Consider the following 144,179-nt stretch of genomic DNA (forward strand, 5'->3'; position numbering starts at 1 on the left):
AAACACCACCTAAAAGGCGTTTTCTGGCTTCGGAAGCTAGGCTTTATTCTCCCTCCCAGGGTCCAGCACTGGTTCTCTTCACACTGCTACCGGTGTCTGTTATAGTCTACAGCAGGGGTGTCAAACTGCATTCCTCGAGGGCCGCAAACCGTGCATGTCTTCAAGATTTCCTTAGCATTGCACAAGGTGCACGAATCATTCTCTGTGCAGGTGATTAAATTATCACCTGTGCAATACAAGGAAATCCGGAAAACATGACCTGTTTGCGGCCCTTGAGGAATGCAGTTTGACACCCCTGGTCTACAGCACTGATGTCATGTTGACGATGCTGCAGCAATCGTTGGGTTCAGAGGCTCTGAGCGGCTCGTACCATCAACTCGGCAGTGCTCTGATGTAGCAGAGTCAGGGATCACTGTGGGACGTGGGATGGATTTGCGGCAGGCCCCTTTGGATTATTTTATTGTTTATATATAATAAATGGGAGAAAGAGGGTCAGTTAGTGTTTTGTACAATTAAAAGACCTTTCTGTCTTATAGACACCTCTCCATTACTAACCCCTGGATGTCAGCGGACATTACACAGCTAATATCAGCCCCAAAATCATTACTCCACTTGCCAACACACAAGGGCCAGCAGGAAGAGCCAAGGCTAAGCACCAGAATAGGCGCATTTAATGGATGCGCCATTTATGGGGCAGCTGAGGGCTGGTGGTATTAGTCTGAGAGAGGACCAATATCCATGGCCCCTTCACAGCAGCTGTTGTCTGCTTAGCCTTTGGATGGTTACTAAAAAATTGGAGGACCCCACATCATTTTTTTTCAGGGGGGGGGTCCTCCCTTTTTGATAACCAGAAAGGCTACGCAGACAGCTGTGAGCTGATATTAACAGCCTTGGAAGGTTCATGGATGTAGGCACCTTCCCAGAAAAAACACCATCCCCCAGCTGTCTGCTTCCCCTCAGCTGGGTTCTAAATATAAGGCGAACACCATTTTTTATTTTATTTTTATATACTACTTGTATATATCTCCCTGACATCTTTCTATCTATTTTTCTATATATCTATTCCATCTATTCTATTCTGATGGTTCAGGCTGTGAATTTACTGTACGCAGCTGATGATTTGTCGGGTTTCTTATGAGATGGATGGGTAAAAATCGGAGTGCACACGCATGGTCCGTGTGCCATGAGATTTTTTTTCTCGCATCCATTGACTTGTATTGGTGAGTCACAGCCGTTTTACGCAGCCATAAACAGCATGCTGCGATTTTTTCCTCACCACAATTCCAGGTAAGAAAAACTCTCAGATGATCACAGCCTAATTGAATAACATTGTTGCGAGTGCAATTTGATTTTTTCTCACATTGTACTCACCGATTTTATACGCAGTTGTGAGGACAGCCTAAGGGACAGTTTGTTTTGTTTTAAAACTAGCTAAAGCCACGGAACGGGGGTTTTCAGAAACCGGAAAACCCCTTTAATTATGGAACTTTATTAATACCTATAGCCTTGGGGCCGCCTAATATGTTTAGCTGTTCTAACTTATATGATATTATTATTTTGTGTTTTTTTCACAATTTGACATTTTATTAGTTGTTTTTTAGGAAATATTTGTTATCAGTCTTCCTTCAGTGACCTGCCTCACTCATATTGTGGGCTTTGAAAATAAAATGTACCTGCAGCAAAATGACGCAGTAGCATCTAGTAGGATCAGTGACCTGTCGTTTAAGTCACAGTAATGAAGATGAGCCCAGAGAGCACCACATAAAGTACCGCCCACAGGTACACCTCGAAGCACAAGAATCTCATTAACTAAAAATAAGGATTAAATAACTGCAGCGCCCCAGAGTCCTGGTCGTAGCAGTAATGTCGTTCTTCCACCAGGGGGAGCGATGTTACGTCTGATGGCACCAACGGAGTTCACTCTGCCAGGTATCACAGCCACACACACACTTCACACGCCGGCCACCAGGGGGAGCAAAAGGTTCTATCTATTAGGCCACTCCTCACACTTAGGTAAAACTGGGGGTTTGGTTAGGAAGTGAGGTCATTTGGAGGAGAAAGGAGTTCTGACTAGAGGGAGAAGGAGATAGTCAGGAGGAGAGGAGAGGAGCAGACTAGGCTCGGCCCAGGAAGGAAAGAAGATCACGGAGCTGCGCCTGCACCTGATTGCGGCAGCCTCCAAGGAAAGGACAAGAAAGGAAGTGTGTCGTAGTGAGTGAGCACCGAAGTCGTAGCAACAGGAGTATAACACCAGTGGGAGACCAGCTAGAAGCAGGCTGCCTCCCACTGAGCGCAGATCCGGTAGCCGGAACACCGAGGGAGTAATAGACTCTATGCTTTACTTCAGAGACCGGCAGGACAGTCATCTTCAAGTTGGCTGCCCAACCTAAGAACCTAAGCAGACAAGGTGGCAACGCGGAGGAGGGGCGACGCTATAGTCCCTATAAAATAGTTTCAGGCCACCACCGTCATACGGGTTGGTCCTATCCATCTGGGGGACCGAGAGAAGAGTAACAAGAGTGAGGACCCTATGGGAGCTAATACACGTAGGGACCTACTACGTTACTGTGTGCAAGGGGTAGGCTACTGATTTCCACCCGGATAAGGAAACTCTGGAATTGCCATCAGACCGGCCGGACCCTGCCTACCCTGTGATCCGGCACCCTGGACTGTGGATGCTGAAGCCTTCAGTAAAGGTAAAGAGACTGCACCCATTGTGTCCTCGTTATTCACCGCGCCTTGCACCATCCACCATCAACATCTATACTTCTGGGAAGCCCTGGGGATATACTTCGCCTGTGGGAAAGTATACCATCTAGCTGCCATTCCTTCACCCCAGCGGACCCCTAAGCAGCATCGGTCACCCTGACCGAATACCACAGGTGGCGTCACGAACACTACCGTTATCTACGGACTCTTATCCTCGTTTGTTTGGGTGCCCCTCATAGGGCCACGGTCCGGGTCGGGCCACTGTGACATCCCAGTTGAGGGAACTGAAGGACCCGGTACCGAGTACCCCATTGCCCTTCCCTGGGGTGCGCTACACAACCACAAGATGGATTTTTTTCAACCCAGGTATCATTTTAATCAGCATAACAGCGCCAACCTGACAGTGTCTGTAGCTTACTTAGCAAAATCCTGATGACAAGTTCACTTTAAGGAAACAGTAATTGTTTTCATGTTTCTATTAGGCTATGTGCACACGTTACGGATTTGCCTCAGGAATTTTATGTGCGGATTCTGCATCTCTTGATAGAAAACGCAGGTGCGGATTTGATGCTTTTTTGTGCGGATTTACTGCGGATTTCTTGCATTTTTACCCCTGCGGGTTTCTATAATGGAATGGGTACAAAAACGCTGCAGATCCGCACAAAAGAAGTGACATGCTACTTCTTTTAATTCGCAGCATTTCCGCGTGAAATTTCCCGCACCATTACCACAGCATTTTTTTTACCATTGATTTACATTGTACTGTAAATCACTTGCGGATCTGCAGCATTTCTGCACGGCAAAAAACGCTGCGGATCCGCAAGAAATCCGCAACGTGTGCACATAGCCTAACTGTGATTAAACCAGTTGACATAGCCTACAAGGGATGTATTTCCCAGAATTAGTTGTAATTTAACTGTAGTATTTTGGTTTACATATGCGTTGAAAAAACTTTGAGCATTTTTTTAAAAAAGGAAAATGCGAAAAAAAACAGCAATTCTGCAATTTTTTGGTTATGGTTTCAAAAGCGATTATGTCACTGTACTCACAAGCAAAAGGACCATTGCGTAAAAGACTGCAGTGGTCAGGTGACTTGAACAGCATGTCATCAGAAAAAATATACGATAATGAGCAGTGCAAATAACCTGCTGCAGCAGCCAATCACAGGCCCCAATGGTCCTGTGGCTAGGGAGCACATTTATGTGATCATTTTTAGTGACAGCAGACATCCACATATTTAGATGACAACAGGTATTTTTGATTTTATGTTTTTTATCAGTTTAACCACTTCGCCCCAAAGCCTGTTTTCACCTTCATGACCAGGCAAATTTTACAATTCTGACCAGTGTCATTTTATGAGGTAATAACTCTGGAATGCTTCAACGGACCTTACTCACTCTGACACTGTTTTTTGAGACATATTGTACTTCATGATAGTGGTAAAGTTTGTTACATATGACTTGCATTTATTTGTGAAAAAAAATCTGAAAATTTAGAAAATTTAGCAATTTTCAACCTTTTAATTTTTAATTAAATGTTTATGCCCTTACACCAGAGAGCTATGTCACACAAAATAGTTAATAAATTACATTTCCTACATGTTTACTTTACTTCAGCACAATTTTTGAAACATCTTTTTCTTTCGTTAGGAAGTTAGAAGTGTTAAAAGTTGACCAGCGATTTCTCATTTTTACAACAAAATAAAAAAAAAACACTTTTTGTAGGGACCTCATCACATTTGATGTGATTTTGAGGGGTCTATATGACAGAAAATGCCAAAAAGTGACACCATTCTAAAAACTGCACCCCTCAAGGTGCTCAAAACGACATTCAAGAAGTTTATTAACCCGTTAACCCCAGAGGCTTTTTTCAGTTTTGCGTTTGCGTTTTTCGCTCCCCTTGTTCCCAGAGCCATACATTTTTTATTTTTCCATCCATATGGCCATGTGAGGGCTTATTTTTTGCGGGACAAGTTGTACTTTTGAACGACACCATTGGTTTTACCATGTTGTGTACGAGAAAACAGGAAAAAATTCCAAGTGCGGTGAAATTGCAAAAAAAGTCCAATCCCACACTTGTTTTTTGTTTGGCTTTTTTGCTAGGCTCACTAAATGCTAAAACTGACCTGCAATCATGATCATTACAAGTTTATAGACACCAAACATGCCTAGGTTCTTTTTTTATCTAAATGGTGAGGTGTGAGGGGCTGTAGCAGCAGGGAATTGAGTAGCAACCTGAGTATTATTTTTTTACACCCTATTCAACCTATTCAATCTATAGGAATAGAGAAAATTGTCAGCCGGAGGACTGGAAATCCAATTTTTTTTTATACAAAATTCAAGTGGAATTTGATTAATCTCAAATTGTTTTGCTCCTGGATAGAATGCCTTTGTAAAAGTCTTCACATTCTTGAGGAAGGTTATACACTTACATTTATTTCTAAATAAATCGAATAATTTGGTTAATTTTATATTTTTGGTCATTTTTTCTTTATTTATAATCAGCAATCCATAACTACATTATAGCTATAGGGTCCAAACAAGCTGGAGGTCTCTTTCTCCCATTTACCCAGTGACTGCTGATTTGGCATTTTGTGTCATTTTTACCATTTGGCAGTATATGGCAATGTTATTTGGGCACTTACTGCTTCTGATCACGGCGTTATCAGTTTTTTACTATTTGGTCAAATAAGAATGAAATTCTTTCTTCTTCTCTTGATCGATAGAACATGGCGGAGATCTTGCGGCACAGACGTTGAGCATACGTCTCCAAACATATGACAACAAGCAAGATGCCATAGATGAACACAATGGATGCAGTGACGGAAGGATCTGGTGGACTCGCAGGCAGCTTGCAATGTTCGGGCAAGAAAGTAAAGTTCAGCTGGTGTTCTATATCAAGTAAGGCACCATTTCTAAACTGTATGAATGGCCTTAGAGAAACCTGAATAAACAAAACAGAGGATCATATTAGATCGATCATTTTGGCGTTTAAAGGAACATCAGTGGATAACTAAGCAACTATACAATAATAGGTGAACAATTATATTAAAGAGATCTGAAATTAATAGAGATGTGCTCTGTTTAAGTGTAAAAACAGTGCCACTCTTATCCATTGGCTGAAGTTGATATTGCAATTAATAGGCAAGTAGGCATTAAAAGGAACCTGTTAGCAAACACATTCAGGGATCTGTGCTAGCGGGATCGGTTAACGCGATCTCTTTTGTGACATTGCGTAAGCGCAGTCCGTAGCGCTATGCGCTAGACGGACTGCCCTAACGCAATGTGACCCTAGCCTAAGTAATTGGCAGTGGGAAAAGACAAGCCACTGGAGTGCAGCTTTTTTGACTAGTCATGTTGGTCCGAGATGGCTTTTAAAGTATGTCAAACATATCTGGCTGAAATCCTCCAGCCAGTGCCTGATGAATGCAGCTCATAGATCGGGCAGCATATAACAGTTGTCAGGTTCCCTTTAAGGTAATGAAGACTATACAGTTGTGTAATACTTTAAAGCTCTTTTTATTATTATTATTATTTATATAGCACCATTGATTCGATGGTGGTGTACATGTACATGAGAAGGGGTTACATACAAATTACAGATATCACTTACAGTAAGCAAACTAACAATTACAGACTGATACAGAAGGGAGAGGACCCTGCCCTTGTGGGCTTACATTCTACAGGATGGTGGGCAAGGAGACAATAGGTTGAGGGTTGCAGGAGCTTCGGTGTTGGTGAGGCGGTTGCTTCGGTAGTGGTGAGGAGGCAGCAGGGTCAGTGCAGGCTGAAGAGGTGGGTTTTCAGGTTCCGCCTGAAGGATCCGAATGTGGTTGATAGTCGGACGTGTTGCGGCAAAGAATTCCATAGAATGTGGGATATTCGGGAGAAGTCTTGGAGGCGGTTGGGTGAGGAGCGAATAAGTGTAGAGGAGAGAAGGAGGTCTTGAGAGGACCGGAGATTACGTGTGGGAAGATATCGGGAGATTAGTTCAGAGATATATGGAGGAGACAGGTTATGGATGACTTTGTAGGTTAGTATTAGTAATTTGAACTGGATACGCTGAGGGAATGGGAGTCAGTGAAGAGATTTGCAGAGGGAGGAAGTAGAGGAGTAGCGAGGAGAGAGATGAATTAGTCGGGCAGCAGAGTTAAGGATGGGCTTGAGAGGTGCAAGGGTGTTGGCAGGGAGGTCACAGAAAAGGATGTTGCAGTAGTCAAGGCGGGGGATGATGAGTGCATGCACAAGCATTTTAGTAGATTGACGGTTGAGGAAAGAATGGATTCTGGAGATATTTTTGAGCTGGAAGCGACAGGAGGTGAAAAGAGCTTGGATGTATCATTTGAAAGATAGTGCAGAGTCAAGGGTTACTCCAAGGCAGCGGACTTCCGGTACGAGGGAAAGTGTGATGTCATTAATTGCGATAGATAGGTCAGGTAAGGAAGATCTATGAGATGGAGGAAAGATGATGAGTTCAGATTTGTCCACACTGAGTTTGAGGAAGCGAGAGAAGAAGGAGAATATGGCTGATAGACACTCTGGGATTCTGGACAGCAGAGAGGTGACGTCTGGGCCAGAAAGGTACATCTGAGTGTCATCAGCATAAAGGTGGTACTGGAATCCGTGGGACTTTATGCATTATCCCAGGCCAAGTGTATAGATTGAGAAGAGAAGGGGTCCTAGAACAGAGCCTTGGTGACTCCAAGAGAGAGAAGGTGGGATGAACAGGTAGTGTTGGAGTGGGAAACACTGAATGTGCGGTTGGAAAGGTATGAGGAGATCCTGGATAGGGCGAGGTCTTTGATGTCAAAGGAGGAGAAGATCTGTAGTAGAAGGCAGTGGTCAACTGTGTCGAAAGCAGAGGACAGGTCTAGAAGGAGGAGTACAGAGTATTGTCCGTTAACTTTGGCTGTAAGTAGGTCATTAGTAATTTTGGTCAGGGCTGTCTCAGTTGAGTGATGGGGCGGAAACCAGATTGTAGATTGTCAAAGAGCAAGTTAGATGAGAGGTGGGAGTAAAGTTCAGCATGGACATGCTGCTCCAGGAGTTTGGAAGCGAATGGGAGCAGCGATATTGGGCGATAGCTGGACATAGCACTTGGATCGAGGGTTGGCTTTTTAAGGATAGGCGTGATTGTGGCAAGTTTGAAAGCAAAAGGGAAGGTGCCAGAAGTTAGTGAGAGGTTGAAGAGGTGGGTCAGGGATGGGATAAGAGTGGTGGTGAGGTTGGGGAGGAGATGGGATGGGATGGGGTCGAGCACACAGGTGGTGAGATGTGATTTGGAGAGGAGACAGTTAAGCCATCCTTCAGTGATGTTGGTTAGGGAGGTTATGGGGTTTGGGCATTGGTCTGGTGTACAAAGGGGTTGTGGTGGTTGAACAATGAAGACTTGCCTTGTTTGGTCGATCTTATTTTTAAAGTGTGTGGCAAAGTTCTCAGCAGAGATGAGGGAGGTTGGAGAGGGCAGTGGGGGCGGAAGAGGGAGTTAAAGGTTTTGAATAACTGGGGTTGTAGGATAGGGAAGATACGAGGGTTGTGAAGTAAGCCTTTTTAGCAGAGGTGAGAGCAGATTTAAAAGCAAGTGTTGCCTCTTTGAATGCAGTGAAGTTGTCTTGCGAATGTGTTTTCTTCCAATGCCGCTATGCAACCCTGGACACTTGCCGGAGCTTTTTAGTCATATTATTGTGCCAGGGTTGTCTATTGATACATTGCACTCTGCCATGAACGAGAGGAGCAACCATGTCAATAGCTGATGCGAGAGTGGCATTGTGGAAAGCAGTGGCACTGTCTCTGTCGTGGAGTGAGGATATGGGTGCTAGTGGTAGGATAGAGTCAGAGAGTGTGCGGGCATCTAGGTGTGCAAGGTTTATGTGGGGGTGCGCATGTTGCTGGACATGGGTGACCGGTGAGGAGGATAGTGATGAGAAAGTGAGCAGATGGTGGTCGGACAGAGGGAGAGGGAAGGTGGTGATATGTGTTGTGAATTCTGTGGCTGAATTCACTCCTGTGGTCACAAGTGGTACTGCAGCTTCTGAGCTTCCTCCCTCAGGTGTTCTGATGAGCTCGTTAACTGCTTCATTACTTAACTCCGCCTGATGCTGCTATCCTTGCTCCTTGTCAATGTTTCAGTGTTGGATCTGAGCTTCTCCTGATTGTTCCTGTGACCTGCTGCTCTGTATAGCTAAGTGCTTTTTGCTTTTTTGTTGCTTTTTTTCTGTCCAGCTTGTCTTTTGTTTTGCTGGAAGCTCTGAGACGCAAAGGGTGTACCGCCGTGCCGTTAGTTCGGCACGGTGGTTTTTTTTTGCCCCCTTTGCGTGGTTTTGCTTTAGGGTTTTTTGTAGACTGCAAAGTTCGCTTTACTGTCCTCGCTCTGTCCTAGAATATCGGGCCCCACTTTGCTGAATCTATTTCATCCCTACGTTTTGTCTTTTCATCTTACTCACAGTCATTATATGTGGGGGGCTGCCTTTTCCTTTGGGGAATTTCTCTGGGGCAAGTCAGGCCTATTTTTCTATCTTCAGGCTAGCTAGTTTCTTAGGCTGTGCCGAGTTGCCTAGGTAGTTGTTAGGCGCAATCCACAGCCGCTTTTAGTTGTGTTTAGGATAGGATCAGGTGTGCAGTCTACAGAGTTTCCACGTCTCAGAGCTCGTTCTTGTATTTTTGGGTGTTTGTCAGATCACTGTGTGCGCTCTGATCGCTAAGCACACTGTGTTTCTGGATTGCCTTCATAACACCTGTCATTAGCAAACATAACAGTACAAGGAGCCCAACTAATGATTCTCAATAGAGGGAAAGAAAAAGTTCTGACATCATTTTTTTTTTTTTTCTGCTCTGTGTTCACTTTTTTTTTTTCCCCTAGACATTTGGGTGATTCTGGACACAGGTGTGGACATGGATATTCAGGGTCTGTGCTCTTCAATGGATAATCTCGTTATAAATGTACAAAAAATTCAAGATACTATTGATCAGAAATCTATGTTAGAACCAAGAATTCCTATTCCTGATTTGTTTTTTGGAGATAGAACTAAGTTTCTAAGTTTCAAAAATAATTGTAAGCTATTTCTGGCCTTGAAACCTCATTCTTCTGGTAATCCTATTCAACAGGTTTTGATTATTATTTCTTTTTTGCGCGGCGACCCTCAAGACTGGGCATTTTCTCTTGCGCCAGGAGACCCTGCATTGAGTAGTGTCGATGCGTTTTTCCTGGCGCTCGGATTGCTGTACGATGAGCCTAATTCAGTGGATCAGGCTGAGAAAAATTTGCTGGCTTTGTGCCAGGGTCAGGATGATATAGAAGTATATTGTCAGAAATTTAGGAAATGGTCAGTACTCACTCAGTGGAATGAATCTGCGCTGGCAGCTTTGTTCAGAAAGGGTCTCTCTGAGGCTCTTAAGGATGTCATGGTGGGATTTCCTATGCCTGCTGGTTTGAATGAGTCTTTGTCTTTGGCCATTCAGATCGGTCGACGCTTGCGCGAGCGTAAATCTGTGCACCATTTGGCGGTACTGCCTGAGGTTAAACCTGAGCCTATGCAGTGCGATAGGACTTTGACTAGAGTTGAACGGCAGGAATACAGACGTCTGAATGGTCTGTGTTTCTACTGTGGTGATTCCACTCATGCTATTTCTGATTGTCCTAAGCGCACTAAGCGGTCCGCTAGGTCTGCCGTCATTGGTACTGTACAGTCCAAATTCCTTCTGTCCATTACCTTGATATGCTCTTTGTCGTCGTTTTCTGTCATGGCGTTTGTGGATTCGGGCGCTGCCCTGAATCTGATGGATTTGGATTATGCTAAACGTTGTGGGTTTTTCTTGGAGCCTTTGCGGTGTCCTATTCCATTGAGAGGAATTGATGCTACACCTTTGGCCAAGAATAAACCTCAATACTGGGCCCAGCTGACCATGTGCATGGCTCCTGCACATCAGGAAGTTATTCGCTTTCTGGTGTTGCATAATCTGCATGATGTGGTCGTGTTGGGGTTGCCATGGCTACAAACCCATAATCCAGTATTGGATTGGAATTCCATGTCGGTGTCCAGCTGGGGTTGTCAGGGGGTACATGGTGATGTTCCATTTTTGTCGATTTCGTCATCCACTCCTTCTGAGGTTCCAGAGTTCTTGTCTGATTATCAGGATGTATTTGAAGAGCCCAAGTCCGATACCCTACCTCCGCATAGGGATTGTGATTGTGCTATCGATTTGATTCCTGGTAGTAAATTCCCTAAAGGTCGATTATTTAATTTATCCGTGCCCGAACACGCCGCTATGCGCAGTTATGTGAAGGAATCCCTGGAGAAGGGACATATTCGCCCATCGTCATCACCACTGGGAGCAGGGTTCTTCTTTGTAGCCAAGAAGGATGGTTCGCTGAGACCGTGTATTGATTACCGCCTTCTTAATAAGATCACTGTTAAATTTCAGTATCCCTTGCCATTGTTATCTGACTTGTTTGCTCGGATTAAGGGGGCTAGTTGGTTCACTAAGATAGATCTTCGTGGTGCGTATAATCTGGTGAGAATCAGGCAAGGAGATGAATGGAAAACTGCATTCAATACGCCCGAGGGTCATTTTGAGTATCTAGTGATGCCGTTCGGACTTGCCAATGCTCCATCTGTGTTTCAGTCTTTTATGCATGACATCTTCCGTGAGTATCTGGATAAATTCCTGATTGTTTACTTGGATGACATTTTGATCTTCTCAGATGATTGGGAGTCTCATGTGAAGCAGGTCAGAATGGTTTTTCAGGTCCTGCGTGCTAACTCTTTGTTTGTGAAGGGATCAAAGTGTCTCTTCGGTGTGCAGAAAGTTTCATTTTTGGGGTTCATCTTTACCCCTTCTACTATCGAGATGGATCCAGTTAAGGTCCAAGCCATCCAGGATTGGATTCAGCCGACATCTCTGAAAAGTCTGCAAAAGTTCCTGGGCTTTGCTAATTTTTATCGTCGCTTCATCTGTAATTTTTCTAGCATTGCCAAACCATTGACCGATTTGACCAAGAAGGGTGCTGATTTGGTTAATTGGTCTTCTGCTGCTGTGGAAGCTTTTCAGGAGTTGAAGCGTCGTTTTTGTTCTGCCCCTGTGTTGTGTCAGCCAGATGTTTCTCTTCCGTTCCAGGTCGAGGTTGATGCTTCTGAGATTGGAGCAGGGGCGGTTTTGTCACAGAGAGGTTCTGATTGCTCAGTGATGAAACCATGTGCTTTCTTTTCCAGGAAGTTTTCGCCCGCTGAGCGTAATTATGATGTGGGCAATCGAGAGTTGCTGGCCATGAAGTGGGCATTCGAGGAGTGGCGTCATTGGCTTGAAGGAGCTAAGCATCGCGTGGTGGTATTGACTGATCATAAGAACTTGACTTATCTCGAGTCTGCCAAGCGCTTGAATCCTAGACAGGCCCGTTGGTCGTTATTTTTTGCCCGCTTCGACTTTGTGATTTCATACCTTCCGGGCTCTAAAAATGTGAAGGCGGATGCTCTGTCTAGGAGTTTTGTGCCCGACTCTCCGGGTTTATCTGAGCCAGCGGGTATCCTCAAGGAAGGAGTCATTGTGTCTGCCATCTCCCCTGATTTGCGGCGGGTGCTGCAAAAATTTCAGGCGAATAAACCTGATCGTTGTCCAGCAGAGAAACTGTTCGTCCCTGATAGGTGGACTAATAAACTTATCTCTGAACTTCATTGTTCGGTGTTGGCTGGTCATCCTGGAATCTTTGGTACCAGAGAGTTAGTGGCTAGATCCTTCTGGTGGCCATCTCTGTCACGGGATGTACGTACTTTTGTGCAGTCCTGTGGGATTTGTGCTAGGGCTAAGCCCTGCTGTTCTCGTGCCAGTGGGTTGCTTTTGCCCTTGCCGGTCCCAAAGAGGCCTTGGACACATATTTCGATGGATTTCATTTCTGACCTTCCCGTTTCTCAAAAGATGTCAGTCATTTGGGTGGTCTGTGATCGCTTTTCTAAAATGGTCCATCTGGTGCCCTTGGCTAAATTGCCTTCCTCCTCTGATTTGGTACCTTTGTTCTTTCAGCATGTGGTTCGGTTGCATGGCATTCCTGAGAATATTGTTTCTGACAGAGGTTCCCAGTTTGTTTCAAGGTTTTGGCGAGCCTTTTGTGGTAGGATGGGCATTGACCTATCCTTTTCCTCGGCTTTCCATCCTCAGACTAATGGCCAGACCGAACGAACCAATCAGACCTTGGAAACATATCTGAGATGTTTTGTTTCTGCAGACCAGGATGATTGGGTGTCCTTTTTGCCGTTGGCTGAGTTCGCCCTTAATAATCGGGCCAGCTCGGCTACCTTGGTTTCTCCATTTTTTTGCAATTCTGGGTTCCATCCTCGTTTCTCTTCAGGACAGGTTGAGTCTTCGGACTGTCCTGGTGTGGATTCTGTGGTGGATAGGTTGCAGCAGATCTGGACTCAGGTAGTGGACAATTTGATCTTGTCCCAGGAGAAAGCTCAACTTTTCGCTAATCGCAGACGCCGTGTGGGTCCTCGACTTCGTGTTGGGGATCTGGTTTGGTTATCTTCTCGTCATATTCCTATGAAGGTTTCCTCTCCTAAATTTAAACCTCGTTTTATTGGTCCGTATAGGATTTCTGAGGTTCTCAATCCTGTGTCTTTTCGTTTGACCCTCCCAGACTCCTTTTCCATACATAATGTATTCCATAGGTCGTTGTTGCGGAGATACGTGGCACCTATGGTTCCATCTGTTGAGCCTCCTGCCCCGGTTTTGGTGGAGGGGGAACTGGAGTATATTGTGGAGAAGATTTTGGATTCTCGTGTTTCTAGACGGAAACTCCAGTATCTGGTTAAATGGAAGGGTTATGCTCAGGAAGATAATTCCTGGGTTTTTGCCTCTGATGTTCATGCTTCCGATCTTGTTCGTGCCTTTCATGCGGCTCATCCTGGTCGGCCTGGGGGCTCTGGTGAGGGTTCGGTGACCCCTCCTCAAGGGGGGGGTACTATTGTGAATTCTGTGGCTGAATTCACTCCTGTGGTCACAAGTCGTACTGCAGCTTCTGAGCTTCCTCCCTCAGGTGTTCTGGTGAGCTCGTTAACTGCTTCATTACTTAACTCCGCCTGATGCTGCTATCCTTGCTCCTTGTCAATGTTTCAGTGTTGGATCTGAGCTTCTCCTGATTGTTCCTGTGACCTGCTGCTCTGTATAGCTAAGTGCTTTTTGCTTTTTTGTTGCTTTTTTCTGTCCAGCTTGTCTTTTGTTTTGCTGGAAGCTCTGAGACGCAAAGGGTGTACCGCCGTGCCGTTAGTTCGGCACGGTGGGTTTTTTTTTGCCCCCTTTGCGTGGTTTTGCTTTAGGGTTTTTTGTAGACTGCAAAGTTCGCTTTACTGTCCTCGCTCTGTCCTAGAATATCGGGCCCCACTTTGCTGAATCTATTTCATCCCTACGTTTTGTCTTTTCATCTTACTCACAGTCATTATATGTGGGGGGCTGCCTTTTCCTTTGGGGAATTTCTCTGGGGCAAGTCAGGCCTATTTTTCTATCTTCAGGCTAGCTAGTTTCTTAGGCTGTGCCGAGTTGCCTAGGTAGTTGTTAGGCGCAATCCACAGCCGCTTTTAGTTGTGTTTAGGATAGGATCAGGTGTGCAGTCTACAGAGTTTCCACGTCTCAGAGCTCGTTCTTGTATTTTTGGGTGTTTGTCAGATCACTGTGTGCGCTCTGATCGCTAAGCACACTGTGTTTCTGGATTGCCTTCATAACACCTGTCATTAGCAAACATAACAGATATGCCAGTCATAGCTCTTGTTGGGATGAACTCCCCTCTGATATGAGGAATAACATGGATGTTAAATTCCCATGATGTTATATACGGTAAATTTAAATAGATGGTATCTGGGGATTCATTCACGGACACTACTAACCCTCAAGCAGATGACATATTGGTTTCATGGGACATTTGACTAAGGGTTAATTTATATTGTGGTAAAAGACAGATGTGTGTTCTAAGATCCGTCATAGAGAGTAATTACACTCACTAGGGCTTACCAACTAAGTGGTTTGAGTGAAGCCACAACAGTCTGTTCTGTATATGCCCAGTACGTGAGTGCTTTTTAGCTCCGTTGTGTTTTAAGCTAAAATTAAAGGGACACTGTCACCTGAATTTGGAGGGAACAATCTTCAGCCATGGAGGCGGGGTTTTGGGGTGTTTGATTCACCCTTTCCTTACCCGCTGGCTGCATGCTGGCACAAGGTAATCTTGCCTTGTGCAGGCGTGTACTACGGAGGACAGAGAATGAACTTCAATCCAATATTGCAGCCAGCATGCAGCCAGCGGGTAAGGAAAGGGTGAATCAAACACCCCAAAACCCCGCCTCCATGGCTGAAGATTGTTCCCTCCAAATTTAGGTGACAATGTCCCTTTAAGATAACCACACATTGGAAATTTATTGGTTATTGATTACATGTGGCCAAAGGACTGGAGAAGCTACTTGTAAATATTGCTAACAATAGACCTGTAGTTCTGAGATTGGATTCTAATTTGTATATCGGGTCCAAGTACTTAGTCACAGCGCAATCCTTGCATTATTTTGTGTTTGTTTGTCGTATGCACCTTGCACTTTGTTATGGTGATCATTTTTGGTATATTTTGGACCTTTTAAGAATCGTAGTAAAGGTTATGTTTTAAAGGGACACTGTCACCTGGATTTGGAGGGAACAATCTTCAGCCATGGAGGCGGGGTTTTTGGGTTTTTGATTCACCCTTTCCTTACCCGCTGGCTGCATGCTGGCTGCAATATTGGATTGAACTTCATTCTCTGTCCTCCTTAGTACATGCCTGCACAAGGCAATCTTGCACAGCGCAGGCATGTACTATGGAGGACAGAGGATGAACTTCAATCCAATATTGCAGCCAGCATGCAGCCAGCAAGTAAGGAAAGGGTGAATCAAAAACCCAAAAACCCTGCCTCCATGGCTGAAGATTGTTCCCTCCAAATCCAGGTGACAGTGTCCCTTTAATCCTATATGCATATACAAATATCTGGTTCAAAGGTCATGGAAAGTATAAGAAATGGAATATGAACATCAGGCTCCTCTGTCTTTGGTGACAAAACATAAAGCTATTATAAGGATGGAGGAGGTCATAGCATTTTGACCTTTTCAATGTACATCACTGTTGCACAACCTTTTGATGTGTGGGCAATGAAGTCTGGTCTTGGGGACTTCCATCAAAGAAATTTTATAGGCTTAGTATAATGGTGGCATTAAGTTGTCTAAAAATGGCATCCAGGACTTAGTAGTCAATGAGATATAAGTTCACCAGCATAACTGTTCAAAAGATCCTCCAGGTAATTTCCCAAAAAGGTTCAACCCTTGCCTCCCCTTGACCATGACTAATACTTACTTGGGAGTTATAATTCATATAAAAAGTCACTTGCATAGTAGGTAGTTTTTCCACCCAGTTGCCAACCTTCACAGCAAGATGAAAGACAATATGGTCCATGGCTAAGATGAGCACAGAAAGCAGAGCAAAGACCAAAATGCTCAGAAGACGAAACAAGATAGAGCCAAGCTCCTTTCTTGACATCTTAAATCCAGTTGACTTTATTAACCTTAGTGAAGAGCAATTGTTTAAATCTGTAATGTTATTTTTCTGGGCCATTTCCACTAGTTGCCTTGTAATATATTTGTTGTCAAACTTGATGTTAGTTAGATAGTTTCTTAAGTACCAGGTAGAATTATAAAGAACATAGAAGATGAAACATCCAGCAATCACCCTATTTGCCACTAGGTGTAGATCCTTAAAAGCCAATTCCATAGTTTCAAAATCCTTCTTCATGTTATTGCCCACTGCAGATATTTGATTAGAAACCAAAGAAGTATTAATATTTGCTAAAAGTTTCACCTCCGGACTAAACTTCAGCTGAAGTCCTGCCATCACATCTGCAGTCTTTTTAATTATGTTCCTCAATTCAATGGTCAAATCTCGGAAAGTGCTGGTGGAGTTAAGGACCTCTTCTGAAGAATGTTGGGAAATACATCTAATGATATTGAAAATATTTTTAAGGTTTCTGAAGATATTTGGTAAGATGTTAAGAGCCATGAACATAAAGCAGGTGGACAACAGTAGCCGGCGGCCTTGCTTGGTTCCTAGGGTTGGGATGATGATGGTCAAGATGCAACGGATTGGGTGGATGAGAATAAGGATAATGCACAAAACAAAGGCTGTGGATATGGCCAGGACACAGGCGAGTAATGAGTTATACTCCAAGGAATAAGATAACCATATAAAAAGAAAAGTCCCAGCCAAACATGTAAAGACAAAGCATAAAATAAAAAGTTGTAGGGTTTGCTTCCAGTCTTTAGGAACAGGATCAGAATATGCAGCTGAGAGTTCCCATAGCCAGTCAGGAACTTTTAAGTAAATCTTCTTAAAGTCCTGCCAACATGATGATCTGGAAAGAAGGAGGAATATTAATTGTAATATGAAACATGTAAAGGAAACTTTAGAGAAATAATAAAACACATGTTTTAGCTTGAGAAATCCAAGGCGTTGTCTACCAGATACATTTTTGTTGTCTTTAATGGGTCACAACGGAATTGAAAACTCAGTTAATTACTGGTTAAGATACATCAACACTGAACTCAGTGATTGCCTGACCAGTTGTTTCCTGTGTCTCAAGAAGATCCAGGAAGTAAAAATTTGACAGCTCTGCGAATGTCTTAAAAGAGGAGCAGTGAACAATCAGAAAGGTGAACAATTCGTCTGTTGTTTTTTTGTGCCATTTAGACCTTTTTTTAAAAAAATACCGTATTTTCCGGCGTATAAGATGACTGGGCGTATAAGACCACCCCCCAACTTTTCCAGTTAAAATATAAAATCTTCTTAAAAGTCGGGGGTCTTCTTATACGCCGTATGTCATCTTATAGGGCCGGTGACTAATGTGCCTTTTGGGGGGGGAGTGGTCCCGATGATGAAGAGGGGGTGTCTCACAGGAAAGTGTGAGTGGAGAATCCCCCATTACCTCATTGTAGCTGCAGTGTGGGGTCTCTGTGCTGGGGAGCGGCGGCGGATGCTCCTCTTTGTGCTGCGTGGGTGCTGTGCTGTGGGGTGGCAGCTCCTCTTCGTGCAGCGTCGGGGCTCTGTGCTGTGGGGCGGCGGCGGCGTATCTCCATTGCTGCGATGCGGTGGCCTTCGGGAAAATGGCCGCTGGGGGCGGCTCATGCTCAGATTCAGATCTCATCTCCCGAGATCTCAGGACGAGATCTGAATCTGAGCATGCGCCACCCCCAGTGGCCATTTTCCCGGAGGCCACCGCATCGCAGCAATGGAGCTGCCTGGGCCTCCGGGCTTTGAGGAAATGCTGGAGGAGCCCCGACTGACTCTGCACTAAGATACGCCGCCGCCGCCCCACAGCACAGAGCCCCGACGCTGAACAAAGAGGAGCTGCCGCCCCACAGCACAGCACCCACGCGGCACAAAGAGGAGCAGCCGCCGCCACTTCCACCACAGAGACCACACGCTGCAGCTACAATGAGGTAATGGGGGATACTCCACTCACACTTTCCTGTGAGACACCCCCTCTTCGTCATCGGGACCACCCTCCCCACCCACCATATACACATTGGTGTCTGCACCCGGCGTACAAGACGACACCCAGCGCATAAGACGACCCCCGACTTTTAAGAAGATTTTCAGGGGTTAAAAAGTCATCTTATACGCCGGAAAATACGGTAAATAAATTAATATTGTCTATCCTATCCTTCTTAGTTGGAGTATTTCTGATCCATTGAGATTGCAACTTGGATAAGTTTGTACCAATCATGAGATCATTGTTTTTAGTAGTGAGTTGGTTTCCCTTTTTGTACAGGGAGAGCTGTCATAAAGTTCAATGTCCAGGGCACCCTAAACTCAGCTCAGCATTGCCCATATTAAATCTCGTACCCAGTAATATACATTCAATGGGTGCTCCATGAGTGTCATAGCATGATCAGAATAAAGTATAAAGCTCATGTTACAGCCACTCTGGTAGAGAAGAATTAGGAAATAATAAGCTTTTTATGAAACCATTGAGGACAACACCATATATTTATTGGGTCTCTGGTGAGTGGAACAGAAGATTAATCAATGCTCATAAGAAACAGGGCACCAAGCAGCATACAACCTTGGCCACACTCTTGGACATTAAGGTACCGTCACACTAGACGATATCGCTAGTGATCCGTGACGTTGCAGTGTCCTCGCTAGCGATATCGTCCAGTGTGACAGGCAGCAGCGATCAGGCCCCTGCTGTGCTGTCGCTGGTCGGGGAAGAAAGTCCAGAACTTTATTTGGTCGCTGGACTCCCCGCAGACATCGCTGAATCGGCGTGTGTGACACCGATTCAGCGATGTCTTCACTGGTAACCAGGGTAAACATCGGGTAACTAAGCGCAGGGCCGCGCTTAGTAACCCGATGTTTACTCTGGTTACCATCCTAAAAGTAAAAAAAAACAAACACTACATACTTACCTACAGCCGTCTGTCCTCCAGCGCTGTGCTCTGCACTCCTCCTGTACTGGCTGTGAGCGCCGGGCAGCCGGAAAGCAGAGCGGTGACGTCACCGCTCTGCTTTCCGGCCGCTGTGCTCACAGCCAGACCAGAGAAGCAGAGCGCCGAGGACAGACAGCGGAAGGTAAGTATGTAGCGTTTGTTTTTTTTTACTTTAACGATGGTAACCAGGGTAAACATCGTGTTACTAAGCGCGGCCCTGCGCTTAGTTACCCGATGTTTACCCTGGTTACCGGGGACCTCGGGATCGTTGGTCGCTGGAGAGCTGTCTGTGTGACAGCTCTCCAGCGATCAAACAGCGACGCTGCAGCGATCCGGATCGTTGTCGGTATCGCTGCAGCGTCGCTATGTGTGACGGGGCCTTTAGTCCCTTCAGAAAGGCCCAACTTTGTCAGATGAGAATAAATTTGCATGTGAGATGTGTGCTCTTTACAGATTTTGTATTGGGACCCAGGCGCACAAGCTATGCCCCACAACCTCAAATGTAGTACTTTTTGATTAGTGGCCAGTGGAAGCTGAAAAAGTAAAAAAGTACCAAGAAAGATAAAGTTCAAATTCTATTTGAGAAGAGGAAGCTTTGTCTTAACCAGCAGGCATAGAAATTTCTCCTCCAGTTCACAGCTGCTATCTGGAAATATCTCTCCATCTTTATCTGGCACAGTGGAGGGGACTTCCTGTGAAATGTACCTTATAAATCACTCTCAATTCTGCTTTTCCCACCAACTTATACTAACATGATACGACTATTAAAGAGGTATAACCATCTTTGATATTATTAGTATATCCATAGTATATGTTAGAAACCTATCTGCCAAATATCCCAGAATGTACAAAAGGCTCTCGAAAAAGAGCTCCCAGACTTCCGGAAGACTTGACAGACTTTCCACATCTCATAATAACCTTCCAGAAATTGGTATTTCGGGACGTCTTCTGCTGTCTGGGTCTGATTTCTGGTTTCAAGAGTAGGGACTATAGGTATTGAAGAGTGGAGATTGGTCAATTAGGAGCCAGGTGTGTGGGTTGTGGCCTGTAAAAGGTGGATATATTCTCCTCCTCTCACATATATTACCTTCAGAAATGTTGCCAATATTGTCACAAATGTCTGACTGATATCTATACCACCACTGGGTCAAACATGTATATACAGAATAGTGGTCCACTGCCCCCATTCTCTCTTGTAAGGAGGTGACATTGAATGGAGAGTTGGTCATGCATCTGCTACTCTCTCCATTAACTGATGGGAATTTCAAAAACCACTAAGAAAGAGGGTGCAGTACATCAAGGGAAGCACAATGTCTCAATGGTTGGTACTGTATCCTTGCAGCACTGGAGTGCTGGATTCATTGGATTGGATTGCCACCAAGGACAACATCTGTATTCTCCCCATGTTTGCGTGGGTTCCTTAGGGTTCTCCGGTTTCCCTCCACACTCCAAAGACTTAAGGCCCCTTCACATTAAGCGACGCTGCAGCGATACCGACAACGATCCGGATCGCTGCAGCGTCGCTGTTTGGTCGCTGGAGAGCTGTCACACAGACCGCTCTCCAGCGACCAACGATGCCGGTAACCAGGGTAAACATCGGGTAACTAAGCGCAGGGCCGCGCTTAGTAACCCGATGTTTACCCTGGTTACCATCCTAAAAGTAAAAAAAAACAAACACTAGATACTTACCTACAGCCGTCTGTCCTCCAGCGCTGCGCTCTGCTTCTCTGCTCTCCTCCTGTACTGTCTGGGAGCCGGAAAGCAGAGCGGTGACGTCACCGCTCTGCTTTCCGGCTCACAGACAGTACAGGAGGAGTGCAGAGCGCAACGCTGGAGGACAGACAGCGGTAGGTAAGTATCTAGTGTTTGTTTTTTTTTACTTTTAGCATGGTAACCAGGGTAAACATCGGGTTACTAAGCGCGGCCCTGCGCTTAGTTACCCGATGTTTACCCTGGTTACCAGTGAAGACATCGCTGGATCGGTGTCACACACGCTGATCCAGCGATGTCAGCAGGAGATCCAGCGACGAAATAAAGTTCTGGACTTTATTCAGCGACCAACGATCTCCCAGCAGGGGCCTGATCGTTGGTCGCTGTCACACAGAACGATTTCATTAACGATATCGTTGCTACGTCACAAATAGCAACGACATCGTTAACAATATCGTTATGTGTGAAGGTACCTTTACTGATAGGGAATTTAGATTGTGAGCTCCAATAGAGATAGTGATAACAATATCTCTAATCATTATGGAAACAAATTAACCCCCTCATCACCTATGACATATAGGTATGTAATAGGTCGCCTCCCTCCCTTTGATGCCGGCACAAGAGCTGAACCCGCATGTTATCCCTAACAGCCATGGGTGGAATTGCGATCTACCTGCAGCTATTAACATGTTAAATGCAGCTGTTTATCTCTGACAGCGGTATTTACCAGAAGCACATCACATGATTTGTAGAAGACCCGTGCCTGTCATTGTGGCCAGCATTCAGAGGGGATGGTAATTTCTTAAGCTCTATTATGTGTAGCACAAGCGATCGGATGATCGCAACTTCAAATCTCCTAAGCAGACTATTGAAGTCAGTTGAATGTGTAAAAAAAGTTTAAATTTTTTTTTAAAAATTGAAAAAATATTAAAGTTCAAATCACGTTGCTTTTGCCCCATTCAAAATAAAACAATAAAAAATACACATATTTGGTATCACCATGTTCAGAAATGCACAATCTATAAAAATATAAAAAGAATTAATCCGATTGGTAAATGGTGTAACGAAAATAAAAACTCCAGAAGTCACCACAATATTGCAATATGATGCAATAACAGGCAATCACAACATCATATCTACCTTAAAATAGTATCAATAAAAAAATCAGCCCCAGGTTCCAAAAAATGTAGACGCTACGGGTCTCCGAAAATGGCACAATTTTTCTTTTTATTAAACTTTAGAACTTTTTTACACCACTTAACTAAAAAATAACCTATACATGTTTGGTATCTATGAACTCGTAATAACCTGGAGAAACATAATGGCTGGTCAGTTTTAGCATTTATTGAACATGGTAAAAAATGTAAAAAAAAAAAACAATTATGGAGCTCTATTGTTTTTGCACTTTTTTTTTCCAATTTTTCAGTACACTATATGATAAAATCAATCACGTAATTCAAAAGTGCAAATCGTCCCACAAAAAACAAGCCTTCATACGGTCATATTGAATGAAAATAAAAAAGTTATGGGTTGGGAAGAAGGGAGCAAAGAACGAAATTGGAAAATCCCAAGGTCATCAAGGGCTTAATAAGTGAGTAAAATAAATGCAAAGAGAAGTAGCAGAGATTAATTTGTCCTTCATCACATTTGAGGGCAGTCTCACACGTCCAGATAATTCCGGTACTGTAAAAATCGGTACAGGAATTATCTGTGTCCGTGTGCCGGTGCGTTTCTGTGGCACATCAGTGTGGCACACGTGTGGCACATGTGTGCTGCCCGTGTGCCCACTGGGTACCACACGTACCGTGCCGGAGACAGGGCTAAAGTTTAGCGCTGTCCCAAGCATCGTGCTGAAGCCCCATTCATATCTTCCCTGCAGCAGCGTTTGCTGTAGAGAAGATATGAATAATAGTGTGTAAAATCCAGATCCAGGTCCCCACCCCCTGTGCGCAACCCCCCCCCCCCTTCCGCTGTGATTAAAACACTCACCCAGCTCCCGGCTCCCTCGTTGCTTCCTGTCCTGGCCGCACCTTCTACTGTATGCGGTCACATGGGGCCGCTCATTTACAGCCATGAATATGCGGCTCCACCCCTATGGGAGGTGGAGCCGCATATTCATGACTGTAATTGGCGGCCCCACGTGACCGCATACAGCAGAAGGTGCGGCCAGGAGAGGAAGCAGCGACAGCCAACGAGGGAGCTGGGTGAGTATTTTCAGAACAGCGGGCGGGCGCACAGGGGGTGGGAGGGGGTTGGGGACATTGACCTTTATTTTATACACGAAAAACCACAAAAAAATGGATTATTCATATCTTCTTTACAGCAAACGCTGCTGCACAGAAGATATGAATCGCGGCTTCAGCACCATGTGGGGGGGACAGCGCTTACTGGAGCGCTGTCTCCTGCACGGCACATGGACTGCACACGGACAATGTCCGTGTGCGGTACGTGTTTTACACGGACCAATTGACTTTAATGGGTCCGTGTAATACGTGCGCTCCCACGAACACTGACATGTCTCCGCGTTTGGCACACGGAGACACGGTCCGCAAAAAATCAATGACATCTGCACAGATGCATTGATTTTAATGCGTCTACGTGTGTCAGTGGCTCCGGTATGTGAGGAAACTGTCACCTCACGTACCGGAGCCACTGACGTGTGAAACCGACCTTAAGTGCATCCAGATACCTGAGGAATCACAATGACATTCAAGGCATTCAGCCAAGTACTGTGCTACCTGTGACAGATCAATCTCAGCACTGTTTATAAGCCATAATATTAGTGTGTACAGAAATTAATACATTAGGTTACCTGCAGCCCTATGTAAAATAACAAATGGTTATTGTGCCAAACAATCTCGGCTCTACATTACATCCAAGGAGCTCTTCTCCTTTTACTGTAAATAATGAAGACTCATGTTGCATTGTTGTTCTAAAAATATTAACCACATATTAGATTTTTCACTTCCGCTTCTGTGTTTTCTTGGAAGTCGAGGGGATGTTTGTATTTTATATAATTGCGGAGTCTTTTCTTAATGTGCTTTAGAATCCTTCATTGTATCATAGAATAAAACAATCTTTAGACACAGCATCGAAAATAATAGATTTTTATAAGACTGAGAGATAGATAAATATGAAATTAATAGATGATGTTATTATTTCATCAATTCTTCATTTTCTGTGCCATTTGTTCCTTTTTTATTTTTTTTCTAGTGTGCATTAAATGTAATTATTTGCACCTTTTTTTCATCTAAGTTAAGCCTAAACTGACAATTCAGAGTTTTGTCTATGAACGTGTATGGAATTCTTTTTTGGATGCTTTCTTGTGACTTCTTAAAATATTTTGTGCATTACTGTTCCACAGCATAGATTCCTAAATTAATGAAGACCTGTCAAGAAAACGTATTTACATACAACCACAATGGCAATCTGTAGGTTGATACCATTTTAAACATGTGCAAGGGGCTAATTGAAAGTGCGACTGCAGGGAGAAAATATAGTTACGGAATATTGTCCCCCACTCGCTTCCAGTCATTGGGGTCATACTGGTGAAGGTAAACTGTCAGTGCTCACTATAAATTCCATAGGTAGAGGTAATTAGAGTGGTGAAAATAAGTATTTGATACACTGCCAATTTTGCAAATTTTCCCGCCTACAAATAGTGGCGAGCTCTAGAATCTAAAATTAAAAACCAGAAAATCAGACACCTGTCCACACACTCAATTAACCCCTTTAACCCCAAGGGTGGTTTGCACGTTAATGACCAGGCCAATTTCTACAATTCTGACCACTGTCCCTTCATGAGGTTATAACTCTGGAACGCTTCAACGGATCCCAGTGATTCTGACACGGTTTTCTCGTGACATATTGCACTTCATGATATTCGTAAGATTTCTTTGATATTACCTGTGTTTATTTGTGAAAAAAATGGAAATTTGGAAAAAATGTTGAACATTTCGCAATTTTACAACTTTGAATATTGTTTTTATTTATTAGTATTGTGGTCCGGGTATATTTTATGTTGTTATGTCTTAGTATTGGTTCTCATTCTTTTGTTTCTTATTCATCAGATGCTGCTTTATTTATCATTTTCCTTGTATTATCTACATCGGAGGGGATGTGTTGTGAATTCTGTTGTCGGACTCCCTCCTGTGGTCATGAATGGTACTTCGGCTGGTTCTGTCCATGGACTTCCTCTGGTGGGTGTTTCTGAGTTTCCTTCCACAGGTGACGAGGTTAATTCGTTAGCTGGCTGCTCTATTTAACTCCACTTAGATCTTTGCTCCATGCACCTGTCAATGTTCCAGTATTGGTCTAGTTCACTCCTGGATCGTTCTTGTGACCTGTCTTTCCAGCAGAAGCTAAGTTCCAGCTTGTATTTCTTTGGTTTGCTATTTTTCTGTCCAGCTTGATATTTTTATTGTTGTCTTGCTTGCTGGAAGCTCTGGGACGCAGAGGGAGCGCCTCCGCACCGTGAGTCGGTGCGGAGGGTCTTTTTTGCGCCCTTTGCGTGGTCTTTTTGTAGGTTTTTGTGCTGACCGCAAAGTAACCTTTCCTATCCTCGTTCTGTTCAGTAAGTCGGGCCTCACTTTGCTAAATCTATTTCATCTCTGTGTTTGTATTTTCATCTTTACTCACAGTCATTATATGTGGGGGGCTGCCTTTTCCTTTGGGGAATTTCTCTGAGGCAAGGTAGGCTTTATTTTTCTATCTTCAGGGCTAGCTAGTTCCTTAGGCTGTGCCGAGTTGCATAGGGAGCGTTAGGCGCAATCCACGGCTATTTCTAGTGTGTTTGATAGGATTAGGGATTGCGGTCAGCAGAGTTCCCACGTCCCAGAGCTCGTCCTTTATTATCAGTAACTATCAGGTCATTCCGTGTGCTCTAACCACCAGGTCCATTATTGTCCTGACTACCAGGTCATAACAACACACTAACCTAGTATGTATCAATAGGTGCGATACACGTACATAAGGATGGGTGATATGACTCTGAAAAATCCACCGTAACTGCACACACTGAAAACTCAGAAAGTTCCACCGTAACTGCACACTGTGAACCTGGTCCCCTATAAGCCGCTGTAATATACTGCTGATGGTAATACTCAAAAGAATGTGCATATAACTGGTAAGTGCATAAACGTGAGACTCACCAGAGAGACAGGGCACTGGACGCCGAGAGCTGGAGAGAATGCAGCGGCAGGAGGGAGACAAGAGTCAGCAGGACACAGGTAAAAGAATGCTACGCAGAGCCAGAGAAAACCCCGGCCGGTGGCGTCTCTGGATGCGTGCAGGAGATGGCGGGGAGACAATAATGGCCGACAGAACTAACTGGCGTGTGACGTCACAAACTAAGCTACGGAGCAATGCTGGGGCCAAAAAGGCGTACCGACGCGTTTCAAAGGAACAACGTCCTTCTTCATCAGGGTTGCCGGTCCCTGTTGCTCCCAGCTAATAAAGCCAGAGCCCTGCCAGTCATCATCAAGCAAGCCCGCCCATCATATCAGTAGTATAAACATGGTATAGGAGATGACCTGCTGTGAATGAGCAATTATATGTGTGCCGAAAAAAAGGGGAGGGGGGGGAGGGAAGCATAACTAAAAACGGGAGTGTGTAAGACCTTAAAATGTAAATAAGATGGCATGAAATAACAACTAGTAAGGAAAAATCAAGATACACTACCATTTATAAATGCAAATGATGGAACCCAAAAAAAGAGTAGAAAGCCTAGACGTGTAAATAGGATAAAATTGAACTTTAATAGAAAATACGTTAAAAAATCCTAAAATAGAGATCAGGCTACAAATACATGCTCTGACGGCAAGAAAAAATGATTAGAGCCCAGTAGAGACATGTAAAAAGAAAAGAAAATTGAAAAGAAAAACGTTAAAAAGACATAAATTATTACGTATAAATATAAATATATATGTTAGGAGTCGAGTTTCCTCTGCTGCACAGGGGGAATCTCGATTCGTCTCCGCTGCGGTCTCCCATTCTCCTCCAGCCGCAGTGGAGTCTGCTCAGCAGGGACGTCGATCCCAGCGTCTCGCTCAGTCTGACTCTGTGCGAAGAGTTGCTGCTGCTTCTCCAGTCTCTGCCATTAAAGTCAGTGCTGGTCAGCAGCGAGCGGACTTCTCTGGGACTAAGTCCTTGTCTGCACGTTCTGAGCATGCCCAGGGTAAGATCTCCCGTTGGAGATCGAGGGTCATGTGCTCAGGCTCTGCAGCACATTCCATTGGTCCTCTTGGCAGGTCTTGGAAGGGCAAAAGTGCTGTAGCCACTTCCTGTGCTGCAACTATATAAACTGCGCATGACCGCACGGCCATGCGCTAGTATTGTCTCATTATGTTATACAGGTCCTTCTCAAAAAATTAGCATATAGTGTTAAATTTCATTATTTACCATAATGTAATGATTACAATTAAACTTTCATATACTATAGATTCATTATCCACCAACTGAAATTTGTCAGGTCTTTTATTGTTTTAATACTGATGATTTTGGCATACAACTCCTGATAACCCAAAAAACCTGTCTCAATAAATTAGCATATCAAGAAAAGGTTCTCTAAACGACCTATTACCCTAATCTTCTGAATCAACTAATTAACTCTAAACACATGCAAAAGATACCTGAGGCTTTTATAAACTCCCTGCCTGGTTCATTACTCAAAACCCCCATCATGGGTAAGACTAGCGACCTGACAGATGTCAAGAAGGCCATCATTGACACCCTCAAGCAAGAGGGTAAGACCCAGAAAGAAATTTCTCAACAAATAGGCTGTTCCCAGAGTGCTGTATCAAGGCACCTCAATGGTAAGTCTGTTGGAAGGAAACAATGTGGCAGAAAACGCTGTACAACGAGAAGAGGAGACCGGACCCTGAGGAAGACTGGGGAGAAGGACCGATTCCAGACCTTGGGGAACCTGAGGAAGAAGTGGACTGAGTCTGGTGTGGAAACATCCAGAGCCACCGTGCACAGGCGTGTGCAGGAAATGGGCTACAGGTGCTGCATTCCCCAGGTAAAGCCACTTTTGAGCTACAGAGAAGCAGCACTGGACTGTTGCTAAGTGGTCCCAAGTACTTTTCTCTGATGAAAGCAAATTTTGCATGTCATTCGGAAATCAAGGTGCCAGAGTCTGGAGGAAGACTGGGGAGAAGGAAATGCCAAAATGCCTGAAGTCCAGTGTCAAGTACCCACAGTCAGTGATGGTGTGGGGTGCCATGTCAGCTGCTGGTGTTGGTCCACTGTGTTTCATCAAGGGCAGGGTCAATGCAGCTAGCTATCAGGAGATTTTGGAGCACTTCATGCTTCCATCGGCTGAAATGCTTTATGGAGATGAAGATTTCATTTTTCAGCACGACCTGGCACCTGCTCACAGTGCCAAAACCACTGGTAAATGGTTTACTGACCATGGTATTACTGTGCTCAATTGGCCTGCCAACTCTCCTGACCTGAACCCCATAGAGAATCTGTGGGATATTGTGAAGAGAAAGTTGAGAGACGCAAGACCCAACACTCTGGATGAGCTTAAGGCCGCTATTGAAGCATCCTGGGCCTCCATAACATCTCAGCAGTGTCACAGGCTGATTGCCTCCATGCCACGCCGCATTGAAGCAGTCATTTCTGCCAAAGGATTCCCGACCAAGTATTGAGTGCATAACTGAACATTATTATTTGTTGGTTTTTTTGTTTGTTATTAAAAAACACTTTTATTTGATTGGATGGGTGAAATATGCTAATTTATTGAGACAGGTTTTTTGGGTTATCAGGAGTTGTATGCCAAAATCATCAGTATTAAAACAATAAAAGACCTGACAAATTTCAGTTGGTGGATAATGAATCTATAATATATGAAAGTTTAATTGTAATCATTACATTATGGTAAATAATGAAATTTAACACTATATGCTAATTTTTTTAGAAGGACCTGTGTGTGTGTGTGTAGATGAATGTATGTCGATGGATGAAAGCTCCTAAATATCCCTCCCTAGAGTTGTTGTCTGCTCGCGGATGTTGGTAGCTATCTAGCGCCCGACTAATCATCTGCACGATACACACATTACAGCGTCCTCTTGCTGTGTCCGCCTGTACGGCGCCGTGCGCTTGCCTTGCGCTTTCCATACCCAAGCCAGTGTGGTTGGTGGCGTCCGTCAGTGCGGCATTGCTCGCACTCCTGTGCATTTATATATTTATTCTTAGTTTCCTTACACACCCAGTTGTGGTGTAGTGCCAGCGAGGGTCTAATCGGACTTCAATCCCAGTTGGGGTTAAGTACGCTGACTACTCGCTCGCGCTTTAGGTGCGGTACCGCGATCCTGTGACGCAACAGGATTGCTCCCTTCACGCTGGGTGAGGTTGAACCCACGTGTATATACTTTAGTGTACCGCCATATAGTCTGTATTTACTAGCAGCAGGTTTTCACCTGCACGGTGGACCCCGGACTGCGAACGCATCTATACCACCTTTCTTGGTGCGTTCCACCAGTCCTAACAGAATACTAGCGCCAGGGTCTGGCTAGTAAATGATGGACGATCAGCGTTCACAGCGGTACATCCAGCAGCTGGAGGGAAGGTTGGCGGCTCTTGAGCGTTCAACTTCAGCTGTGGATGTCACTGCTGTCGCTGTTCAGGCTGCTAGTGTTGCTGCAGCCACCTTGTCCACTGCCGCTCCTGTCCCGACTCTAACTCGCCTCCCGCTTCCAGAGAAATTCTCTGGTGACAGTAAGTCTTGTAGGGGTTTCGTGAGTCAGTGCTCTATCCACCTCGAGCTTCTGGCCTCTCGTTTCCCTACAGAGCGGGCTAAGGTGGGATTTATAGTGTCTCTTCTGTCGGACAGAGCGTTGCAGTGGGCTACGCCGCTGTGGGAGCGTGGCGATCATGTGGTGCAGAGTGCTCCGTTGTTTCTGAGCACTCTGAAGCAGGTCTTTTTGGGACCTCGTGTCACCCATGATACGGCGCTCCAATTGTTGGCATTGACTCAGGGCTCGTCCTTGGTCAGTCATTTTGCCGTCCACTTCCGCACCTTAGCATCTGAGCTGGAGTGGTCGGATAAAGCCCTCATTCCAATATTTTGGAGGGGGCTGGCTGACCACGTTAAGGACGCCCTGGCCACTAGGGAGATTCCCGCCACACTGGAGGAATTAATTTCTCTATCCACTCGTATTGATCTCCGTTTTCACGAGCGGAGGTTAGAGCGAGCCCAGTGTAGGCAGAGGTTTCGGCTGGCTCCCACCTTCGCCAAACCTTTGGAATCTCCAGACCAGGCTCCTGAGCCCCATGAGCCTGTGGTAGAGTCTCGAGCAGGATCTAAGTCCCGGACCGCTCGTGCACTCCAGATTTGTCATCTTTGCCAACAGTCTGGACATCTTGCCTCCAGATGTCTCCAGCGGTCGAGGAAACGTCAGCGTCTAGTGGTAGTTGGTGGAGGTGCACTAGACACGGCGACGTTTGCCTCCAAATTGTCCTTTAAGGGGACAATAACATTGGGTTCATCCTCTCACTCGGTGGAACTCTGCGTGGATTCTGGGGCGGAGGGCAATTTTATGTCTTCAGCCTTCGCCCAACGTCACGCAATTCCTCTGGTCATGCTATCTCAACCAGTAACGGTACGAGTGGTGAATGGGTCGACACTGCCCACACAGATTACACATCAAACTATCCCTTTTACTCTGTCCATGTCACCATCTCATCAGGAGATTATATCTCTACTCGTCATTCCTGAGGGAATTGATGAGGTTCTCTTGGGGATACCTTGGTTATGGTACCACTCTCCTCACATCGAGTGGTCCTCAGGCAGAATTCTGGGATGGGGTGAATCTTGTGGGAACAGGTGTCATCGAGAGTGCGTTCAGGTTACTACTACAGAGGTACCCGCAGATCTCTCCTCTCTCCCCAAGCAATATTGGTCTTATGCAGACGTATTCTCCAAAAAGGCAGCGGAGACCCTTCCGCCCCATCGCCCCTATGACTGTCCTATTGATCTCTTGCCTGGTGCTGAGCCTCCCCAGGGTCGAGTCTATCCATTATCTCTCCCGGAAACGGAGGCAATGTCTCAGTACATACAAGAGAATCTGGCAAGAGGGTTCATCAGGAAGTCAGTGTCACCTGCTGGGGCAGGGTTCATTTTCGTGCAGAAGAAGAATGGAGAACTACGTCCATGCATAGACTACAGGGGTCTTAATGCTATCACAGATAAGAACAAGTACCCTTTGCCGTTGATATCTGAGCTTTTTGATAGGCTTCGGGGAGCTAGAGTGTTTACTAAACTAGATCTGCGGGGTGCTTATAACCTGATTCGCATCCGTGAGGGGGACGAGTGGAAAACGGCATTTAACACCAGAGATGGGCACTATGAGTATCTGGTGATGCCCTTCGGGCTCTGTAATGCACCTGCCGTTTTCCAAGACTTTGTCAACGACATCTTCCGGGATATGCTTTCCACCTCGGTTGTAGTCTATCTTGATGATATTCTCATCTTTTCTCCAGATATTGACTCCCACCGGAGAGATGTTGCCAGAGTCTTCGACCTCCTACGGGCAAACTCTCTTTACGCAAAGTTGGAGAAGTGTGTGTTTGAGCAGGAGTCCTTACCTTTCCTGGGCTATATCATCTCCGCCCAGGGATTGGCTATGGATCCTGCCAAACTACAGGCTGTGATGGACTGGCAAGAGCCCCATTCTCTTAAAGCGGTGCAGCGCTTTATGGGGTTCATAAACTATTACCGCCAGTTCATTCCCCACTTCTCAACTCTGGTAGCTCCCTTGGTAGCCCTCACCAAGAAGGGAGCGAATCCCAAATTGTGGTCGGAAGAGGTCTCCAAGGCCTTCACTTCTATTAAGTCCCACTTTGCTAGCGCTCCCATCTTACATCGTCCCGATGTGGATAAGCCATTCCTACTGGAGGTGGATGCCTCGTCCGTTGGTGCTGGAGCAGTCCTCTACCAAAAGGATGCTCAAGGTCGGAAGCATCCATGCTTCTTCTTCTCCAAGACCTTCACGCCAGCGGAGAGGAACTACTCCATCGGGGACAGGGAGTTGCTAGCAATGAAGTTGGCCTTTTCGGAGTGGAGACACCTTCTGGAAGGTGCGCGGTTTCCCTTCCAAGTTTACACGGACCACAAAAATTTGGTCTATTTGCAGACAGCTCAGCGGCTAAATTCTCGCCATTCCAGATGGTCCCTGTTCTTCTCCCGGTTCCACTTTTCCCTTCATTATCTCGCCAGGGAGAAGAATATCCGTTCTGACGCTCTCTCTCGCTCCCTTATGTCAACTGAGGAGGAGGAAGAGGAGCCTCGGCTTATTGTCCCTTCCGAGAGCCTGAGAACCGTGGCGCCGGTTTCGCTAGAGTCTGTGCCTCCGGGCAAGACTTTTGTGCCCATTAATTTGCGACCGGAGGTTCTCTCTTGGGCTCATTCGTCCAGGGTGGGTGGACACTTTGGGACAAAGAGGACATCTGAGCTACTGGCGAGGACGTACTGGTGGCCGCATATGGTCCGGGATGTCAGGGATTACGTTCTGGCGTGTGTCTCCTGTGCCAAAAATAAATCTCCGCGTCAAAGGCCAGCTGGTTTGCTCTATCCCTTGCCGGTGGCAGATAGGCCCTGGGAGATGGTCGGGATGGGCTTTGTTGTGGGTTTGCCCAAGTCTCGCGGCTGTACCATCATTTGGGTCATCACCGATCATTTCTCAAAAATGGTGCATTTGGTGCCGCTGCCGCGGTTACCTTCTGCACGGGCCTTGGCAGCGTTGTTCATTAGACATATCTTCCGCCTGCATGGTATGCCAGACAAAATTGTCAGTGACCGGGGTCCCCAGTTTGCGTCTCGGTTCTGGAGAGAGCTCTGTCGTCTTCTCAGTATTGAGTTGAATCTCTCTTCCGCTTATCATCCCGAGACGAATGGGTTGGTAGAGAGGGCCAACCAGACCTTGGTCACATACCTGCGACATTTTGTTTCAGCCAGGCAGGATGACTGGGCATCCTTGCTATCATGGGCAGAGTTTGCACTGAACAACGCCGTAGCCGACTCCACTGGACAAACCCCATTCCTCCTCAACTATGGTCAGCATCCACGGGTACCTGTGCCTATGCCCGTGTCTTCCGCCGACTCCAGGGTGGCAGACTGGGCTGTGGAGGCACGGGATATTTGGGACCGCACTCAGGATGCCATTCGGGCCTCTAAGGAGAGAATGAGGTCCTCCGCTGATGCTCATCGGCGCCCCGCTCCGACCTTTGCTCCTGGCGACTTGGTGTGGCTCTCCGCCCGTAACATCAGGCTGCGAGTTGAGTCCACTAAATTTGCTCCTCGCTACTTGGGCCCATTCAAGGTCCTCGAGCAGGTTAATCCTGTGGTCTATCGTTTGGCCCTTCCGCCACGCCTGGGTATCACCGACACCTTTCATGTGTCCCTCTTGAAACCTGTGTATATGTCCCGGTTTTCCGAGTCATCTGCTGGGACATCGGGTTCGTCTATGGACGATTATGAGGTGAACGCTATTTTGGGGTGCAAGGTGGTGCGTGGTAAAAAATTTTATTTAGTGGACTGGAAGGGTTATGGCCCCGAGGACAGGTCCTGGGAGCCTGTTGAGCACATTCGGGCTCCGCAGCTCATTGCTGCCTTCGAACGTAGCGAGGCCCAAGGAGGGGGGGGCCCTAGGAGGGGGGGTAATGTTAGGAGTCAAGTTTCCTCTGCTGCACAGGGGGAATCTCGATTCGTCTCCGCTGCGGTCTCCCATTCTCCTCCAGCCGCAGTGGAGTCTGCTCAGCAGGGACGTCGATCCCAGCGTCTCGCTCAGTCTGACTCTGTGCGAAGAGTTGCTGCTGCTTCTCCAGTCTCTGCCATTAAAGTCAGTGCTGGTCAGCAGCGAGCGGACTTCTCTGAGACTAAGTCCTTGTCTGCACGTTCTGAGCATGCCCAGGGTAAGATCTCCCGTTGGAGATCGAGGGTCATGTGCTCAGGCTCTGCAGCACATTCCATTGGTCCTCTTGGCAGGTCTTGGAAGGGCAAAAGTGCTGTAGCCACTTCCTGTGCTGCAACTATATAAACTGCACATGACCGCACGGCCATGCGCTAGTATTGTCTCATTATGTTATATGTGTGTGTGTAGATGAATGTATGTCGATGGATGAAAGCTCCTAAATATCCCTCCCTAGAGTTGTTGTTTGCTCGCGGATGTTGGTAGCTATCTAGCGCCCGACTAATCATCTGCACGATACACACATTACAGCGTCCTCTTGCTGTGTCCGCCTGTACAGTGCCGTGCGCTTGCCTTGCGCTTTCCATACCCAAGCCAGTGTGGTTGGTGGCGTCCGTCAGTGCGGCATTGCTCGCACTCCTGTGCATTTATATATTTATTCTTAGTTTCCTTACACACCCAGTTGTGGTGTAGTGCCAGCGAGGGTCTAATCGGACTTCAATCCCAGTTGGGGTTAAGTACGCTGACTACTCGCTCGCGCTTTAGGTGCGGTACCGCGATCCTGTGACGCAACAGGATTGCTCCCTTCACGCTGGGTGAGGTTGAACCCACGTGTATATACTTTAGTGTACCGCCATATAGTCTGTATTTACTAGCAGCAGGTTTTCACCTGCACGGTGGACCCCGGACTGCGAACGCATCTATACCACCTTTCTTGGTGCGTTCCGCCAGTCCTAACAATATATGTATAAAAATCTATATAAAAATACATATAAAATCCATATACAGGTATAATCCCTAGATGTGTTACCCCAAAAAACGGTGGGAGGAGGGAGAGGGGAGACCCAGGACGATAGGACTAAAGTGTCCACCTAAAACGCGTATAATTCTAACTCATGATTTAGGCCCTTAGGTGCAAGGCAATCTAAAGAGAAAATCCAATGGGACTCTGTTATGATCAGGTGGCCTTGAAGCAGCATGAAAACTTTCTCTGGAGTAGGTGGTAACTATATGGACCGCAAACCCTGATCTTAACACCACAACTAGAAGTAGCCGTGGGGTGTGCCTAACAAAACCTAGACACCTCGACACAGCCGGAGAACTGAATACCCATAAAGATGGAAATAGGAAAACTATCTTGCCTCAGAGTAGACCCCCAAAGGATAGGCAGCCCCCCACAAATAATGACTGTGAGTTGGAGAGGAAAAGACACACACAGGCAGAAAACAGGCTTAGCAAAGGAGGCCACTTCTAGCTAAATAGAAAAGGACAGGACAGGATATTAAGCGGTCAGCATAAAAATACTACAAAAATATCCACAGCAGAAAATACAAAACTCCTCCACCTAACTAAAGATGCGGAGAGTATAACTGCAACTCCAGAGAATCCAACCAGACTGAGAAAAGCAACTGACACAGTCAAAGCTGGAGCAAATAAAAACAAAAGATCAGCACTGAAAATAAGCACACAGCAAGTGTGCTTCAGAAAAAGAAATAATAACTTATCTTTGCTGAACTGGCAGCTAGGCAGGTGAGGCCAGGCCGAGATCCAATACTTCCAAAGAAACATTGACAACTGGCCAGGGCTAATGAATCCTGCACACTTAAATATCCCAGTCAGAACAGCAATTAGCAGATACACCTGGCCAGGACTGTGAGTCGGAGACAACTGCATTCCCAGCTACAACCACTGGAGGGAACCCAAGAGCAGAATTCACAACAGGACTCTATCCTAGACATAACTTGTATAACATTGCCACCCCGTATATTCTGTTGAATTTTGTGAATCCCACAAAAGCGGACCCCTTTAATGGATTTACTGTGTTTTTCACTGAAATGCCGTGAAAGGGGATGGCCAGCAAAGCCTTTCTGAATATTAGTCAGATGTTCCTTCAACCGTACCATAAGGGGCCTCTTAGTGCAGCCTACGTAAAGTTTTTTGCACGGACATTCGATGAGATATATAACCTTACTAATAAAACATGTAATTTTATCTTTAATGGTGAACGTATTCACCGAATCCGAAAATGTACATTGGCGAGTTTTCCTAAAAGATGTATTCCTGCAGCAGTAGCAACTACCAAATGGGATAAAGCCAAGTACATCGTCACTAAGAGCACTAGTAAGGTGTTGACGCCCTCTCATAGGCTTAACGGTAGGGGCTATCATACTGCCCAAAGAACGTGCCTTACTGAACATAAATCTGGGTACAGGGGGTAGAAGATCACCTATAATTTTATCACCCTGTAGGATAGGCCAGTACTTGCGAATAATGGATCTGAAAAGGTTATGTCCTGCATGATATTGTGTAATGAATGGTAACTTCTGAATTTGATCGCACATGCTCATGGGGACAGAGGTGGTGGATTTGTCTCTATGGAGCAGGGAATTCCTAGAAGTATCCTGAGCTGCTTGTTTGGCTTGTTCCAATAAGGGAATAGAGTAGCCTTTGTCCCAAAATTGCTGGGTCAAGACTTCCGAATCCTTGTTAAAATCCTCAAGGGTAGTACAGTTACGCCTAATCCTAGTATACTGGCTTTCGGGAACATTGGTCAGCCAGACAGGTAGGTGGCAACTAGTAATGTTAATAAAACTATTGGAGTCAACGTCCTTTCTAAAACATTTGGTGAATAATTGGCCGTTCCTTATTTATACGGTGAGGTCCAGGAAATTAATACTGGTTGAGCTGATTGTTGGAGTGAATTCCAAACCGAAAGAGTTGTGATTCAGGTTGGAAATAAATAAATTAACATTGCTCCTAGGACCATCCCAAATGAACGCCACCGGCCGGGGTTTTCTCTGGCTCTGAGTAGCATTCTTTTACCTGTGTCCTGCCGACTCTTGTCTCCCTCCTGCCGCTGCATTCTCTCCAGCTCTCAGCGTCCAGTGTCCTGTCTCTCTGGTGAGTTTCACGTTTATGCACTTACCAGTTATATGCACTTTCTTTTGAGTATTACCATCAGCTGTATATTACAGTGGCTTATAGGGGACCAGGTTCACAGTGTGTGCAGTCACGGTGGAACTTTCTGAGTTTTCAGTGTGTGCAGTTACGGTGGATTTTTCAGAGGCATATCACCTGTCCTTAGGTACGTGTATCGCACCTATTGATACATACTAGGTTAGTGTGTACTGCACATTACCGTTTGTATTTCTATTTTATATTCACTTCCATCATTCCTATGTATCATATGGTTTTATTATAGACCTGCATATCACCCTACATGTGGACCCCCTAGTGATTTTGATGCGCCTCTCTCTTCCATCTCTGATCACTTTCTCCAGGTATAGTGACACATATTTTTATCGGACTACACATAGGTTCCTTGATGTTCCCTCAAGCGCGGTTTCGATTCTTTTTCAGTTTGTATTGTTGATACGACAGCGTTTTTGCACCTACCTGTCCCGAATCCAGCTGCTGAGGGTTTCCTTTTTCAGGTTAGCGCTGGTGTATTTTTTGTATTTTTACTAAATATGTGTACTCTTATTGTTTTTTTTTATTTAGATAAAGAAATGTATTTATAGGAACAATATATTTTTTTTGGGGGGGGGGATTTTTTTTTACTTTTTTTACACATGTGAATTTTTTTTTTTACACTATAACATTGTCCCAGGGGGGGCATCATGTTATAGTGTAAGATCGCTGATCTGACACCTTGCTGTGCACTGTGTCAGATCAGCGATCTGATGTGCACTTCTCCAGGCTTCACGGCGCCTGCTCTGAGCAGGCGCAGTGAAGCCACCTCCCTGCAGATCCCGGATGCCGCAGCCATCTTGGATCCGGGCCTGCTGCAGGGAGGAGGAGGTAAGAGACCCTCGGAGCAATGCGATGTAATCGCGTTGCTCCGGGGGTCTCAGGGAAGCCCGCAGTGAGCCCCCTCCCTGCACGATGCTTCCCTATACCGCCGGAACACCGTGATCATGTTTGATCGTGGTGTGCCGGGAGTTAATGTGTCGGGGCGGTCCGTGACCGCTCCTGGCACATAGTGCCAGATATCAGCTGCGATAGTCAGCTGACACCCGTCCTCGATCGGCCGCGCTCCCCCGTGAGTGCGGCCGATCGCGCTGGACGTACTTTTCCGTCCTTGGGAAATAGGGCCCACCCCACATGGACGGAATTATACGCCCAATGTCAGAAAGGGGTTAAGCACCCTCAGCCTCTCTACCATGGCAAAGACCAAACATGTCTAAGTACACCAGGGACAAAATTGTAGACCAGCACAAGGCTGGGATGGTGTACAGGACAACAGACAAGCAGCTTGGTGAGAAGATAATAACTGTTGGCACAATTATTGGCACAATTATTAGAAAATGGGAGAAACACAAGATAGCTATCAATCTTCCTCGGTCTGGGGCTCCATGCAAGGTCTTGCCTCGTAGAGTAAGAATGATTCTGAGAAAGGTCAGGATTCTGCCCAGAACTACACAGGAGGACCTGGTCAATGACTTAAAGAGAGCTGGGAACACAGTCTCAAACATTACCATTAGTAACGCACTACGACATCATGGATTAAAATTGTGCAGGACATGCAAAGTCCCCCTGATCATGCTAGCACATGCTAAGGCCCATATGAAGCTCGCCAATGACCATCTGGATGATACAAAGGAGGCATGGGAGAAGGTCATGTGATCAGATGAGACATGTTTGGAGGAAGAAGAAGGATGAGTACCAGTGGCGGATTATAATAAGGTCAATTTGGGGGTAGCCCAGGGCCCAGTGGTGTGGGGGGGCCTGGGATACCGCTCAGATTGACCACCACCATCAAGGCATTACTGCCCTGACTGGCGTATGGGCCCGGTGGGCAGAGGGGGCCCGCATTGGGCCCCGTCTCATCTGCTCACCAGGACCCTACCAGCGCTGCGGCAGTTTAACGTTATTGACGTGCGGGTGCGTGCCCACACATCAATAGTTAACAGCCGCCAGCCGATTGGAGCCTGGCAGCTGATGTCAGCCGCAGAGCGCATGTCGTCGGCGTCTTATGTCATTGTCAGTCGCTGGTGAGTGTGCGCTGCTGGAGGGAGCTTCGCCGAAGGAGCACGGACAGGTAAGGAGAACTAGCTGTTTTTTTTTATTATGAACGGCAATCCGGGGGGCCCGGGCCAGAATGCTGGACACACTGGGGGCAAAGATGCTGGACGCACTGGGGGGCAAAGATGCTGGACATACTGGGGCAGAGATGCTGGACACACTGGGGGCAATATGCTGGACACTGGGGGCAATATGCTGGACACACTGGGGGCAATATGCTGAACACACTGGGGGCTGAATGCTGGACACACTGGGGGCTGAATGCTGGACACACTGGGGGGCAATATGCTGGACAAACTGGGGGCAGAATGCTGGACACACTGGGGACTTAATGCTGGACACACTGGGGGCAATATGCTGGACACATTGGGGGCAGAATGCTGGACACACTGGGGGCAGGATACTGGACACACTGGGGGCAGGATGCTGGACACACTGTGGGCAGAATGCTGGACAAACTGGGGGCAATATGCTGGACACTGGGGGAAATATGCTGGACACACTGGGGGCAGAATGCTGGACACACTGGGGGCAGAATGCTGGACACACTGGGGGCTGAATTCTGGACACACTGGGGGCAATATGCTGGACACACTGGGGGCAGAATGCTGGACACACTGGGGGCAGAATGCTGGACACACTGGGGCTGAATGCTGGACACACTGGGGGCAGGATGCTGGACACACTGGGGGCTGAATGCTGGACACACTGGGGGCAATATGCTGGACTCACTGGGGGCAGAATGCTGGAAACACTGGGGGCAGAATGCTGGACATACTGGGGGCAGGATGCTGGACAAACTGGGGGCAATATGCTGGACACACTGGGGGCAGTGCCCAAACAGGGGTTTACCCCAGCATATGGGGTATCAGCATGCTCTGGACAAATTGGACAACAATTTTTGGGGTCCAATTTCTCTTGTTACCCTTGGGAAAATAAAAATTTGGGGGGCTAAAAAACATTTTTGTGGGAAAAAATGATTTTTTATTTTCACGGCTCTGCGTTATAAACTGTAGTGAAACACTTGGGGGTTCAAAGTTCTCAAAACACATCTAGATAAGTTCCTTGGGGATCTAGCTTCTAATATGCGGTCACTTCTGGGGGTTTCTACTGTTTAGGCACATTAGAGGCTCTGGAAATGCAATGTGACGCCTGCAGACCAATCCTTATAAGTCTGCATTCCAAATGGCACTCCTCCTTTCCAAGCTCTACCATGTGCCCAAACGGTGTTTCCCCCCCCCCCCCCCTTCCCTCACATATGGGGTATCAGCGTACTCAGGACAAATTGGACAACAACTTTTGGAGTCCAATTTCTCCTGTTACCCTTGGGAAAATGCAAAACTGGGGGCTAAAAAATAATTTTTGTGGAAATAAAATAATTTTTATCTTCACGGCTCTGGGTTATAAGCTGTAGTGAAACACTTGGGAGTTCAAAGCTCTCACAACATATCTAGATAAGTTCCTTAGGGAGTGTACTTTCCAAAATTGGGTCACTTTTGGGGGATTTCAATGTTTAGGCACATCAGTGGCTCTCCAAACGCAACATGGCGTCCCATCTCAATTCCAGTCAATTTTGCATTGAAAAGTCAAACAGCGCTCCTTCCCTTCTGAGCACTGCCATGCACCAAACCAGTGGTTTACCCCCACATATAGGGTATCAGCGTACTCAGGACAAATTACACAACAACTTTTGGGGTCCAATTTCTTCTCTTACCTTTGGGAAAATAAAAAATTGGGGGCGAAAAGATCATTTTTGTGAACAAATATGATTTTTATTTTTACAGCTCTACATTATCAACTTCTGTGAAGCACTTGGTGGGTCTAAGGGTACCGTCTCACAGTGGCACTTTGGTCGCTACGACGGCACGATCCGTGACACTCCAGCATTGCTCCATTATCGCTCCAGAGTCGTAGACTGCGGTCACACTTCGCAATGCACGACGCTGGAGCGATAATTTCATGACGTGTTTGCGATGTAGAAGCTGTTGGTTACTATGCGCACATCGTATACAATATCGTGCACACCTTTGTTACACGATGCGATCATGCCGCCACAGCGGGACACTTGACAACGAAAGAAAGTTTCAAACGATCTGCTACGACGTACGATTCTCAGCGGGGTCCCTGATCGCAGTAGCGTGTCAGACACAGCGAGATCGTAAGTATATCGCTGGAACGTCACGGATCGTGCCGTCGTAGCGACCAAAGTGCCACTGTGAGACGGTACCAAAAGTGCTCACCACACATCTAGATAAGTTCCTTAGGGGTCTACTTTCCAAAATGGTGTCACTTGTGGGGGGTTTCAATGTTTAGGCACATCAGGAGCTCTCCAAATGCAACATGGCGTCCCATCTCAATTCCAGTCAATTTTGCAATGAAAAGTCAAATAGCGCTCCTTCCCTTCCGAACTCTGCCATGCGCACAAACAGTGGTTTACCCCCACATTTGGGGTATTGGCGTACCTAGAACAAATTGTACAACAACTTTTGGGATCCATTTTCTCCTGTTACCCTTGGTAAAATGAAACAAATTGGAGCTGAAGTAAATTTTGTGTGAAAAAAAGTTAAATGTTCATTTTTATTTAAACATTCCAAAAATTCCTGTGAAACACCTGAAGGGTTAATAAACTTCTTGAATGTGGTTTTCAGCACCTTGTGGGGTGCAGTTTTTAGAATGGTGTCACAATTGGTTATTTTCTATCATATAGACCCCTTAAAATGACTTCAAATGAGATGTGGTCCCTAAAAAAAATGGTGTTGTAAAAATGAGAAATTGCTGGTCAAATTTTAACCCTTATAACTCCCTAGCAAAAAAAATTTTGTTTCCAAAATCGTGCTGATGTAAAGTAGACATGTGGGAAATGTTACTTATTAAGTATTTTGTGTGACATATCTGTGATTTAAGGGCATAAAAATTCAAAGATGGAAAATTACCATTTTTTTCACAAATAAAGGCAAGTCTTATCTAAGACATTTTACCACTATCATGAAGTACAATATGTCTCGAGAAAACAGTGTCAGAATCATCAGGATCTGTTGAAGTGTTCCCTCATAAAGGGACAGTGGTCAGAATTGTAAAAATTGGCCCGGTCATTAACGTGCAAACCACCCTTGGGGCTTAAGGGGTTAATCAAGAGTCTTGTCCATTACACAGCTTTGGTGGATCCAAATTTCTCAATAGCAGAATAGGTGCTCCAGGTTTTAGAAAGAGGTTGTGAGGAGGAAGTCCTTGTGGCTCCAAGGAATTGAGGAACTCAGTTGGATAAAATAATGCTTGAGCAGGGTCTATTACTGTATCCACTGACTTGTAGGTTGTGCACACACCTGGAAGGAGATTTAGAATTTGAAGATTGATCTTGCTGACGCTGTCATTTTTGGGAGCTAGAATAGCCCTTTCATACAGCCAGCCAGAATTTTTGAAGAGGAGTTGAATGTTTGAAAAAACCTTTGCTTTCAACTCCTCAATGGATGTCACAATGCAACAAAAGTTGCTTGGGAAGGTGATCTGTCCAGTGGTTGAGTTTACTGGTGCCTTGCCATCTCCAATAGTCAACAGCTGACTCGAAAACAGTCCAGCAAAAACATCGCCTGTCATGTAGACTCTCATGTTTGTGTTCAGTGACATTTTCTTTACTTTTCTCCAAAGGTACCATGCTTTGAGACAGGCATTGAGTTCCTCTGCAGGGGTTGATCTTGGAATAACAGGTAGTGTTTGGCAGCAGTCACCTGCCAAAACAACAATTACTCCTCCCATGATATATTTGCTGCTACGCAGGTCTTGACGCAGTCTGTCCACTGCTTTCAGAGCCCTTTTGTGTGACATGGTGCATTCATCCCAAATGATGGCACTACATTTTTGAAGCACTGTCACTATGAGACAGATTAAGTGGTAGTTTAAATGTCGAATGTGCTGTCCTGTCACCTTTTAAAAGCGTAGCTGCAATTCCAGAAGATGCCACTGCAAATGCAATCTTCTTTTGTTGTCGAAATTTTGCCAGGAGCAAGTTGATTACAAATGTCTTTCCTGTTCCACCTGGAGCATCAAGGAAGACAATCCCACCTTTGTTGGTTTGACTGAAACTTAAAATGTAGTTATAGGCATCCCTTTGATCTGGTACCAATATTGGCTCGTTCTGAGACACAAATGCTGTCAGTTCATCAATATTGTAGTTTGTTTCTATGAAAATCTCCCTACACATTTGGATGCCTTCAGGATTTCTTACTGGAGCAGGCAAACCAAGCAACTGTAAGGCTTTTCCTGACATTGCTATGCACTGATCTTCAAGGAGCATTAAAGTTTCATTGAACATTTCCTCAGTGAAGTTGATGAGTTGCTGAGGATTTTCCCTTCTAATCTGCACTGAGATCAGTTTTGTACTTTGTCCAAATCTCAAGAGGATTTGAAATGCTACAGGTTTTTAGAATAATAGCAAAGAGGTGTCTTAGTCGCTTTGGGGTTTGTGTGGCTGCCGCTTCACTGAGGGTCATGTCCCAGTGTCCATCATTTTCCAGAAGTCCTTTTCTTTGGCAAGCTTCACACATATGGCCTCCGATGGTCTTCAGGTCAGAAAATGATGTAGGGCCTTTGACAACATGAAATAACATGCGCATGTAGAAGCACACTGCATTTGACGGAGGAACAGTGCAGACATGACCAAGAGTATCAGTCGCTTTCACCCCTTGATAGCCTTCAATATCAAACCCCCATTTCCTCCATTCCAGTTTTTTTTTGGAGGCATGCCAAGTGTAGTACTTAGGTAAATCACAGTAGAGAATTGTTTTTGCAAAAGGGTCTTGTTGACACAGCTCAAAAAATGCCAAGAGGGTTGTCTTAGGTGGTGTTAGGAGCTGCTGCTGCAAGTTTGCTGGGTTAAAGTAAATTATCTGTCCATTTTTCAAGTGCACACTCAGATGCACAACTGGTGGGTAGCGCTCATGATTGGTGAATCCTAGTATTCTCCAAACAGCTTAATTGCTGCTTTTGTACCTGCCCATCTGGAATGCCTCCACTTCATTAATAATAGATCCATTTTTCTGGAGTTCAAAAACTGCTTGATCACTTCCTTTGTGGACATGTTTGCAGATATACTTGATTAATTTCACAGAGTGGCAAGATTTGACATTTATGTGGGCCTGGAAGATTTTTGAGAGTAAAGGGTTGTAAGGCACTACCCACCTGTTGTTAATTTCTATCTCTTGGAGTGATGATCAAACACGCATTTTGAGCTTTGCTGTGAAACCACCATCCCCTGGCTTTCTTCTTCGGTAGACTGGATATCCATCTTGTCCTGTTTGGGTTTCTTGGACCAGGGATCGTGGGTAATGCTTTGAACACCTGCCATCAATCATACAGGGAGAATTTTTGTTGAGAGTCCCACACGGACCATGGATCATTTTTTTTGTGATGGTGTCAAACACCAATGGGTCAATCTGAAGGTCTGGCAATTCAGCACTGATGATATTGTCAATTTCGGTAGGCTGTATTTATTGCTTCAGCCAGATCAAGATGTGGGCGTGAGGAAGGCCTCTTTTTGCCATTCAACTGAATACATCCAACACTGCGTCTCACCATAAATATGTGATTTTATGATGAGATTAGTCATTTTTGAAAGTTTCTGTTTGAAAACTCGAGCAATAAGGTCATGGCGATTCACTGTTTTTTGGCCCGGCAACAGGTGACCTCCAATTTCCTCCCAGGCAGGATTGCAAGTAAAGGTGATGAAAAGATCTGGACGGCCATACTTTCTCACATAAGTCATTGCATCCTGTGTGCATTCATGCATGTGTCGTGGGCTTCCAGTGACAGTTGATGGAAGAATAACCATTTTCCCCAACTGTTTAGGATCAGCACAGGACTCCACATTCTGACCCATCTACCTCCACATTCTGCCCCATCTGACACCACATTCTGCCCCATCTACCTCCACTTTCTGCCCCATCTGACTCCACTTTCTGCCCCATCTGTCTCCACATTCTGCCCCATCTGACTCCACATTCTGCCCCATCTGTCTCCACATTCTGCCCCATCTGTCTCCACATTCTGCCCCATCTGTCTCCACATTCTGCCCCATCTGTCTCCACATTCTGCCCCATCTGACTCCACATTCTGCCCCATCTGTCTCCACATTCTGCCCCATCTGACTCCACATTCTGCCCCATCTGTCTCCACATTCTGCCCCATCTGACTCCACATTCTGCCCCATCTGACTCCACATTCTGCCCCATCTGTCTCCACATTCTGCCCCATCTGACTCCACTTTCTGCCCCATCTGTCTCCACATTCTGCCCCATCTGACTCCACATTCTGCCCCATCTGTCTCCACATTCTGCCCCATCTGTCTCCACATTCTGCCCCATCTGTCTCCACATTCTGCCCCATCTGTCTCCACATTCTGCCCCATCTGACTCCACATTCTGCCCCATCTGTCTCCACATTCTGCCCCATCTGACTCCACATTCTGCCCCATCTGACTCCACATTCTGCCCCATCTGTCTCCACATTCTGCCCCATCTGACTCCACATTCTGCCCCATCTGACTCCACATTCTGCCCCATCTGTCTCCACATTCTGCCCCATCTGTCTCCAAATTCTGCCCCATTTGACTTCACATTCTGCCCCATCTGAACACACATTCTGCCCCATCTGAATACACATCTCACCAGAACAGCAGGAACCGGAAATCTGCTGCTGGCTGATACCAGAGAACACGAGCTGCACACAACCAGGACTGAGCTGCTGCTGAGAGCTGAAGAACCTGTGGTGACGTCATCGTCATGTGATCAAGAGGCGGAGCTGATAAATGGTGAAGGACCTATGATAATGATGACATCACCACAGGTCCTTCAGCCCTTCCTTTCTAACAGTTCAGGTGTCTGCTGCTGAGTTGATGTGTGCGCCCGGCAGGTCAGATTGAGGGCAGGTCTGTCTTTTGCAGTGCGGGAGGAATCACCTGCGCGGCAACAGTTTTGAACTTTTTGCTGATGTCGGCATGCATCTGACCTGCCGGGCCCCTGACTCCCCCGGGCCCGGGACGACTGCTGTGACCGTGGTAGTTACGCCCTGCCTACAATCAAGATGGCTACCTCATCAAATGTGAGAGCATTGAAATGTCGCTGATGTTCACCTTGTGGTGTTTTATCAGCTGGAATGACAACCCTGTAATTGTCATTTGGCATGCATTCAAGTGCAGTCTTGAAAAGTTGAACATATGGATTGTTGGAGTAAAGGAACTGCTGCAAAATAGTGACAATATCAAGGCGAGTGTTAGGAATTAAAGAGCATCTCCGCTGAGCCTCTGCTTCTGCATTTCCCATGAAGAAGAGTTGAAGAAATTGAGGTTTTTCTCCTTGTAATGGAAGCAGTGAGCCAATTGAGTGGTAAACCTGACCTTGAACTTTAAATGTCGGCATAAATCCTGTTGTAAACATTTCTTTTGTTGCAACAAATGATGTAATTTGGAAGCAGGAGTTGTACTTCCTGATGTTGTCCAAGAAATGCTTTGATATTGTACTAGTACCTGTCATCAGAAACTTTAGGGGATCTGGTGGTGACAGGAGAGGTGGAAGTTTGATCTTGCCATTTGCACAGCATAAACCTGGCGGTTCATCTTTCCATTTCAGGGCACTGCAGTACATGCAGACCACATCCATTTTTCCTATCTGAACTTTAGGATTATCCTGATAGTTTATGTCTGACGGATAACAAAAGGCAGCATGTTTCAAATCTCCAACCATTTCCTGGTGGAAGAAATAGCAATTCTCTTAGTGGCAAGTCGGACTTCTCTCTGCTGAGATGACTCATTGGCCCTTGAGGAAGCAGCTCTTCTCTTATCTGCAAGCCTCGCTTCCCTCTCCTCAGAAAGTTTATTGGCTCTTGAGGTAGCAGTTCTTGTTCTCTTGTCTGCAAGCCTCGCTTCCCTCTCCTCAGAAAGTTCATTGGCCCTTGAGGAAGCAGCTCTTGTTTTCATGTCTGCAAGCCTTGCTTCCCTCTCCTCAGAAAGTTCATTGGCTCTTGAGGAAGCAGCTCTTGTTCTCTTGTCTGCAAGCCTCGCTTCCCTCTGCTCAGAAAGTTCATTGGCTCTTGAGGAAGCAGCTGCTGTTTTCATGTGTGTCAGCCTTGTTTCTCGGTCTGCACATTTTTCATTGGCCCGTAATGTAGCTTTTCTTGTCGCATCAGCTGACATTCGTGCCATGGAATTTCTTTTCTTATGAGGCATTATTGTGGTAAAAATAGTCTGTAACTGGCAGTTTCTATATCCTCTCACATAGAGGTAATGTGACTGACATCAGCCTTTCCACCAACACATCCTAACTGACATGCTATTACCTCACACAAGCTTTGTTATACTGAGAATGTCCTTTATTTCCTATATTAACCAATCAAAGCTCAGATTAATTAACTGTAGCAAAATAGAAGCTGAGCTGTGATTGGTTGCTATTGGCAGCCTGATAAATCCCCAGCCAACAGGAAGCCCTCCCCCCTGGCAGTATATATTAGCTCACACATACACATAATAGACAGGTCATGTGACTGACAGCTGCCGTATTTCCTATATGGTACATTTGTTGCTCTTGTAGTTTGTCTTCTTATTAATCAGATTTTTATTTCTGAAGGATAATACCAGACTTGTGTGTGTTTTAGGGCGAGTTTCATGTGTCAAGTTGTGTGTGTTGAGTTGCGTGTGGTGACATGCATGTAGCGACTTTTGTGAGATGAGTTTTGTGTGGTGACATGCGTGTTGCAACTTTTTATCTGTCGAGTAGCATGTGACAGGTTAGTGTAGCAAGTTGTGTGCAGCAAGTTTTGCGCATGGCGAATTTTGTGTGTGGCGAGTTTTATGTGTGGTGCGTTTTGAGTATGTTCAAGTTTTGTGTGAAGCAACCTTTGCATGTAAGAAGAAACGCAGCAGCACTCACCACTCTTGCAGTTTAAGTGTCCTTTATTGCAACACACGGGAACACATGTTCACGGCTCGGGGGAGTGAAACAGACAAGGAGTGCGGCAGACGGGACTCCTTGTCTGTTTCACTCCCCCGAGCCGTGAAGATGTGTTCCCGTGTGTTGCAATAAAGGACACTTAAACTGCAAGAGTGGTGAGTGCTGCCGCGTTTCTTCTTTCATGTCCGTATGATTCACAGTTCATTCCACGCGAACACCTCCTCTTATCATCGGATGACCTGTTGTTGTGTTAATCACACATTGCTGTTAATCTCTGGACAGTTAGGCTGTGCTGCTCACTTTTTCCCTTTGTTGCTCAACCTTTGCATGTGTTGCAACTTTTGTGCATGTGCCAATTTTTCCCCATGTGCAAGTTTTGCATGTGACGAGTTTTCAATGAGGTAAGTTTTGCACGTGTGGCGAGCTTTGCGTGAGCCTAGACTTGCATGTGGCGAGTTTTGCATGTGGCGAATTTTGCGCGTGGCGAGTTTTGAGTGGCGACTTTTGTGTTTTGACTTTTGTGTGGAGTAGTGTATAATAGCCATGATCCGTCAAACTCAATCTGACAGGTGCCCCGCCCCTATCAAAGTGTATCAAAATGTGTAACCCCTCCCCTCCCCTTGTCTGACGGCTGGTATCCAGCTGTCCCTCCTTGTTTGATTCCCCCTTTTGATATAGTTTAATATAGTTTAATTTGTTGCAGTTTTGATATTATTCCCGTATTTTGTGGAATAACACATGTTTATAATTATAGCCTAGTCGTGTATTTATTTTACACGTGGTTTATAACACCTTTCTCATTTGTTTTATAATAGATTTTATACGTATCCCCGAGTTTGATTCTGTAAGCTTTTGTTTTATTCACAGTGTATTCATATAGTGGAGAACTTAAAGCTGTTTATATGTGTCTCTACTGAACACTATGGTGAACATTAACTAAATGTTTATTTTCACAAACAGAGAATCTGCTGTGGGTATTTGCAGTGTATTCATATAGTGGAGAACTTAAAGCTGTCTATTTGTTTTTGTAAATGGTGAACACTAACTAAATGGTGAACATTATCTAAATTAGGTTAACTGCGGTTCAGAGGTTCATAACACCTAGGTCAATTGTTGTTGTATTTGCGTACCCAATAAATGTTTATTTTCACAAGCAGAAGAGGCAGCTTTTCTCTTTGTACATGTATTGTACCTGAATTGATATTTGCTTTCTCTTTTTTGTGTCCTGAAGATGGCATCTGAGAAGTTATTTGTTATCTACTGAGGGCATTGTAAGTTGTGTTTATTCACATTGTAGCAGATTTTCTCCTTGTGGCTGCCTTATATACACTGAAGAGATATGCACCAATGTCAATCTGAGAAGTTATTTGTTATCTACTGAGGGCATTGTAAGTTGTGTTTATTCACATTGTCGCAGATTTTCTCCTTGTGGCTGCCTTATATACACAAACAGAAGAGTTACTGGACAACTTATTTCTGATATATATATATATATATGTATATATATATATATATATATATATATATAATATGCACCAATGTTACAACACAAGCTATAATATAACCCAATGTTACAACACAAGTAAGAAGCGGCGTGTTTTATACGAATAAAAACCAAAGACACGATATTGTAAAAATGTAAAAAAAATTATTTCTCACAATAAAACAGCATCTCAAAGAGCAATCCTACATCCTTGTATTTGCGTACCCCATAAATGTTTATTTTCACAAACAGTAGAGGCAGCTTTTTTTGTTTGTACATGTATTATACCTGAAGGTTATCTGCGGGGCATTTGTCCAGGCATGTTTATAATTATAGCCTAGTCGTGTATTTATTTTACACGTGGTTTATAACACCTTTCTCATTTGTTTTATATTAGATTTTATACGTAGCCCGAGTTTGATTCTGCACGCTGTGTTTTATTCAGTGTATTCATATAGTGAATAGGGCTGGTGTTTCTGTATGCAATCCTACATCCTGTTATGTGAAAAGTATTCTCATATTATATCAGTATTTCTTTTTATATTTTATTAACAGTGTATCCATATAGTGAATAGGGCTGGTGTTTCTGTATGCAATCCTACATCCTGTTATGTGAAAAGTATTCTCATATTATATCAGTATTTCTTTTTATATTTTATTCACAGTGTATCCATATAGTGAATAGGGCTGGTGTTTCTGTATGCAATCCTACATCCTGTTATGTGAAAAGTATTCTCATTTTGCATCTTATAAACTACAACCAGAGTTTTCACATGTTATTCAACATCATTAACACACCCAGCTGTTTATTTTATATCCTATTGCTAAAATGTTTCTCTAAAATCTTCTTGGCTGCACCAAAACACGTAAGAAACAAATGTACAACTTTTAGCGCTGCAGCATCCGCAGATATTATTTCGGCGTTCTTTAATTCTACATTATTTTATCACACATTAATTTCACAACTTTTATATGATATTTATAACACATTCTCATTTATAAGGGATTTATAACACAATATTGTAAAATCATTTATTGGTTCGCGGCCTTACTAATAGCCTTTGAAAATAAATTCAGCATTATTATTCTATGCTGTGACATTTTTTATTCTGCAGCAACCTGTTTAGTAAAAATTCAGCATTCTTTTTATATCTTTGGTTTATATTATATTAGCTTTTTGTCATAGGTCAGGGATTTTTTGCACTTTATTAATATGTGGTTATTAGTCATTTAGGTATCCAGCTGGCCCTCCTTGTTTGATTTCCCCTTTTGATATCGTTTATATAACACATGTTTATAATTATAGCCTAGTCGTGTATTTATTTTACACGTGGTTTATAACACCTTTCTCATTTGTTTTATATTAGATTTTATACGGGTCTCAATACTTATGTCCGTGTGATATTTCAGTTTTTCTTTTTAATAAATTCGCAAAAAATCTACATTTCTGTTTTGTTCAGGCATGATGTCGTGCAGGGTGTACATTAATGTATATATATATATATATATCTCAGAATACAACTGAATAGTATTGCTAATTAGGCCATATAAATAGAAAATTATGTAGAAACCCAAAGTTTTGATAAGTATGAAAATACACCAATATTAACTATTTGTGCTATTTTAGGCGTAAATTTGTCCTATATGTATAGCAGTCAGGAGTTGGGGCGATGAAATATGTGTTACAAGCGTAGTGAATTGCAGATATATTCTACAGTGTATGTCATTTTGAGAAATGTGTGGCATAACAATTACCTATTACGGCCACATTTCTATGCAGTGTATTTTAGAACCAGTGTTTCTGGCTGCAGACTGTAATGTGTAAGGTATTCTCATTATTATATATTGTATTTTATAACACACCATGCCGTTTATATAATAATCACAGTTGTGTCTCTACAGGACAACGTGGCTTACAAAGACATTTCAATAATATAAGTGTGAAACTGACAGACAAGCACAGCTGTGTCTCTACAGGACATGCTGGTCACTAGACAGCCAGAGTTTCTGTGGGGGAGATATACTAACAGAGGTTCTGTTGACCCAAAAAACCGGTGTAGAACGTACACAGAGAGCAATTTACAATATTTACTAAGGTAGCGGAAATGAGTTTACTGCAGTTATCAGAGCATTGTATTTTATTTGACAGCCACAAGTCACACAGGTCATGATGATAGTGTATCTGCAGCATGTTATTTGGAAATAAAGAATCCTTTTTTGTATTCGCCCGCATTTTATATAAAATCTGCATAAAAAAAATCTTCTTGGCTACACCAAAACACGTAAGAAACAAATGTATAACTTTTAGATCTACCGCATCCGCAGATATTATTTCAGCGTTCTTTAATTCTACATTATTTTAGCACATATTAATTTCACAACTTTTATATGATATTTATAACACTCATTTTATATGAGTTTTCTAACACATTCTCACGGGGATATTATATATATATATTTTGTGTTTTGCGCAATTATTTGACACTGTAATTCGCATTTTATATAAAATCTGCATAAAAAATCTTCTTGGCTGCACCAAGACATGTAAGAAACAAATGTACAACTTTTAGCGCTGCAGCATCCGCAGATATTATTTCGGCGTTCTTTAATTCTACATTATTTTATCACACATTAATTTCACAACTTTTATATGATATTTATAACACATTCTCATTTATAAGGGGTTTATAACACAATATTGTAAAATCATTTATTGGTTCGCGGCCTTACTAATATCCTTTGAAAATAAATTCAGCATTATTATTCCATGCTGTAACATTTCTATTCTGCAGCCGCCTGTTTAGTAAAAATTCAGCATTCTTTTTATATCTTTGTTTTATATTATATTAGCTTTTTGATAATCCCGGGAGTGCCATCTATCTAGCCCTAGTATTTTTGTTATCTCAAAAGGGTGTGACACAGTCACATATATTATTCCAGCATGCTTTAATTCTACATTATTTTAGCACATATTAATTTCACAACTTTTATATGATATTTATAACACTCATTTTATGAGTTTTCTAACACATTCTCACGGGGATATTATATATATATATATATATATATATATATATTTTGTGTTATGCACCATTATTTGACACTGTAATTCGCATTTTATATGCCGCTGCTTTTTCTTGTTTTTTGTGTAAAAATCTCTGGCAGACAGGCACAGCTGTATCTCTACAAGACATGCGGGACACACCAGAGACATTGGAAATTGGGGTTTATAATGTCGAATTCAGAAAATAACCATTTTATATTGAATGACTAATGATTTCTATAGGCCTACTTTACTATGAAATTATGCATAAAAAAATCTTCTTGGTTAACCCAAAACCGTAAGAAACAAACGCATAACTTTTAGCTCGAACACATCAGCATATATTATCACAGTTTTTTGCTGAATTAAAAATTATACAGTTATTTCATATTTTTGGGGCTTAATGACAGGAGAAATTATTGATAGAAACCCAGAATTTTGATACGTGTATGAAAATACACCAATATTAACTATTTGTGCTATTTTAGGCACAAATTTGGTCTATATGCATAACAGACAGGAGTTGGGGCGAAGAAATATGTGTTACATGCGTAGTGAATTGCAAATATATTCTGAAGTGTATGGCATTTTGAGAAATGTGTAGCATAAACAATTACCTATCACGGTCACTAGATGGCAGAATATCATATTAATTATACATTGGGGTTTACTTTTGGAAGCTTATAAAGGCGGTGTGTATGTGCACAGGATGACTTATTTTGTTTTTATAGTCACTAATATCCATATTAAATGACTCTTTAGCTTTATGAGTAAGAGACAACCTACAAATAGAATCCTTTTCCCTAGTAGTTTTATATTCTATGTCTGATATATTTCTACACAAAGCTACAAAACTATTTTGTAGTTTATAATGTATCACAGTAGTTTCATGTGAAGTTACATCTTAGGTTCTGTTCAGACTATTGTAATATCTGTAGCTTAAAATAGAGCCAAATAGCTACTTTCAAACACGGACATACACCATTGATTTTCGTCACAAATGGATCCAATATACACTATATCTCGTGTCACGGTTTATTTTTCCGCGTTACGGTTTAAAGTTATAATCATTTAAATAATAATTTTCTCATTAGATATGTGATTCGCGATATTTATTTGCTTAGGCTAGATCATTTTCAGTTTAACAATACATTTTATCACAAAAATGACCTTATCTGGGGCCCTAGAAACAACATAGCAGCATTAGTAAGCCCCTTTCTTTTTACATTATCAAGAATCCTTGGGCTAAGATAACGTAAGTTTATATGCATAAAGCATTTAATATAGTGCACCAAACATGATATGGTTTTTGATTTCTATGAACTGTCGCAAACAAATCATATAAGGTTAAAAATATGAATATTATTATTTATAATGTTTTACTATTGTTTACAGTATTTTAGTTACTTTTGTTCATGTACTACTGGTTTATCGTGTCAATGCTGTCGAGGTCTAAAATGTAATCGCACTATACACTATGTGCGTTGTGTGTAATGCTTGTGTTGTATGTGTGTTGTGTGTGTGTGTGCATGTTTGTCGTGTGTTTTGTATGTTATGTGTGTTTGTTGTGTGTGTGTGTGTGTTCTGTATGTTGTGTATGTATGTTTGTTGTATGTGTTGTGTGTGTGTGTTTTGTATGTTATGTGTGTTTGTTGTGTGTGTGTGTGTGTGTGTTCTGTATGTTTGTTGTATGTGTTGTGTGTGTGTGTTTTGTATGTTATGTGTGTTTGTGGTGTGTGGGTTCTGTGTTGTGTGTGTGTGTGTGTGCGTGTTCTGTATGTTGTGTATGTATGTTTGTTGTATGTGTTGTGTGTTTTCTGTATGTTATGTGTGTTTGTTGTGTGTGTGTGTGTGTTTGCCTGCAGCCATCTCCTTTCTGTAATTCTCCTCTCTCTTTACAGCGCCATAAATCTATAATGGCCAATTCATTTACCCATATTTATATAGAAAAGGTAAAAATCACAACTGAGGAAGAAACCAGTAGTACATGAACAAAAGTAACTAAAATACTGTAAACAATAGTAAAACATTATATTCAATAATATTCATATTTTTAACCTTATATGATTTGTTTGCGACAGTTCATAGAAATCAAAAACCATATCATGTTTGGTGCACTATATTAAATGCTTTATGCATATAAACTTACGTTATCTTAGCCCAAGGATTCTTGATAATGTAAAAAGAAAGGGGCTTACTAATGCTGCTATGTTGTTTCTAGGGCCCCAGATAAGGTCATTTTTGTGATAAAATGTATTGTTAAACTGAAAATGATCTAGCCTAAGCAAATAAATATCGCGAATCACATATCTAATGAGAAAATTATTATTTAAATGATTATAACTTTAAACCGTAACGCGGAAAAATAAACCGTGACACGAGATATAGTGTATATTGGATCCATTTGTGACGAAAATCAATGGTGTATGTCCGTGTTTGAAAGTAGCTATTTGGCTCTATTTTAAGCTACAGATATTACAATAGTCTGAACAGAACCTAAGATGTAACTTCACATGAAACTACTGTGATACATTATAAACTACAAAATAGTTTTGTAGCTTTGTGTAGAAATATATCAGACATAGAATATAAAACTACTAGGGAAAAGGATTCTATTTGTAGGTTGTCTCTTACTCATAAAGCTAAAGAGTCATTTAATATGGATATTAGTGACTATAAAAACAAAATAAGTCATCCTGTGCACATACACACCGCCTTTATAAGCTTCCAAAAGTAAACCCCAATGTATAATTAATATGATATTCTGCCATCTAGTGACCGTGATAGGTAATTGTTTATGCTACACATTTCTCAAAATGCCATACACTTCAGAATATATTTGCAATTCACTACGCATGTAACACATATTTCTTCGCCCCAACTCCTGTCTGTTATGCATATAGACCAAATTTGTGCCTAAAATAGCACAAATAGTTAATATTGGTGTATTTTCATACACGTATCAAAATTCTGGGTTTCTATCAATAATTTCTCCTGTCATTAAGCCCCAAAAATATGAAATAACTGTATAATTTTTAATTCAGCAAAAAACTGTGATAATATATGCTGATGTGTTCGAGCTAAAAGTTATGCGTTTGTTTCTTACGGTTTTGGGTTAACCAAGAAGATTTTTTTATGCATAATTTCATAGTAAAGTAGGCCTATAGAAATCATTAGTCATTCAATATAAAATGGTTATTTTCTGAATTCGACATTATAAACCCCAATTTCCAATGTCTCTGGTGTGTCCCGCATGTCTTGTAGAGATACAGCTGTGCCTGTCTGCCAGAGATTTTTACACAAAAAACAAGAAAAAGCAGCGGCATATAAAATGCGAATTACAGTGTCAAATAATGGTGCATAACACAAAATATATATATATATATATATATATATATATATATATATAATATCCCCGTGAGAATGTGTTAGAAAACTCATAAAATGAGTGTTATAAATATCATATAAAAGTTGTGAAATTAATATGTGCTAAAATAATGTAGAATTAAAGAATGCTGGAATAATATATGTGACTGTGTCACACCCTTTTGAGATAACAAAAATACTAGGGCTAGATAGATGGCACGCCCGGGATTATCAAAAAGCTAATATAATATAAACCAAAGATATAAAAAGAATGCTGAATTTTTACTAAACAGGCGGCTGCAGAATAGAAATGTTACAGCATGGAATAATAATGCTGAATTTATTTTCAAAGGATATTAGTAAGGCCGCGAACCAATAAATGATTTTACAATATTGTGTTATAAACCCCTTATAAATGAGAATGTGTTATAAATATCATATAAAAGTTGTGAAATTAATGTGTGATAAAATAATGTAGAATTAAAGAACGGCGAAATAATATCTGCGGATGCTGCAGCGCTAAAAGTTGTACATTTGTTTCTTACATGTCTTGGTGCAGCCAAGAAGATTTTTTATGCAGATTTTATATAAAATGCGAATTACAGTGTCAAATAATTGCGCAAAACACAAAATATATATATAATATCCCCGTGAGAATGTGTTAGAAAACTCATATAAAATGAGTGTTATAAATATCATATAAAAGTTGTGAAATTAATATGTGCTAAAATAATGTAGAATTAAAGAACGCTGAAATAATATCTGCGGATGCGGTAGATCTAAAAGTTATACATTTGTTTCTTACGTGTTTTGGTGTAGCCAAGAAGATTTTTTTTATGCAGATTTTATATAAAATGCGGGCGAATACAAAAAAGGATTCTTTATTTCCAAATAACATGCTGCAGATACACTATCATCATGACCTGTGTGACTTGTGGCTGTCAAATAAAATACAATGCTCTGATAACTGCAGTAAACTCATTTCCGCTACCTTAGTAAATATTGTAAGTTGCTCTCTGTGAACGTTCTACACCGGTTTTTTGGGTCAACAGAACCTCTGTTAGTATATCTCCCCCACAGAAACTCTGGCTGTCTAGTGACCAGCATGTCCTGTAGAGACACAGCTGTGCTTGTCTGTCAGTTTCACACTTATATTATTGAAATGTCTTTGTAAGCCACGTTGTCCTGTAGAGACACAACTGTGATTATTATATAAACGGCATGGTGTGTTATAAAATACAATATATAATAATGAGAATACCTTACACATTACAGTCTGCAGCCAGAAACACTGGTTCTAAAATACACTGCATAGAAATGTGGCCGTAATAGGTAATTGTTATGCCACACATTTCTCAAAATGACATACACTGTAGAATATATCTGCAATTCACTACGCTTGTAACACATATTTCATCGCCCCAACTCCTGACTGCTATACATATAGGACAAATTTACGCCTAAAATAGCACAAATAGTTAATATTGGTGTATTTTCATACTTATCAAAACTTTGGGTTTCTACATAATTTTCTATTTATATGGCCTAATTAGCAATACTATTCAGTTGTATTCTGAGATATATATATATATATATATACATTAATGTACACCCTGCACGACATCATGCCTGAACAAAACAGAAATGTAGATTTTTTGTGAATTTATTAAAAAGAAAAACTGAAATATCACACGGACATAAGTATTGAGACCCGTATAAAATCTAATATAAAACAAATGAGAAAGGTGTTATAAACCACGTGTAAAATAAATACACGACTAGGCTATAATTATAAACATGTGTTATATAAACGATATCAAAAGGGGAAATCAAACAAGGAGGGCCAGCTGGATACCTAAATGACTAATAACCACATATTAATAAAGTGCAAAAAATCCCTGACCTATGACAAAAAGCTAATATAATATAAACCAAAGATATAAAAAGAATGCTGAATTTTTACTAAACAGGTTGCTGCAGAATAAAAAATGTCACAGCATAGAATAATAATGCTGAATTTATTTTCAAAGGCTATTAGTAAGGCCGCGAACCAATAAATGATTTTACAATATTGTGTTATAAATCCCTTATAAATGAGAATGTGTTATAAATATCATATAAAAGTTGTGAAATTAATGTGTGATAAAATAATGTAGAATTAAAGAACGCCGAAATAATATCTGCGGATGCTGCAGCGCTAAAAGTTGTACATTTGTTTCTTACGTGTTTTGGTGCAGCCAAGAAGATTTTAGAGAAACATTTTAGCAATAGGATATAAAATAAACAGCTGGGTGTGTTAATGATGTTGAATAACATGTGAAAACTCTGGTTGTAGTTTATAAGATGCAAAATGAGAATACTTTTCACATAACAGGATGTAGGATTGCATACAGAAACACCAGCCCTATTCACTATATGGATACACTGTGAATAAAATATAAAAAGAAATACTGATATAATATGAGAATACTTTTCACATAACAGGATGTAGGATTGCATACAGAAACACCAGCCCTATTCACTATATGGATACACTGTTAATAAAATATAAAAAGAAATACTGATATAATATGAGAATACTTTTCACATAACAGGATGTAGGATTGCATACAGAAACACCAGCCCTATTCACTATATGAATACACTGAATAAAACACAGCGTGCAGAATCAAACTCGGGCTACGTATAAAATCTAATATAAAACAAATGAGAAAGGTGTTATAAACCACGTGTAAAATAAATACACGACTAGGCTATAATTATAAACATGCCTGGACAAATGCCCCGCAGATAACCTTCAGGTACAATACATGTACAAACAAAAAAAGCTGCCTCTACTGTGTGTGAAAATAAACATTTATGGGGTACGCAAATACAAGGATGTAGGATTGCTCTTTGAGATGCTGTTTTATTGTGAGAAATAATTTTTTTTACATTTTTACAATATCGTGTCTTTGGTTTTTATTCGTATAAAACACGCCGCTTCTTACTTGTGTTGTAACATTGGGTTATATTATAGCTTGTGTTGTAACATTGGTGCATATTATATATATATATATATATCAGAAATAAGTTGTCCAGTAACTCTTCTGTTTGTGTATATAAGGCAGCCACAAGGAGAAAATCTGCGACAATGTGAATAAACACAACTTACAATGCCCTCAGTAGATAACAAATAACTTCTCAGATTGACATTGGTGCATATCTCTTCTGTGTATATAAGGCAGCCACAAGGAGAAAATCTGCTACAATGTGAATAAACACAACTTACAATGCCCTCAGTAGATAACAAATAACTTCTCAGATGCCATCTTCAGGACACAAAAAAGAGAAAGCAAATATCAATTCAGGTACAATACATGTACAAAGAGAAAAGCTGCCTCTTCTGCTTGTGAAAATAAACATTTATTGGGTACGCAAATACAACAACAATTGACCTAGGTGTTATGAACCTCTGAACCGCAGTTAACCTAATTTAGATAATGTTCACCATTTAGTTAGTGTTCACCATTTACAAAAACAAATAGACAGCTTTAAGTTCTCCACTATATGAATACACTGCAAATACCCACAGCAGATTCTCTGTTTGTGAAAATAAACATTTAGTTAATGTTCACCATAGTGTTCAGTAGAGACACATATAAACAGCTTTAAGTTCTCCACTATATGAATACACTGTGAATAAAACAAAAGCTTACAGAATCAAACTCGGGGATACGTATAAAATCTATTATAAAACAAATGAGAAAGGTGTTATAAACCACGTGTAAAATAAATACACGACTAGGCTATAATTATAAACATGTGTTATTCCTGTTGTGAATTCTGTGGCTGAGTTCACTTCTGTGGTCACAAGTGGTATTGCAGTCTCTGGGCTTCCTCCCTCAGGTGTTTTGGTGAGCTCGTTGGCTGCCTTGCTATTTAGCTCCACCTGAGTCTGTCTTCCTTGCTCCTTGTCAATGTTCCAGTGTTGGATCTGAGCTACTGCATCTTTCCTTGGGCCTGCTGCTCTGCTAGATAAGTGCTTCTAGTTTGTTTTCTGTTTTTTCTGTCCAGCTTGCTATTAACTTTTGCTGGAAGCTCTGAGAAGCAAAGGGGTGCACCGCCGTGCTGTTAGTTCGGCACGGTGGGTCTTTTTGCCCCTTTGCGTGGTTTTCGTTTTAGGGTTTTTTGTAGACTGCATAGTTCTCTTTGCTATCCTCGCTCTGTCTAGAATATCGGGCCTCACTTTGCTGAATCTATTTCATTCCTACGTTTGTCTTTTCATCTTGCTAACAGTCATTATATGTGGGGGGCTGCCTATTCCTTTGGGGTATTTCTCTGAGGTAAGTCAGGCTTGTATTTCTATCTTCAGGCTAGTCAGCTCCTCAGGCAGTGCCGAGTTGCATAGGTAGTGATAGGCGCAATCCACTGCTGCTTATAGTTGTGTGAGGATAGATCAGGTACTGCAGTCTACAGAGATTCCACGTCTCAGAGCTCGTCCTATTGTTTTTGGTTATTGCCAGATCTCTGTATGTGCGCTGATTACTGCACGCTGTGTTGCCTGATTGCCAGCCATAACAGTACAAGGAGCCCCACCAATGATTCCCAATAGAGGGAAAAAAGAAATCCTGACATCATTTTTTTTTCTTAGCTCTGTCTTCAGTCTTTTTTTTCCCCTAGACATTAGAGTGCTTCAGGACACAGCTGTGGACATGGATATTCAGGCTCTGTGCTCCTCAATGGATAATCTCGTTGTAAATGTACAAAAGATTCAAGATACTATTGATCAGAAATCGATGCTAGAACCAAGAATTCCGATTCCTGATTTGTTTTTTGGTGACAGAACTAAGTTCCTGAGCTTCAGAAATAATTGTAAGCTATTTTTGGCCTTGAAACCTCATTCTTCTGGTAATCCTATTCAACAGGTTTTGATTATTATTTCTTTTTTGGGCGGCGACCCACAGGACTGGGCGTTTTCTCTTGCACCAGGAGATTCTGCATTGAGTAATGTTGATGCATTTTTCCAGGCGCTGGGATTGCTTTACGATGAGCCTAATTCAGTGGATCAGGCTGAGAAAAATCTGCTGGCTTTATGCCAGGGTCAGGATGATGTAGAAGTATATTGTCAGAAATTTAGGAAGTGGTCAGTACTCACTCTGTGGAATGAATCTGCACTAGCGGCTTTGTTCAGAAAGGGTCTCTCTGAAGCTCTTAAGGATGTAATGGTGGGATTTCCTATGCCTGCTGGTTTGAATGAGTCTATGTCCTTGGCCATTCAGATCGGTCGTCGCTTGCGCGAGCGTAAATCTGTGCACCATCTGGCGGTATTGTCTGAGAGTAAACCTGAGCCTATGCAGTGCGACAGGACTATGACTAAAGTAGAACGGCAAGAACACAGACGTCTGAACAGACTGTGTTTCTATTGTGGTGATTCTACTCATGCTATTTCTAATTGTCCTAAACGCACTAGGCGGTTCGATAGCTCTGCCGTTATTGGTACTGTACAGTCCAAATTCCTTTTGTCCATTACCTTAATGTGCTCTTTGTCATCGTATTCTGTCATGGCGTTTGTGGATTCAGGCGCTGCCCTGAATCTGATGGATTTGGATTATGCTAAACGTTGTGGATTTTTCTTGGAGCCTTTGCGGTGTCCTATTCCGTTGAGAGGAATTGATGCTACACCTTTGGCCAAGAATAAGCCTCAGTACTGGGCCCAGCTGACCATGTGCATGGCTCCTGCACATCAGGAAGTTATTCGCTTTCTGGTACTGCATAATTTGCATGATGTGGTCGTGTTGGGGTTGCCATGGCTACAAACCCATAATCCAGTATTGGATTGGAACTCTATGTCGGTAACCAGCTGGGGTTGTCAGGGAGTACATGGTGATGTTCCATTTTTGTCTATTTCGTCATCCATTCCTTCTGACATCCCAGAGTTCTTGTCGGACTTTCAGGATGTATTTGAAGAGTCCAAGTCTGATGCCCTACCTCCGCATAGGAATTGTGATTGTGCTATCGATTTGATTCCTGGTAGTAAATTCCCTAAGGGTCGTTTATTTAATTTGTCCGTACCTGAACACACCGCTATGCGCAGTTATGTGAAGGAGTCCCTGGAGAAGGGACATATTCGCCCATCGTCGTCACCATTGGGAGCAGGGTTCTTTTTTGTAGCCAAGAAGGATGGTTCGCTAAGACCGTGTATTGATTACCGCCTTCTTAATAAGATCACTGTTAAGTTTCAGTATCCCTTGCCATTGATTTCTGACTTGTTTGCTCGGATTAAGGGGGCTAGTTGGTTTACTAAGATTGATCTTCGTGGTGCGTATAATCTGGTGAGAATCAGGCAGGGAGATGAATGGAAAACGGCATTTAATACGCCCGAGGGTCATTTTGAGTATCTGGTGATGCTGTTCGGACTTGCCAATGCTCCATCTGTTTTTCAGTCTTTTATGCATGACATTTTCCGTGAGTATCTGGATAAATTCTTGATTGTTTACTTGGATGACATTTTGATCTTCTCAGATGATTGGGAGTCTCATGTGAAGCAAGTCAGAATGGTTTTCCAGGTACTGCGTGCTAATTCCTTGTTCGTGAAGGGATCAAAGTGTCTCTTCGGTGTGCAGAAAGTTTCATTTTTGGGGTTCATCTTTTCCCCTTCTACTATCGAGATGGATCCGGTTAAGGTTCAGGCCATCCAGGATTGGACTCAGCCGACATCTCTAAAAAGTCTGCAGAAATTCCTGGGCTTTGCTAATTTTTATCGTCGCTTCATCTGTAATTTTTCTAGCATTGCCAGACCATTGACCGATTTGACCAAGAAGGGTGCTGATTTGGTTAATTGGTCTTCTGCTGCCGTGGAAGCTTTTCAGGAGTTGAAGCGTCGTTTTTGCTGTGCCCCTGTGTTGTGTCAACCTGATGTTTCTCTTCCGTTCCAGGTCGAGGTTGATGCTTCTGAGATTGGTGCAGGGGCGGTTTTGTCACAGAGAGGTTCTGGTTGTTCAGTGTTCAAACCATGTGCTTTCTTTTCCAGGAAATTTTCTGCTGCTGAGCGTAATTATGATGTGGGCAACCGAGAGTTGCTGGCCATGAAGTGGGCATTCGAGGAGTGGCGTCATTGGCTTGAGGGTGCTAAGCATCGCGTGGTGGTATTGACTGATCATAAGAACCTTACTTATCTTGAGTCTGCCAAGCGCTTGAATCCTAGACAGGCCCGTTGGTCGTTATTTTTTGCTCGTTTTGATTTTGTGATTTCATACCTTCCGGGCTCTAAAAATGTGAAGGCGGATGCTCTGTCTAGGAGTTTTGTGCCCGACTCTCCGGGGTTATCTGAGCCGGCGAGTATCCTCAAGGAAGGAGTCATTGTGTCTGCCATCTCCCCTGATTTGCGGAGAGTGTTGCAGAAATTTCAGGCTAATAAACCTGATCGTTGTCCGGCCGAGAAACTGTTCATCCCTGATAGGTGGACTAGTAAAGTTATCTCTGAACTTCATTGTTCGGTGCTGGCCGGTCATCCAGGAATCTTTGGTACCAGGGAGTTGGTTGCTAGATCCTTCTGGTGGCCATCTCTGTCACGGGATGTGCGTGCTTTTGTGCAGTCCTGTGGAATTTGTGCTAGGGCTAAGCCCTGCTGTTCACGTGCCAGTGGGTTGCTTTTGCCCTTGCCGGTCCCGAAGAGGCCTTGGACACATATTTCGATGGATTTCATTTCTGACCTTCCCGTTTCTCAAAAAATGTCGGTCATTTGGGTGGTCTGTGATCGCTTTTCTAAAATGGTCCATCTGGTGCCCTTGGTTAAATTGCCTTCCTCCTCTGATTTGGTGCCTTTGTTCTTCCAGCATGTGGTTCGTTTACATGGCATTCCTGAGAATATTGTTTCTGACAGAGGTTCCCAGTTTGTCTCGAGGTTCTGGCGAGCCTTTTGTGGTAGGATGGGCATTGACCTATCTTTCTCCTCGGCCTTCCATCCTCAGACTAATGGCCAGACCGAAGGAACCAATCAGACCTTGGAAACATATCTGAGATGTTTTGTTTCCGCTGACCAGGATGATTGGGTGTCATTTTTGCCGTTGGCTGAGTTCGCCCTTAATAATCGGGCCAGCTCGGCTACCTTGGTCTCTCCATTTTTCTGCAATTCTGGGTTCCATCCTCGTTTCTCTTCAGGACAGGTTGAGTCTTCGGACTGTCCTGGTGTGGATTCTGTGGTGGACAGGTTGCAGCAGATCTGGACTCAGGTAGTGGACAATTTGACCTTGTCCCAGGAGAAGGCTCAGCTTTTCTCTAATCGCAGACGCCGTGTGGGACCCCGACTTCGTGTTGGGGATCTGGTTTGGTTATCTTCTCGTCATATTCCTATGAAGGTTTCCTCTCCTAAATTTAAACCTCGTTTTATTGGTCCGTATAGGATTTCTGAGATTCTCAATCCGGTGTCTTTTCGTCTGACCCTCCCAGACTCCTTTTCCATACATAATGTATTCCATAGGTCGTTGTTGAGGAGATACGTGGCACCTATGGTTCCATCTGTGGAGCCTCCTGCCCCTGTTTTGGTGGAGGGGGAATTGGAGTATATTGTGGAGAAGATTTTGGATTCTCGTGTCTCTAGACGGAAACTCCAGTATCTGGTCAAATGGAAGGGTTATGCTCAGGAAGATAATTCCTGGGTTTTTGCCTCTGATGTCCATGCCCCAGATCTTGTTCGTGCCTTTCATGTGGCTCATCCTGGTCGGCCTGGGGGTTCTGGTGAGGGTTCGGTGACCCCTCCTCAAGGGGGGGGTACTGTTGTGAATTCTGTGGCTGAGTTCACTTCTGTGGTCACAAGTGGTATTGCAGTCTCTGGGCTTCCTCCCTCAGGTGTTTTGGTGAGCTCGTTGGCTGCCTTGCTATTTAGCTCCACCTGAGTCTGTCTTCCTTGCTCCTTGTCAATGTTCCAGTGTTGGATCTGAGCTACTGCATCTTTCCTTGGGCCTGCTGCTCTGCTAGATAAGTGCTTCTAGTTTGTTTTCTGTTTTTTCTGTCCAGCTTGCTATTAACTTTTGCTGGAAGCTCTGAGAAGCAAAGGGGTGCACCGCCGTGCTGTTAGTTCGGCACGGTGGGTCTTTTTGCCCCTTTGCGTGGTTTTCGTTTTAGGGTTTTTTGTAGACTGCATAGTTCTCTTTGCTATCCTCGCTCTGTCTAGAATATCGGGCCTCACTTTGCTGAATCTATTTCATTCCTACGTTTGTCTTTTCATCTTGCTAACAGTCATTATATGTGGGGGGCTGCCTATTCCTTTGGGGTATTTCTCTGAGGTAAGTCAGGCTTGTATTTCTATCTTCAGGCTAGTCAGCTCCTCAGGCAGTGCCGAGTTGCATAGGTAGTGATAGGCGCAATCCACTGCTGCTTATAGTTGTGTGAGGATAGATCAGGTACTGCAGTCTACAGAGATTCCACGTCTCAGAGCTCGTCCTATTGTTTTTGGTTATTGCCAGATCTCTGTATGTGCGCTGATTACTGCACGCTGTGTTGCCTGATTGCCAGCCATAACATATTCCACAAAATACGGGAATAATATCAAAACTACAACAAATTAAACTATATTAAACTATATCAAAAGGGGGAATCAAACAAGGAGGGACAGCTGGATACCAGCCGTCAGACAAGGGGAGGGGAGGGGTTACACACTTTTGATACACTTTGATAGGGGCGGGGCACCTGTCAGATTGAGTTTGACGGATCATGGCTATTATACACTACTGTGTGGCGAGGTTGGTGTATGTGTGGTGAAATGTGTGCTGAGGGTGGTATATGTGTTTAAGCACGTGGTAGTGTGTGGCGCATTTTGTGTGTGTTCTGTTGTGAATTCTGTGGCTGAGTTCACTTCTGTGGTCACAAGTGGTATTGCAGTCTCTGGGCTTCCTCCCTCAGGTGTTTTGGTGAGCTCGTTGGCTGCCTTGCTATTTAGCTCCACCTGAGTCTGTCTTCCTTGCTCCTTGTCAATGTTCCAGTGTTGGATCTGAGCTACTGCATCTTTCCTTGGGCCTGCTGCTCTGCTAGATAAGTGCTTCTAGTTTGTTTTCTGTTTTTTCTGTCCAGCTTGCTATTTACTTTTGCTGGAAGCTCTGAGAAGCAAAGGGGTGCACCGCCGTGCTGTTAGTTCGGCACGGTGGGTCTTTTTGCCCTTTGCGTGGTTTTCGTTTTAGGGTTTTTTGTAGACTGCATAGTTCTCTTTGCTATCCTCGCTCTGTCTAGAATATCGGGCCTCACTTTGCTGAATCTATTTCATTCCTACGTTTGTCTTTTCATCTTGCTAACAGTCATTATATGTGGGGGGCTGCCTATTCCTTTGGGGTATTTCTCTGAGGTAAGTCAGGCTTGTATTTCTATCTTCAGGCTAGTCAGCTCCTCAGGCAGTGCCGAGTTGCATAGGTAGTGATAGGCGCAATCCACTGCTGCTTATAGTTGTGTGAGGATAGATCAGGTACTGCAGTCTACAGAGATTCCACGTCTCAGAGCTCGTCCTATTGTTTTTGGTTATTGCCAGATCTCTGTATGTGCGCTGATTACTGCACGCTGTGTTGCCTGATTGCCGGCCATAACAGTACAAGTAGCCAACCAATGATTCCCAATAGAGGGAAAAAAGAAATCCTGACATCATTTTTTTTTCTTAGCTCTGTCTTCAGTCTTTTTTTTCCCCTAGACATTAGAGTGCTTCAGGACACAGCTGTGGACATGGATATTCAGGCTCTGTGCTCCTCAATGGATAATCTCGTTGTAAATGTACAAAAGATTCAAGATACTATTGATCAGAAATCGATGCTAGAACCAAGAATTCCGATTCCTGATTTGTTTTTTGGTGACAGAACTAAGTTCCTGAGCTTCAGAAATAATTGTAAGCTATTTTTGGCCTTGAAACCTCATTCTTCTGGTAATCCTATTCAACAGGTTTTGATTATTATTTCTTTTTTGCGCGGCGACCCACAGGACTGGGCGTTTTTTCTTGCACCAGGAGATTCTGCATTGAGTAATGTTGATGCATTTTTCCAGGCGCTGGGATTGCTTTACGATGAGCCTAATTCAGTGGATCAGGCTGAGAAAAATCTGCTGGCTTTATGCCAGGGTCAGGATGATGTAACATAGTAACATAGTAACATAGTAAGGCCGAAAAAAGACATTTGTCCATCCAGTTCAGCCTATATTCCATCATAATAAATACCCAGATCTACGTCCTTCTACAGAACCTAATAATTGTATGATACAATATTGTTCTGCTCCAGGAAGACATCCAGGCCTCTCTTGAACCCCTCGACTGAGTTCGCCATCACCACCTCCTCAGGCAAGCAATTCCAGATTCTCACTGCCCTAACAGTAAAGAATCCTCTTCTATGTTGGTGGAAAAACCTTCTCTCCTCCAGACGCAAAGAATGCCCCCTTGTGCCCGTCACCTTCCTTGGTATAAACAGATCCTCAGCGAGATATTTGTATTGTCCCCTTATATACTTATACATGGTTATTAGATCGCCCCTCAGTCGTCTTTTTTCTAGACTAAATAATCCTAATTTCGCTAATCTATCTGGGTATTGTAGTTCTCCCATCCCCTTTATTAATTTTGTTGCCCTCCTTTGTACTCTCTTTAGTTCCATTATATCCTTCCTGAGCACCGGTGCCCAAAACTGGACACAGTACTCCATGTGCGGTCTAACTAGGGATTTGTACAGAGGCAGTATAATGCTCTCATCATGTGTATCCAGACCTCTTTTAATGCACCCCATGATCCTGTTTGCCTTGGCAGCTGCTGCCTGGCACTGGCTGCTCCAGGTAAGTTTATCATTAACTAGGATCCCCAAGTCCTTCTCCCTGTCAGATTTACCCAGTGGTTTCCCGTTCAGTGTGTAATGGTGATATTGATTCCCTCTTCCCATGTGTATAACCTTACATTTATCATTGTTAAACCTCATCTGCCACCTTTCAGCCCAAGTTTCCAACTTATCCAGATCCATCTGTAGCAGAATACTATCTTCTCTTGTATTAACTGCTTTACATAGTTTTGTATCATCTGCAAATATCGATATTTTACTGTGTAAACCTTCTACCAGATCATTAATGAATATGTTGAAGAGAACAGGTCCCAATACTGACCCCTGCGGTACCCCACTGGTCACAGCGACCCAGTTAGAGACTATACCATTTATAACCACCCTCTGCTTTCTATCACTAAGCCAGTTACTAACCCATTTACACACATTTTCCCCCAGACCAAGCATTCTCATTTTGTGTACCAACCTCTTGTGCGGCACGGTATCAAACGCTTTGGAAAAATCGAGATATACCACGTCCAATGACTCACCGTGGTCCAGTCTATAGCTTACCTCTTCATAAAAACTGATTAGATTGGTTTGACAGGAGCGATTTCTCATAAACCCATGCTGATATGGAGTTAAACAGTTATTCTCATTGAGATAATCCAGAATAACATCCCTCAGAAACCCTTCAAATATTTTACCAACAATAGAGGTTAGACTTACTGGCCTATAATTTCCAGGTTCACTTTTAGAGCCCTTTTTGAATATTGGCACCACATTTGCTATGCGCCAGTCCTGCGGAACAGACCCTGTCGCTATAGAGTCACTAAAAATAAGAAATAATGGTTTATCTATTACATTACTTAGTTCTCTTAGTACTCGTGGGTGTATGCCATCCGGACCCGGAGATTTATCTATTTTAATCTTATTTAGCCGGTTTCGCACCTCTTCTTGGTTAGATTGGTGACCCTTAATATAGGGTTTTCATTGTTTCTTGGGATTTCACCTAGCATTTCATTTTCCACCGTGAATACCGTGGAGAAGAAGGTGTTTAATATGTTAGCTTTTTCCTCGTCATCTACAACCATTCTTTCCTCACTATTTTTTAAGGGGCCTACATTTTCAGTTTTTATTCTTTTACTATTGATATAGTTGAAGAACAGTTTGGGATTAGTTTTACTCTCCTTAGCAATGTGCTTCTCTGTTTCCTTTTTGGCAGCTTTAATTAGTTTTTTAGATAAAGTATTTTTCTCCCTATAGTTTTTTAGAGCTTCAATGGTGCCATCCTGCTTTAGTAGTGCAAATGCTTTCTTTTTACTGTTAATTGCCTGTCTTACTTCTTTGTTTAGCCACATTGGGTTTTTCCTATTTCTAGTCCTTTTATTCCCACAAGGTATAAACCGCTTACACTGCCTATTTAGGATGTTCTTAAACATTTCCCATTTATTATCTGTATTCTCATTTCTGAGGATATTGTCCCAGTCTACCAGATTAAGGGCATCTCTAAGCTGTTCAAACTTTGCCTTCCTAAAGTTCAATGTTTTTGTGACTCCCTGACAAGTCCCCCTAGTGAAAGACAGGTGAAACTGCACAATATTGTGGTCGCTATTTCCTAAATGCCCAACCACCTGCAGATTTGTTATTCTGTCAGGTCTATTAGATAGTATTAGGTCTAAAAGTGCTGCTCCTCTGGTTGGATTCTGCACCAATTGTGAAAGATAATTTTTCTTGGTTATTAGCAGAAACCTGTTGCCTTTATGGGTTTCACAGGTTTCTGTTTCCCAGTTAATATCCGGGTAGTTAAAGTCCCCCATAACCAGGACCTCATTATGGGTTGCAGCTTCATCTATCTGCTTTAGAAGTAGACTTTCCATGCTTTCTGTTATATTTGGGGGTTTGTAACAGACCCCAATGAGAATTTTGTTACCATTTTTCCCTCCATGAATTTCAACCCATATAGACTCGACATCCTCATTCCCTTCGCTAATATCCTCCCTTAAAGTGGACTTTAGACAAGACTTTACATAGAGACAAACCCCTCCTCCTCTCCGATTTTTACGATCCTTTCTAAACAGACTGTAACCCTGTAAGTTAACTGCCCAGTCATAGCTTTCATCTAACCATGTCTCGGTTATTCCCACTATGTCAAAGTTACCTGTAGATATTTCTGCTTCTAGTTCTTCCATCTTGTTTGTCAGGCTTCTGGCGTTTGCGAGCATGCAGTTTAGAGGATTTTGTTTTGTTCCAATCTCCTCACTGTGGATTGTTTTAGAAATGTTCTTACCTCCCTTCTGAGTATGTTTTCCTGGGTCGTCTTTGTTCGAGTCTAATGTTTTTCTTCCCGTCCCCTCTTCTTCTAGTTTAACGCCCTCCTGATGAGTGTAGCGAGTCTTCTGGCGAATGTGTGTTTCCCAGGTTTGTTGAGGTGTAGTCCGTCTCTGGCGAGGAGTCCATCATACCAGTAATTCACACCGTGGTCCAGGAATCCAAATCCTTGTTGTCTGCACCATCGTCTTAGCCAGTTGTTTGCATCAAGGATCCTGTTCCATCTCCTGGTGCCATGCCCGTCTACTGGAAGGATAGAAGAAAAAACTACCTGTGCATCCAGTTCCTTTACTTTCTTCCCCAACTCTTCAAAGTCCTTGCAGATTGTCGGTAGGTCCTTCCTTGCCGTGTCATTGGTGCCAACATGTATCAGAAGAAATGGGTGGACGTCCTTGGAGCTGAAGAGCTTTGGTATCCTATCGGTCACATCCTTGATCATCGCACCTGGAAGGCAGCATACTTCTCTTGCAGTTATGTCCGGTCTGCAGATGGCTGCTTCGGTGCCTCTCAGTAGTGAGTCTCCCACCACCACCACTCTTCGTTGCTTCTTGGCTGTACTTTTTGCTGTCACTTGTTGCTGTGTGCCCTTTTCTTTTTTGCTTGCTGGTATTGCTTCATTCTTAGGTGTGCCATCTTCATCCTCTACAAAGATTTGATATCGGTTCTTCAGTTGTGTGGTTGGTGATTTCTCCATGGTCTTCTTGCTTCTTTTGGTCACATGCTTCCACTCATCTGCTTTTGGAGGTTCTCTGACACTTTTTGCACCTTCTGTGACCAGTAGAGATGCTTCTGTTCTGTCTAGAAAGTCTTCATTCTCTTTGATGAGTTTCAAAGTTGCTATTCTTTTTTCCAGACCCCGCACCTTTTCTTCTAAAAGGGCCACTAGTCTACACTTCTGACAGGTGAAATTGGATTCTTCTTCTGGTCGATCTGTGAACATGTAGCACATGCTGCAGCTCACCATGTAGGTTGTCACATCTGCCATGTTGCTCCTAGATCCTGCTGACTTGCTGTGTGTTTTCCTTCTTGTGTAATCTACTCAGCCAAGCTCTCTTGCAATAATGTCCTACAGGCAAAAATTGGTGGTTTGGTGGTTTGGTGATGCTTTCGAAGCAGCTGGTCCCGGCTGTACCCAACGATCTTCTAGCTTAGGGAGACTTCGCTTCTCCCAGAAGGCACCTGGAATATGCAAATTAGCCTCCTGAAGCTTGAATCCCTGGTTTGGTGATGCTTTCGAAGCAGCTGGTCCCGGCTGTACCCAACGATCTTCTAGCTTAGGGAGACTTCGCTTCTCCCAGAAGGCACCTGGAATATGCAAATTAGCCTCCTGAAGCTTGAATCCCTGGTTTGGTGATGCTTTCGAAGCAGCTGTACCCAACGATCTTCTAGCTTAGGGAGACTTCGCTTCTCCCAGAAGGCACCTGGAATATGCAAATTAGCCTCCTGAAGCTTGAATCCCTGGTTTGGTGATGCTTTCGAAGCAGCTGGTCCCGGCTGTACCCAACGATCTTCTAGCTTAGGGAGACTTCGCTTCTCCCAGAAGGCACCTGGAATATGCAAATTAGCCTCCTGAAGCTTGAATCCCTGGTTTGGTGATGCTTTCGAAGCAGCTGGTCCCGGCTGTACCCAACGATCTTCTAGCTTAGGGAGACTTCGCTTCTCCCAGAAGGCACCTGGAATATGCAAATTAGCCTCCTGAAGCTTGAATCCCTGGTTTGGTGATGCTTTCGAAGCAGCTGGTCCCGGCTGTACCCAACGATCTTCTAGCTTAGGGAGACTTCGCTTCTCCCAGAAGGCACCTGGAATATGCAAATTAGCCTCCTGAAGCTTGAATCCCTGGTTTGGTGATGCTTTCGAAGCAGCTGGTCCCGGCTGTACCCAACGATCTTCTAGCTTAGGGAGACTTCGCTTCTCCCAGAAGGCACCTGGAATATGCAAATTAGCCTCCTGAAGCTTGAATCCCTGGTTTGGTGATGCTTTCGAAGCAGCTGGTCCCGGCTGTACCCAACGATCTTCTAGCTTAGGGAGACTTCGCTTCTCCCAGAAAGCACCTGGAATATGCAAATTAGCCTCCTGAAGCTTGAATCCCTGGTTTGGTGATGCTTTCGAAGCAGCTGGTCCCGGCTGTACCCAACGATCTTCAATATGTAGAAGTATATTGTCAGAAATTTAGGAAGTGGTCAGTACTCACTCTGTGGAATGAATCTGCACTAGCGGCTTTGTTCAGAAAGGGTCTCTCTGAAGCTCTTAAGGATGTAATGGTGGGATTTCCTATGCCTGCTGGTTTGAATGAGTCTGTCCTTGGCCATTCAGATCGGTCGTCGCTTGCGCGAGCGTAAATCTGTGCACCATCTGGCGGTATTGTCTGAGAGTAAACCTGAGCCTATGCAGTGCGACAGGACTATGACTAAAGTAGAACGGCAAGAACACAGACGTCTGAACAGGCTGTGTTTCTATTGTGGTGATTCTACTCATGCTATTTCTAATTGTCCTAAACGCACTAGGTGGTTCGATAGCTCTGCCGTTATTGGTACTGTACAGTCCAAATTCCTTTTGTCCATTACCTTAATGTGCTCTTTGTCATCGTATTCTGTCATGGCGTTTGTGGATTCAGGCGCTGCCCTGAATCTGATGGATTTGGATTATGCTAAACGTTGTGGATTTTTCTTGGAGCCTTTGCGGTGTCCTATTCCGTTGAGAGGAATTGATGCTACACCTTTGGCCAAGAATAAGCCTCAGTACTGGGCCCAGCTGACCATGTGCATGGCTCCTGCACATCAGGAAGTTATTCGCTTTCTGGTACTGCATAATTTGCATGATGTGGTCGTGTTGGGGTTGCCATGGCTACAAACCCATAATCCAGTATTGGATTGGAACTCTATGTCGGTAACCAGCTGGGGTTGTCAGGGAGTACATGGTGATGTTCCATTTTTGTCTATTTCGTCATCCATTCCTTCTGACATCCCAGAGTTCTTGTCGGACTTTCAGGATGTATTTGAAGAGTCCAAGTCTGATGCCCTACCTCCGCATAGGAATTGTGATTGTGCTATCGATTTAATTCCTGGTAGTAAATTCCCTAAGGGTCGTTTATTTAATTTGTCCGTACCTGAACACACCGCTATGCGCAGTTATGTGAAGGAGTCCCTGGAGAAGGGACATATTCGCCCATCGTCGTCACCATTGGGAGCAGGGTTCTTTTTTGTAGCCAAGAAGGATGGTTCGCTAAGACCGTGTATTGATTACCGCCTTCTTAATAAGATCACTGTTAAGTTTCAGTATCCCTTGCCATTGATTTCTGACTTGTTTGCTCGGATTAAGGGGGCTAGTTGGTTTACTAAGATTGATCTTCGTGGTGCGTATAATCTGGTGAGAATCAGGCAGGGAGATGAATGGAAAAAGGCATTTAATACGCCCGAGGGTCATTTTGAGTATCTGGTGATGCCGTTTGGACTTGCCAATGCTCCATCTGTTTTTCAGTCTTTTATGCATGACATTTTCCGTGAGTATCTGGATAAATTCTTGATTGTTTACTTGGATGACATTTTGATCTTCTCAGATGATTGGGAGTCTCATGTGAAGCAAGTCAGAATGGTTTTCCAGGTACTGCGTGCTAATTCCTTGTTCGTGAAGGGATCAAAGTGTCTCTTCGGTGTGCAGAAAGTTTCATTTTTGGGGTTCATCTTTTCCCCTTCTACTATCGAGATGGATCCGGTTAAGGTTCAGGCCATCCAGGATTGGACTCAGCCGACATCTCTAAAAAGTCTGCAGAAATTCCTGGGCTTTGCTAATTTTTATCGTTGCTTCATCTGTAATTTTTCTAGCATTGCCAGACCATTGACCGATTTGACCAAGAAGGGTGCTGATTTGGTTAATTGGTCTTCTGCTGCCGTGGAAGCTTTTCAGGAGTTGAAGCGTCGTTTTTGCTGTGCCCCTGTGTTGTGTCAACCTGATGTTTCTCTTCCGTTCCAGGTCGAGGTTGATGCTTCTGAGATTGGTGCAGGGGCGGTTTTGTCACAGAGAGGTTCTGGTTGCTCAGTGTTCAAACCATGTGCTTTCTTTTCCAGGAAATTTTCTGCTGCTGAGCGTAATTATGATGTGGGCAACCGAGAGTTGCTGGCCATGAAGTGGGCATTCGAGGAGTGGCGTCATTGGCTTGAGGGTGCTAAGCATCGCGTGGTGGTATTGACTGATCATAAGAACCTTACTTATCTTGAGTCTGCCAAGCGCTTGAATCCTAGACAGGCCCGTTGGTCGTTATTTTTTGCTCGTTTTGATTTTGTGATTTCATACCTTCCGGGCTCTAAAAATGTGAAGGCGGATGCTCTGTCTAGGAGTTTTGTGCCCGACTCTCCGGGGTTATCTGAGCCGGCGAGTATCCTCAAGGAAGGAGTCATTGTGTCTGCCATCTCCCCTGATTTGCGGAGAGTGTTGCAGAAATTTCAGGCTAATAAACCTGATCGTTGTCCGGCCGAGAAACTGTTCGTCCCTGATAGGTGGACTAGTAAAGTTATCTCTGAACTTCATTGTTCGGTGCTGGCCGGTCATCCAGGAATCTTTGGTACCAGGGAGTTGGTTGCTAGATCCTTCTGGTGGCCATCTCTGTCACGGGATGTGCGTGCTTTTGTGCAGTCCTGTGGAATTTGTGCTAGGGCTAAGCCCTGCTGTTCACGTGCCAGTGGGTTGCTTTTGCCCTTGCCGGTCCCGAAGAGGCCTTGGACACATATTTCGATGGATTTCATTTCTGACCTTCCCGTTTCTCAAAAAATGTCGGTCATTTGGGTGGTCTGTGATCGCTTTTCTAAAATGGTCCATCTGGTGCCCTTGGTTAAATTGCCTTCCTCCTCTGATTTGGTGCCTTTGTTCTTCCAGCATGTGGTTCGTTTACATGGCATTCCTGAGAATATTGTTTCTGACAGAGGTTCCCAGTTTGTCTCGAGGTTCTGGCGAGCCTTTTGTGGTAGGATGGGCATTGACCTATCTTTCTCCTCGGCCTTCCATCATCAGACTAATGGCCAGACCGAACGAACCAATCAGACCTTGGAAACATATCTGAGATGTTTTGTTTCCGCTGACCAGGATGATTGGGTGTCATTTTTGCCGTTGGCTGAGTTCGCCCTTAATAATCGGGCCAGCTCGGCTACCTTGGTCTCTCCATTTTTCTGCAATTCTGGGTTCCATCCTCGTTTCTCTTCAGGACAGGTTGAGTCTTCGGACTGTCCTGGTGTGGATTCTGTGGTGGACAGGTTGCAGCAGATCTGGACTCAGGTAGTGGACAATTTGACCTTGTCCCAGGAGAAGGCTCAGCTTTTCGCTAATCGCAGACGCCGTGTGGGACCCCGACTTCGTGTTGGGGATCTGGTTTGGTTATCTTCTCGTCATATTCCTATGAAGGTTTCCTCTCCTAAATTTAAACCTCGTTTTATTGGTCCGTATAGGATTTCTGAGATTCTCAGTCCGGTGTCTTTTCGTCTGACCCTCCCGGACTCCTTTTCCATACATAATGTATTCCATAGGTCGTTGTTGAGGAGATACGTGGCACCTATGGTTCCATCTGTGGAGCCTCCTGCCCCTGTTTTGGTGGAGGGGGAATTGGAGTATATTGTGGAGAAGATTTTGGATTCTCGTGTCTCTAGACGGAAACTCCAGTATCTGGTCAAATGGAAGGGTTATGCTCAGGAAGATAATTCCTGGGTTTTTGCCTCTGATGTCCATGCCCCAGATCTTGTTCGTGCCTTTCACGTGGCTCATCCTGGTCGGCCTGGGGGTTCTGGTGAGGGTTCGATGACCCCTCCTCAAGGGGGGGGTACTGCTGTGAATTCTGTGGCTGAGTTCACTTCTGTGGTCACAAGTGGTATTGCAGTCTCTGGGCTTCCTCCCTCAGGTGTTTTGGTGAGCTCGTTGGCTGCCTTGCTATTTAGCTCCACCTGAGTCTGTCTTCCTTGCTCCTTGTCAATGTTCCAGTGTTGGATCTGAGCTACTGCATCTTTCCTTGGGCCTGCTGCTCTGCTAGATAAGTGCTTCTAGTTTGTTTTCTGTTTTTTTCTGTCCAGCTTGCTATTTACTTTTGCTGGAAGCTCTGAGAAGCAAAGGGGTGCACCGCCGTGCTGTTAGTTCGGCACGGTGGGTCTTTTTGCCCCTTTGCGTGGTTTTCGTTTTAGGGTTTTTTGTAGACTGCATAGTTCTCTTTGCTATCCTCGCTCTGTCTAGAATATCGGGCCTCACTTTGCTGAATCTATTTCATTCCTACGTTTGTCTTTTCATCTTGCTAACAGTCATTATATGTGGGGGGCTGCCTATTCCTTTGGGGTATTTCTCTGAGGTAAGTCAGGCTTGTATTTCTATCTTCAGGCTAGTCAGCTCCTCAGGCAGTGCCGAGTTGCATAGGTAGTGATAGGCGCAATCCACTGCTGCTTATAGTTGTGTGAGGATAGATCAGGTACTGCAGTCTACAGAGATTCCACGTCTCAGAGCTCGTCCTATTGTTTTTGGTTATTTCCAGATCTCTGTATGTGCGCTGATTACTGCACGCTGTGTTGCCTGATTGCCGGCCATAACAGTGTTCATATCCCCGTGTGTGGTGAGTATCCAATGTCTGGGCCCCACCTTAGCAACTGTACGGTATATACTCTTTGGCACCATCGCTCTCATTCTTTAAGTCCCCCTTGTTCACATCTGGCAGCTGTCAATTTGCCCCCAACACTTTTCCTTTCACTTTTTTCCATTATGTAGATAGAGGCAAAATTGTTTGGTGAATTGGAATGCGCAGGGTAAAAATTTCGCCTCACAACATAGCCTATGACCATAGCCTCGGGGTCCAGACTTGTGACTGTGCAAAATTTTGTGGCTCTAGCTGCCACGGTGCAGATGCCAATCCCGGATATACACACATACATACATACACACACACAGACATATTCAGCTTTATATATTAGATATCGAATAGCTAGATAGAACATGGGTTTCAGATTGTCATAAATATTCTGTAGCTTTACCAGAATAGGAAGAATTTATCAATAAGTAACGTAGTATATTGCCCAGCCACGTAGTATATTGCCCAGGCATGTAGTATATTGCCTAGTCACGTAGTATATTGCCCAGCCACATAGTATATTTCCCAACCACGTAGTATATTGCCCAACCACGTAGTATATTGCCCAGGCATGTAGTATATTGCCCAGTCACGTAGTATATTGCCAAGCCACGTAGTATATTGCCCAGCCATGTAGTATATTGCCCAGTCACGTAGTATATTGCCCAGTGACGTAAATAAAGGGAACACATAAACAACAGAATATAACTCCAAGTAAATCAAACTTCTGTGAAATCCATCTGTCCACTAAGGAATAAATTGAGCGATACCTTCCAATATCGGGAAAGAATCGGATCGGATTGTATCGGACCGAAACCCAAAAAATATCGGGTATCGCCGATACCGATACCGGAAATCAATGCAAGTCAATGGGACACAAAGATCGGAATGAAAATACCATTCCGTAGCCACCCCAGAAATGGCACATCTGTAAGATGCGTCAATTCCGGCACTTAGCCCCTCTCTTCCCACTCCCTTGTAGCGGTGGGATATGGGGTAATAAGGGGTTAATGTCACCTTGCTATGGTAAGGTGACATTAAGCCAGGTTAATAATGGAGAGGCGTCAATAAGACGCCTATCCATTATTAATCCTACAGTAGTGAAAGAGTGAAAAAAAAAAAATAAAGACACAGCCAGAAAAAAGTATTTTAATATCCTTAATTTAACCATACTTACCATACTTCAGCTCCTGCAAAAAACGTAAAATAATAAACCGTATACTACCTGTCCGCCGTAGTCTAATTAATAACAAGTGTCCCACGACGATCTCCCCTATAGAACAGTGACATCGGTTGATGTCACTGCTCTATAGGACCTTCAGTGACACACTGACAGGAGACAATAGCTCCTGCAGTGCATCACTGAGAGGTTACTATAGTTCACTGGTCTCACTTTATAGCAAAAGCTGCGTGAGACTAGGGACTATTTTTTTACAGTGGCAGAGGAATACAATGCGGAAGGATACCTTCCTCCGTCATTGTATTCCGGGAGCCCCTAGAGAGCGGTCGCATCAGCTGATGCTGCTGTTCTCCATGGGAGATAGTCGTCGGACACTCGTGGATTTCTGCGGATCAGGGAGTATAGTGTTTGTTTGTTATTAATATTTTTTACAGATGACACTGGCTTCGGGGAACAAAGTGACAAGTGATGGTGAGTATGTACTCTATGTTATATGTACTGTATGTCTATATGTATGTAATGTATGAATGTATTGTATGTAGTATGTATGTTGTATGTATGGAGTATGTATGGAGTATGTATGGAGTATGTTGTATGTACCGTATGTAGTATGTATGCAGAATGTTGTATTTATGTATGTATGTTGTAGGTATCTAAAAGGACACACACACACACTAATACAGCCTAATATATGAATTATATTCTATCTAAAAAATAATAATAATAATAATAATAATAAAATATTAAAATAGATATAAAATGTATAGAAATACGGTGCATGTAGTGGAGACCACTCAGTGCATGGAATAAACCAAAACCCAAGACAGGGGTCAAAAGAAGGAGAGTTACCAGGCTAGGATATACATATATTCAGTTTTATTATTATTATTATTATTTATTTATTATTATTACGATAGCAGATGGTCAAATTACAAAGCATGATAAGAAAATATATATTAAAAAGATGTGCACTACAGGACATATAATAATAATAATATTAATAATATAATTATTACATAAAAAATAATAACAACCTGCAGTATGAAAAAAGGAAAAAACCTGATGCTGAAGAGTTAAATAGGTGAAAAAAATGGGGTGAAAATTATATCAAATATAAAGTATAAATATATACACATAAAAATGTAAAAAAGTGTCAGAGTGACTAAAGTGCTCAAGTGCCACAGCAAGCATAAAGTGTTTGCACCGGTCCGATAAAATTATCAGGGCCAGCATAGATATCAGTGCACTGCTCTGCCAAAGGTAAAAATCAGTGGGGAAAATAATAATAAAAAGCATACAGGATACCTTTATGGGGTTAATGTCCTTGTGTACAACGCGCCCCGACGCGCGTTTCGGTAGAATTTCCTTCGTCAGGGGGTTTAATTAGTTATAATAATGCCAGGTATTTATAGTATGTGCACTCCAATGATTAAACGCGGTCCGGGTACACACGGCGCATGCGCAGCCAGGAGGTCCCGGAAGTCCCGGAGCATCACGTCACGCGACCGGACGCACGGCATTGTGGATCCGGCGTTACCAAGGCCACAGCGACGCGACGCCCCAGGGCCCAGGGACACAGACCGCGCATGCGCACAACCAGGAGCGCGCCATCATTGAATGCAGGTAAAAAAGAATGATTATGGACAGTGCGTTCAATATGAGAAAAAAAAGGGAGAAAGTGGTACTAATACATCAGCGCAAAAAACGAAGCTTATGACAATATCAGAAATAACTGATTAACCCATAAATAACAAATCTGGACCAAAAATATCCTAAGAAGACTGCAATAATATTAATATGCATACATATACATATAAGTAGCAATGTATACATACAGTGGGGCAAAAAAGTATTTAGTCAGTCACCAAAAGTGCAAGTTCCACCACTTAAAAAGATGAGAGGCGTCTGTAATTTACATCATAGGTAGACCTCAACTATGGGAGACAAACTGAGAAAAAAAAATCCAGAAAATCACATTGTCTGTTTTTTTAACAATTTATTTGCATATTATGGTGGAAAATAAGTATTTGGTCAGAAACAAAATTTAATCTCAATACTTTGTAATATATCCTTTGTTGGCAATGACAGAGGTCAAACATTTTCTGTAAGTCTTCACAAGGTTGCCACACACTGTTGTTGGTATGTTGGCCCATTCCTCCATGCAGATCTCCTCTAGAGCAGTGATGTTTTTGCCTTTTCGCTTGGCAACACGGACTTTTAACTCCCTCCAAAGGTTTTCTATAGGGTTGAGATCTGGAGACTGGCTAGGCCACTCCAGGACCTTGAAATGCTTCTTACGAAGCCACTCCTTCGTTGCCCTGGCGGTGTGCTTTGGATCATTGTCATGTTGAAAGACCCAGCCACGTTTCATCTTCAATGCCCTTGCTGATGGAAGGAGGTTTGCACTCAAAATCTCACGATACATGGCCCCATTCATTCTTTCATGTACCCGGATCAGTCGTCCTGGCCCCTTTGCAGAGAAACAGCCCCAAAGCATGATGTTTCCACCACCATGCTTTACAGTAGGTATGGTGTTTGATGGATGCAACTCAGTATTCTTTTTCCTCCAAACACGACAAGTTGTGTTTCTACCAAACAGTTCCAGTTTGGTTTCATCAGACCATAGGACATTCTCCCAAAACTCCTCTGGATCATCCAAATGCTCTCTAGCAAACTTCAGACGGGCCCGGACATGTACTGGCTTAAGCAGTGGGACACGTCTGGCACTGCAGGATCTGAGTCCATGGTGGCGTAGTGTGTTACTTATGGTAGGCCTTGTTACATTGGTCCCAGCTCTCTGCAGTTCATTCACTAGGTCCCCCCGCGTGGTTCTGGGATTTTTGCTCACCGTTCTTGTGATCATTCTGACCCCACGGGGTGGGATTTTGCGTGGAGCCCAAAATCGAGGGAGATTATCAGTGGTCTTGTATGTCTTCCATTTTCTAATTATTGCTCCCACTGTTGATTTCTTCACTCCAAGCTGGTTGGCTATTGCAGATTCAGTCTTCCCAGCCTGGTGCAGGGCTACAATTTTGTTTCTGGTGTCCTTTGACAGCTCTTTGGTCTTCACCATAGTGGAGTTTGGAGTCAGACTGTTTGAGGGTGTGCACAGGTGTCTTTTTATACTGATAACAAGTTTAAACAGGTGCCATTACTACAGGTAATGAGTGGAGGAAAGAGGAGACTCTTAAAGAAGAAGTTACAGGTCTGTGAGAGCCAGAAATCTTGATTGTTTGTTTCTGACCAAATACTTATTTTCCACCATAATATGCAAATAAATTGTTAAAAAAACAGACAATGTGATTTTCTGGATTTTTTTTTCTCAGTTTGTCTCCCATAGTTGAGGTCTACCTATGATGTAAATTACAGACGCCTCTCATCTTTTTAAGTGGTGGAACTTGCACTATTGCTGACTGACTAAATACTTTTTTGCCCCACTGTATATATAGGACTACATACATATATGGACAATAATAGAAGAAGAAAAAGAAAGAAAAATATATCAAAATAATAATTAATTAAATAAAATATATAAAAAATAATAAATAAAAATAAATATAAATATAAAAATAAAAATAAATATAAAGAAAAATAATAATACCATGGCGTCCATAAAATCATAGAAAAAAGAAAAGAAAAAATTAAAAATAAATAATAACAGAAAAATAAATAATAAGTTATTGCAAAAATTATATTATTCATTTATGTCTCTGCTCAGCTTCCCCTATGGCCAACCGCCACAACACAGTATGGCGCCCGACCACATAAGGGGGAAACCGGACGAGACCACCACATAGTATATCAAATAGATCTGTAGCATGAATTATATCATTATAATCACACATAAATAATGGTTATAACTTTACAAAAACAGAAAACAAATATGTATCCAAGATGGTCCAAATACGATGACACCCATCGTCAGGGGGTACTAAATGTCCATGTATAGCTGAAGATGATTGGTATTTCAAAAGTAGGCATCCGTAGTAGTCACACTTAAACCCATCTTCACAACTTAATAATAATAGACTTTCTAAAAATATAAAATAATGGCGTTAAGACATAATGTTAGGGCTAGCAGAACGCACCAAATAATAAGACAGATAGTGTATGGTGCGTTCGCAGCCCGGGGTCCACCGTGCAGAGATGGAACCTGCTGCTAAGTAATGACGGACTATATGGCGGTACTCATAAGTATACACACGTGGGTTAAACTTCACCCAGCGTGAAGGAAGCGATCCTGTTGCATCACAGGATCGCGGTACCGCACATAGAAGGCGAGCAAGCAGTCAGCGAACTCAACCCCAACTAGGATTGAAGTCCGATTAGACCCTTGCTGGCACAACACCGCAACTGGGTGTGTAAGGAAGCTGAATAACAATATTAGGGCACAAGAGTGCATGAGGTGCCGCACTGACGAACGCCACTAACCACCCAGGCTTGGGTAAGGAAAGCACAGAGGAAGTGTACGGCGCCGTACTGGCAGTCACAGCAACTGGACGCTGTAACGTGTGATTAGTGCTGTAGGATAAGTCGGGCGCTAGATAGCAACCATACACCTTCCGCGAACAGACATTCAATAGGGAAGGGGTATCCAAGGACGACTTGCACTCACAACAAACACACGTAAGCAAATGTACACTAGCGCATGGCCGTGTGGTCATGCGCAGTTTATATAGTTGCAGCACAGGAAGTGGCCACAGAAACTTTGCCCTTCCAAGACCTGCCAAGAGGACCAATGGAATGTGCTGCAGAGCCTGAGCACATGACCCTCGATCTCCAACGGGAGATCTTGCCCTGGGCATACTCAGTGTGTGCAGACAAGGACTTAGTCCCAGAGAAGTCGGCTCACTGCTGACCAGCACTGGCTTTAATGGCAGAAGCTGAAGAAGCAGCAGTAACTCTCTGTACAGAGTGAGACTGAGCAAGATGCTGGGACCGACGTCCCTGCTGAGCAGACTCCACTGCGGCTGGATAAGAATGGGAGACCGCAGCGGAGATGGCTCGAGATTCCCCCTGTGCAGAAGTGGGAACTCGAGACCTAACATTACCCCCACCCTAGGGCTCCCCTCCCCCCCTGGGCCTCGCTACGCTCGAAGGCAGCAATGAGCTGTGGGGCCCGAATGTTTTCAGCAGGCTCCCATGACCTGTCCTCTGGGCCATAACCCTTCCAATCCACCAGATAGAACTTTTTGCCGCGTACCACCTTGCACCCCAAAATAGCGTTCACCTCGTAATCGTCCGTAGACGAACCCGATGTCCCGGCAGATGACTCGGAAAACCGGGACATGTATACGGGTTTCAAGAGGGACACATGAAAGGTGTCAGTGATACCCAAGCGTGGAGGAAGAGCCAAACGGTAGACCACAGGATTAACCTGTTCGAGAACCTTGAAGGGACCCAAGTAGCGAGGAGCAAACTTAGTGGACTCAACTCGCAGCCTGATGTTACGGGCGGAGAGCCACACCAAGTCGCCAGGAGCAAAGGTCGGAGCGGGGCGCCGATGAACATCGGCGTAGGACCTCATTCTCTCCTTGGAGGCCCGAATGGCATCCTGCGTGCGGTCCCAAATGTCCCGTGCCTCCACAGCCCAGTCTGCCACCCTGGAGTCAGCAGAAGACACAGGCATGGGCACAGGAACACGCGGATGCTGGCCGTAATTTAGGAGGAATGGAGTCTGCTACGGCATTGTTAAGTGCAAACTCTGCCCATGGTAGCAAGGATGCCCAGTCATCCTGCCTGGCAGAAACAAAATGTCGTAAATATGTGACCAAGGTCTGGTTGGCCCTCTCTACCAACCCATTCGTCTCGGGATGATATGCCGAAGAGAGATTCAACTCAATACTGAGTAGACGACAAAGCTCTCTCCAGAATCGAGACGCAAACTGGGGACCCCGGTCACTAACAATTTTGTCTGGCATACCGTGTAGGCGAAAGATATGCTTGACGAACAAGACAGCCAACGCCCGTGCAGAAGGTAGCCGTGGAAGAGGCACCAAGTGCACCATTTTGGAAAAATGGTCGGTGATCACCCAGATAATGGTGCAGTTACGAGACTTGGGTAAGCCCACCACAAAGTCCATCCCGACCATCTCCCAGGGCCTGTCCGCCACCGGCAGAGGAAAAAGCAAACCAGCTGGCCGTTGCCGAGGAGTCTTGTTCTTGGCACAAGAGACACACGCCCGAACATACTCTGCGACATCACGAGCCATATGCGGCCACCAGTACGTCCTCGCCAGTAACTCAGATGTCCTTTTGGTACCAAAATGTCCACCCACCCTGGACGAGTGTGCCCAAGAGAGAACCTCCGGTCGCAAATTGGATGGAACAAAAGTCTTGCCCGGGGGCACAGACTCTAGCGAAACCGGGGCCACAGTTCTCAAGCTCTCGGTGGGGACAATAAGCCGAGGCTCCTCCTCCTCCTCCGCAGATGACACAACGGAGCGAGAGAGAGCGTCGGCCCGAATGTTCTTCTCCCCAGAAAGAAAATGGAGGGTGAAATGAAACCGGGAGAAGAATAAGGACCATCTGGCCTGGCGAGAATTCAACTGCTGGGCTGTCTGCAGGTACACCAAATTTTTATGGTCTGTGAAGACTTGGAAGGGAAAACGTGCTCCCTCCAAGAGATGTCTCCACTCCGAGAAAGCCAACTTCATGGCTAGCAACTCCCTGTTCCCGATGGAATAATTCCTCTCTGCTGGTGAGAAGGTCTTGGAGAAAAAGAAGCAAGGATGCTTCCGACCTTGAGCATCCTTTTGGAAGAGGACTGCTCCAGCACCAACAGAAGAGGCATCCACCTCCATGATAAATGGCTTATCAACATCGGGGCGATGTAGGATGGGAGCACTAGCGAAGTGTGACTTTATAGAGTTAAAGGCCTTGGAGACCTCCTCAGACCACAATTTGGGATTCGCCCCCTTCTTGGTGAGGGCAACCAAGGGAGCTACCAAAGTTGAGAAGTGCGGAATGAACTGGCGATAATAATTAATGAACCCCATAAAGCGCTGCACCGCTTTAAGAGAATGGGGTTCCTGCCAGTCCATCACAGCCTGTAGTTTGGCAGGATCCATAGCCAATCCCTGGGCAGAGATGATGTAGCCTAGGAAAGGTAGGGACTCCTGCTCAAACATACACTTCTCCAACTTGGCATAGAGGGAGTTTGCCCGTAGGAGGTCGAAGACTTTGCAAACATCTCTCCGGTGGGAGTCAATATCTGGAGAGTAGATGAGAATATCATCCAGATAGACTACGACCAAGGTGGAAAGCATATCCCGGAAGATATCGTTCACAAAGTCTTGGAAAACGGCTGGGGCATTACAGAGCCCGAAGGGCATCACCAGATATTCATAGTGCCCATCCCTGGTGTTAAAAGCCGTCTTCCATTCGTCCCCCTCACGGATGCGAATCAGGTTGTAAGCACCCCGCAGATCTAGTTTAGTAAATACCCTTGCTCCCAGAAGCCTATCGAAGAGCTCAGATATCAAGGGCAAAGGATACTTATTTTTAAAGGTGATAGCATTAAGACCCCTGTAGTCTATGCATGGACGCAATTCCCCATTCTTCTTCTGCACGAAGAAGAACCCTGCCCCAGCAGGTGACACTGACTTCCTAATGAATCCTCTTGCCAGATTTTCCTGGATGTACTGTGACATTGCCTCCGTCTCCGGGAGAGATAGCGGATAGACTCGACCCCGGGGAGGCTCAGCACCAGGCAAGAGATCAATAGGACAGTCATAGGGGCGATGGGGCGGAAGGATCTCCGCCGCCTTTTTGGAGAACACGTCTGCATAAGACCAATACTGCTTGGGGAGAGAGGAAAGATCTGCGGGTACCTCTGTAGTAGCAACCTGAACGCACTCCCTCTGACACCTACCCCCACAAGATTCACCCCATAACAGGATACTGCCAGAGGACCACTCAATATGAGGAGAGTGGTACCGTAGCCAAGGTATTCCCAACAGGACCTCATCAATTCCCTCTGGAATGACGAGCATAGATATAATCTCCTGATGAGATGGCGACATGGACAGAGTAAAAGGGATGGTCTGGTGTGTTATCTGTGAGGGCAGTGTCGACCCATTCACCACTCGTACCGTTACTGGTTGAGATAGCATAACCAGGGGTATTGCATGACGTTGGGCGAAGGCAGAAGACATAAAATTGCCCTCCGCCCCAGAATCCACGCAGAGCTCTACCAAGTGGGAGAATGAGCCTATAGTAATTGTCCCCTTAATGGACAATTTAGAGGCAAACGTCGCCGTGTCTAGTGTACCTCCACCTACTACCACTAGACGCTGACGTTTCCGTGACCGCTGAGAACATCTGGTGGCTAGATGTCCTGACTGCTGGCAAACATGACAGACCTTGAGTGCACAAGCGGTCCGAGACTTAGATCCCGCTTGTGACACTTCCCTGGCCTCATGTGACTCAGGAACCAGGACCGGAGATTCCAGAGGTTTGGCGAAGGTAGGAGCCAGCCGAAACCTCTGCCTACACTGGGCTCGCTCTAACCTCCGCTCGTTAAAACGGAGGTCAGTTCGAGTGGAGACAGTTATTAACTCCTCCAGTGTGGCAGGAATCTCCTTAGTGGCCAGAGCGTCCTTAACGTGGTCAGCCAGGCCCCTCCAAAATATGGGGATAAGAGCTTTATCCGACCAATCCAGCTCAGAAGCTAAAGTGCGGAATTGGACGGCAAAATGACTGACCAAGGACTCACCCTGAGTTAATGCCAGCAGTTGGAGCGCAGTATCATGGGTGACTTGAGGTCCTAAAAAGACCTGTTTCATAGTGCTCAGAAACAGCGGAGCACTCTGCACCACATGATCACCTTGCTCCCACAGCGGCGTAGCCCATTCCAACGCCCTGTCCGACAAGAGAGACACTATAAATCCCACCTTAGCCCGCTCTGTGGGAAAACGTGCAGCCAGGAGCTTGAGGTGAATAGAGCACTGACTCACAAATCCCCTACAAAACTTGCTATCACCAGAAAATTTTTCTGGCAGCGGGAGGCGAGAAAATGTCGGAGCAGGGGTGGCAATGGACAGGGTTGCTGCAGCCACGCTAGCAGCCTGTACAGCAACTGCGGTAACATCCACAGCTGAGGTTGCGCTCTCAAGAGCCGCCAACCTACCCTCCAGCTGCTGGATATACCGCAAGGATTGCTGTTTGTCCGTCATTACTAGCCAGACCCTGGCGCTAGTGTAATGTTAGGGCTAGCGGAACGCACCAAATGATAAGACAGATAGAGTATGGTGCGTTCCCAGCCCGGGGTCCACTGTGCAGAGATGGAACCTGCTGCTAAGTAATGACGGACTATATCGCGGTACTCATAAGTATACACATGTGGGTTAAACTTCACCCAGCGTGAAGGAAGCGATCCTGTTGCGTCACAGGATCGCGGTACCGCACATAGAAGGCGAGCAAGCAGTCAGCGAACTCAACCCCAACTAGGATTGAAGTCCGATTAGACCCTTGCTGGCACAACACCGCAGCTGGGTGTGTAAGGAAGCTGAATAACAATATTAGGGCACAAGAGTGCATGTTGTGCCGCACTGACGAACGCCACTAACCACCCAGGCTTGGGTAAGGAAAGCACAGAGGAAGTGCACGGCGCCGTACTGGCGGTCACAGCAACTGGACGCTGTAACGTGTGATTAGTGCTGTAGGATAAGTCGGGCGCTAGATAGCAACCATACACCTTCCGCGAACAGACATTCAATAGGGAAGGGGTATCCAAGGATGACTTGCACTCACAACAAACACACGTAAGCAAATGTACACTAGCGCATGGCCGTGCGGTCATGCGCAGTTTATATAGTTGCAGCACAGGAAGTGGCCACAGAAACTTTGCCCTTCCAAGACCTGCCAAGAGGACCAATGGAATGTGCTGCAGAGCCTGAGCACATGACCCTCGATCTCCACCGGGAGATCTTGCCCTGGGCATGCTCAGTGTGTGCAGACAAGGACTTAGCCCCAGAGAAGTCCGCTCGCTGCTGACCAGCACTGGCTTTAATGGCAGAAGCTGAAGAAGCAGCAGTAACTCTCTGTACAGAGTGAGACTGAGCAAGACGCTGGGACCGACGTCCCTGCTGAGCAGACTCCACTGCGGCTGGATAAGAATGGGAGACTGCAGCGGAGATGGCTCGAGATTCCCCCTGTGCAGAAGCAGGAACTCGAGACCTAACACATATAAAATGAAAATATATAAAATAGAATAAAAGTGACAATGTGCAAAAAAAGACTATATTAAAAGGCCACATAAAAAAAGAGAAAAGGGGGGCCTACAGGGATCATAAAAAGGAAGCAAAAGATGAATGTTCGTTCAATCCATTGGGGAAAACAGTATCAAGCATCCAAATCCACTTAGTTTCCATCATAGCCAAGCGTGAACTAATCTTTCCACCACGTTCACTTGCTTTAATTACGTCAATACCAGTTACTCTTAAAAGGGATGCATCACAATTATGAAAAAGTTTAAAGTGCTTTGGTAGAGTCTTTAAAGTGGTAATATCATCAATTTCATGGGTCGCTTGAATGCCCAGGACATGTTCACGAGTGCGGACTTTTAATTGCCTTGTTGTCATCCCTACATAAATCAAGGCACATGGGCAGGTGGCATAATAAATAACTGCCTTAGTTTTACATGTTATCGTATTTTTAATATCATACGTCTTGGTCCCCTTTGAATTTGAAAAAATGCGAGTTTTTTTCAATATTAGGATATGCCACACATCCCTTACATGGTCTACAGCCAGGGGAGTCCTTAAAATTAAATCAAAAAGTAGGGGCTATAGGATCATGATGGTAATGACTCCTAACAAGGTAGTTGCCTAAATTTCTTGCCCGTTTGTACGTGATATTAGGGGCGTTGCCTATGTACTGCGACAAGACTGGATCTGCCTGAAGGATTGACCATGATTTAGAGAGATATAGTCTCATCAAATCGGTCTGTCCGTGGAACTGGGTGATATACCTAACTACGTTATCTGACGAGGTGGGTTTAGCACAGTACAGGGCTTGATGCCTGGATGTATATTTAGCACTATGGTAAGCCCTTTTTATAGAACGCTGGCTATATCCACGTTCTTGAAATCTAGTTTTTAGCTCCATTGCCTGTTTCTCGAAGTCCCTGTCATCAGAACACAGTCTTCGGAGGTGTAGAAATTGGCTTATAGGGATAGATTTTATCATTGCCAGAGGATGTGATGAAGTAGCATGTAAGAGAGCATTAACGGAAGTAGATTTACGGTATAAGTCAGTTTGCAGACAGTCATCATCCCCTCTTTTTACCATAACATCTAAAAATTCAATCATGTTTTTATCGAATTTATAAGTCAGGTGTATATTTTGACCGATTTGATTCAAAAGAGACATAAAAGAATGAAGTGCATCCTCCGAATCCTGCCAAATAATTAAAATATCATCTATGAATCGCACCCATAATGGGATGCGATCCATAGATGAAAATAAATCAGATGAGAAGAGGTCCCTCTCCCACAGCCCCAGGAATAAATTTGCATAAGCGGGCGCAAAAGACGCCCCCATGGCAGTGCCCTGGTGCTGTAGGTAGAGGGACCCCTTAAAAAGAAAAAAATTGTGACATAATGTAAAACTCAGGAGTTCAGTAACAAATTCATTTGTGGCCAACGAGGTAGAGGATGACGGTAAAAAATATTTAACCGCTCGTATGTCATCAGTATGTTTTATATTTGTATAAAGAGACTCCACATCACACGTTACCAGAATAGCATCCTGGTGGATGTGGAGTCCATCGATTTTCTTAAGAAAATTGCCTGTATCTTTAATAAATGATGGCAACATTTCTACCAGAGGATTGAGTATTGAATCAACAAATCTATTTACTTTTTCTAAAAAATTACCACAACCTGATATAATTGGTCTCCCAGGAGGATTGTTCTTATTTTTATGGACTTTTGGGAGAAAATAGAGTGTAGAAATGGTAGGCTCAATAACTTGCAATTTAGGTGCCTTTAGACACCTGAAAGATAAAAACTGCTACCAGAAATTGACATTTAACCCTCTAAGTAAATTTCAGTCGGAGCTCTTAGTAATTTTACGTGGGGCTCTTGATAGGGATGTCATTTCTAAAGATCTCTTTACAGCATTGCAACGTGGATATAGCCAGCATTCTATAAAAAGGGCTTACCATCGTGCTAAATATACATCCAGGCATCAAGCCCTGTACTGTGCTAAACCCACCTCGTCAGATAACGTAGTTAGGTATATCACCCAGTTCCACGGACAGACCAATTTGATGAGACTATATCTCTCTAAATCATGGTCAATCCTTCAGGCAGATCCAGTCTTGTCGCAGTACATAGGCAACGCCCCTAATATCACGTACAAACGGGCAAGAAATTTAGGCAACTACCTTGTTAGGAGTCATTACCATCATGATCCTATAGCCCCTACTTTTTGATCTAATTTTAAGGACTCCCCTGGCTGTAGACCATGTAAGGGATGTGTGGCATGTCCTAATATTGAAAAAACTCACATTTTTTCAAATTCAAAGGGGTCCAAGACGTACGATATTAAAAATACAATAGCATGTAAAACCAAGGCAGTTATTTATTATGCCACCTGCCCATGTGCCTTGATTTATGTAGGGATGACAACAACGCAATTAAAAGTCCACACTCGTGAACATGTGTTGGGCATTCAAGCGGCCACTCAAATTGATGATATTATCACTTTAAAGACTCTACCAAAGCACTTTAAACTTTTTCATAATTGTGATGCGTCCCTTTTAAGAGTAACTGGTATTGACGTAATTAAACTAAGTGAACGTGGTGGAAAGATTAGTTCACGCTTGGCTATGATGGAAACTAAGTGGATTTGGACGCTTGATACTGTTTTCCCCAATGGATTGAATGAACATTTATCTTTTGCTTCCTTTTTATGATCCCTGTAGGCCCCCCTTTTTCTCTCCTTTTATGTGGCCTTTTTAATATAGTCTTTTTTTGCACATTGTCACTTTTATTCTATTTTATATATTTTCATTTTATATGTCTTAACGCCATTATTTTATATTTTTAGAAAGTCTATTATTATTAAGTTGTGAAGATGGGTTTAAGTGTGACTACTACGGATGCCTACTTTTGAAATACCAATCATCTTCAGCTATACATGGACATTTAGTACCCCCTGATGATGGGTGTCATCGTATTTGGACCATCTTGGATACATATTTGTTTTCTGTTTTTGTAATGTTATAACCATTATTTATGTGTGATTATAATGATATAATTCATGCTACAGATCTATTTGATATACTATGTGGTGGTCTCGTCCGGTTTCCCCCTTATGTGGTCGGGCGCCATACTGTGTTGTGGCGGTTGGCCATAGGGGAAGCTGAGCAGAGACAAAAGTTATTGCAAAAATTATATTATTCATTTGTTATTATTTATTTTTCTGTTATTATTTATTTTAATTTTTTTATTTTCTTTCCTTTTTTCTATGATTTTATGGACGCCATAGTATTATTATTTTTCTTTATATTTATTTTTATATTTATTTATTATTTTTTATATATTTTATTTAATTAATTATTATTTTGATATTTTTTCTTTCTTTTTCTTCTTCTATTATTGTCCATACTAGATTGTGGCCCGATTCTAATGCATCGGGTATTCTAGAATATGCATGTCCCCGTAGTATATGGACAATGATGATTCCAGAATTTGCGGCAGACTGTGCCCGTCGCTGATTGGTCGAAGCAACCTTTATGACATCATCGTCGCCATGGCAACCATTATGACATCTACGTCGATACTGTGCCCGTCGCTGATTGGTCGAGGCGAATTCGCGGCAGACTGTGCCCGTCGCTGAGGCAACCTTTATGACTTCATCGTCGCCATGCTGTGCCCGTCGCTGATTGGTCGAGGACGCGGGATTTCCAGGACAGACAGACAGAAAAACCCTTAGACAATTATATATATAGATGTATGCATATTAATATTACTGCAGTCTTCTTAGGATATTTTCGGTCCAGATTTGTTATTTATGGGTTAATCAGTTATTTCTGATATTGTCATAAGCTTCGTTTTTTGCGCTGATGTATTAGTACCACTTTCTCCCTTTTTTTTCTCATATTGAACGCACTGTCCATAATCATTCTTTTTTACCTGCATTCAATGATGGCGCGCTCCTGGTTGTGCGCATGTGTGGCCTGTGTCCCTGGGCCCTGGGGCGTCGCATCGCTGTGGCCTTGGTAACACCGGATCCACAATGCCGTGCGTCCAGTTGCGTGACGTGATGCTCCGGGACTTCCGGGACCTCCTGGCTGCGCATGCAACATGTGTACCCAGACCACATTTAATCATTGGACTGCACATACTATAAATACCTGGCGTTATTATAACTAATTAAACCCCCTGACGAAGGAAAATCTACCGAAACGCGCGTCGGGGTGCGTTTGCATAAGGACATTAACCCCATAAAGGTATCCTGTATGCTTTTTATTATTATTTCCCCCACTGATTTTTACCTTTGGCAGAGCAGTGCTCTGATATCTATGCTGGCCCTGATAATTTTATCGGACCGGTGCAAACACTTTATGCTTGCTGTGGCACTTGAGCACTTTAGTCACTGTTACACTTTTTTACATTTTTATGTGTATATATTTATACTTTATATTTGATATAATCTTCACCCCATTTTTTTCACCTATTTAACTGTTCAGCATCAGGTTTTTTCCTTTTTTCATACAGCGGGTTGTTATTTTTTATGTAATAATTATATTATTAATATAATTATTATTATATGTCCTGTAGTGCACATCTTTTTAATATATATTTTTTATCATGCTTTGTAATTAGACCATCTGCTATCGTAATAATAAAAATGAATATATGTATATCCTAGCCTGGTAACTCTCCTTCTTTTGACCCCTGTCTTGAGTTTTGGTTTATGTTGTAGGTATGTAGTATGTATGTTGTATGTATTGTAAGGATTTCACTCACTCAGCTGCGACGGCTGACACTCAGGAGACGTGTTCCTTTAAAGTTCACTGGGTTTATTGCTTCATAAACCATGTTGCAAACAACATAAAACAAATAGCCTTTGGTTCAGGTAAAGAAAAACAAGTGTCCAGTTCATCCGGCTCAGTCCTGAAGCCGTAACACACTCAGGAGGGTTTCACCTCCACACATCTCTCCTGTGTAAAGGATTAGCCAGTCTTATAAAGAGCTAACCCCACCCAGTAACCCATCACATGATTAGCCATGTGGTCTGACATTACCACAGGTCCTGAAACACATATACAAGATTATGTGCAAGAAAGGAATACTCCGGGCTACATTACAGCAACCAGGCACTTATGTGGCACATACCTCCCATCGACTACAAACCCTTTAGCCATGCTACATACCTCCCCCCTCTGCCTAAAGCCGTGGGGCTTGGCACTTTCCCCCACTAAACAAGGGATTCTCGATAGGGCATCCGCATTACCGTGCAGCTTTCCGGCCCTATATTCCACATGGAAACTGAAGTCCTGCAGGGCTAAGAACCAACGGGTGACTCTAGCATTTCTTCCTTTCGTTTCTCTCATCCACCTAAGCGGGGCATGGTCAGATACCAGTCTAAATTTACGTCCCAGCAGATAGTACCGCAATGTGTCCACTGCCCATTTTATGGCCAAGCACTCCTTCTCAACGACTGAGTAGTTCTTTTCAGATGAGGACAGCTTCCTACTCAGATAGAGAACAGGATGCTCCTCCCCATGTAGTTCTTGGGAAAGGACTGCTCCCACCCCAACATCTGAGGCATCTGTCTGAAGAATAAACTCTTTCTTGAAGTTTGGGGCCATCAGAACGGGTTGCTTACATAAAGCCTCTTTCATTTCTTGGAAGGCTGAATCTGTTTCTTCGGACCACTTACCATTACTGATTTTGTCCCTTTTAGCAGGTCAGTCAGAGGCGCCGCCATTATGGCGAAGTTTGGGATGAACCTCCTGTAATATCCCACGATTCCCAGGAAGGCTTTAACTTGCTTCTTGGAAACTGGTTTTGGCCATGTTTGAATTGCCTCCACTTTACTGATTTGGGGTTTTATTTCTCCATGACCCACTATGTATCCAAGGTACTTAGCTTCTTCTTTACCCAATGCACACTTCTTCGGGTTTATTGTAAATCCGGCCTCTCTTATAGCATCAAACACCGCTTGGACTTTCTCCAGATGACTCTCCCAGTCCGGGCTAAAGATGACGATATCATCTAGGTACGCAGCAGCGTATGCCTTGTGGGGTGCAAGGACTCTATCCATAGCCCTTTGGAAGGTGGCCGGAGCTCCCTGTAGGCCAAATGGCATCCGGACATACTGGAAGCATCCATCTGGTGTAGAAAACGCCGTCTTCTCCTTGGCTTCCTGTGCCATGGGGATCTGCCAATACCCCTTCGTCAAATCCAAGGTGGTTATGTACCTGGCGGGCCCAAGCCTTTCGATGAGCTCATCAACTCGGGGCATGGGATATGCGTCGAACTTGGAGACCTCATTCAACTTCCTATAGTCGTTGCAAAATCTCCACTCCCCATCAGGTTTTGGGACCAGGACAATTGGGCTCGACCAACCGCTCTTGGATTCCTCAATGACTCCAAGCTTCAACATACGCTCCACTTCCTTGGAGACTATTTCTCGACGGGCCTCAGGAATTCTATAGGGCTTCACGTTCACGCGCACATGGGGCTCTGTCAGGACCTCATGCTCTATGACCTTCGTGTACCCAGGCAACTCGGAAAACAGGTCCCTGTTTTTCTGGAGTAACTCCCGGCATTGCTGTTTCTGGGACTCCGATAGCGTCTCCGCTATAGTAACCGCTCCAACCTCATCTTCTGGGTTGCTTAACAACGATGGAGTTACTGTCGGCTCTCTATCTTGCCACGGCTTGATAAGGTTGACATGGTATACTTGGAATGGTTTCCGTCTTCCTGGTTGGTGAATTTTATAGTTTACTTCACCAAGTTTCTCGACAACCTCATATGGCCCTTGCCATTTGGCCAAGAACTTGCTTTCCACTGTCGGAACTAACACAAGAACTCGGTCTCCCTGATTGAATTGCCTCACTCTTGCAGACCGGTTGTAGACCCTGGCCTGAGCTTCTTGTGCTTGGAGAAGGTGTTCTTTCACGATAGGCATCACCTTTGCAATCCTCTGCTGCATCAGGGCCACATGCTCAATGACGCTTCTGTGGGGCGTGACTTCGGCTTCCCAGGTTTCCTTGGCTATATCCAGGAGTCCTCGTGGATGTCGGCCATACAGAAGCTCAAACGGTGAGAAACCTGTGGAGGCCTGTGGAACTTCACGAATGGAAAACATCAAATAGGGTAAGAGACAATCCCAGTCTCTACCGTCTTTCTCTATAGCTTTTCTCAGCATGCTCTTCAGTGTCTTGTTAAATCTCTCAACAAGGCCATCTGACTGGGGATGGTACACCGAGGTCCTCAACTGGGAGATTTTCAGGGCTTTGCATAGTTCCCTCATCACCTTGCTCATGAAAGGTGTCCCCTGGTCAGTCAGGATCTCCTTCGGCAGACCTGTCCGGGAAAAGACATGGACCAACTCGCGAGCTATACTCTTTGAAGAAGAATTTCTCAAGGGAATTGCCTCAGGATAGCGTGTGGCGTAGTCCAGGATGACTAATATATACTGATGGCCCCGGGCTGATTTAACTAAGGGACCGACCAAGTCCATGGCAATTCTCTCGAATGCCACCTCAATAATGGGCAGTGGCACAAGGGGGTTCCGGAAATGAGGAGTGGGAGCAGTTAGCTGACATGTAGGGCAGGACCTGCAATAGTTCACTATTTCCCGGTGGCACCCAGGCCAATAGAACCTCTGCACAACCCGTTCCTGCGTTTTTTCCACCCCTAGGTGTCCACCCAAGATGTGTGAATGGGCCATGTCCAACACCTTCCGTCTATATGGACCCGGCACTACCAACTGCTCTACCAACTCCTCCCTTATTTTCGTGACCCGGTACAACAACTCCCTGCTCATTAGAAAATGGGGAAATCTTGTGTCTGCCCCCGGCTCCTGTACCACCCCGTCAATAACTGTGACATTATTAAAGGCTTCCCTCAGAGTGGGGTCCCTATGTTGGGCAGTCCCAAAATTTTCACCGGATACCTCTAACTCCAGAATGTCAGATGCAGGGGACACTTCCTCCTCATCTCCAGCCAGGACACAAAAAGGAAATCTGTCTGACTCTGGGTGTGGCACCACCCTTCCCGGGTTCACTGGTTCCCTACTCTTGCTAGGGAGCTCAGAACCTTTCCCCCACAAATCCCAAAACAAACAGAAATCCCGGCCAATAATTATAGGGTGCAACAAGTCCTGAACGACGCCGACTATGTGGGACTCCGTGCCACATGTCGTTTCAATGTTCACACTGGCCACAGGGTAGTCCTTTGCATCACCATGTATGAGCCGCACTCCGACATTCTTTCCCGGGAGCAGGTGGAGAGGAAAAGTGGCCCTCACCAGGGTCACTAGGCTCCCCGAGTCTAACAGTGCCGTTACTGCTTGACCGTTCACCTTCACGGGACATGCTTGAGGTCCCTCGTTGGGCGGAGAGTTCACACTGCAAGCTGGATACGCATAGTATGAACAACGGCGTCCCATGCTGCAGTCCATCTGCTCAGTGGTTTGGGAACAACGGGCAGCTATATGTCCTGGCTTGTGGCACCTCCAACAAATAATATCACCCGTGGGGACCTTGGGCACCACCTCCCCCGCCCTTTGTGACCTTGGACGCACCACCCCTTTTTGGGACTCAGCTGCCTTCTGGGATCCCCAGTACGGCATGGGCTGCCTCCCGAAGGAGCCTTCCAACCCTTGGTACCTCTCAACCAGTCCGGTCAGCTCATCGGCATTCTGGGGATCACCCTGGGCAACCCAAGACTGTATAGGCCTCGGGAGGGAATGGACAAACCGATCCATCATCACCCGTTCTACCATCTGTGCAGGCGCAGAGGATTCTGGCTGCAGCCATTTCTGGACCAGGTGCAACAGATCAAACATTTGGGAACGAGGTGGTTTGTCCCGGTGATAGCCCCAGGAGTGAACTCGCTGTGCCCTGACAGTCAGTGTCACCCCCAAACGTGCGAGAATCTCGGCTTTCAATTTGTGATACTCTTTGGCATCCTGCAAGGTCAAATCATAGTACGCCTTCTGGGGTTCTCCCGTCAGGTATGGCGCAAGTACCTCTGCCCACTGCTCTGGCGGAAGTTTTTCCCTCTCAGCGACCCTCTCAAACACCGTCAGGAAGGCCTCAACATCATCCCCGGGAGTCATTTTCTGCAACGCGCGTCTTACCGTTTTCCGGACGTGGGTGTCATCAGCCAAACCTGGGGTTGGGGCGCTCGCCTTGCCCTGGATGGCGGTTGCCAGAAGCTGCATCTGCTGCTGATGCTCCTGCTGGCTCTGCTGCATCTGCTGCCGTTGCTCCTGCTGGCTCTGCTGCATCTGCTGCTGGCTCTGTTGTAACTGCTGCCGTTGCTCCTGCTGGCTTTGTTGCATCTGCTGCCGTTGCTCCTGCTGGCTCTGTTGTATCTGCTGCATCAACAGCCTGTTGGTCTCTTGCTGCCTTTTCTCCTGCTGTGACTGCATCTGGACCAATTGTTTCAGCAGGTCCTCCATTTTCTCCGGCAATGCTTGCTGGCTTGCAACAGCCTTGACCCAGGACATTCAAAATAAACTCACGTCTCCGCTGGGAACGCTGCTCGCACGTCTCCACCAATTGTAAGGATTTCACTCACTCAGCTGCGACGGCTGACACTCAGGAGACGTGTTCCTTTAAAGTTCACTGGGTTTATTGCTTCATAAACCATGTTGCAAACAACATAAAACAAATAGCCTTTGGTTCAGGTAAAGAAAAACAAGTGTCCAGTTCATCCGGCTCAGTCCTGAAGCCGTAACACACTCAGGAGGGTTTCACCTCCACACATCTCTCCTGTGTAAAGGATTAGCCAGTCTTATAAAGAGCTAACCCCACCCAGTAACCCATCACATGATTAGCCATGTGGTCTGACATTACCACAGGTCCTGAAACACATATACAAGATTATGTGCAAGAAAGGAATACTCCGGGCTACATTACAGCAACCAGGCACTTATGTGGCACATACCTCCCATCGACTACAAACCCTTTAGCCATGCTACAGTATGTAGTATATATGTAGTATGTATGTTGTATGTATGTAGTATGTATGTATGTATGTAGTATATATGTTGTATGTATGTAGAATGTAGTATGTATGTAGTATGTATGTAGTATGTATGTTGTATGTAGTATGTAGCATGTATGTTTGTGGGGTTTTTTACATTCAACACACTAGCCGGATGATGGGACTACTGTTGTCCCATCATTGGCTAATGTGTCAATCACTGTCATTGTAGTAGGCATAGTCCGATGAGACTTGTAGTCCCATCGGCCGATGCCTGCACATACACACAACCTCTGGCAGGCCCGCACAGACCCCCGGCAGACCGCACAGACCCCGGCTCCCCGCACAGACCCCCGGCAGGCCCACACAGACCCCCATTGGTCACGCACAGACCCCGCCCACACACACCGACATGCAGTCTCCGCCCACGCACCGCCCACCCTCCATTATAGTGCATCATTGCATTATGGGAACTTCTGATTCCGGTATTCGATATTGCAAAAGTATCGGAACTCAGTATCGGAACTCCGATACAGCGAATATCGGCCAATACCCGATATTTGCAGTATCAGAATGCTCAACACTACTAAGGAAGCAACCCTGTTTGACAATCAATTTCACATGCTGTTGTGCAAATGGAATAGATAACAGATGGAAATTATTGGCAATTATTAAGACACACTCAAAGGAGTGGTTCTGCAGGTGGGGACCACAGACCACATCTCAGTACCAATGCTTTCTGGCTGATGTTTTGGTCACTTTTGAATGTTGGTTGTGCTTTCACACTTGTGATAGCATGATACGGACTCTATAACCCACACAAGTGGCTCAGGTAGTGCAGCTCATCCAGGATGGTACATCAATGTGAGCTGTGGCAAGAAGTGTCCAGAGGCTGGAGGCGCTACCAGAAGACAGGCCAGTACACCAGGAGACATGGAGGTGGCCATAGGAGGGCAGCAACTCAGCAGCAGGACCGCTACCTCAGCCTTTGTGCAAGAAAGAACAAGAGTAGCACTGTCAGAGCCCTGCAAAATGACCTTCAGCAGGCTACAAATGTGCATATGTCCATGAGGATGTCTGAGAGCCCGACATCCACAGATGGGGGTTGTGCTCACAGCCCAACACCGTGCAGTACGCTTGGCATTTGCCACAGAACACCAGGATTGGCAAATTCACCACTGGCGGCCTGTGCTCTTCACAGATGAAAACAGGTTCACACTGAGCACATGTGACAGACGTGACAGAGTTCGGAGATGCCATGGGGAGCGATCTGCTGCCTGCAACATCCTTCAGCATGACCGGTTTGGCAGTGGGCCAGTAATGTTGTGGCAGTTCTTTGGAGGGCTGCACAGCCCTCCATATGCTCACCAGAGGTAGCCTGACTGCAATTGGGTACTGAGGTGAGATCCTCAGACCCCTTGTGAGACCATATGCTGGTGCGATTAGCCCTGGGTTTCTACTAATGCAGGATAATGCCAGACCTCAAGTGGCTGGAGTGTGTCAGCAGTTCCTGCAAGATGAAGGCATTGAAGCTATGGACTGGCCCGCCCATTCCCCAGAGCTGAATCCAATTGAACACATATGGGAAATCATGCCTCGCACCATCCACCAACATCACGTTGCACCACAGACTGTCCAGGAGTTGGCGAATGCTTTAGTCCAGGTCTGGGAGGAGATCCCTCAGGAGACAATCTGCTGCCTCATCAGGAGCATGCCCAGGCATTGTAGGGAGGTCATACAGGCACATGGAGGCCACACACACTACTGGGCATCATTTGTCTTGAGGCATTTCCACTGAAGTTGGATCAGTCTGTAACTTCATTTTCCACTTTGATTTTGAGCATCATTCCAACTCCAGACCTCCGTGGGATATTAGTTGTGATTTACGTTGATCATTTTTAGGTTTTATTGTTCTCAACACATTCCATTATGTAATGAATAAAGATTTACAACTGGAATATTTCATTCAGTGATATCTAGGATGCGGCATTTTAGTGTTCCCTTTATTTTTTTGAGCAGTGTATATATAAACCTATAGAGAGTATGAAGGAACATGTGATCTCAAGTATTATAAATATATATTTTGTTCAAATTTCAAAAGTATTAACTTGCAAAAATAGGACATGAATAGACAATAAAATCTACATATACAGACAGAATACAAAAAAACATGAGCTTTAGCGTTAAAAGCAGTATAAGTGGTTATTAATATTTGTTTTATGTGAGTAAATATTATAAATTTGAACTTGGTATGTAATGATGTTATGGTCTTCAATGGAGAATGAAGAAGAGGTTGAACAAGGAAATGACATCACACATAAAAAAACACATGGATTTTACACTGCATTTTTTGGCCAAGAGATGCAGAAACCTTGCATATATTTCTGCAAGCAAATATGCAATGTGCGCACATAGCCTTATGGTTAGGGTTGGGGTTAGGGTTGTGTTAGGGTTATGGTTGTGGTTATGGTTAGGGTTGAGATTACTGTTAAGGGTGTGTTGGGGTTAGGGTTGGGGTTAGGGCTGTGTTAGAGTTAGAATTTGGGAGTTTAAACTGTTTAGGCACATCAGGAGGTCTCCAAACGCAACATGGTGCTTGCCATCACTTCCAGCCAATTTTGCGTTCAAAAAGTCAAATGGTGCTCCCTCCCTTCTAAACCCTGCAATGCACCCAAACAGTGGCTTTCCCCCTTATATGGGGTATTGGAGTACTTGGGAGATATTGCACAACAAATTTTGTGGTCCATTTGCTCCTGATACCCTTGTGAAAATTAAAAAGTTTGGGTCTGAAGTAAATTTTGTGTCAAAAAAGTTAAATGTTCATTTTTTCCTTCCACATTCCATTAATTCCTGTGAAGCACTTGAAGGGTTAATAAACTTCTTGAATGTGGTTTTGAGCACCTTGAGGGGTGCATTTTTTAGAAGTGACAATGGTATCATTTTGAGTATTTTCTTTCATGTAGGCCCCTCAAAGTCACTTCAATTTTTGATGTGGTCCCTAAAAAAATGGTTTTCTAAATTTGTTGGAAAAATGAGAAATCACTGGTCAACTTTTAACAATTATAACGTCCTAACAAAAAAAATTATGTTCCCAAAATTGTGCTGATGTAAAGTTGACATGTGGGAAATGTTATTTATTAACTATTTTGTGTGACATAACTGTCTTATTTAAGGGCACAAAAATTAAAAGTTTTAAAATTGGAAAATTTTCAAAATTTTTGCCAAATTTGATAAATAAATGCAAGTCATATCGAAGAAATTTTTACCACTAACATGAAGTATAATAAGTCTCGAAAAAATATTCTCAGAATCAGTTGGATCCGTTGAAGCCTTCCAGATCTATAATCTCATAAAGTGACAGTGGTCAGAATTGTAAAAACTGGCTTGGTCATTAAGATCAAAATTGGCTCGTTCACTAAGGGGTTAAACTCCCTCCCTAACCATCCCTGTATAACATAATTCAGTTAAATAAATTCTTTAAAAAAGCATGTATATCCTCTGTTTTTCCTATTTTATTGAGGACTTTGACTAGTTAACTGAGCTTTAGTTCCCCAGATAAGTCAGCCCTCTTTCTATGTTATCATGCACCCCATGGGCATGATAACACAATTTGCAAGAGCCAGCTACATTGCCAGCACATGCAATTCTGTGCACATGCACTGCTCATTCTGGCAGGGCCACTGTGTCTCTGAAGCCAGATGTACTCTTCACTGCTTCAGAGGCGCCCATTGCGCATGACTGAAAGTCATTTTCTAAACTTTTGGACATGTGCAATGTAACCCTCTGAAGCCAGGAAGCATACGCCTAGCTTTAGAGGCCTGATGCATTTTGGAAACAAGTCCTGGGGACCAATGAGGATAAAATAGAACTCTTGGGCTACAATGATCAAAGGTATGTGAGAAAAAAAGGGCACAAAATTTCAGGAAAAGAACATCTCACCAACCATAAACCCCTTTACCCCCAAGGGTGGTTTGCACGTTAATGACCGGGCCAATTTTTACAATTCTGACCACTGTCCCTTTATGAGGTTATAACTCTGGAACGCTTCAACGGATCCCAGTGATTTTGACATTGTTTTCTCGTGACATATTGTACTTCATGTTAGTGGTAAAATTTCTTTGCTATTACCTGCGTTTATTTGTGAAAAAAACATTGAGATGGGATGCCATGTCGCTTTTGGAGAGCCCCTGATGTGCCTAAATATTTAAACCCCCTACAAGTGACAGCATTTTGGAAAGTAGAACCCCTAAGGAACTTATATAGATGTGTGGTGAGCACTTTGAACCCCCAAGTGTTTCACTACAGTTTATAACGCAGAGCCGTGAAAATAAAAATTATTTTTTTTTCCATAAAAATTATTTTTTAGCCCCAAGTTTTGCATTTTCCCAAGGGTAACAGGAGAAATTGGACCCCAAAAGTTGTTGTCCAATTTGTCCTGAGTACGCTGATACCCCATATGTGGGAGAAAACTACTGTTTGGGCGCATGGCAGAGGTTGGAAGGGAAAGAGCGCCATTTTGAATTCAGACTTAGATGGAATGGTCTGCAGGTGTCACATTGCGTTTGCAGAGCCCCTGATGTACCTAAACAGTAGAAACCCCCCCAAGTGACCTAATATTGGAAACTAGACCCCCCAATGAACTTATCTTGATGTGTTGTGAGAACTTTGAACCCCCAAGTGTTTCACTGCAGTTTATAACGCAGAGCCGTGAAAATAAAAATAAAAATTTTTCCACAAAAATAATTTTTTAGCTCCCAGTTTTGTATTTTCCCAAGGGTAACAGGAGAAATATGACCCCAAACGTTGTTGTCCAATTTGTCCTGAGTACGCTGATACCCCATATGTGGGAGAAAACTACTGTTTGGGTGCATGGCAGAGGTTGGAAGGGAAAGAGCGCCGTTTTGAATTCAGACTTAGATGGAATGGTCTTCAGGCATCACATTGCATTTGCAGAGCCTCTGATGTACATAACATTAGAACCCCCCCACAAGTGACCCCATATTGGAAACTAGACCCCCCAAGGAACTTATCTAGATGTGTTGTGAGAACTTTGAACCCCCAAGTGTTTCACTGCAGTTTATAACGCAGAGCTGTGCAAATAAAATTCTTTTTTTCCATAAAAATTTTAGCCCTCAGTTTTGTATTTCCCCAACGGTTACAAGAGAAATTGGACCCCAAAAATTGTTGCCAATTTTTCCTGAGTACACTGATAGCCCATATGTGGGAGAAAACTACTGTTTGGGAGCATGGCAGAGCTTGGAAGGGAAGGAGCGCCGTTTGGAATGCAGACTTAAATGGAATAGTCTGCATGCGTCACATTGCGTTTGCAGAGCCCCTGATGTACCTAAACAGTAGAAAGCCCCCACAAGTGACCCCATATTGGAAACTAGACCCCGCAAGGAAATTATCTAGATGTGTTGTGAGAACTTTGAACCCCAAGTGTTTCACTACAGTTTATAATGCAGAGCCATGAAAATAAAAAAATAATTTTTTTTCACACAAAAATGATTTTTTAGCCCCCCAAATTTTTATTTTCCCTAGGGTAACCAGAGAAATTGGACCCCAAAAGTTGTTGTCCAATTTGTCCTGAGTACACTGATACCCTATATGTTGGGGTAAACCTCTGTTTTGGCGCACAGGAGAGCTCGGAAGGGAAGGAGCACTGTTTTACTGTTTCAACGCAGAATTGGCCGGAATTGAGATCAGACGCCATGTAGCGTTTGGAGAGCCCCTCATGTGCCTAAACAGTGGAAACCCCCCAATTCTAACTGAAACCCTAACTTAAACACACCCCTAACCCTAATCCCAAACCTAACCATAACCCTAACCACACACCTAACCCGAACATGCCCCTAACCCTAATACCAACCACATCCCTAACCCCAACACATCCCTAACCCTAATCCCAACCCTAACCACACCCCTAACTCCAACACACCCCTAGCCCTAATCTCATCCATAACCCTAACCACACCCCTAACCCCGACACACCCCTAACCCTAATACCAACCCTAATCCCAACCGTAAATGTAATCCAAACCCTAACCCTAACTTTAGCCCCAACCCTAACCCTAACTTTAGCCCCAACCCTAACTGTAGCCCTAACCCTAAATTTAGCCCCAACTCTAAAGGTTACTTTAGCCCCAACCCTAACCCTAACTTTAGCCCCAACCCTAACTGTAGCCCCAACCCTAATCCTAACTTTAGCCCCAACCCTAACTGTAGCCCCAAACCCTAACCCTAACTGTTGCCCCAACCCTAACCCTAACTTTAGCCCCAACCCTAACTTTAGCCCCAACCCTAACCCTAACTTTAGCCCCAACCCTAGCCCTAACCCTAGCCCTAACCATAGCCCTAACGGAAAAATGGAAATAAATACATTTTTTAAATTTTATTATTTTGCCCTTACTAAGGGGGTGATGACAGGGGGTTTGATTTACTTTTATAGCGGGTTTTTTAGCGGATTTTTATGATTGGCAGCGATACCTCTTTTATATATTTTTTTATGTTTTGGTCCTTTTATACGATAAAATCTATTTCATATAAAAAATAATTATTTTTGCATCGCTTTATTATGAGGACTATAACTTTTTTATTTTTTCATTGATGACACTGTATGGAGGCTTGTTTTTTGCGGGACAAGATGACGTTTTCAGCGATACCATGGTTATTTATATCTCTCATTTTGATCGTTATTTTTATGGTGATCACTGAAGGGGTTAACTAGTGGGACAGTTTTATAGGTTGGGTCGCTATAGATGCGGCGATACTAAATATGTGTACTTTTATTGTTTTTTTTTTATTTAGAGAAAGAAATGTATTTATTGGAAATATATATATATATTTCTTTTTTTAGGATTTTTTGTTTGTACTCGTGTAAATATTTTTTTTTTTACTTTGTAACATTGCCCCAGGGGAGGACATCATGTTACAGTGACAGATCGCTGATCTGAGAATTTGCAGTGCACTGTGTCAGATCAGCGATCACACAGGCACTGAAGAAGGCTTGCCGGCGCCTGCTATGAGCAGGCGCTTGCAAGCCACCTCCCTGCACCCCCACCCCCGTGGCCATTTTGGATCCGGGGCCTGCAGGGAGGAGGAGGTAGGAGACCCTCGGAGCAACACGATCATATCACGTTGCTCCGAGGGTCTCAGAGAAGCACGCAGGAAGCCCCCTCCCTGTGTGATTCTTCCCTATGCTGCTGGAACGCTGCGATCATCTTTGGTCGCAGTGTGCTGGGGGTTAATGTGCCAGGAGCGGTCCGTGACTGCTCCTGGCACATAGTGTTGGATGTCAGCTGTTATAATCAGCTGACACCCGGTGTCAATCGGCCGCGCTCCCCCCGTGAGCGTGGCCGATCGCCTGATGTACTATTTCGTCCATGGGAAGTAGGGCCCACCCCACATGGATGGAATAGTATGTCTAACCCCTTTCTGTCATTAAACATGGGGGTGGATCAGTCATGCTTTGGGGTTGTGTTGCAGCCAATGGCATGGGGAACAATTCACAGGTAGAGGGAAGAATGGATTCAATACAATTTCAACAAATTCTTGATGCAAACATAACACCATCTGTAAAAAAAGCTGAAGTTGAAGAGGATGGCTTCTACAAATGGATAATTATCCTAAATGCACAACAAAATCCACAATAGACTACCTCAAAACACGCAAGCTGAATGTATTAAAATGGCCCTCACAGTCCCCTGATCTGAACATCATTGAAATTCTGTGGTTAGACCTCAAAATAGCAGACCCAGGAATCTCAGAGAAATGGAAGAATTTTCCAAGGAAGAATGGATGAAAATCCCTCAAACAAGAATTGAAAGACTTTTGTCTGGATACAAAAACCATTTACAAGCTGTGATACTTGCCCCTTGCAAAAGAGGATGCTACTAGGCACTAACCATGTAGGGAGCCCAAACTTTTGCATCAGCCCATTTTCTTTTCTGTAATTTTTAAAATGTAATAGAAAAAAATATCTGTATGTTTTTTTTGCCTAAAATGCAAAGAAAATGTGTTATCTTTAACTCTAGCCCTTTTAGAGATCACTTCATCTTCAACTTGCTTAACTGTTCACAATAACAGTAATTTTGACCAGGGGTGCACACACTATTACATTCAAGGTAGAAAGATAGATAGATAAATAAATATTATCCAGAAAAATGAAGGCAGCACTCCAATAGAAATTATTTTTAATTATTATTATTTTTATTATTATTTTTTTAAAATTATTATTAGTTTTTATATTGGAGTAACATAGTAACATAGTTAGTAAGGCCGAAAAAAGACATTTGTCCATCCAGTTCAGCCTATATTCCATCATAATAAATCCCCAGATCTACGTCCTTCTACAGAACCTAATTGTATGAGTGCTGCCTTCATTTTTCTGGAGGTTTGGTATATACCTGGAAGGATTTCTTGCACCCTTTGTTTTCTTTTGGTACTGCTTTTTGTTTTCTTTTTCTAGATAGATAGATAGATAGATAGATAGATAGATAGATAGATAGATAGAAAATAGAAAAATAGAGCAGCACATTCAGCATAGAAAGAATCTGGGTGCAAAAGCACTTCCACAGGCATATACCAAACCTGGCATGTAGGTTTCACTGTCTGTAAATACAGAGCAGATAGATAGATGAGATAGATAGATATGAGAGATAGATAGGTAGATAGTAATTCATGTAAAATTCTATCAATAATCAGTATAATTACCTCATATTAGAAGCTTTTTGGAGAGTCATTCTATAGGTCGTGAGAACTTGTCAGTGTCTGATGATATTGCACACTGCATACACCACAAGCAGATGACACTGAGAAGTTATGGTACTGCTGATGCCTACACCCTACTCAGATCTGACGTGGTTTTTAAGGAAATTCCTTTTCCTCTAGTTGGATCTTGAAGTCCCTTCATACTGACACTCAAGACAGCTGGATGTGTTTAATTGTATTTGGCACTATATACTATACTCATAATTTATGAACAAAAGTATTGGGGTGCCTGCCTACACATCGCACCTTCAGGAGCTTTTATGACATGCCATCATCCATATACATTACTGTGAAGTTGCTCCTCCCTTTGCATCTATAGCAGATTCCTATTTTTTGGGAAGGTTTTTTTTATAAAATTTTGAGGGTGTCTATGGGAATTTTTGCTCATTCATCCAGAAAAGCATTTGTGAGGTCAGACGCTGATGGTGAAGGAGAACACCTGGTTCCCAATCTCCGTTTTTCATTCCAAAGGTGATACATGGAGTTGAGGTCAGGGTTCTGTGCGGCCGCTCATGTTCTTCAATGCTAAATTTATCTATTATGCACCTCGCTTTGTGTACAGGGGCAAATTCATGGGGAACAGATTCTTCCCCAAACTGTTGCCACAAAGATGGAAGCTACAATTGTCCAATTTGTCTTGGTAGTGATTTCCTGTCATTCAAACCCAGACTCATCCAAGAGATGCCAGATAGAGGAGTGTGATCCGTCGCTCCACAGAACACATTTCTGCTGCTCCAGAGTCCAGTGGCAACTGCTTTACACCACTCCTTCCTATGCTACGCATTGTGCTTGGTGAGGTAAGGCTTGTATGATACTCTTCAGCCATGAAAACCCATGTCATTAAGTTTTTGTGCTGATGTTAATACCAAAGTAGGTTTGGACTCTGCAGTTGTAGTCAGCAGGGAGTTGGTGACTTTTCTGCCCTTTGCTCCTCAGCACTCGGTGACCCCACTCTGTAACTTTACGTGGTCTCCGCTTCATGACTAAGCTGCTGCAGTTCCTAAATTCTTCCACTTTGCACAAATATCACACACAGCCAGAGGCGTAGCTAGGGTTTTGGTTCAGGGGGGCGAAGCTTCTGAGTGGGCCCCTAACCAGGTAACCTTGATTACAACTCTGTGACGCACCCTAATAGTGGAGGACCTCAGTAGATGACTGCCCTGTTACTGAAAATAATCTCTATTAGTGTTGAGCGATACCTTCCGATATCCAGAAGTATTGGTATCGGATTAGATCAGCCGATATCCAAAAAATATCGGATATCGCCGATACCGATACCCGATACCAATGCAAGTCAATGGGACACAAATATCGGAACGTAAATAAGCCCTTTCTGTCCTTCTACATCCTGTTCCGGAGGGGGGAACAGTGTCGGCCGTGCGTGGGTGGACACTGTGCGTGTCTATGTGTGCAGGCAGGGTCTGTGCGGGCCTGCCGGGGATCTGTACATGCCTGCCGGGGCTCTATGCGGACCTGCCGGGGCTGTATGCGGGCCTGCCGGGACTGTATGCGGGCCTGCCGGGGCTGTATGCGGGCCTGCCGGGGCTGTATGCGGGCTGCCAGGGCTGTATGCGGGCCTGCCGAGGCTGTATGCGGCGTGCCGGGTCTCTGTGCGGCGTGCCGGGTCTCTGTGTGGCATACGCAGGCTACAAGTCCCATCGGACAATGCCTGCTACACTGACAGTGATTGACACATTAGCCAATGATGGGACAGTAGTAGTCCCATCATCCGGCTAATGTGTTGAATGAAAAAAAACAAAAAAAAAAAAACCACATACATACTCCATACATACTCCATACAGCAGGGGTGTCAAACTGCATTCCTTGAGGGCTGCAAACAGGTCATGTTTTCAGGATTTCCTTGTACTGCACAGGTGATAATTTAAATCACCAACTCATTATTTGTGTAGGTGATTAAATTATCACCTGTGCAGTACAAGGAAATCCTGAAAACGTGACCTGTTTGCAGCCCTCGAGGAATGCAGTTTGACACCCCTGCCATACAGTACATTAAACATAGAGTTCATACTCACCATTACTTGTCACTTTGTTCCCCGAAGCCAGTGTCAACCTGTAAAAAGATCGTCGTGGGACACTCATTATTAATTGGACTACGGCGGACAGGTAGTATACGGTTTATTATTTTACGTTTTTTTTGCAGGCGCTGAAGTATGGTAAGTATGGTTAAATAAAGAATATTAAATACATTTTTCCTAGTGTATGCGTGTTTTATTAACCCTTTCTTACTATTGGATTAATAATGGATAGGCGTCTTATTGACGCCTCTTCGTTTTTAACCCGACTTAATGTCACCTTTCAATAGCAAGGTGACATTAACCCCTTATTACCCCATATTCCACCACTACACGGGAGTGGGAAGAGAGGGGCTAAGTGCCGGAATTGGCACATGTTACAGATGCACCATTTCTGGGGCGGCTGCGGACTGGTATTTGTAGCCGGGGGGGGGCAATATCCATGGCCCCTCTCTAGGTTATGAATATCAGCCCGCAGCTGTCTGCGTAGCCTTTCTGACTATAAAATATAGGGGGACCCCACGTCATTTTTTGGGGGGTCCCCTTATTTTAATAGCCAGTAAAGGCTACGCAGACAGCTGCGGGCTGATATTCATAGCAGGCTACAAATATTGTCCCCTGGCTGTCGGCTTTCCCCCTCTGGTGCAAAAAATTGCGCGTGAACCCACGCCGTTTTTTCTGATTTTTTTTAAATTAACCGCTCTTTAAGACCTCTTTCATACTTGCGTTGGTACGGGTCCGTCGCTATGCATCGGGCCGACCTACCCGACGCACGTTGTGAAGTTTGTGCACAACTTGGCCAGCGGATGCAGTTTTTCAACGCATCCGCTGCCCATTCTGAAGTCCGGGGAGGAGGGGCTGGAGTTTCGGCCGCGCATGCGCGGTAGAAAATGGCGGACGCGATGGCCAAAAAAACGTTCACTTGAACGTTTTTTCGTGTCGACGGTCTGCCAAGACACGACGGATCCGACGTGTGGCCATCCGTCGCAATCTGACGCTAATACAAGTCTATGGGTAAAAAACGCATTCTGCGAGCATATTTGCAGAATCCGTTTTGTTCCGCCGGATCAGTTTTTTTCTTATAGAGTTGTATTAGCGCCGGATTGCGCCTGATGGCCAAACGTTTCATCCATTTTTTGCATGATCCGTCAAAAAAGCTGTTTCCGGCGGACGGAAAACACATACAGAGGAAAGGTTTTTCTGTCCTGCGAAAAAACGCATAGCGATGGATCCAGCAAAAAACGAATGAAACTGAGATGTGACATGATGGTGCAGTTTTGATACAGTTTTTGTAAATAAATACATAAATGGAAAATGTGCATAATTTGAATGGAAACATGCATGAAAAAACAGATTCGGAGGCCGGTGTTGTGAATTCTGTGGCAGAGCTCCCTCCTGTGGTCACAAGTGGTACTTCGGCTGATTCTCTCTGTGAGCTTCTGTTGGTGGAGGGAAGTGGTACTGCGGCTTCTGAGTTTCCTCCCTCAGGTGATCTGGTGAGGTCGTTAGGTGCTTCTCTACTTAACTCCACCTAATGCTTTGATCCTGGCTTCCTGTTAATGTTCCAGTGTTGGACTTGCTTTTCCCTGGATCATTCCTGTGGCCTGCTGCTCTGCATAGCTAAGTTCTTCTTTGCTATTTGTTTGCTATTTTTTCTGTCCAGCTTGTCTAATTTGTTGCTGGAAGCTCTGGGACGCAAAGGGTGTACCTCCGTGCCGTTAGTTCGGTACGGAGGGTCTTTTTGCCCCCTTTGCGTGGTTTTCTTTAGGGTTTTGTGTAGACCGCAAAGTTACCTTTTCTATCCTCGCTCTGTTAAGAAAGTCGGGCCTCACTTTGCTGAATCTATTTCATCTCTACGTTTGTCTTTTCATCTTAACTCACAGTCATTATATGTGGGGGGGCTGCCTTTTCCTTTGGGGTATTTCTCTGAGGCAAGGTAGGCTTATTTTCTATCTTCAGGCTAGTTAGTTTCTCAGGCTGTGCCGAGTTGCATAGGCAGAGTTAGGCGCAATCCACGGCTGCCTCTAGTGTTGTTTGGAGAGGATTAGGGATTGCGGTCTGCAGAGTTCCCACATCTCAGAGCTCGTTCTATGATTTTGGGTTGTTGTCAGATCACTGTATGTGCTCTGACCGCTATGTCCATTGTGGTACTGAATTGCCTTTCATAACAGTACAGGAAGCCAAAAGTACTAATGATTCTCAATAGAGGGAAAAAAGAAGTTCTGAGACCATTTTTTTTTCTTTGCACTGTGTTTTGCCTTTTTTTCCCCTAGACATTTGGGTGGTTCAGTACACAGGTGTAGCGATGGACATTAGAAGTCTGTCTTCATTTGTGGATCAGCTCTCGGCAAGAGTACAAAAGATTCAAGACACTATTGATCAGAAATCTATGTTAGAACCAAGAATTCCTATTCCTGATTTGTTTTTTGGAGATAGAACTAAGTTTCTGAGTTTCAAAAATAATTGTAAATTATTTCTGGCCTTGAAACCTCGCTCCTCTGGTGATCCAGTTCAACAGGGTTTGATTGTTATTTCTTTTTTGCGCGGCGACCCTCAGGACTGGGCATTTTCTCTTGCGCCAGGAGATCCTGCATTGAGTAATATCGATGCGTTTTTCCTGGCGCTCGGATTGCTGTACGATGAACCTAATTCAGTGGATCAGGCAGAGAAAAATTTGCTGGCTCTTTGTCAGGGTCAGGATGAGATAGAGGTATATTGTCAGAAATTTAGAAAGTGGTCCGTGCTCACTCAATGGAATGAATCTGCGCTGGCAGCTATGTTCAGAAAGGGTCTCTCTGAAGCCCTTAAGGATGTCATGGTGGGATTTCCTATGCCTGCTGGTTTGAATGAGTCTATGTCTTTGGCCATTCAGATCGGTCGACGCTTGCGTGAGCGTAAATCTGTGCACCATTTGGCGGTATTACCTGAGCTTAAACCTGAGCCTATGCAGTGCGATAGGACTTTGACCAGAGTTGAACGGCAAGAACACAGACGTCTGAATGGGCTGTGTTTCTACTGTGGTGATTCCACTCATGCTATTTCTGATTGTCCTAAGCGCACTAAGCGGTTCGCTAGGTCTGCCACCATTGGTACGGTACAGTCAAAATTTCTTCTGTCCGTTACCTTGATCTGTTCTTTGTCATCGTATTCTGTCATGGCATTTGTGGATTCAGGCGCTGCCCTGAATTTGATGGACTTGGAGTATGCTAAGCGTTGTGGGTTTCTCTTAGAGCCCTTGCAGTGTCCTATTCCATTGAGAGGAATTGATGCCACGCCTTTGGCCAAGAATAAGCCTCAATACTGGACCCAGCTGACCATGTACATGGCTCCTGCACATCAGGAGGTTATTCGCTTTCTGGTGTTGCATAATCTGCATGATGTGGTCGTGTTGGGGTTGCCATGGCTACAAGCCCATAATCCAGTATTAAATTGGAAATCCATGTCGGTGTCCAGCTGGGGTTGTCAGGGGGTACATGGTGATGTTCCATTTCTGTCAATTTCGTCATCCACCCCTTCTGAGGTTCCAGAGTTCTTGTCTGATTACTGGGATGTATTTGATGAGCCCAAGTCCGATGCCCTACCTCCGCATAGGGATTGTGATTGTGCTATCGATTTGATTCCTGGTAGTAAATTCCCAAAAGGTCGACTGTTTAATTTATCCGTGCCTGAGCACGCCGCTATGTGCAGTTATGTGAAGGAATCCCTGGAGAAGGGGCATATTCGCCCGTCATCGTCACCATTAGGAGCAGGGTTCTTTTTTGTAGCCAAGAAGGATGGTTCGCTGAGACCTTGTATAGATTACCGCCTTCTAAATAAGATCACGGTTAAATTTCAGTACCCCTTGCCATTGTTATCTGATTTGTTTGCTCGGATTAAGGGGGCTAGTTGGTTCACCAAGATAGATCTTCGTGGTGCGTATAATCTGGTGCGAATCAGGCGAGGAGATGAATGGAAAACTGCATTTAATACGCCCGAGGGTCATTTTGAGTATCTAGTGATGCCATTCGGACTTGCCAATGCTCCATCAGTGTTTCAGTCCTTTATGCATGACATCTTCCGAGAGTACCTGGATAAATTCCTGATTGTGTACTTGGATGACATTTTGATCTTCTCGGATGATTGGGAGTCTCATGTGAAGCAGGTCAGAACAGTTTTTCAGGTTCTGCGTGCTAATTCTTTGTTTGTGAAGGGATCAAAGTGTCTCTTTGGTGTGCAGAAGGTTTCATTTTTGGGGTTCATCTTTTCCCCTTCTACTATCGAGATGGATCCTGTTAAGGTCCAAGCCATCCATGATTGGACTCAGCCGACATCTCTGAAAAGTCTGCAAAAGTTCCTGGGCTTTGCTAATTTTTATCGTCGCTTCATCTGCAATTTTTCTAGTATTGCCAAACCATTGACCGATTTGACCAAGAAGGGTGCTGATTTGGTCAATTGGTCTTCTGCTGTTGTGGAAGCTTTTCAGGAGTTGAAGCGTCGTTTTTCTTCTGCCCCTGTGTTGTGTCAACCAGATGTTTCTCTTCCGTTCCAGGTCGAGGTTGATGCTTCTGAGATTGGAGCAGGGGCTGTTTTGTCGCAGAGAGGTTCTGATTGCTCAGTGATGAAACCATGCGCTTTTTTTTCCAGGAATTTTTTGCCAGCTGAGCGAAATTATGATGTGGGCAACCGAGAGTTGCTGGCCATGAAGTGGGCATTCGAGGAGTGGCGTCATTGGCTTGAAGGAGCTAAGCATCGCGTGGTGGTATTGACTGATCATAAGAAGTTGACTTATCTCGAGTCTGCTAAGCGGTTGAATCCTAGACAGGCTCGTTGGTCGCTGTTTTTTGCCTGTTTTGACTTTGTGATTTCGTACCTTCCGGGCTCTAAAAATGTGAAGGCGGATGCTCTGTCTAGGAGTTTTGTGCCCTACTCTCCGGGTTTGTCTGAGCCGGCGGGTATCCTCAAGGAAGGAGTAATTGTGTCTGCCATCTCCCCTGATTTGCGGCGGGTGCTGCAAAAATTTCAGGCTAATAAACCTGATCGTTGTCCAGCGGAGAGACTGTTTGTCCCTGATAGGTGGACCAATAAAGTTATTTCTGAGGTTCATTGTTCGGTGTTGGCTGGTCATCCTGGAATCTTTGGTACCAGAGAGTTAGTGGCTAGATCCTTTTGGTGGCCGTCTCTGTCGCGGGATGTGCGTGCTTTTGTGCAGTCCTGTGGGATTTGTGCTCGGGCTAAGCCCTGCTGTTCTCGTGCCAGTGGGTTGCTTTTGCCCTTGCCGGTCCCGAAGAGGCCTTGGACACATATCTCTATGGATTTTATTTCTGATCTTCCCGTTTCTCAAAAGATGTCAGTCATTTGGGTGGTCTGTGATCGCTTTTCTAAGATGGTCCATCTGGTACCCTTGTCTAAATTGCCTTCCTCCTCTGATTTGGTGCCATTGTTCTTCCAGCATGTGGTTCGTTTACATGGCATTCCAGAGAATATCGTTTCTGACAGAGGTTCCCAGTTTGTTTCAAGGTTTTGGCGAGCCTTTTGTGGTAGGATGGGCATTGACTTGTCTTTTTCCTCGGCTTTCCATCCTCAGACTAATGGCCAGACCGAACGAACCAATCAGACCTTGGAAACATATCTGAGATGCTTTGTTTGTGCCGATCAGGATGACTGGGTGTCCTTTTTGCCTTTGGCTGAGTTCGCCCTTACTAATTGGGCCAGCTCGGCTACCTTGGTTTCGCCATTTTTCTGCAATTCTGGGTTCCATCCTCGTTTCTCTTCAGGACAGGTTGATTCTTCGGACTGTCCTGGTGTGGATACTGTGGTGGAAAGGTTGCAGCAGATTTGGACTCATGTAGTGGACAATTTGACCTTGTCCCAGGAGAAGGCTCAACGTTTCGCTAATCGCAGACGCCGTGTGGGTCCCCGACTTCGTGTTGGGGATCTGGTTTGGTTATCTTCTCGTCATATTCCTATGAAGGTTTCCTCTCCTAAGTTTAAACCTTGTTTCATTGGTCCGTATAGGATTTCTGAGGTTCTTAATCCTGTGTCTTTTCGTCTGACCCTTCCAGATTCTTTTTCCATACATAACGTATTCCATAGGTCATTGTTGCGGAGATACGTGGCACCTATGGTTCCATCTGTTGATCCTCCTGCCCCGGTTTTGGTGGAGGGGGAATTGGAGTATATTGTGGAGAAGATTTTGGATTCTCGTGTTTCTAGACGGAAACTCCAGTATCTGGTTAAATGGAAGGGTTATGCTCAGGAAGATAATTCCTGGGTTTTTGCCTCTGATGTCCATGCTCCCGATCTTGTTCGTGCCTTTCATGTGGCTCATCCTGGTCGGCCTGGGGGCTCTGGTGAGGGTTCGGTGACCCCTCCTCAAGGGGGGGGGTACTGTTGTGAATTCTGTGGCAGAGCTCCCTCCTGTGGTCACAAGTGGTACTTCGGCTGATTCTCTCTGTGAGCTTCTGTTGGTGGAGGGAAGTGGTACTGCGGCTTCTGAGTTTCCTCCCTCAGGTGATCTGGTGAGGTCGTTAGGTGCTTCTCTACTTAACTCCACCTAATGCATTGATCCTGGCTTCCTGTTAATGTTCCAGTGTTGGACTTGCTTTTCCCTGGATCATTCCTGTGGCCTGCTGCTCTGCATAGCTAAGTTCTTCTTTGCTATTTGTTTGCTATTTTTTCTGTCCAGCTTGTCTAATTTGTTGCTGGAAGCTCTGGGACGCAAAGGGTGTACCTCCGTGCCGTTAGTTCGGTACGGAGGGTCTTTTTGCCCCCTTTGCGTGGTTTTCTTTAGGGTTTTGTGTAGACCGCAAAGTTACCTTTTCTATCCTCGCTCTGTTAAGAAAGTCGGGCCTCACTTTGCTGAATCTATTTCATCTCTACGTTTGTCTTTTCATCTTAACTCACAGTCATTATATGTGGGGGGCTGCCTTTTCCTTTGGGGTATTTCTCTGAGGCAAGGTAGGCTTATTTTCTATCTTCAGGCTAGTTAGTTTCTCAGGCTGTGCCGAGTTGCATAGGCAGAGTTAGGCGCAATCCACGGCTGCCTCTAGTGTTGTTTGGAGAGGATTAGGGATTGCGGTCTGCAGAGTTCCCACGTCTCAGAGCTCGTTCTATGATTTTGGGTTGTTGTCAGATCACTGTATGTGCTCTGACCGCTATGTCCATTGTGGTACTGAATTGCCTTTCATAACAGGCCGGATTCATCATTTTACATCATAAACTGCATCAAAAACTGCATCAAAAACTGCATCAAAAACTGCCTCAAAAACAGCAACAAAAACCTGCATCAAAAAATGCACCAAAAACAGCATAAAAAACTGCATCAAAAACAGCACCAACAACCTGCATCAAAAACAGCATCAAAAACTGCACCAAAAACTACATTAAAAAAGCATCAAAAACTGCGTCAAACACAGCACCAAAAACCTGCATCAAAAATTGCACCAAAACTGCATCAAAAACCTCATCAAAAACTGCACCAAAAAATGCATCAAAACCTAAAAATTGATTTTTTTATGCTGTTTTGATGCAGTTTTTGGTGCAGGTTTTTGGTGCAGTTTTGATACAGTTTTTGGAAATAAATAAATAAATAAACGGAAAATGTGCATGATTTGAATGGAAACATGCATGAAAAAATGGATTCGGAGGCCGGATTCATCATTTCACATCACAGTTTCATCCCTTTTTTGCTGGATCCGTCGCTGTGCGTTTTTTCGCAGGACAGAAAAACCTTTCCTCTGTATGTGTTATCCATCCGCCGGAAACAGCTTTTTTGACGGATCATGCACAAAGCGAATGAAACGTGTGGCCATCAGGTGCAATCCGGCGCTAATACAACTCTGAGAAAAAAACGGATCCGGGTTAAAAAAACGGATCAGGCAAATGTGCTCGCAGGATGCGTTTTTTACCCATAGACTTGTACTAGCGACGGATCGCGATGGATGGCCACACGTCGCGTCCGTCGTGCAACGGATCCGTAGTGTTTTGACGGACCGTCGGCACAAATAATCATTCAAGTGAAGGTTTTTTTGGCTGTCGCGTCCGCCACTTTCTACCACGCATGCGTGGCTGAAACTCCGCCCCCTCCTCCCCGGACTTCAGAATGGGCAGCGGATGCGTTGAAAAACTGCATCCGCTGCCCACATCGTGCACAAATTTCACAACATAGCGACGGACTCGTACCGACGAAAGTGTAAAAAAGGCTTTAAAGAGCCGTTAATTAAAAAAAAAAAAAAAAAATGGCACGCAATTTTCTGCGCCAGAGGGGGAAAGCCGACAGCCAGGGGCCAATATTTGTAGCCTGCTATGAATATCAGCCCGCAGCTGTCTGCGTAGCCTTTACTGGCTGTTAAAATAGGGGGACCCCCCCAAAAAATGACGTGGGGTCCCCCTATATTTTATAGCCAGAAAGGCTACGCAGATAACTGCGGGCTGATATTCATAGCCTAGAGAGGGGCCATGGATATTGCCCCCCCCCCCCGCTACAAATACCAGTCCGCAGCCGCCACAGAAATGGCGCACCTGTGAGATGTGCCAATTCCGGTACTTAGCTCCTCTCTTCCCACTCCCGTGTAGCGGTGGGATATGGGGTAATAAGGGGTTAATGTCACCTTGCTATTGTAAGGTGACATTAAGCAGGGTTAATAACGGAGAGGCATCAATAAGACTCCTATCGATTATTAATCCAATAGTAAGAAAGGGTTAATAAAACACGCACACATTAGGAAAAAAGTATTTTAATATTCTTCATTTAACCATACGTACCATACTTCAGCGCCTGCAAAAAAACGTAAAATAATAAACCATATACTCCCTGTCCGCCGTAGTCCAATTAATAACGAGTGTCCCACGACAATCTCCCCTATAGAACAGTAACATCGGGTGATGTCACTGCTCTATAGGACCCTCAGTGACACACTGACAGGAGACGATGGCTCCTGCAGTGCATCACTGAGAGGTTACTAAAGTTCAAAGTGTCACTTTATGGCCAATTGCTGCGTGGGAAAATTTCTCACCCAGCAATGCCATAAGTGAGACTAGGGACTATTTTTTTTACAGCGGCGGAGGAATACAGTGCGGAAGGATACCCTCCTCCCGTCATTGTCTTTCTGGAGCCCCTAGAGAGCGGTCGCAACAGCTCTTGCTGCCGTTCTCCACGGGAGATTGTCGTGGGACACTCGTGGATTTCTGCGGACAGGGAGTATATTGGTTGTTTGATATTTTAATCTTTTTACAGGTTGACACTGGCTTCGGTTAACAAAGTGACAAGTAATGGTAAGTATGAACTCTATGTTTAATGTACTGTATGGAGTATGTATGGAGTATGTATGTGTTTTTTTTTTGTTTTTTTCATTCAACACATTAGCCGGATTATGGGACTACTACTGTACCATCATTGGCTAATGTGTCAATCACTGTCAGTGTAGCAGGCATCGTCTGATGGGACTTGTAGTCCCATTGGACGATGTCTGCACACACGCACAGAGACCCCGAACGCCGCACAGAGACCCGGCACGCCGCACAGAGACCCGGCACGCCGCATACAGCCCCGGCAGGCCCACATACAGCCCTGGCAGCGTGCATAGAGCCCCGGCAGGCACGCACAGACCCCCCACGTCACGCACAGACCCCGCCCACACACACACCCATGCAGTCTCCGCCCACGCACCGCCCACACTCCATTATAGTGCATAATTGCACTATAGGAACTTCCGATTCCGGTATCCGATATCGTAAAGGTATCGGAACTTGGTATCGGAATTCCGATACAGCAAATATCGGGTCTCTGAATCCCTCCTCCCTCTCACAGACATAAGTTCCCTACGCAATGCGGATGATGGTACCACTCTATATAACACCACAATAGCTGTAACTTTAGAATCTGCTGCCCCTCTTACACATACCAAAGCTCGTAAAATTAACAAACAGCCCTGGCACATCAGCCTGACCAAAGAACTGAGGCGAGCTTCCAGGGCTGCTGAGTGGAGATGGAAAACATCCCACTCCAACGAGCACTTCATCGCATTCAAACAGTCCCACACTACTTTCAAGGCCACACTCGCCACAGCTAAACAAACCTACTTCTCATCTCTCATATCCTCCCTGTCTCACAACCCTAAACAGTTATTCAACACCTTCAATTCTCTCCTCCGTCCCCCAGCACCTCCTCCCTCCCCACTTATCTCAGCTGCAGACTTTGCCTCATTTTTCAAGCATAAGATTGATAATATCAGAGACAGTTTTGGCCAACAACCCCCAGAGCCCTTCCTCCCAACTTCCCAGCCCTCCACCTCCAAAATCAACTTCTCCACCATTACAGAAGATAGACTCTCCACTCTACTCTCAAGATCGCATCTCACCACCTGTGCACTTGACCCGATCCCATCCCTATTCATCCCAAACCTCACCACAGTCTTCATCCCAACCCTAACCAATCTCTTCAACCTATCACTAACAACTGGTGTTTTCCCCTCAAGCTTTAAACATGCTTTAATCACACCTATCCTCAAAAAGCCCTCTCTTGACCCATCCTCTGTATCTAGCAATCGCCCTATATCACTTCTCCGCTATGCCTCCAAACTACTGGAACAATACGTCTATCTTGAACTGTCCTCCCATCTCTCTTCTTGTTCCCTCTCCGACCGCTTACAATCTGGCTTCCGGTCACACCACTCCACTGAAACTGCCCTAACTAAAGTCACCAATGACCTATTAACTGCCAAGAGCAAGATACACTACTCTGTCCTTCTCCTCCTGGGCCTGTCCTCTGCCTTTGACACAGTGGATCATTCCCTATTACTTCAGACCCTCTCATCCCGTGACATCACAGACTTGGCCCTATCCTGAATTTCATCATACCTTGCCCTATATCACTTCTCCCCTATGCCTCCTAACTACTGGAACAATACGTCTATCTTTAACTGAGTAAAAGAGTGGAGAAGCCAGCGCTGCCTAAGATTAAGACGCAATACATAAAGTGCAAATGCACATATTGATTTCTAACTGTATTTTCAAAATGAGACATTTAGGAAACAATTGATCAATTCTTTGAGCCACCCCGCCACTTCACGGCATTCTCATAATGGGGCAGTCCTACACTACGTTTTTTATATTCGCTGTGCCATAAAGGCCTCCTGTTATGATAGGCAATTCAGTAACACAATGTACATAGCGATCAGAGCACATACAGTGATCTGACAATAACCCAAAATAATAGAACGAGCTCTGAGACGTGGAAACTCTGTAGACCGCAATTCCTGATCCTCTCCAAACACAACTAGAGGCAGCTGTGGATTGCGCCTAACGCTCCCTATGCAACTCGGCACAGCCTGAGAAACTAACTAGCCTGAAGATAGAAAAATAAGCCTAAATTGCCTCAGAGAAATACCCCAAAGGAAAAGGCAGCCCCCCACATATAATGACTGTGAGTAAGATGAAAAGACAAACGTAGGGATGAAATAGATTCAGCAAAGTGAGGCCCGATATTCTAGACAGAACGAGGATAGGAAAGATAACTTTGCGGTCTACACAAAACCCTAAAGAAAACCACGCAAAGGGGGCAAAAAGACCCTCCGTACCGAACTAACGGCACGGAGGTACACCCTTTGCGTCCCAGAGCTTCCAGCAAAACAAATAGACAAGCTGGACAGAAAAAATAGCAACAAATAGCAAAGAAGCACTTAGCTATGCAGAGCAGCAGGCCACAGGAATGATCCAGAGAAACACAAGTCCAACACTGGAACATTGACAGGAAGCATGGATCAAAGCATCAGGTGGAGTTAAGTAGAGAAGCAGCTAACGACCTCACCAGATCACCTGAGGGAGGAAACTCAGAAGCTGCAGTACCACTTTCCTCCACAAACGGAAGCTCCCAGAGAGAATCAGCCGAAGTACCACTTGTGACCACAGGAGTGAACTCTGCCACAGAATTCACAACAGCCTCCTAAATGAACTAAAAGCAAGACCACATTAAATGCAAGCTGTACCTGGAGCATTACTGAGTCACCCCCATGGCGCCAGAGGAGGCAAGCGAGGATAAAGGTTGACCAGGTCCAGACAGACATTTCAGGTCCAACCTCCACACTGCCCATCCAGCACCACAGATAAAGAATGAGACAGGCTGAGACACAGGTGCATAATTATACAAAGCCTAGGGCAGGGCAGGGCTGCTGTGTGTGTGTGTGTACAGCAGCCTATCAATCACAGAAACACAGAAAGAATGGTGCACGTAACCCAGCGCGGCGCACGGTAACAGTGGTGGTCAACCTTTATCCTCGCTTGCCTCCTCTGGCGCCATGGGGGTGACTCAGTAATGCTCCAGGTACAGCTTGCATTTAATGTGGTCTTGCTTTTAGTTCATTTAGGAGGCCTTTATGGCACAGCGAATATAAAAAACGTAGTGTAGGACTGCCCCATTATGAGAATGCCATGAAGTGGTTGGGTGGCTCAAAGAATTGATCAATTGTTTGCTAAATGTCTCATTTTGAAAATACAGTTAGAAATCAATATGTGCATTTGCACTTTATGTATTGCATCTTAACCTTAGGCAGCGCTAGCTTCTCCCCTCTTTTGCTCTGATTTTACTAAGTGGCTGACCACCACTGTTGCCGTGCGCCGCGCTGGGTTACAAATACTGATGTAAAATACTGAACAAATACTGCTAGTGGGACAGCAGCCTAATACTGTGTTGCAGTCAGTACTGAGGAGGTCATATCTACTAATCAAAATCATTTGGCTAATATTGGGGTGCAGGCATCAGGCTCCATTTCCTAATCCAATTAATTTTTGCTAATACTGTGTTGCAGTCAGGACTCAGGAGGTCACATTTACTAATCAAAATCGTTTTGGATAATATTGAAGTGCACACAGGTGTCCACATTTCCAATTAAAATATTTTGTGCTAATATTGGGGTACAGGCACCAGGCCTCATTTCCTAATCCAAATTGTTTCCTGCTAACACTGTCAGTAATCGAACCCAGCAGCTCTTACCAGGGCCGGACTAGCCTTCGGGCACTTCTGGCAAATGCCAGAAGGGCCGGTGCCAGTAGTGGCCCGCTTGATCTGTGCACACTGTGCCGCTATCAGCGGAGCCATCACCGACTCACCCCCGTCATAGACACCGGTACAGTTGAATGCAATAATGGAAGAGAGAGCGTCTGCTGACGCTCCTTCTCCAATCATTCCCCGCTCTACCTCTGACACTGCGGGTGCGCAATGACGTCATATCATCGCGTACCTGCTGTGTGCCGGGCAGACTGCGGCCGCTGAGACCGGAGCCAGGAGCAGCATGGGGCATGAAGAGGAGGTGAGGATTGTATGTTTTTTTTAATATATCAATGAGTGATAACTGGATTGTGGGGCTGTTGGGGAGGCCTACATTACATTCTATGGGGGGCTGTATTACATTTTAAGGGGGGCTGTATTACATTGTATGGGGGGTTGTATTATATTCTATGGGGGGCTGTATTACATTCTATGGGGGGCTGTATTACATTCTATGGGGGGGCTGTATTATATTCTATGGGTTCTATGGGGGGGCTGTATTACATTCTATGAGGGGGCTGTATTACATTCTGTGGGGGGTTGTATTATATTCTATGGGGGACTGTATTACATTCTATGGGGGGGCTGTATTACATTCTATGGAGGCCTGTATTACATTCTATGAGGGAGGATACTCTTTTATAGGGCTACATTATATTCTATGGGGAGGTAGCCTGTATTATATTCTATATTAAATGTATTCTATGTATTATTATATTCTATGAGGGGTGATTGCATCATACTCTATGAGGGGGCTACATTATATTCTATGGGGAGCTGCATTATACTATATGAGGAGGGCTGCATTGTATTCTATGGAGGGGCTACATTATATTCTATGGGGGGGCTGCATTATGCTCTATGAGCGGGCTACCATATATTATATATGCAGGCTGCATTATAATCTCTGGGGGTTACATTATACTCGGAGCTACAATATATTCTGTGGGGTGGCTGCATTATACTCTGGGGTGGCATCATTATACTATATGTGGGCTGCATTATACTGTATCGAGGACTATGGGGAATACATTATACTATATGAAGAACTATGGGGTGTATTATACTATGGGAAGTGAATTGTACTACATGGATGACTATATCGGTGCATTATACAATATGGAGGACTATGAGGAGTGTATTATACTATATGGAGGACTGAGGAGTGTATTACACTATATGGAGGACTGAGGAGTGTATTATACTATATGGAGGACTGAGGAGTCTATTACACTATATGGAGGACTGAGGAGTGTATGATACTATATGGAGGACTGAGGAGTATATTATGCTATATGGAGGAATGAGGAGTGTATTACGCTATATGGAGGACTGAGAATTGTATTATACTATATGGAGGACTGAGGAGTGTATTATACTATATGGAGGACTGAGGAGTGTATTATACTATATGGAGGACTGAGGAGTGTATTATACTATATGGAGGACTGAGGAGTGTATTATACTATATGGAGGACTGAGGAGTGTATTATACTATATGGAGGACTGAGGAGTGTATTATACTATATGGAGGACTGAGGAGTGTATTATACTATATGGAGGACTGAGGAGTGTATTATACTATATGGAGGACTGAGGAGTGTATTATACTATATGGAGGATTGAGGAGTGTATTATACTATATGGAGGACTATGAGGAGTGTATTATGCTATATGGAGGACTGAGGTGTGTATTATACTATATGGAGGACTGAGGAGTGTATTATACTATATGGAGGACTGAGGAGTGAATTATACTATATGGAGAACTGAGGAGTGTATTATACTATATGGAGGACCGAGGTGCACATTATAATATATGGCGGACTAAGGGGTGTATTATACTAAACAAGCAAAATGCTGCCTATTCATCGAGTGATTGGATTGTTTATGTGGGAACAGAAATCCTTGTTCCCAGCAGCACATCGCCGGTGTAAACTGTAGATGTGCTGCTGATAACATGATACTGCATGGGAACAGATTGATCTAATTGTGATTGTTCTGTTCCCTTCATTCTTTCTCAGTTGGTGTAAAGAGGCTGGGAAACAAGAGAACGATTTCACTATTGTCGGTCACACTCGTTTAGTGGCCTGAGATCAGCGCATATAAATTCAACAGAAATGCTTCACAGGGAGACAAGGTAAGGATGATGACAGTTGTAGTTAGCACCCGGCGCCTGTGAATAGCGCTTACTCTACTGCTTTTCCCAGCCGCCAAAGCAATTAATTCTGGTATATGTAATGATTTTCAGGGTGGATGTCAGCTGTGTAATGTCAGCTGCTATCAATCCCTGGTGTAAGTAATGGAGAGGTGTCTATCAGACACCCCCACTACTAGCCCAGACCTGGAGAGACCCAGCGACTCTGAAGAGCGGTGACAGTAGTAACAATACCGCTCGTCACAGTCGCCGAGCTCAGCGCAAGACGCGGAATATCTGAAGAGCGGTGACGTTACTGATGTCACCTCTCTTCAGAGTCACCGGATCTCGTGCTGCGCAACGGAACCAAAAGTGGCTGTAGGCAAAGTTTATGGAGCATCAGAATGAGGTTCCATAGCCTTTGGTCATCTCAATCCCTTCATTATCTACGAGATCCAGTAATGCTGGATACAGCTGTAATTATATGTTATACTAGATGGTGGCCCGATTCTAACGCATCGGGTATTCTAGAATATGCATGTCCACGTAGTATATTGCACAGCCCACGTAGTATATTGCCCAACCACGTAGTATATTGCCCAGTCACGTAGTATATTGCCCAACCACGTAGTATATTGCCCAGCCACGTAGTATATTGCCCAGTATACTGCCCAGTCACGTACTATATTGCCCAGCCACGTAGTATATTGCCCAGCCACGTAGTATATTGCCCAGCCACATAGTATATTGCCCAGTCACGTAGTATACAGCACAGAGCCACGTAGTATACAGCACAGCCACGTAGTATATTGCCCAGCGACGTAGTATATTGCCCAGCCACATAGTATATTGCCCAGCCACATAGTATATTGCCCAGCCACATAGTATACCGCACAGAGCCACGTAGTATACTGCCCAGTCACGTAGTATATTGGCCAGTCACGTAGTATATTGGCCAGTCACGTAGTATATTGGCCAGTCACGTAGTATATTGGCCAGTCACATAGTATGCACCATATCCCTGTTAAAAAAAGAATTAAAATAAAAAATAGTTACATACTCACCTTCCGGAGCCCCCGGATTGAAGCGGCCGGTTACTGATGCTCCTCGCTCGCTCTGGTCTGAAGAGTGCATTGCGGTCTCGCGAGATGATGACGTAGCGGTCTCGTGAGACCGCATGTCATCATCTCGCGAGACCGCAATGCATGGAGCGTTGGAGCAAGGTAACTGGCCGCTTCGATCCGGGGGCCAACGGAGGGTGAGTATGTAACTATTTTTTATTTTTATTATTTTTAACATTAGATCTTTTTACTATTCATGCTGCATGGGCAGCATAAATAGTAAAAAGTTGGTCACACAGGGTTAATAGCAGCGTTAACCGAGTGTGTTACACCACGGTCAACGGTGCCATTAACCCTGTGTGAGCGCTGACTGGAGGGGAGTACGGAGCGGGCACTGACTGCGGGGAGGAAGGAGCGGCCATTTTTCCGCTGGACTGTGGCCGTCGCTGATTGGTCGCGGCAGCCATGACAGGCAGCTGGCGAGACCAATCAGCGACTTGGATTCCATGACAGACAGAGGCCGCAACCAATGAATATCCGTGACAGACAGAAAGACAGACGGAAGTGACCCTTAGACAATTATATAGTAGATATTACACTCCCCTCACTTCTTGTAACCTACAAGTGTACAAAGATATTATACAGTCACTATGCGACAAGTGGGCCTGTGTGACTTCAAATGCCAGGGCTGAATTTTAGTCCCAGTCTGGCCCTGGATGTGTGCAACAAAGAGCCATAGGAGCTGAGAAAAATAGGAGCGGGCGAGCACCCCACACGTATCGCCAAAACAGTTGTGGCTTCTTCAGGGGAAAGGAATACTCCTCGCCCGCTCCTATTTATCTTCTGTGGAAGCAGCTTCCGTATGTCAGGAAACCCCTGACTATTTTGTCCTTTGTATGCACTTTTTGTCCTTTGTATGTACTTTTCATGGTCTTTGAATTGTATAGACCCATGCGGATTTGTTCATGATTTTCTATGTGCTATTACCTAGTGGTCTAGTTTATTTTCTATGCCACTGGATTTATTTGCATATATACGTTTTTTCAGATTTATTTTTTTATGTTAAGGACCTCCTTCTCTTCACCCAATGGTCCATATGGTACTGTGAATAGGTAGACCAGCCTATATACACACATGTATCATTTTTACATGTACACATGCATATACGTCTTTTTTCAAACTTGTTTAAGGCTATGTGCACATGTTCAGAATTTTTAGCTTTTTTTAGCGTTTTTCGGCCGCTTTCGGCTGAAAAACACTAAAAAAACTTACATAAGCATCCCATCATTTTTAATGCATTCTGCATTTTTTGTGCACATGCGTGTTTTTCTGCAGTGGAATCGCAGTATGTTCATTCTTTGTGCAGAATAGCAGCGATTCCGCACACATAGGAATGCACTGATCTGCTTACTTCCTGCATGGGGCTATGCCCACCATGCGAGAAGTAAACGGATCATGTGTGGTTGGTACCCAGGTTGGAGGAGAGGGGACTTTCCTCCAGGCCCTGGGAACCATATACTTGTAAAAAAAAAAAAAGAATTAAAATAATAAATTGTGATATTCTCACCTTCCGGCGGCCCCCGCAGCCTTCCTGCTACTCGCGATGCTTCCGTTCCCAGTAATGCCTTATGACAATGACCTGTGATGACTCGACGTAGCGGTCTCGCGTGATGCTATGTCATCTGGGGTCATTGCCGCGAGGCATTACTGGGAACGGGAGCATCGCGAGGAGCGGGAAGGCTGTGGGGGCCGTCGGAAGGTGAGAATATCACAATTTTTATTATTTTTAACAGTATATCTTTTTACTATTGATGCTGCATAGCCACATAGCCTAAATAAGTGTGTTTTTTTGAGCCTGGGTTATAGCATTGAATCTGAGAAAATAGCTTTGGTTTGTCATTGCCTATATCACATGGCATGACTATAGAGCGTTTCACATTTTGTGTTTAAAAGTTTTTAATTGTTGCTGTGTCTTGTATGTGTAATTACTGTTTGATATTGAAATAAAAAAAAAACGTTGTATTTAGCTGGGGTGTTCCCAATTCCATGCGCATGCTTTTCTCTTTTTCACTGCTCCAAGCATACTTAAAAAGATAGCAAAACACTGCTGCCATCTAGTGAACAATAGGTGTAACAGCAAGTGAATGACTTCAGAGCTGTAGATATATTTTCTTTATGGCACAAATTCTGTTGCACTTTTGTCCAGATACATGTACACATAAAATTGGACATTACTTAGTAATAAATATTCAAACAATAATAATGAGGGCTCTAATGAGCTACAATTATGTTGTTTGCAATTACAATAAATGAAAAATCTTAGAATACTCAGAGCATAGATTTATTTCTGCTAGGAACCCATCAGCAGGCAGGCTAACTAGTCATATGAATAGTCTAGATAATTATATACACCTAAAAGCTGGAACAACACGTGCTACTTACATTATTCTACTATTTTGGAGAGAGTAACAGCCACTTGCATTGAGGAGATAAGGTTCCAAATTGATCACGATGATTATAAAAAGTTATGTTGATGGTTGTGGAATTACAATTAATAAAGTTTGACCAATATAATGTTATGTGTTTTATATAATAAAGGACTCGGTTCATTAATTTGATCACTGTGGTTAATACATAGACATACTCCATACATTCCAAAGACATACTGATAGGGAATTTAGATTGTGAGCCCCATCGGGGACAGCAATGATAATGTGTGCAAACTGTAAAGCGCTGCGGAATATGTTAGCGCTATATAAAGATTATTATTATACATGTAGTCTGTAAAATTCAGGCCAAAAAATTTACTTTTTTAAAGGGACTGTTTACTTTCTGAAAATCCCAGGTCCAAGATGCAGTTTGTTATGGATAAGGAGGTTTAGTCACCATTCCCAGGTCCAGAGCTGAGTCTCCTGGTGTCTGCTGTGCTGACATCACATCGATAGCACAGCAGCCAATCAGTGAGCTCAGCAGCTCTGAGAGAAGAATTCTGACTACAAGAGCAGAGCCACTGAGCTCACTGATTGGCTGATGCACTGTGAACATGATGTCAGCACTGCCGCAAAATATCAGGTGCCGATCGCAGCAACGGATACTCAGTGCTGGACCTGGGACAGTGAGAAAAGACAGGTTTTCGGGGGGGGGGGGTTTAAACAAATTGCTCCCACCATCAAGATTTTCTGAAAGAGGGCAACCTTTTTAGTTATCCAATAAGGCATTTCAGCATTATAGCTCCCAAGCAGTGATATGGTTATCAATCAATACAAGGTACAGAAGCATTATGGATATCACTCAGTATGAGGCGCAGGAGCATTATGGATATCACTCAGTATGAGGCGCAGGAGCATTATGGATATCACTCAGTATGAGGCACAGGAGCATTATGGATATCACTCAGTATGAGGCACAGGTGCATTATGGATATCACTCAGTATGAGGCATAGAAGCATTATGGATATCACTCAGTATGAGGCACAGGTGCATTATGGATATCACTCAGTATGAGGCATAGAAGCATTATGGATATCACTCAGTATGAGGCACAGGAGCATTATGGATATCACTCAGTATGAGGCGCAGGAGCATTATGGATATCACTCAGTATGAGGCACAGGAGCATTATGGATATCACTCAGTATGAGGCGCAGGAGCATTATGAATATCACTCAGTATGAGGCGCAGGAGCATTATGGATATCACTCAGTATGAGGCGCAGGAGCATTATGGATATCACTCAGTATGAGGCGCAGGAGCATTATGGATATCACTCAGTATGAGGCGCAGGAGCATTATGGATATCACTCAGTATGAGGCACAGGAGCATTATGGATATCACTCAGTATGAGGCACAGGAGCATTATGGATATCACTCAGTATGAGGCACAGGAGCATTATGGATATCACTCAGTATGAGGCACAGGAGCATTATGGATATCACTCAGTATGAGGCGCAGGAGCATTATGAATATCACTCAGTATGAGGCGCAGGAGCATTATGGATATCACTCAGTATGAGGCGCAGGAGCATTATGGATATCACTCAGTATGAGGCGCAGGAGCATTATGGATATCACTCAGTATGAGGCGCAGGAGCATTATGGATATCACTCAGTATGAGGCGCAGGAGCATTATGGATATCACTCAGTATGAGGCGCAGGAGCATTATGGATATCACTCAGTATGAGGCGCAGGAGCATTATGGATATCACTCAGTATGAGGCTCAGAAGCATTATGGATATCACTCAGTATGAGGCACAGACGTGTAAGGTTATACACATGGGAAGAGGGAATCAATATCACCATTACACACTGAACGGGAAACCACTGGGTAAATCTGACAGGGAGAAGGACTTGGGGATCCTAGTTAATGATAAACTTACCTGGAGCAGCCAGTGCCAGGCAGCAGCTGCCAAGGCAAACAGGATCATGGGGTGCATTAAAAGAGGTCTGGATACACATGATGAGAGCATTATACTGCCTCTGTACAAATCCCTAGTTAGACCGCACATGGAGTACTGTGTCCAGTTTTGGGCACCGGTGCTCAGGAAGGATATAATGGAACTAGAGAGAGTACAAAGGAGGGCAACAAAATTAATAAAGGGGATGGGAGAACTACAATACCCAGATAGATTAGCGAAATTAGGATTATTTAGTCTAGAAAAAAGACGACTGAGGGGCGATCTAATAACCATGTATAAGTATATAAGGGGACAATACAAATATCTCGCTGAGGATCTGTTTATACCAAGGAAGGTGACGGGCACAAGGGGGCATTCTTTGCGTCTGGAGGAGAGGTTTTTCCACCAACATAGAAGAGGATTCTTTACTGTTAGGGCAGTGAGAATCTGGAATTGCTTGCCTGAGGAGGTGGTGATGGCGAACTCAGTCGAGGGGTTCAAGAGAGGCCTGGATGTCTTCCTGGAGCAGAACAATATTGTATCATACAATTATTAGGTTCTGTAGAAGGACGTAGATCTGGGTATTTATTATGATGGAATATAGGCTGAACTGGATGGACAAATGTCTTTTTTCGGCCTTACTAACTATGTTACTATGTTACTATGTTACTATTATGGATATCACTCAGTATGAGGCACAGGAGCATTATGGATATCACTCAGTATGAGGCACAGAAGCATTATGGATATCACTCAGTATGAGGCACAGGAGCATTATGTATATCACTCAGTATGAGGCGCAGGAGCATTATGGATATCACTCAGTATGAGGCGCAGGAGCATTATGGATATCACTCAGTATGAGGCGCAGGAGCATTATGGATATCACTCAGTATGAGGCGCAGAAGCATTATGGATATCACTCAGTATGAGGCACAGGAGCATTATGGATATCACTCAGTATGAGGCACAGGAGCATTATGGATATCACTCAGTATGAGGCACAGGAGCATTATGGATATCACTCAGTATGAGGCACAGGAGCATTATGGATATCACTCAGTATGAGGCACAGGAGCATTATGGATATCACTCAGTATGAGGCACAGGAGCATTATGGATATCACTCAGTATGAGGCGCAGGAGCATTATGGATATCACTCAGTATGAGGCGCAGGAGCATTATGGATATCACTCAGTATGAGGCGCAGGAGCATTATGGATATCACTCAGTATGAGGCGCAGGAGCATTATGGATATCACTCAGTATGAGGCGCAGAAGCATTATGGATATCACTCAGTATGAGGCGCAGGAGCATTATGGATATCACTCAGTATGAGGCACAGGAGCATTATGGATATCACTCAGTATGAGGCACAGGAGCATTATGGATATCATTCAGTATGAGGCACAGATGCATTATGGTTATCACTCAGTATGAGGCACAGGAGCATTATGGATATCACTCAGTATGAGGCGCAGGAGCATTATGGATATCACTCAGTATGAGGCTCAGAAGCATTATGGATATCACTCAGTATGAGGCGCAGGAGCATTATGGATATCACTCAGTATGAGGCGCAGGAGCATTATGGATATCACTCAGTATGAGGCTCAGAAGCATTATGGATATCACTCAGTATGAGGCACAGGAGCATTATGGATATCACTCAGTATGAGGCACAGGAGCATTATGGATATCACTCAGTATGAGGCACAGGAGCATTATGGATATCATTCAGTATGAGGCACAGATGCATTATGGTTATCACTCAGTATGAGGCACAGGATCATTATGGATATCACTCAGTATGAGGCACAGGAGCATTATGGATATCACTCAGTATGAGGCACAGGAGCATTATGGATATCACTCAGTATGAGGCACTGGAGCATTATGGATATCACTCAGTATGAGGCACAGGAGCATTATGGATATCACTCAGTATGAGGCACAGGAGCATTATGGATATCACTCAGTATGAGGCACAGGAGCATTATGGATATCACTCAGCATGAGGCTCAGAAGCATTATGGATATCACTCAGTATGAGGCACAGGAGCATTATGGATATCACTCAGTATGAGGCACAGGAGCATTATGGATATCATTCAGTATGAGGCACAGATGCATTATGGTTATCACTCAGTATGAGGCACAGGATCATTATGGATATCACTCAGTATGAGGCACAGGAGCATTATGGATATCACTCAGTATGAGGCACAGGAGCATTATGGATATCACTCAGTATGAGGCACTGGAGCATTATGGATATCACTCAGTATGAGGCACAGGAGCATTATGGATATCACTCAGTATGAGGCACAGGAGCATTATGGATATCACTCAGTATGAGGCACAGGAGCATTATGGATATCACTCAGTATGAGGCTCAGAAGCATTATGGATATCACTCAGTATGAGGCACAGGAGCATTATGGATATCACTCAGTATGAGGCACAGGAGCATTATGGATATCACTCAGTATGAGGCACAGGAGCATTATGGATATCACTCAGTATGAGGCACAGGAGCATTATGGATATCATTCAGTATGAGGCACAGATGCATTATGGTTATCACTCAGTATGAGGCACAGGATCATTATGGATATCACTCAGTATGAGGCACAGGAGCATTATGGATATCACTCAATATGAGGCACAGGAGCATTATGGATATCACTAAGTATGAGGCTCAGAAGCATTATGGATATCACTCAGTATGAGGCACAGGAGCATTATGGATATCACTCAGTATGAGGCACTGGAGCATTATGGATATCACTCAGTATGAGGCACAGGAGCATTATGGATATCACTCAGTATGAGGCACAGGAGCATTATGGATATCACTCAGTATGAGGCACAGGAGCAATATAGATATCACTCAGTATGAGGCACAGGAGCATTATGGATATCACTCAGTATGAGGCACAGGAGCATTATGGATATCACTCAGTATGAGGCACAGAAGCATTATGGATATCACTCAGTATGAGGCACAGGAGCATTATGGATATCACTCAGTATGAGGCACAGGAGCATTATGGATATCACTCAGTATGAGGCACAGAAGCATTATGGATATCACTCAGTAGGAGGCACAGGAGCATTATGGATATCACTCACTATGAGGCACAGAAGCATTATGGATATCACTCAGTAGGAGGCACAGGAGCATTATGGATATCACTCAGTAGGAGGCACAGGAGCATTATGGATATCACTAAGTATGAGGCACAGGAGCATTATGGATATCCCTCAGTATGAGGCACAGGAGCATTATGGATATCACTCAGTATGAGGCACAGAAGCATTATGGATATCACTCAGTATGAGGTGCAGGAGCATTATGGATATCACTCAGTATGAGGCACTGGAGCATTATGGATATCACTCAGTATGAGGCTCAGAAGCATTATGGATATCACTCAGTATGAGGCACAGAAGCATTATGGATATCACTCAGTATGAGGCGCAGGAGCATTATGGATATCACTCAGTATGAGGCACAGAAGCATTATGGATATCACTCAGTATGAGGCACAGGAGCATTATGGATATCACTCAGTATGAGGCGCAGGAGCATTATGGATATCACTCAGTATGAGGCGCAGGAGCATTATGGATATCACTCAGTATGAGGCGCAGGAGCATTATGGATATCACTCAGTATGAGGCGCAGGAGCATTATGGATATCACTCAGTATGAGGCTCAGAAGCATTATGGATATCACTCAGTATGAGGCACAGGAGCATTATGGATATCACTCAGTATGAGGCACAGGAGCATTATGGATATCACTCAGTATGAGGCACAGGATCATTATGGATATCACTCAGTATGAGGCACAGGAGCATTATGGATATCACTCAGTATGAGGCACAGGAGCATTATGGATATCACTCAGTATGAGGCTCAGAAGCATCATGGATATCACTCAGTATGAGGCACAGGAGCATTATGGATATCACTCAGTATGAGGCACTGGAGCATTATGGATATCACTCAGTATGAGGCGCAGGAGCATTATGGATATCACTCAGTATGAGGCGCAGGAGCATTATGGATATCACTCAGTATGAGGCGCAGGAGCATTATGGATATCACTCAGTATGAGGCTCAGAAGCATTATGGATATCACTCAGTATGAGGCACAGGAGCATTATGGATATCACTCAGTATGAGGCTCAGGAGCATTATGGATATCACTCAGTATGAGGCACAGGATCATTATGGATATCACTCAGTATGAGGCACAGGAGCATTATGGATATCACTCAGTATGAGGCACAGGAGCATTATGGATATCACTCAGTATGAGGCTCAGAAGCATTATGGATATCACTCAGTATGAGGCACAGGAGCATTATGGATATCACTCAGTATGAGGCGCTGGAGCATTATGGATATCACTCAGTATGAGGCACAGGAGCATTATGGATATCACTCAGTATGAGGCACAGGAGCATTATGGATATCACTCAGTATGAGGCTCAGAAGCATTATGGATATCACTCAGTATGAGGCACAGGAGCATTATGGATATCACTCAGTATGAGGCACAGGAGCATTATGGATATCACTCAGTATGAGGCACAGAAGCATTATGGATATCACTCAGTATGAGGCACAGGAGCATTATGGATATCACTCAGTATGAGGCACAGGAGCATTATGGATATCACTCAGTATGAGGCACAGAAGCATTATGGATATCACTCAGTATGAGGCACAGGAGCATTATGGATATCACTCAGTATGAGGCACAGGAGCATTATGGATATCACTCAGTATGAGGCACAGGAGCATTATGGATATCACTCAGTGAGAGGCACAGAAGCATTATGGATAGCACTCAGTATGAGGCACAGGAGCATTATGGATATCACTCAGTATGAGGCACAGGAGCATTATGGATATCACTCAGTATGAGGCACAGGAGCATTATGGATATCACTCAGTATGAGGCACTGATGCATTATGGTTATCACTCAGTATGAGGCACAGGAGCATTATGGATATCACTCAATATGAGGCACAGGAGCATTATGGATATCACTCAGTATGAGTCATATAAGAATTATGGATATCACTCAGTATGAAGCGCAGGAGCATTATGGATATCACTCAGTATGAGGCACAGGAGCATTATGGATATCACTCAGTATGAGGCACAGGAGCATTATGGATATCACTCAGTATGAGGCGCAGGAGCATTATGGATATCACTCAGTATGAGGCTCAGAAGCATTATAGATATCACTCAGTATGAGGCGCAGGAGCATTATGGATATCACTCAGTATGAGGCACAGGAGCATTATGGATATCACTCAGTATGAGGCACAGGAGCATTATGGATATCATTCAGTATGAGGCACAGATGCATTATTGTTATCACTCAGTATGAGGCACAGGAGCATTATGGATATCACTCAGTATGAGGCACAGGAGCATTATGGATATCACTCAGTATGAGGCACAGGAGCATTATGGATATCACTCAGTATGAGGCTCAGAAGCATTATGGATATCACTCAGTATGAGGCACAGGAGCATTATGGATATCACTCAGTATAAGGCACAGAAGCATTATGGATATCACTCAGTAGGAGACACAGGAGCATTATGGATATCACTAAGTATGAGGCACAGGAGCATTATGGATATCACTCAGTATGAGGCACAGGAGCATTATGGATATCACTCAGTATGAGGCACAGAAGCATTATGGATATCACTCAGTAGGAGGCACAGGAGCATTATGGATATCACTCACTATGAGGCACAGAAGCATTATGGATATCACTCAGTAGGAGGCACAGGAGCATTATGGATATCACTCAGTAGGAGGCACAGGAGCATTATGGATATCACTAAGTATGAGGCACAGGAGCATTATGGATATCCCTCAGTATGAGGCACAGGAGCATTATGGATATCACTCAGTATGAGGCACAGAAGCATTATGGATATCACTCAGTATGAGGCGCAGGAGCATTATGGATATCACTCAGTATGAGGCGCAGGAGCATTATGGATATCACTCAGTATGAGGCTCAGAAGCATTATGGATATCACTCAGTATGAGGCACAGAAGCATTATGGATATCACTCAGTATGAGGCACAGGAGCATTATGGATATCACTCAGTATGAGGCACAGAAGCATTATGGATATCACTCAGTATGAGGCACAGGAGCATTATGGATATCACTCAGTATGAGGCACAGGAGCATTATGGATATCACTCAGTATGAGGCGCAGGAGCATTATGGATATCACTCAGTATGAGGCGCAGGAGCATTATGGATATCACTCAGTATGAGGCGCAGGAGCATTATGGATATCACTCAGTATGAGGCTCAGAAGCATTATGGATATCACTCAGTATGAGGCACAGGAGCATTATGGATATCACTCAGTATGAGGCACAGGAGCATTATGGATATCACTCAGTATGAGGCGCAGGAGCATTATGGATATCACTCAGTATGAGGCGCAGGAGCATTATGGATATCACTCAGTATGAGGCTCAGAAGCATTATGGATATCACTCAGTATGAGGCACAGGAGCATTATGGATATCACTCAGTATGAGGCACAGGAGCATTATGGATATCACTCAGTATGAGGCACAGGATCATTATGGATATCACTCAGTATGAGGCACAGGAGCATTATGGATATCACTCAGTATGAGGCACAGGAGCATTATGGATATCACTCAGTATGAGGCTCAGAAGCATTATGGATATCACTCAGTATGAGGCACAGGAGCATTATGGATATCACTCAGTATGAGGCACTGGAGCATTATGGATATCACTCAGTATGAGGCGCAGGAGCATTATGGATATCACTCAGTATGAGGCGCAGGAGCATTATGGATATCACTCAGTATGAGGCGCAGGAGCATTATGGATATCACTCAGTATGAGGCTCAGAAGCATTATGGATATCACTCAGTATGAGGCTCAGAAGCATTATGGATATCACTCAGTATGAGGCACAGATGCATTATGGTTATCACTCAGTATGAGGCTCAGAAGCATTATGGATATCACTCAGTATGAGGCGCAGGAGCATTATGGATATCACTCAGTATGAGGCGCAGGAGCATTATGGATATCACTCAGTATGAGGCGCAGGAGCATTATGGATATCACTCAGTATGAGGCGCAGGAGCATTATGGATATCACTCAGTATGAGGCTCAGAAGCATTATGGATATCACTCAGTATGAGGCACAGATGCATTATGGTTATCACTCAGTATGAGGCTCAGAAGCATTATGGATATCACTCAGTATGAGGCACACGAGCATTATGGATATCACTCAGTATGAGGCTCAGAAGCATTATGGATATCACTCAGTATGAGGCACAGGAGCATTATGGATATCACTCAGTATGAGGCACAGGAGCATTATGGATATCACTCAGTATGAGGCACAGAAGCATTATTGATATCACTCAGTAGGAGGCACAGGAGCATTATGGATATCACTCACTATGAGGCACAGAAGCATTATGGATATCACTCAGTAGGAGGCACAGGAGCATTATGGATATCACTCAGTAGGAGGCACAGGAGCATTATGGATATCACTAAGTATGAGGCACAGGAGCATTATGGATATCCCTCAGTATGAGGCACAGGAGCATTATGGATATCACTCAGTATGAGGCACAGAAGCATTATGGATATCACTCAGTATGAGGTGCAGGAGCATTATGGATATCACTCAGTATGAGGCGCAGGAGCATTATGGATATCACTCAGTATGAGGCTCAGAAGCATTATGGATATCACTCAGTATGAGGCACAGAAGCATTATGGATATCACTCAGTATGAGGCACAGGAGCATTATGGATATCACTCAGTATGAGGCACAGAAGCATTATGGATATCACTCAGTATGAGGCACAGGAGCATTATGGATATCACTCAGTATGAGGCACAGGAGCATTATGGATATCACTCAGTATGAGGCGCAGGAGCATTATGGATATCACTCAGTATGAGGCGCAGGAGCATTATGGATATCACTCAGTATGAGGCATATAAGCATTATGGATATCACTCAGTATGAAGCACAGGAGCATTATTGTTATCACTCAGTATGAGGCACAGAAGCATTATGGATATCACTCAGTATGAGGCACAGGAGCATTATGGATATCACTCAGTATGAGGCACAGATGCATTATGGATATCACTCAGTATGAGGCACAGAAGCATTAAGGTTATCACTCAGTATGAGGCACAGGAGCATTATGGATATCACTCAGTATGAGACGCAGGAGCATTATGGATATCACTCAGTATGAGGCGCAGGAGCATTATGGATATCGCTCAGTATGAGGCACAGGAGCATTATGGATATCACTCAGTATGAGGCACAGATGCATTATGGTTATCACTCAGTATGAGGCACAGGAGCATTATGGATATCACTCAGTATGAGACGCAGGAGTATTATGGATATCACTCAATATGAGGCACAGGAGCATTATGGATATCACTCAGTATGAGGCATATAAGCATTATGGATATCACTCAGTATGAGGCACAGGAGCATTATGGATATCACTCAGTATGAGGCACAGGAGCATTATGGATATCACTCAGTATGAGGCACAGATGCATTATGGATATCACTCAGTATGAGGCACAGAAGCATTATAGTTATCACTCAGTATGAGGCACAGGAGCATTATGGATATCACTCAGTATGAGGCACAGAAGCATTATGGTTATCACTCAGTATGAGGCACAGGAGCATTATGGTTATCACTCAGTATGAGGCACAGGAGCATTATGGATATCACTCAGTATGAGGCACAGAAACATTATGGATATCACTCAGTAGGAGGCACAGGAGCATTATGGATATCACTCACTATGAGGCACAGAAGCATTATGGATATCACTCAGTAGGAGGCACAGGAGCATTATGGATATCACTCAGTAGGAGGCACAGGAGCATTATGGATATCACTAAGTATGAGGCACAGGAGCATTATGGATATCCCTCAGTATGAGGCACAGGAGCATTATGGATATCACTCAGTATGAGGCACAGAAGCATTATGGATATCACTCAGTATGAGGCGCAGGAGCATTATGGATATCACTCAGTATGAGGCGCAGGAGCATTATGGATATCACTCAGTATGAGGCTCAGAAGCATTATGGATATCACTCAGTATGAGGCACAGAAGCATTATGGATATCACTCAGTATGAGGCACAGGAGCATTATGGATATCACTCAGTATGAGGCACAGGAGCATTATGGATATCACTCAGTATGAGGCACAGGAGCATTATGGATATCACTCAGTATGAGGCTCAGAAGCATTATGGATATCACTCAGTATGAGGCGCAGGAGCATTATGGATATCACTCAGTATGAGGCGCAGGAGCATTATGGATATCACTCAGTATGAGGCGCAGGAGCATTATGGATATCACTCAGTATGAGGCTCAGAAGCATTATGGATATCACTCAGTATGAGGCACAGGAGCATTATGGATATCACTCAGTATGAGGCACAGGAGCATTATGGATATCACTCAGTATGAGGCTCAGAAGCATTATGGATATCACTCAGTATGAGGCACAGGAGCATTATGGATATCACTCAGTATGAGGCACTGGAGCATTATGGATATCACTCAGTATGAGGCGCAGGAGCATTATGGATATCACTCAGTATGAGGCGCAGGAGCATTATGGATATCACTCAGTATGAGGCGCAGGAGCATTATGGATATCACTCAGTATGAGGCTCAGAAGCATTATGGATATCACTCAGTATGAGGCACAGGAGCATTATGGATATCACTCAGTATGAGGCACAGGAGCATTATGGATATCACTCAGTATGAGGCACAGGATCATTATGGATATCACTCAGTATGAGGCACAGGAGCATTATGGATATCACTCAGTATGAGGCACAGGAGCATTATGGATATCACTCAGTATGAGGCTCAGAAGCATTATGGATATCACTCAGTATGAGGCACAGGATCATTATGGATATCACTCAGTATGAGGCACTGGAGCATTATGGATATCACTCAGTATGAGGCACAGGAGCATTATGGATATCACTCAGTATGAGGCACAGAAGCATTATGGATATCACTCAGTATGAGGCACAGGAGCATTATGGATATCACTCAGTATGAGGCTCAGAAGCATTATGGATATCACTCAGTATGAGGCACAGGAGCATTATGGATATCACTCAGTATGAGGCACAGGAGCATTATGGATATCACTCAGTATGAGGCACAGAAGCATTATGGATATCACTCAGTATGAGGCACAGGAGCATTATGGATATCACTCAGTATGAGGCACAGAAGCATTATGGATATCACTCAGTAGGAGGCACAGGAGCATTATGGATATCACTCAGTATGAGGCACAGAAGCATTATGGATATCACTCAGTAGGAGGCACAGGAGCATTATGGTTATCACTCAGTATAAGGCACAGAAGCATTATGGATATCACTCAGTAGGAGACACAGGAGCATTATGGATATCACCAAGTATGAGGCACAGGAGCATTATGGATATCACTGAGTATGAGGCACAGGAGCATTATGGATATCACTCAGTATGAGGCACAGAAGCATTATGGATATCACTCAGTATGAGGCACAGGAGCATTATGGATATCACTCAGTATGAGGCACAGGAGCATTATGGATATCACTCAGTATGAGGCACAGGAGCATTATGGATATCACTCAGTATGAGGCTCAGAAGCATTATGGATATCACTCAGTATGAGGCACAGGAGCATTATGGATATCACTCAGTATGAGGCACTGGAGCATTATGGATATCACTCAGTATGAGGCACAGGAGCATTATGGATATCACTCAGTATGAGGCACAGGAGCATTATGGATATCACTCAGTATGAGGCACAGGAGCATTATGGATATCACTCAGTATGAGGCTCAGAAGCATTATGGATATCACTCAGTATGAGGCACAGGAGCATTATGGATATCACTCAGTATGAGGCACAGGAGCATTATGGATATCACTCAGTATGAGGCACAGAAGCATTATGGATATCACTCAGTATGAGGCACAGGAGCATTATGGATATCACTCAGTATGAGGCACAGAAGCATTATGGATATCACTCAGTAGGAGGCACAGGAGCATTATGGATATCACTCAGTATGAGGCACAGAAGCATTATGGATATCACTCAGTAGGAGGCACAGGAGCATTATGGATATCACTCAGTATAAGGCACAGAAGCATTATGGATATCACTCAGTAGGAGACACAGGAGCATTATGGATATCACCAAGTATGAGGCACAGGAGCATTATGGATATCACTGAGTATGAGGCACAGGAGCATTATGGATATCACTCAGTATGAGGCACAGAAGCATTATGGATATCACTCAGTATGAGGCACAGGAGCATTATGGATATCACTCAGTATGAGGCACAGGAGCATTATGGATATCACTCAGTATGAGGCACAGGAGCATTATGGATATCACTCAGTATGAGGCACAGAAGCATTATGGATATCACTCAGTATGAGGCACAGGAGCATTATGGATATCACTCAGTATGAGGCACAGGAGCATTATGGATATCACTCAGTATGAGGCACAGGAGCATTATGGATATCACTCAGTATGAGGCGCAGGAGCATTATGGATATCACTCAGTATGAGGCTCAGAAGCATTATGGATATCACTCAGTATGAGGCGCAGGAGCATTATGGATATCACTCAGTATGAGGCACAGGAGCATTATGGATATCACTCAGTATGAGGCACAGGAGCATTATGGATATCATTCAGTATGAGGCACAGATGCATTATTGTTATCACTCAGTATGAGGCACAGGAGCATTATGGATATCACTCAGTATGAGGCGCAGGAGCATTATGGATATCACTCAGTATGAGGCACAGGAGCATTATGGATATCACTCAGTATGAGGCACAGGAGCATTATGGATATCACTCAGTATGAGGCGCAGGAGCATTATGGATATCACTCAGTATGAGGCTCAGAAGCATTATGGATATCACTCAGTATGAGGCGCAGGAGCATTATGGATATCTCTCAGTATGAGGCACAGGAGCATTATGGATATCACTCAGTATGAGGCACAGGAGCATTATGGATATCATTCAGTATGAGGCACAGATGCATTATTGTTATCACTCAGTATGAGGCACAGGAGCATTATGGATATCACTCAGTATGAGGCGCAGGAGCATTATGGATATCACTCAGTATGAGGCACAGGAGCATTATGGATATCACTCAGTATGAGGCACAGGAGCATTATGGATATCATTCAGTATGAGGCACAGATGCATTATTGTTATCACTCAGTATGAGGCACAGGAGCATTATGGATATCACTCAGTATGAGGCGCAGGAGCATTATGGATATCACTCAGTATGAGGCTCAGAAGCATTATGGATATCACTCAGTATGAGGCGCAGGAGCATTATGGATATCACTCAGTATGAGGCACAGGAGCATTATGGATATCACTCAGTATGAGGCACAGGAGCATTATGGATATCATTCAGTATGAGGCACAGATGCATTATTGTTATCACTCAGTATGAGGCACAGGAGCATTATGGATATCACTCAGTATGAGGCACAGGAGCATTATGGATATCACTCAGTATGAGGCACAGGAGCATTATGGATATCACTCAGTATGAGGCTCAGAAGCATTATGGATATCACTCAGTATGAGGCACAGGAGCATTATGGATATCACTCAGTATAAGGCACAGAAGCATTATGGATATCACTCAGTAGGAGACACAGGAGCATTATGGATATCACTAAGTATGAGGCACAGGAGCATTATGGATATCACTCAGTATGAGGCACAGGAGCATTATGGATATCACTCAGTATGAGGCACAGAAGCATTATGGATATCACTCAGTATGAGGCACAGGAGCATTATGGATATCACTCAGTATGAGGCACAGGAGCATTATGGATATCACTCAGTATGAGGCACAGGAGCATTATGGATATCACTCAGTATGAGGCACAGAAGCATTATGGATATCACTCAGTATGAGGCACAGGAGCATTATGGATATCACTCAGTATGAGGCACAGGAGCATTATGGATATCACTCAGTATGAGGCACAGGAGCATTATGGATATCACTCAGTATGAGGCACTGATGCATTATGGTTATCACTCAGTATGAGGCAAAGGAGCATTATGGATATCACTCAATATGAGGCACAGGAGCATTATGGATATCACTCAGTATGAGTCATATAAGAATTATGGATATCACTCAGTATGAGGCGCAGGAGCATTATGGATATCACTCAGTGTGAGGCACAGGAGCATTATGGATATCACTCAGTATGAGGCACAGGAGCATTATGGATATCACTCAGTATGAGGCGCAGGAGCATTATGGATATCACTCAGTATGAGGCACAGGAGCATTATGGATATCACTCAGTATGAGGCACAGAAGCATTATGGATATCACTCAGTATGAGGCACAGGAGCATTATGGATATCACTCAGTATGAGGCACAGGAGCATTATGGATATCACTCAGTATAAGGCACAGGAGCATTATGGATATCACTCAGTATGAGGCACAGAAGCATTATGGATATCACTCAGTATGAGGCGCAGGAGCATTATGGATATCACTCAGTATGAGGCACAGGAGCATTATGGATATCACTCAGTATGAGGCACAGGAGCATTATGGATATCATTCAGTATGAGGCACAGATGCATTATGGTTATCACTCAGTATGAGGCACAGGAGCATTATGGATATCACTCAGTATGAGGCACAGGAGCATTATGGATATCACTCAGTATGAGGCACAGGAGCATTATGGATATCACTCAGTATGAGGCTCAGATCCATTATGGATATCACTCAGTATGAGGCACAGGAGCATTATGGATATCACTCAGTATGAGGCACAGGAGCATTATGGATATCACTCAGTATGAGGCACAGGAGCATTATGGATATCACTCAGTAGGAGGCACAGAAGCATTATGGATATCACTCAGTATGAGGCACAGGAGCATTATGGATATCACTCAGTATGAGGCACAGGAGCATTATGGATATCACTCAGTATGAGGCACAGGAGCATTATGGATATCACTCAGTATGAGGCACTGATGCATTATGGTTATCACTCAGTATGAGGCAAAGGAGCATTATGGATATCACTCAGTATGAGGCGCAGGAGCATTATGGATATCACTCAGTATGAGTCATATAAGAATTATGGATATCACTCAGTATGAGGCGCAGGAGCATTATGGATATCACTCAGTGTGAGGCACAGGAGCATTATGGATATCACTCAGTATGAGGCACAGGAGCATTATGGATATCACTCAGTATGAGGCGCAGGAGCATTATGGATATCACTCAGTATGAGGCTCAGAAGCATTATGGATATCACTCAGTATGAGGCGCAGGAGCATTATGGATATCACTCAGTATGAGGCACAGGAGCATTATGGATATCACTCAGTATGAGGCACAGGAGCATTATGGATATCATTCAGTATGAGACACAGATGCATTATGGTTATCACTCAGTATGAGGCACAGGAGCATTATGGATATCACTCAGTATGAGGCACAGGAGCATTATGGATATCACTCAGTATGAGGCACAGGAGCATTATGGATATCACTCAGTATGAGGCTCAGATCCATTATGGATATCACTCAGTATGAGGCACAGGAGCATTATGGATATCACTCAGTATGAGGCACAGGAGCATTATGGATATCACTCAGTATGAGGCACAGGAGCATTATGGATATCACTCAGTATGAGGCACGGGAGCATTATGGATATCACTCAGTATGAGGCACGGGAGCATTATAGATATCACTCAGTATGAGGCTCAGAAGCATTATGGATATCACTCAGTATGAGGCACAGGAGCATTATGGATATCACTCAGTATGAGGCACAGGAGCATTATGGATATCACT

General features: G+C 44.1%; 1 protein-coding gene across 1 annotated transcript; it reads right to left on the reverse strand.

Moving 5' to 3' along the window:
- Positions 1–5,086: 5,086 nt before the first annotated feature.
- OCSTAMP (osteoclast stimulatory transmembrane protein) lies at positions 5,087–106,470 on the reverse strand. The gene is made up of 3 exons (XM_069755673.1): positions 106,404–106,470; positions 16,060–17,110; positions 5,087–5,652 (listed from the first exon to the last, which is right to left on the reverse strand). Exons 1-3 carry the CDS (start codon positions 106,430–106,432, stop codon positions 5,374–5,376), a joined length of 1,359 nt encoding a protein of 452 aa, XP_069611774.1. The 5' UTR covers positions 106,433–106,470; the 3' UTR covers positions 5,087–5,373.
- Between the last annotated feature and the right edge of the window lie 37,709 nt (positions 106,471–144,179).

This window comes from Ranitomeya imitator, chromosome 2 (genome assembly GCF_032444005.1).
Source record: "Ranitomeya imitator isolate aRanImi1 chromosome 2, aRanImi1.pri, whole genome shotgun sequence".
Classification (NCBI taxonomy): domain Eukaryota; kingdom Metazoa; phylum Chordata; class Amphibia; order Anura; family Dendrobatidae; genus Ranitomeya; species Ranitomeya imitator.

Excerpts from the sequence above, each read along its gene's own strand:
- OCSTAMP (XM_069755673.1), bottom strand. The coding sequence starts at position 106,432 with ATGACTCTCCAAAAAGCTTCTAATATGAG. Across the intron at positions 17,111-106,403 it reads CAAAAAGCTTCTAATATGAG|ATCATCATGTTGGCAGGACT; the intron begins GTAATTATACTG and ends CCTTCTTTCCAG. Across the intron at positions 5,653-16,059 it reads ATATGAATTATAACTCCCAA|GTTTCTCTAAGGCCATTCAT; the intron begins GTAAGTATTAGT and ends TTGTTTATTCAG.